The sequence below is a fragment of the Hemicordylus capensis genome, chromosome 1 (assembly GCF_027244095.1).
Source record: "Hemicordylus capensis ecotype Gifberg chromosome 1, rHemCap1.1.pri, whole genome shotgun sequence".
Taxonomy (NCBI): Eukaryota; Metazoa; Chordata; class Lepidosauria; order Squamata; family Cordylidae; genus Hemicordylus; species Hemicordylus capensis.
In genome coordinates, this window is record NC_069657.1 from 265,980,705 (window position 1) to 266,124,883 (window position 144,179).

At 45.1% G+C, this 144,179-nt stretch overlaps 1 long non-coding RNA gene across 1 annotated transcript; it reads right to left on the reverse strand.

The window, feature by feature from the left end:
* Positions 1–36,126: 36,126 nt before the first annotated feature.
* LOC128340816 (uncharacterized) lies at positions 36,127–94,710 on the reverse strand. The gene is made up of 3 exons (XR_008313995.1): positions 94,574–94,710; positions 83,129–83,264; positions 36,127–36,535 (listed from the first exon to the last, which is right to left on the reverse strand). It is a non-coding gene; the product is annotated as an uncharacterized LOC128340816 (long non-coding RNA).
* Between the last annotated feature and the right edge of the window lie 49,469 nt (positions 94,711–144,179).

Genomic DNA, 144,179 nt, shown 5'->3' on the forward strand with positions numbered 1-144,179 from the left:
CGAGCACAAACCTCCAAGGATTCCCCAGGATATGAAAATTAGATATGAAAATTAGAGGAGGACCAGTGTTCCCTCTAACAGAGATTCTCAGATGTTGTTCATTACAACTCCCAGCATCCCCAGCTGCAATGGCCTTTGGCAGGGGATTATGAGAGTTGTAGTCAGCAACATCTGGGAATCCCTGTTAGAGGGAACACTGAGGACGACTATGGCTATGTCTTCTTAGGAGCTGCCATTTGAGAGATAAATGCAAGATAGGTGGCAAATAGTCACGATAAAGTGCAAGATAGGTGGCAAAGAGTCATCTAATCTCAGCAGGGCTTGCAATTGAAGGAGTTGTGAATATTGCATCTGTTGCATTGATTTCCTACTTCAGGGGAGAAATCCCCACCTGAGTAAGATTTTTGCAATGTATTCTCCGGAACAAGAATAAATGCAGGGTTGGGGTACAAACGAATGGACCTCCCACCCTGAGCAGTTCCACTGTACCAACGTTCCGCTTTCAGCCAGGAGCAACATTTGACACTAACCTCCTCTGGCACTCACAACAGCAGTTGCCCGCTTGGTGCTAAGGAGATGCAGGGTTACCAAGTGCCAGCATTATGCCCACATGAGCATCATCTGTTGCTCTTAGCTGACGAGGCTGTCACTGAGTTAAGTTGACTACACATTTACTGGATGACTAAATAAGACAAGAATCAACACTTCTGCCTGAAAGGTATCAGGAGTGAGGAGATCTGAGCTGCTTGTCGAAGCACTGCTTTGGCCCTGCAGCTACTCTTGGACTGACATGAGGAATGAATAGGCGAAAGAGATCAGTTCCTACCTTTGGAGACCAAACATCAGAGTCCCGAGTGCCTGTTTTCTCAACCAAGTGAACAAAACACCACAACAAAGATAATCTCTATGATTCTGGGTGCACAAACCTCACGGAGCCTGAGATTCTTCAAAACTCTCATTTTTGGATTTTCAAAAACCCTCTAGGTCTCTCTGCAGTTGCAGGTGGGTGTTGCTTGCTTGACAGTGTATCCTCCCAGAAGAGCCAAGAGGCATGAGTAATTGCTTCCTCAAACCAGTTTATGCAAAGCAAACAATCCTTTCTTGCCTCCAGCCCCATTCATCTGTCATATTGCTCTCCCTTTCCGGGGTAAAAGGAGATTAATCTTTTACAGCATAAGTTGCCTTTAGAGAAGCAAGCCCCATTGGTGCATGATGTCTTTGTAGCCATCTATTTACAGAGAGGTTCTGCAGGCATGGCGAGGACACACAAGCAGGTCAAGGGTGGCTCCAGAGGGGTGGCAAGCACTCTCCCCAGGAAAGTGGATTGCCTCCCCCAACTGCCCCCCATTTCTGTTTCAGAAATATAATATGTGGGACACAGCTCACCCACCCATAAATGCACTTTGCCCCTTCTGTGCCCTCACTCCCAATTTCTTTTCCTGGTACTGTCACTGAAGCCGGTGATAATTAGGCCTAAAGCAGCATGTCTAAACGACCCTTTTGCCAGTCCAGAACCACCTCTGCATGCGCATACACCCCACTCCCGGACTCCGTCTCAGCAAGCCAGTATCAGCTACAAGCCAGTGTAACATGTGCTCCTAAGATGCCTAGTGACAAAGTTGTCTATGAAGTGAACACTTTTGGTTCACCATCAGTGCCACCTGATGGTGAAAGGGTGCAGAGGACCTTCTCTTCTCTTTGCAACCCAACAGTCAGACCCTTGTGTTAGGGTGACCAGAGGCAAAAGAAGGCAGCTCGGCTCCTATTTTTTAAGGGATGTCAAGATGAGGAAATGCTTATCAGGTGCAGCTTATCATGCATGGATGAGGAAAGCTTCACTTGATGAATTCTCTGTCCTAGGAGAATATCCAAGGTATCTCTTTCTCTCTGTCACCACTTTCTCTCTGTCACCAGACCTCATCTAGTTGCTGAAATAACCATAATGCAAAGACAGATTTAGGTTGGAAGTGTGGTACAACCAGATGGAGTAGGGAGTGATCTGGGAATATGATGCTATAAGCACTCATGCACATTTTGGGTTAAATGTTCCTAGGGGAGACAGACGCCCCATCAATCAATTCCTTTATCCACATTCATGCATAGCCTAAAGAGATACCACCCCTCTCTCCCTCTCTGTCACATCCACACCCACACACTCCAGGATAACCACCCCACCCCAAATTAGCACCAGCATCAACCTGAAGGAACAGATGAGCCTAGAAGGAGAAGTAGAAGGCTCTGATGACTTGGTTGTAATTAGTGTTCGCTCTAACAGAAAATCCCAGATGTTCTTGACTACAACTCCCACCATCCTTGTAGTGGCCACCCTGGCTACTTACATTGGACCCGGAGTTACAAAACCAAAATTATGTGAAATCAAGGCCTGTGTCTGATTCTACTTTATTAAGTAATCAGTTGATGCCTGAACGCTGAATGAAATGATTAACTCCCGAGAAACAAGTCAAATTGTTTGTGCTTTGCTCTCTGGTGATTGCCTTGGGAAGGCAGGAGATAATCCTGCATTTCCTATGGGAGTTCGCCTTAATAAGATGCATTGATTACTAGTCCCACACATATATCCTATTGCTGTTACTTTGGAATGTTTTTAGAATTACACACGGTAGATTTACACAAGAAGTAATTTAATTGTTGTCTCACAAATCATATTATTATTATTACTAGTATTTTTAAGCCCGTTATATTAACGGGCGCTAGCCTTCTCTTCCTTGGGTTTTTTTGTTTTGTTTTTGTGTTTCTTTTTCTGGTTTTTGCTCATTGTCTCTTGGTCTGTCTTTTCTGCATTCTCCCCCCCCCCTCTTTCCGCTCTCTTGTCCTTGTTTATTTTACTTTTTGCCCCTGTTTGCTTTCCTCTCCCTTGGCTCTTTTCTCTCCCTTCCCCCCCCCCCTTTTAAAGATTCTTTTCTGGCTTCTGGTTTCTGTAGTAATTTACTGTAGGGCAGTCTTCCCTTCAGAGTTTTATTTTTATTATTGGTTTGGTGTACTCAGCACAGCAGCATCAATTTATTTCTGCTTGGTGATGGGCTGTTTTTGTTTATTATTATTTTGATTATTTTGACAGTTTTTTTTGGGGGGGGGGTTGGTTGGCAGAGTCAGTTGGGATGTAGGGGAGGTCCGTCTATGCTCTCTTTTGGCTCACCTGAGCGTGTTAAGACTGCCTTTTTCTCAGCCTTGCCTGCTCTATGCTGTTCTGTAGAGTAGGGCTATTAGAGTATCTGTCTGTCCTTTTTTTATCGGTTATCTTGCTCAGCTGCTTTAGTGCTAATGGCACTGCAGGAGTCCACTGCTGACGACCGTTAGGCTGTCAGTCTGTGGGTGCGAGCGCAAATAACGGTCCCCCCCCCTCTGCCCTTGGCTGTGGGTGGGGGACTCTCTTGGTTTTTTTGGGGGGGGGAATGTGGGGCACGCCACTGGCCGCTGCTCTAGTCTGTGTTTTTTGTGTGTGTAGTTTTGTCTTCTGGGTGTGTGTGGTGCTTCGTGTTACTTTTTGTGTTTTGGGATTTAGTGTAGTGCTTAGTGTAATTTTTTTGGTGTGTGTCTCGTCGGCGTCTCTAATCTCCCCATGGCTGGGAAGTGTGCTGAATCTGCTGACGGAGGAAAAGCAAGTGGATGTGTGGAGCACTCAAAAAGAGCTCCTCCCTGAGCTATGCTGCTGCCCATACTGTTTCAATGAACGTTAAGTACGCATTAGGTGTCCGTTTCGTTCATAGCGGCAGTTTGGGCAGTGGTTTAGCACAGGGAGGAGCTCTTTTTGTGTGCTCCTCTCTTCTTTAATGGTTTTTTTTCTTGTGACTACCATGGGCTGGTGTGAGTAAGGTGGGTTTGGGCAGTTGGTTGGGCGGGAGTCCGACACGCGGGGGGCGACGTGCAAATGTTTAATGGTGGGTGGTGGGGAAGGTGATCCTGGACAGCTGGGAGGGCGGGTGAGTGTTTTGGCTTCGCTGCCAACTCGGCCAGCGTTCCTGTCTTCCGTTTAGTGTTTTGGTCCTCCTGTTTTCAAAGCATTCCCCGCTCCTTTTTTTTTCCTTTTTCCTTTTGTTGTTGTTTTCTCCGCCGCCATTGGCCTCGGTTTTTTTGGTTCTGCTGGGGCTGAGTTTCTCCCCTTCGTTGCTGCTCATGGCAGAGGCGGCGGCTCTGCCGCCGCCTCGCTCAGTTTTCCCCTCCTCCGCTTCTCCGGCTTCTCATGGCTGCCGGGTGCTGGGTGTTCTTGTCTCCCTCTGGCTCCGCGCATGCCCAGAAGGTCCGAGCGAGGCACGGACACACGCTTGGTGTCCGTCCATGGACGGACACCAAGCCTTTTATTAGATAGGATTATTTACACAGTCAGACAGGTGTTATTGACTGGTTTGTTTTATCCAGACATCAAGTCCTTCCCAAGGACCTGGGATGGCTGAATTTTATTGTCAGTGTTGTTGTCATTATAGATATAGCTGCAGAATATAGGCTGTTCCCAGTAAAGCTGCTTTTTGTAATTGGCTGATGGTGATTTCTGTGACCCCTATGGTGTTGAGGTGCTCTTCAAGGTCTTTTGGAACTGCACCCAGGGCGCCAATTACCACCGGGATTATTTTGGTCTTTTTCTACCACAGCCTTTCAGTTTCAATTTGTAGATGTTTGTATTTGGTGATTTTTTCTAAAAAAAAATTCTTCTATTCTGCTATCCCCTGGTATTGCTATGTCAATTATTTTATTTTTCTTTCTTCTCGACTACACTTATATCTGGTGTATTGTGTGGCAGATGTTTGTCTGTTTGTAGTTGGAAGTCCCATAATATTTTTGCATCTTCATTTTCTACAACTTTTTCAGTTTTATGGTCCCACCAATTTTTGGCTACAGGTAGCTTGTATTTTTTGCAAATGTTCCAGTGTATCATCCCTGCTACCTTGTCATGCCTTTGTTTGTAGTCAGTCTGTGAGATCTTTTTACAACAGCTGATTAGGTGGTCCACTGTTTCAACTGTTTCTTTACGAAGGTGGCACTTGCTGTTTGTTGTTGACTTTTCTACTGTTGCCCTTATTGCATTTGTTCTTAGTGCCTGTTCTTGTGCAGCCAGTATTAAACCCTCTGTTTATTTCTTCAAGTTGCCATTCTTAAGCCATTGCCAGGTCTTGGTGATGTCTGATTTTCCACTTATATTGTGCAAATATTGACCACGCAGGGGCTTATTTCTCCATTTTTCTGCCCGGTTCTTGACTTGTTCTTTCTTGTAGGCCTGCTTTCTTTCACTGGTGTTGAATTGTTTCTTCTTATTGACCATTTGAAGTGCATCTTCTTCACTGTCCTTTATATGTTCTTCAAGGCCTCTTTTCTCCTCCTCTACTGTTGGATGGACTTGCAGCATTTCTCTTCCACCTGAGCTGCAAGAGAGGTATAGCCTGTCTACATCACTGCGGGGGTGCAGAGCATGATTGATGGTCATGATTTTCCTGGTCTTACGATCTAGCGTCTCTAGCTCTGCCTGGGTCCAGTCTATTATTCCTGCAGTGTATCTGATAACAGGTATAGCCCAGGTGTTTATGGCTTGTATGGTGTTCCCACCATTGAGTTTGGACTTTAGGATTTTTCTAACTCTCCTGATGTATTCACTTCCAATTTCTCTTTTAACTTCAGCGTGTGCAATGTTATCAGCCTGGAGAATGCCCAAGTATTTGTAATTTTCTTTCTCTTCCAGGTTCTTGATGTTGCTTCCATTGGGCAGTTCTATTCCTTCTGTTTTTGTTATTTTTCCGCTGTTCATTTATATTATTATTATTTCTTGTTTACACGGTCAGACAGGTGTTATTGACTGGTTTGTTTCATCGAGACATCGAATCCTTCCCAAGGACCTGGGATGGCTGAATTTTATTGTCAATGTTGTTGCTGTTGTTATAGATATCGTCGCAGAATATAGGCTGTTCCCAGTAAAGTTGGCTGATGGTGATTTGCCTGATGGTGATTTCTGTGGCCTCTATGGTGTTGAGGTGCTATTCAAGGTCTTTTGGAACTGCACCCAGGGCGCCAATTACCACTGGGATTATTTTGGTCTTTTTCTGCCACAGCCTTTCAATTTCAATTTGTAGATCTTGTATTTTGTGATTTTTTTCTATTTCTTTTTCTTCTATTCTGCTATCCCCTGGTATTGCTATGTCGATTATTTTAACTTGTTTTTCTTTCTTCTCGACTACAGTTATATCTGCTGTGTTGTGTGGCAGATGTTTGTCTGTTTGTAGCTGGAAGTCCCATAATATTTTTGCATCTTCATTTTCTACAACCTTTTCAATTTTATGGTCCCACCAATGTTTGGCTACAGGAAGCTTGTATTTTTTGCAGATGTTCCAGTGTATCATCCCAGCTACCTTGTCACGGCTTTGTTTGTAGTCAGTCTGTGCGATCTTTTTACAACAGCAGATTAGGGGGTCCATGGTTTCATCTGCTTCTTTACAAAGGCGGCACTTGTTGTTTGTTGTTGATTTTTCTACTTTCCTTCTTGTTGCATTTATTCTTAGTGCCTGTTCTTGTGCAGCCAGTATTAAACCCTCTGTTTCTTTCTTCAAGTTGCCATTCTTAAGCCATTGCCAGGTCTTGGTGATGTCTGATTTTCCACTTATATTGTGCAAATATTGACCACGCAGGGGCTTATTTCTCCATTTTTCTGCCCGGTTCTTGACTTGTTCTTTCTTGTAGGCCTGCTTTCTTTCACTGGTGTTGAATTGTTTCTTCTTATTGACCATTTGAAGTGCATCTTCTTCACTGTCCTTTATATGTTCTTCAAGGCCTCTTTTCTCCTCCTCTACTGTTGGATGGACTTGCAGCATTTCTCTTCCACCTGAGCTGCAAGAGAGGTATAGCCTGTCTACATCACTGCGGGGGTGCAGAGCATGATTGATCGTCATGATTTTCCTGGTCTTACGATCTAGCGTCTCTAGCTCTGCCTGGGTCCAGTCTATTATTCCTGCAGTGTATCTGATAACAGGTATAGCCCAGGTGTTTATGGCTTGTATGGTGTTCCCGCCATTGAGTTTGGACTTGAGGATTTTTCTAACTCTCCTAATGTATTCACTTCCCATTTTTCTTTTAGCTTCAGTGTGTGCAATGTTATCCGCCTGGAGAATGCCCAAGTATTTGTAATGTTCTTTCTCTTCCAGGTTCTTGATGTTGCTTCCACTGGGCAGTTCTATTCCTTCTGTTTTTCTTATTTTCCTCTGTTCATTATTAATGCAGCACACTTGTCTAGTCCAAACTCCATTGCTATATCGCTACTGAATATACGGACAGTGTTTAGCAGTGATTCGATTTCTGACTGCGACATTCCATACAACTTCAGATCATCCATGTACAGCAGATGGTTGATTTGACTTGATGTTTTAGATGTTTGGTATCCGAGGCCTGTTTTGTTTAGTATTTGTGAAAGTGGGGTCATAGCGATTACAAACAACAGAGAGGGTAGTGAGTCCCCTTGGAAAATGCCTCTTCTGTCCAAGTGTCTCGCCATTGATTGTTAACTGTGTACTCCACATGCTCATTGCCTTTAAAATAAATAAATATCTGAATGTTTTTGCTGACACCAGTTGTTTCTAAACATTTTAGTATCCATGTGTGAGGCAATGAATCGAAGGCTTTCTTGTAGTCAATCCATGCAACACTTAGATTGGTTTTTCTTGTCTTACAATTTTCTAAAATCATTTTGTCAATCAGCAGCTGGTCTTTTGTGCCTCTGGTGTTCGGGCAATTTCCTTTCTATTCAACTGGAAGCTGTTTGTTAGTTAATAAGTGTTGCATCATTTCATCTGCTATTATTCCAGTTAATAATTTGAACATGGTTGGCAGGCAGGTTATTGGTCTATAATTACTTGGAACTGCACCTTTGGCTGGGTCTTTCATGATGAGATGAGTTTTCCCAGTTGTTAGGCTTTGTTCAATATCACCTCCTTGCAAAATATGATTGAACTGTTTTGATAGTTGTTTATGAAGGCTTGTTAGGTGTTTAAGCCAAAAGCCATGCACTTCATCAAAATTTTTAATTTTCTTTGCCCTTTCACTTATTAATTCTGGTGTTATTATTAGATCTTGCATTTGTTGGTTACATTTTTTGACCTCTTTCATCCAGCCTGCTTTTTTATTATAATCTATTGGATTGTCCCATAATTTCCCCCAGAATTGCACTGTTTCTACTTTATTTGGTGTTTCTAAGTTTCTTGCAGTTTCTCCTTCTATGCTTTGGTAAAAACGTCTCTGATTCTCCTGGAATTGGAGATTCTGCCTGTGTTGTGTAATTCTGGCTTCGTATCTGCTAATTTTCTTTGACACTGCTGTTATTTACTGCTTTTTTATTTCCAGGACTTCTCTAATTTTCCTTGAATCTAGGTGGTATTTTTGGATCAGATACTGTTTGGTGTTTTCATTCTTCAGCTTCTTGTCTTTCATATCTTTCAGTTTACTAGCATCTGATCTAAGCCGGGAGATTTTATTTTCTAATCTAATCTTCCATTTAGGTGATGTACTGCTTTCTTTTTTTACAGGTCCGTTGATCTTATATCCGAGCTCTTGTGTTGTTATTGTTGCTGCACTGTACATTAGTTGGTTTGTTTCTTGCAAATTACTGGTTGTTATTTCTGCAAGTGCAGCATTGACATCTTTTAATGCCTGAGCAAGTTGTTTTTTGGCAACTGTTTTTAGAGCTGGAAGTCAAACCCTGGCGGTTGTTTGGTTCATGTGCTCAGTTATTTTTTTGCTTTATTTCTTGTTGCTTTTCTGTTAAACGGCATTCAGGTTTTTGAGGTGAAGGCAAAGGGGAGGTTGCCTGGTTTTGATTTTGAAACAGTTCAGTAACAGTGGCATCCTCGATTTCCAACACCTCCTCCACTTGCACCTGAGCAACTGCTTCAGTTGGTGGTAATTCTTCTTCCATATCTTGAGCCTGTGTTGCTCTTTGCAGTTCTTCCAGCTCTACTCCTGTGAATACTTTATTTCTTATTATGAATCTTCTCTGGTCTGCTAGCCTGTTATTTCTGTATCTGGATGCTTCTCTTTCCAAATTTGGTACATTCTTTTTAAATAACCTCTTCTAGTTAGACTAGACATGTAATAGCAGATCATTATTTCCTTGTTGGGATTTTTCGTATATTTTTTTCGGTTAAGTGACATTTCTTCCAGTAACCTTGCAGTCTCCAGCCCTGGTTGCTTAACTGAAGATCCTGAGTCCTGTTGCCCACTTGCCACCAGCTGTCCAGGGACTCCAGCACCTGGCACAGTCCTTGTTGACCTGGGCGACGACCTATCCGGTATAGATTTATTAAAGTTATGTTTCACCATATTGTTAATGGGAGAGGCACTCTTTGGCTCCTCTGGTGAGACCTGTCCAGTATGGTTGGACCTCTGGAATAGCTCTCACCTTCCTCGGAGCACGCAAGCCCCACAACTACCCCAACGTAGTGCCTCACTGAGGGTATATTATTATTATTATTATTATTATTATTATTATTATTATTATTTGATTTCTATACCACCCTTCCAAAAATGGCTCAGGATATAGCTTAGCTTCTTCCTTCTTAACACCTTTGACTTTAAACACTCTTTGAGGCAAAGGTGCCAGAGGTCTGTGGAATAGAGAGGATGCCCATCTGCAAAGCTTAAAACAAATGCAGATTGTTTTAAGAACACAATAATACAATATTTCCTGATAACACTGACTGACACTACTGCAGGAGTTGGGCCTCATCTCCTCAGCCTTCCCCTGTCAGACAAATAGATATTGTCATGAGCAATTAACACTTTGAGATTCAGACAGGAGGCTGATATCTTGAGAAAACTCTATGTCTAGATCAAATGATTGAACAGCTGTAAGAAGTCAGCTCTCTGGGCATAGCTTCAGCAATCTTTGCCTAACAACCAATACTTGCTCATGTGTGTACCCCAAGTGTCTGCTGTCTAGCTGCATAGCTAACAGAGGTCCTTGGCTTACAGACAAGAGACTGCTTGGTGATTCTTGCCATGGGGTGAGGAATCGGGGCTATCTCTGTCTGTGAACCCCAGCACCAGCCTTTCATCTGCAGCCTTGCCTGCAACGCTCTCCAGCAACGGACATTAGCCTTGCTCACATCCATTTGGCCACAATGAGATCCAGTAATATGCCTCTTCAAAGAACCACCCTTTGCCTCTAACTCCGCCCCCCCTCACTAAACCCTGGTGCTTTGTCATTCTCCCTTCCAAACAACTCCCTCCCCCTTCTCCATTCCAGTTCCTCTATCTCTTGTTAGTGAGAAGTAAGTACTGAGGTGGCATACATCCCCACACATGTGATAGTTAGGAAAACTGCTTTGCTTGTACTAGTAGCTACTGTATGACTGATTATTTTGTTTCCTGCTCAGTTAGATTGATGCCATTGCTCTGATAATCTTTTATACTCAATAAAGCCCATTGGATTATGTGAAAGTGTTTTGGTCTCCTTTCTACCTTCAAGCCCAGAACATCCATGGTCACTGTATAAAGAACATACATGGTTATCGCATATGGTCACTTTGTGACACTGGTGAAACAAGCCTAATTTCCTATGCTAGTTCCAGAGCATATCTAGTATACGAATCAGGCTTGGCTCACAACATCCTCAGCCAAAGCCCACTACAGCTAGGGATTCTGGGAGCTGTAGTCAACAACATCTGGGGTTCCTTCTTACAGGGAACTCTGGATATACTCAGATCCAAGCCACACCATTAGGGAAATCCTGGTACATGTAAGCAGAAGGCCTTTCTTCATAATGGAGGAAGCTCCATATGGGAGTATTTTCATTTCCTTACTGCACAGAGTCTGAAAGTGGGCAGAGGGGGAAATCCCAGGCACTCCTGACCAATGATATGCAAAAAGCAATAGAGATGCACAGGCTGTCCTGGACAGTGATAAGGGTAATGTTGCAGCCTGCATTTCAAATCCCATCTCAGAAAGTCATGCTGTTTTTGCCTCAGGGATTAGAGAGTACATCTTCCAGATTTCAAAGCAGAGAGCATTCGGACTGTCAATGTGACATCTAGACAATCCTGAGTGCCTGGCATTCAGACCAAAGGCAGGTGAGTATCTTGGATGACAGATGATACCCACACCCACTAATCTGCTGGCACAGAATGAGATTCTGGTCACCTCCCTCAGTGTCAAGTTTTTAGACTGAGGGAAGGCAGCTCTGGGAGTGTTTTTATTAGCCAACAGCACCAGATTGGCCCACAGCTATCACCTGACTTATCCAGCCAAGGAAATCATGGCCTATTATGTGAATGTTCCAGTTGAAACTGCTCATAGTTCTCTTCTCCAGCCAGCAGCCTGTGGCACAGGGTGGCAGTGACTGATTTGCAGGATTCTCATTTACAAGACTTTTGAACCCACCACTGAACTCCTGAACTTTGGATTTTAGAAACAGATTGACAAAAAAGTCAGGGCTTTGCTTGTCACTGATGAAAAACCACAACCAGACATTTTGTCCAAATATGTAGGTAGCAATCTGAAAAGATGCTCCCCCATCCTCACCGCAAACAACAACAACAACAACAACAACAACAACAACCCCCAGTGAGGCACTACCTTGGCGTGGTTGTGGGGCTTGTGTGCTCTGATGAAGGTGAGAGCTATGCCAGAGGTCCAACCATACTGGACAGGTCTCACCAGAGGAGCCAGACAAAGAGTGCCTCTCCCATCAACAATATGGTGAGACGTAACTTTAATAAATCTATACTGGATCGGTTGTCGCCCGGGTCAACAAGGACCGCGCCAGATGCTATAGTCCCTGGACATCTGGTGGCAAGTGGGCAACAGGACTCAGGATCTTCAGTTGAGCAACCAGGGCTGGAGACAGCAAAGTTACTGGAAGAAATGTCGCTTAACCGAAAAAAATATATGAAAAATCCCAACAAGGAAATAATGATCTGCTATTACAAGTCTAGTCTAACTAGAAGAGGTTATTTAAAAAGAATGTGCCAAATTTGGAAAGAGAAGCATCCAGACACAGAAATAACAGAACAAAGGCTAGCAGACCAGAGAAGATTCATAATAATAAATAAAGTATTTACAGGAGTAGAGCTGGAAGAACTGTAAAGAGCAACACAGGCTCAAGATATGGAAGAAGAATTATCACCAATTAAAGAAGTTGCTCAGGCGCAGGTGGAGGAGGTGTTGGAAATCGAGGATGCCACTGTTGCTGAACTGTTTCAAAATCAAAACCAGGCAACCTCCCCTTTGCTTTCACCTCAAAAACCCGAATGCCGTTTAACAGAAAAGCAACAAGAACTAAAGCAAAAAATAACTGAGCACATGAACCAAACAACCGCCAGGGTTTGACTTCCAGCTCTAAAAACAGTTGCCAAAAAACAACTTGCTCAGGCATTAAAAGATGTCAATGCTGCACTTGCAGAAATAACAACCAATAATTTGCAAGAAACAAACCAACTAATGTACAGTGCAGCAACAATAACAACACAAGAGCTCGGATATAAGATCAACTGACCTGTAAAAAAAGAAAGCAGCACATCACTTAAATGAAAGATTAGATTAGAAAATAAAATCTCCAGGCTTAGATCAGATGCTAGTAAACTGAAAGATATGAAAGACAAGAAGCTGAAGAATGAAAACACCAAACAGTATCTGATCCAAAAATACCACCTAGATTCAAGGAAAATTAGAGAAGTCCTGGAAATAATAAAGCAGCAAATAACAGCAGTGTCAAAGAAGATTGTACAGAAGCTTAGGAAACACGGATCAAAAAGGCAAGACTATAAGCTGAATGATAGAATAACCGTGTCAAACAAATCTATTTAACACATTTCACATACATGAAAAGTAATACATGTGTATAGAGAAGCCAACAAACAATAAGAAAGTCAAACTAAACCCCCTAGAGTAATAGTGGAAATAGATGAAAATGTGTAGATCCACTGGCTGGTAATAACAATTAAGGAGTTCTTCCAAACAGAATGTGTTGGTGAATTATTCAAAGACGTGCTGGTGAGTTATTCCAGCTGTTATTCCAAGAATAGCTCATACTTCTTCCCAACACTTGAATCTTGAGCCAGCTCCCAGTGTAAAACATAGCTCCTTAGGTGAATAATCTTTATCCTGAAGATATAGAACCTGGATATTCTCTGTCCAGAAGATGATGTCCAAAAGATAATGTTCATTTACTCAACAGGTGTCCTAGGTTATATAAACCTGTTTCTTCCTGCAGAAGCAGGACTTCATCAGGAGAAAAGGGGGGATTTATACTCTTCCAATAGTGCCCCTGCACTACCCGGTGGCTTCTGAACTCAGATATCCTACCGGATACCAAGTCCAAACTCAATGGCGGGAACACCATACAAGCCATAAACACCTGGGCTATACCTGTTATCAGATACACTGCAGGAGTAATAGACTGGACCCAGGCAGAGATAGAGACGCTAGATCGTAAGACCAGGAAAATCATGACGATCAATCATGCTCTGCACCCCCGCAGTGATGTAGATAGGCTATACCTCCCGCGCAGCTCAGGTGGAAGAGGAATGCTGCAAGTCATTCAAACAGTAGAGGAGGAGAAAAGAGGCCTTGAAGAATATATAAAGGACAGTGAAGAAGATGCACTTCAAATGGTCAAGAACGAGAAACTATTCAACACCAATGAAACAAAACAGGCCTACAAGAAAGAACAAGTCAAGAACTGAGCAGAAAAATGGAGAAATAAGCCCCTGCATGGTCAATATTTGCACAATATAAGTGGAAAATCAGACATCACCAAGACCTGGCAATGGCTTAAGAATGGCAACCTGAAGAAAGAAACAGAGGGTTGAATACTGGCTGCACAAGAACAGGCACTAAGAACAAATGCAATAAGAGCAAAAGTTGAAAAATCCACAACAAACAGCAAGTGCCACCTTTGTAAAGAAGCAGATGAAACAGTGGACCACCTGATCAGCTGTTGTAAGAAGATCGCACAGACTGACTACAAACAAAGGCATGACAAGGTAGCAGGGATGATACACTGGAACATCTGCAAAAAATACAAGCTTCCTGTAGCCAAACATTGGTGGGACCATAAAATTGAAAAAGCTGAAGAAAATGAAGATGTAAAAATATTATGGGACTTCCGACTACAAACAGACAAACATCTGCCACACAAAACACCAGATATAACTGTAGTCGAGAAGAAAGAAAAACAAGTCAAAATAATCGACATAGCAATACCAGGGGATAGCAGAATAGAAGAAAAAGAAAGAGAAAAAATCACCAAATACAAAGATCTACAAATTGAAATGGAAAGGCTGTGGCAGAAAAAGACCAAAATAATCCCAGTGGTCATTGGCGCCCTGGGTGCAGTCCCAAAAGACCTTGAAGAGCACCTCAACACCATAGGGGCCACAGAAATCACCATCAGCCAATTACAAAAAGCAGCTTTAGTGGGAACAGCCTATATTTTGTGAAGATATCTATAATAACCAACAGTATTGATGATAAAATTCAGCCATCCCAGGTCCATGGGAAGGACTCGATGTCTGGATAAAACAAACCAGTCAATAACACCTGTCTGACTGTGTAAACAAGAAATAAATAATAATAATAATAAAATGTCAAAATTGTCAGCCACATTCACACATAACGTGAAACCGCAATTAAATGGGCCAGAGGTTGAAATTTGTTTATTGTTGAATGCATGCAACTATGGTTTTGCAGCAAAAGCAACCTGTGGTTTCCCTCATCAAACTCCCATTTGAGCCTTCAGTTTGTAGTAAGTTTCACTGCCCCAGCCTGAGGTTTTGCAGTAAGAAAAGTAAGGAGGACACACGGGCCATGAAGAAGGAAGGAAACCATATACATGTTCTTATGTATATGTATACTGTATAAATCAATACAGTATACATATACATAAGAACATGTATATAAACCGTGTATAGTAATCTATTGAAAAATTACACACCATAAATCAATATCATATTGCCAGAAAACCATTGTATCCAAAAAAATTGCCATACAAACAAGTTTCTTACACTTCTGTGATAATTTTCACAATGGACAATTGTATGGATGTATTAACAGTGAAAAAGCACACAATGGCAACGAAAGGGTCCCAAGGTTGTAGCTGAAGGGTCAGAAGGTAATCAAAAGTTCCATTTAGGTGTATAATGAATCAAAAGCTTCCTGTAGTGTGTCACAAGATCAGTTCTTACATTTGTTCAATCTTGCTACTACTCCAAAAGATCCATCCTTGCTGTTATTCACTGTAAATCTCAACAGGTATCCTAGGTTTTGCGGTGGCAGCATTATGTCCAAACATGAACACCACCATAAGCACAGTTTTGTGCACTTTCTGGAACTGTAATCATAGAGAGAGTGGCCCAGACCCACTCGGAATTGTGCCCACTCCATGCCTGTGGTGCTTTTTGCTAGGGGTGTGCAAACAGGTGTGAATTCAAACCGGCTCGACATGCCCAGTCAACATCAAGCCGGCTTTGAACCGAAGCAGCCCCTGTTCTCGAACCAAACACCCATGGCCAATTCGGGGGTTCTACATAATTTTTTTTCTTAAAAAACTGGAACACACCACCTCTGGGTGCCATGGCCTGGCCATGCAGAGGCCCATTGTGCATGTGTGGCGGCCTTCAAAATGGCCACAATTACACAGACCGCTAAACAACTACAAAACCGCCTGAACCAGGCCATAAATGACACCGGGGAGGCTGGCAGGGGAGGAAGAACCTCCACAGACCCCCTCCCCTCAGCCACACCCCTGGAGGTGGTGAGTTTCCGTTAATTTTTTTAAAAAAGTAGAACCCCCCCAAAACCTGAACCGAACTGGGGGTTGTTTAGGGGTGTTTGGGTGTTCACAAAATGAAACATACCTGGTCCAGTTCAGACTCGAACCAACCCAGGCATACTGGTTTTGTGCACACCCCTACTTCTCGCTGGCCACCTCTCTGAGCACTTGCCCCGCCCCTGTCTCTGATCAAACAAAGCAGTTGCCCAGCAACAGGGACACCGCCACATCCCATAACAAGCTTCCAAGCCTGTCAAATGGCTAAGACACACTGGAGCATGTCCTCTTCCCACTCTGTCTCTTGTCCACCCCCTCCTGACAGCCAGGAAAGAAAAAAGAACGGATGGCAAAACAGGCACTATGTGCTTAGCTCTCCAAAAATGAAGCAATCAAGATGTATGTTCACAAGCATATGCAGTTGTGAAGGTAACATAAAGAGAGCAATCCCATTACATCACTGGGATGGCAACATATGGCAGGGCAGCAATACCTGGGGTTGGGTTTAAAAGGCAGCCCCAGCCGGGAGTTCTTGAATGGCTCAGGGTTTATATTTTATACAATGATGTTGGAGAAGGGTCATCCCCTCCTCTTGGGTGAACACGTGTGGTCCCTTGGCTTACTTATGAAAAGGGCCAGGCAGCAGGATCAGCACTGCCTTGAGTGACAGAGGAGATTCCTCCTCTGTGAAGATGATGGATGCTGCTTCCAAGCGGACCACTCTCTCATGAAAGTGGAAGGCCATGAGGATACCACTTCACAACTCATGAGAAGAACTGTCCAGGGGGACTGGGGTGTTGGGCAGAATCACTAATAATGTGCAATGACATCCCCTCTCCCATGGACCGCTCTCTCACAAGAGTGTCAGGCCATGGAGACATACATGCGGGCTGGACAGCAGATGCTGCCCAACCTGGTTGCTTGACACAAGCAAGACATGGGGGACAGGTACCCACAACAGTTCTCCTTGTCTTGGTGACTTCCGTGAAGAAAAAGTAGTCCCTCTGTCAGCCCGTCCACCCATTTGAAGATGTCCATCTTTATTGCCTGGAATGGCAACCCCACCCTTTTGGGGTTGCAGACAACCAGTGCTCCCCTCTCCCATTATTCCCTTCAATGGCAGATGTGCATACGCCACAATGCCAGTCTGAACCCAGGGAATTTGAATGAGAGTTAAGGTCTGTCTCTGGTCCCAGCGTTTCTCCAGTCTGCACACCTGGCTATGCCCAGACACACATGAAGTGTCAAAATCTCCTTTGTGTGCATCAAAAACTTCCCAGGAAAAGAGTGGGTACCTGTGCAAAAGTTCTATCATTAACCAGAGATAACAGGAGCCCCATGCAAGCAGGGACCTCTTTTTTTTTTTTTAATAGAGCAACTCATGAGCGTGCAGTCCAGTGGAGGCAGAATGTCTCCAAGGTGGCAGCCATTGGCCATGATCTTCAAGGGGGAATGAAGAGCACAACTGTTTCTTTTCAGGATGGACCACCCACCCTTGGCAGGGAAAGGGCATTTAAATCCCTTAAAGTGCCAGGCAAGCCCTCGTAAGAACCCTGCAACAAAACAGTCTCACACAAGCACAATTTCTGGCAGGAGGAGGATGCTGAGGGGCACTATCACTTCACCTTGCCCACAGTTTGGCAACATGAACGCTATGGAGCTTGCTGGAATGCAGCCTTGGCAGACCAGGAACGGGGGTGGGGGGCTCCCTTGCCCTCAAACTGGAGGTTGCCAGGCTGCGGTTAGACAAACGCCTGTGATGTGTTTCGCGGTTAGAAAATTAACCATGGGTTTAGCAACCTCTAGTTTCATGTTACATGCGAATGCAGCTGTCTCTCTGCATAAATATGAAATAACAAGAACTGCTTACTTTATATAGCAATATTCTCAGCTGGGAAGGTGATCTCATAAGCTGTCATCCAGGGTCTAATGCTGGGCAGGGGAGCAGAGTCCAGAAACTCTAGCTATCAATCAATCAATCAATCAATCAATCATCTTTGTATACCGCCCACTACTGAAGTCTCTAGGCAACCACCTAGAGACTTGGGTAGTGGGCGGTATACAAATATGATTGATATACAACAAATATGATTGATATACAACAATAAAACAAACCAGGAAATTTAAATACAATTGAAACATGTACAAATTCAAATTAAAATAACTCTCCATAACAACTATCAGATAGCTTAAAAAATTGGTTGAAGAGAGGCGTCTTCAGTTGTTTTCTAAAAGCCAATAAGGATGGAGCAGCTCTGATCTCAGTAGGAAATGTGTTCCACAGCTCTGGGGCAACTACAGAGAAGGCCCATCTTTGAGTCATCACCAGACGAGCTGGCAGCACCCTCAGATGAGCCTCCCCTGAAGATCTTAATAGGCAGCAGGGTTCACAGTGAAGAAGGCATTCTCTTAAATATTCTGGGCCCAAGCCATTAAGGGCAACCAGTCTGCTGCTGCAATGGTTGGGCTGAGAGGAAACAGCCTCAAAAATTGCTAGCACAGTGGAGCAAGAGAGAGACTTATATGACCCCATTTCAGAGAAAAGACAAGGCAACTTGAGTCAACATGTGGTTCCCTCTGCAGTTTCCACTCCTTCATAAGAACATAAGAACAGCCCTGCTGGATCAGCTCAAAGGCCCATCGAGTCCAGCATCCTGTTTCACACAGTGGCCCACCAGATGCCACTGAAAGCCTACAGGCACAAGTTGAGGGCATGCCCTCTCTCCTGCTGTTACTCCCCTGCAACTGGTACTCAGAGGCATCCTGCCTTTGAGGCTGGAGGTGACCTATAGCCCTCCAACTAGTAGCCATTGATAGACCTCTCCTCCATGAAGTTATCCAAACCCCTCCTAAAGCCACCCAGGTTGTTGGCTTCCACCACATCTTTTGGCAGAGAATTCCACAAGTTGATAATGCATTGTGTAAAAAAGTACTTCTGTTTGTTAGTCCTAGATTTCCTGGCAATCAGATTCATAGGATGACCCCTGGTTCTAGTGTTATGTGAGAGGGAGAAGAATTCCTCTCTCTCCACTTTCTCCACATCATGCATGATTTTATAGACCTCTGTCATGTCTCCCCGCAGCCATCTTTTTAATAAACTAAATAGCCCCAGGTGTTGTAGCCTTGCCTCATAAGAAAGGTGCTCTAGGCCCTTGATCATCTTGGTTGCCCTCTTCTGCACCTTTTCTAGTTCTACACTGTCCTTTTTAAGATGTGGTGACCAGAACTGTACACAGTACTCCAAGTGTAGTTGCACCATAGGTTTGTATAAGGATATTATAATATTAGCAGTTTTATTTTCAACCCCCTTCCCAATGATCCTTAACATGGAATTAACCTTTTTCACAGCTGCCGCACATTGAGTCGACACTTTCAACAAGCTGTCCACCACGACCCCAAGATCCCTCTCCTCGTCAGTCACCGACAGCTCAGATCCCATCAGCATATACCTGAAGTCGGGGTTTTTTGTTCCAATGTGCATCACTTTACACTTGCCAACATTGAACCGCATTTACCATTTTGTTGCCCACTCACCCAGTTTGAAGAGATTGTTTTGGAGCTCCTCACAATCCATTTTGGATTTCACTACCCGAAAGAGTTTGGTATCATCTGCAAATTCGGCCACCTCGCTGCTTACCCCTAATTCTGGATCATTTTAAGAATAAATTAAAAAACACCAGTCTCAGTACAGATCCCTGGGGGACCCCACTTCTTGCTTCCCTCCATTGTGAAAACTCTTCATTTATCCCTAACCTCTGTTTCCTGTCCTTCAACCAGTTAGCAATCCACATGTACTTGTTCCCTTATCCCATGAGTGCTACGTTTTCTCAAGAGTCTTTGATGAGGAACTTTGTCAAAAGCTTTTTGGAAGTCCAGGTATACTATGTCAACTGGATCACCTTGATCCACACACTTGTTGACACTCTCAGAGAACTCCAAAAGGTTGGTGAGGCAAGAGTTACCTTTGCAGAAGCCATGCTGGTTCTCTCCCAGCAGGGCCTATTCTTCTATGTGCTTTACAATTTTATTCTTGAGAATGCTTTCCATCAATTTGCCTGGAACAGACGTTAAGCTAACCGGCCTGTAATTTCCCGGATCGCCCCGGACCCTTTTTTGAAAATTGGTGTTACATTTGCTACTTTCCAGTCCTCTGGTATAGAGCCTGATTGCAGGGATAAGTTATATATTTTGCAAGGAGGTCAGCAATTTCACATTTGAGTTCTTTGAGGACTCTTGGATGGATGCCATCTGACCCTAGCAATTTTCTAGTTTCCATTTTTTCCAGACAGTTTAGAACATCATCTCTTGTCACTTCTATCTGACTCTGTTCTTTAGCCTCCATCTCCGAAAAGCCTGGTTCAGGAACAGGTACATGCTCAGTATCCTCTGCCATGAAGACGGATGCAAAGAACTCATTTAGCTTCTCTGCAGCCTCCATATCCTCCTTAATAATCCCTTTCACTCCCTCATTATCTAATGGTCTGACCACCTCCCTGGCAGGTTTCCTGCTTCTGATGTATTTAAGGAAGTTTTTGTTATTCCTCTTGATGCTTTTGGCTAAATGTTCCTCAAACTCTCTTTTTGCCTCCCTTATTGTCACCATGCATTTCTTTTGTTGGAGTTTGTGTTCTTTTTGTTCTCTTCATTTGGACAAGACTTCCGATTTTGGAAGGAAGGCTTCTTCCCTTTTATAGCTTCCTTGACTTTACCTGTTAACCATGCTGACATCCTCCTGGACTTAGTGGTACCTTTCCTCATTTTAGGTATACAGTCTAACTGGGCTTCTAGTATTGTGGTTTTGAGTAAACTCCCTGCATTCTGGAGTGAAGTGACTCTCCTGATTTTCCCTTTCAGCTTTCTTTTCACCACACTCCTCGTTTTGGAGAAGTTTCCACTTCTGAAATTCAAAGTGTCTGTGTTAGACTTCCTTGGTGATTCTGTCCCCGCATGTATGCTGAATTTGATGGCACTATGGTCACTGTTCCCTAAAGGGTTAATGACACTGACATCACGCACCAGGTCCTGGGTGCCATTAAGGATTAAGTGCATGGTTGCCTTAATCTTAAGTCTCTGGTTGGTTCCAAGACCAACTGTTGTAGGGCACAGACATTCAACATATCTAGAAATTTGACCTCTTTGTCATTACCTGACTATGAATTTACCCAGTCTATGTGTGGGTAATTGAAGTCACTCATTATTACAGCCCTGCCTCTTCTTGACGCCTCCCTGATATCCTCCTGCAACTTCCAGTCACTGTCAGCATTTTGATCTGGAGGGCAATAGCATGTCCCCAGTAGCACATTTCCTTTCAGGCCTTGTATTGTCACCCACAGGGTTTCTGTGGAGGACACCGGTCCTCCTAGGTTTTCTACCTTGCTAGACTCTTTCCCTTCTTTAACGTACAGTGCTACTCCACCTGCAAGACGCCCCTCCCTGTCCTTTCTATAGAATTTATATCCAGGGATAACTGTGCCCCACTGGTTCTCACTGTTCTACCATGTTTATGTTATGTCCACTATATCTATTTCTGTGTTAGCAATCAATTACTCCAGCTCACCTATCTTGGCTTGGAGGCGTCTGGCATTGGCATATAAGCACCTATACACTGAATCTCTTCCCTGGTGTCTGCTCTCTTTCTTTGGACTCTTTGACCAGCTGGCACAGCCTTCTGCCTGTTCTTTATGTGGTTCTGCTCTGTCCCCTTCTGTTTTATCTGAATCCTTTGCACCCTCACACTTTAAAGGATGGCATTTGCCGAACTGGATACTGCCCAGCTCCTGTCGGCTATTCCCCAGGAGTCATTTTAAAAGCTGCTTTGCAACTTTTTTTTATTTTAAGCGCCAGCAGTGTGGTTCCATCTTGGTTCAAGTGCAACCCATCCCTTTTGTACAGGCCTTGCTTGCCCCAAAATGTGTCCCAGTGCCTAACAGGTCTAAACCCCTCCTCCCCGCACCAGCGTCTCATCCATGCATTGAAACCCATCAGCTCTGCCTGTCTCACTGTACCAGTGCAAGAATTTATTTGGAGAACCAAAACAAAATAAAGTAATTCCATTGTTTTTAATTGTCTCTTTCCCCCTCCCCTCATTCTCAGGGAGGGAGGAGCCCTTCAGCCCAGAATGAAGATCCACCACTGGGTTTGTTATTGTCTTCCCTGATGCTTATTGGTTTCCTTGCTGTTCCCTGTGGGAAGAATCTGATGGCATAATTGTATTTCCACTGATGGATACAGAATTGATCAACCCTGTGTCGCCATAGCTTTGCAACAGAACCTCTGGCAGCAGGATCCTTGTTCACTCTGCAGCCAGCAGTTATTCTTCATGCAACAAGGAGAGAGGAAGAAAACATATTTCTCCTGTTTGCCTCCTGAGCTTTCCACCAAACTCTTGAGTCCAGTTTGGTGTCTTCCCCTGTCATCCTTTAGTTCTCAGTTCTCTGCCTGCTGTGTTAGGGATTGTACACACAGGATCCTTTCTTATGTGTACATGTTTCAGAAATTAACAGTATGATTGTGGCTGTTACAAGGGATGCAGATGTCTTCTCTTTAGACTTTGGCTATATCACAGGGGACCATCTTCCAGGGTCACTGATTTTGGCCAGAGCTTGAAAGATCCCAGAAGCCAGGGAGCCATAATGCCTAGAAATTTAACCATGGCACCCAGACTAGGATATTCAAAGTTATTTAATCCAGTATTTATTTGTCCCAGGCAGCCCTGTTTCTGTTTTAAGTATGCGATTGTACACAGGGGTTAAAGGACCATTTACCTTCCTCCACTCAAGTCTGTCACTAAGTCCAATAATTTTTTCAAGCATCCATTATCTGGCTTCTAAATTTTGGGGCTGGCTCCTAGATCCAAAGAAAAATGATCAAGGCTTGCTTTAGGCTACAATCCTGTGTGCACACAGGGGAGTAAGCCTCACTGAATACAATGGGGCTTACTCCCAAGTAAACATGCCTAGGATTAAACTGTTAATCTGATTCTCCCCTCCAACCAGAGTTATCAAGAGCACCTTCTGACTAATTCCTGTGACAAGGGACATGTTTTCCCTCCCCTGATGCTGCTTGCACAGTTTCTGCCTTTAAAAAACAAAACAAAGGTTTTCTTTTTTCCAGGAAAGGCACATCACCATAGGCTGGATGTCACTCATGAGTGCTCATGAAGCTCTTTAAAAACAAACAACAATGTGGTAAAACAGATTAAAAGCTACCTCCTTCCCCTGCAGTAAATTCAATTCTGAAAGCTATTATTGGTTAAGAAACCAATAAGAAAGCAGAGAGGAGACCTGGAAGCCAGGGCGCCCTCCCTATATCGTTAGAGATCCCCCCCTATGGTTGTGAAACCATAGCACTAAGCAGGGAAGGTTCTCCCCCTGCAAAGCGAATGTCTGCACACCGCCTAAAACATGCACGGGCTTTTTTGCAGCCCTAATCATAGTAATGCTGGCATTTTCCAGCCTCTCACTGTAGCATTTTGTTTCAGCTGAAACGACTGCCCTCATTTAGTTATTGGCCTATATGCAAGTGAAGAGGGCTTTTAGTCTAGATGGTTCAACAGTGGTGTTCTATCATTAGTCTTCATCCATGTCTCCTGCTACTCCATTGGATTTATGAAGTAATGAGGTCTTTCCCATCAGAAATTACCACTCCAGTCATCCCAAGAAGTAGAGTACAGACCTGGTGCCAGCACACAGCACCCTTGAACAGCTGCCAGGACCTCAACATGCCTCATCGCTGATGCCCTTGCCCTCCTCCTGGGAGAGGATTGGGCCAAGCTGCCATTTTGCTATCAGGTGCCATTTTTTTCTCACAATGTTGAGAAAGCTGGGGGGTTGAAATTGTGCAGTCCTGCTATGGTTTAATGAGCACATGCTTTGCATAAAGAAGGTTCCAGACTCAGTCTTGGGCAGATGGACCCCTGCCCGAACCTTCAGAGACCAGCTACCAATCAGTGTAAAAGTAAAGTGTGCCATTTAGTCAGTTTCAACTCCTGGCGCCCACAGAGCCTTGTGGTTGTCTTTGGTAGAAGGCAGGAGGGGTTTACCATTGCCTCCTCCCATGCTGTATGAGATGATGCCTTTCAGAATCTTCCTATATCACTGCTGCCCGATAGAGGTGTTTGGGAAACATACCAGCGGGGATTCGAACCAGCAACCTCTGGCTTTCTAATCAAGTCATTTCCCCGCTGCATCATTAGGTGGCCTTGACTAATCAGTGTAGACAATACTAATCTAGATGAACTAATGGTCTGATTCCGTTTCAAGTTCTTTCATACATTTGTAAAAAGTTTGGCCATCCTGTTCTGCATGATTGCAGCAACCTCTTTATTAGTATACTGAAACAATTAACATGACAAACTCTTAAAAACTGAAAATATATGGTAAGAGAGAAACAAACAAACAAACAAAAACCAAGTAAAGTATATTTACCTGAACTATCTGCTTTCCAAATTGCATAGTTTAGCAATCTATTTCGGGCCTCTGCATGCAAAAGTACCAGAAGGTAATAACAATTTGGATCTGTAGTAGGTGAACTCATGACATTCATCAAATTCAGGTTTGACTTTGAGTATGTGTTTCAACTCTACAAAGTATTAAGGTTTCAATTGTCCCTTTAAAATCCAAAGCTGAGGAGATAAAATAGAGCACAGATGGTTAATATTTCAACTCCTAAGGAAAAAAATATATTACAAAGATTAAAAGCACCCTCTTGATAGGTTTGGTCCAAATAACAATTCCAGGTTCTTTGGAAAGCAGGTCAAAAGCATTGAGTAGTAAGTTCACTATAATCTAATGAAGTTCATTAGTCCTTGAAAAGTCTGAAACAAGAAGCAATATTACCAGCCAACTCACCCTCTGGCGGTATCATTCCTGGTGGGGGGAAAAGGGGGGGGGATTTGAGATAAAAGGAAACAAAAATAGAGAGGATGAATTTCAAATGAGGAAAGGCAGCACTGTGAGAATTGATGAGACCAAAAGCACATCCAGAGAGCTGTTGTTAGCTCGCAGCAAAGGTGCCTTGGCCGCATACATGAAAGAGAAATGCAGTTATTAATATTGGTAGCTGCTAAGAAGCTGCACAGGAAATGATCTTCGGAGAATGGTTTGGGAGGTTTGAAATAGAAACTTCTCTACCCAAATAGGTAATAGCCTAATTTTGGATTCTCAGGATTGTTCTTGGGGAGGGCAGAGGGGAGATAGAAGAGCAACATGCTGCAACAGTTTCACAACGTGTCTGTTAAGCGTCCCTCCGCATGTCCCATGTTGTGACCTCACGGTCACTGTGCTGTCACCAGGGTGCTGTCCATATTTCTGATGCCTTTATTTGGGTTTTATTGATGGGTTTTGGCCCTACAGTGTTGTAAAACTGTTGCAGGAAAGTGCAACGGAGGCTTGCCCCATGTTTGATGTGTTGCAGTGCAGTGTGGTCGGGACAGTTCACTTGGATTTGCCAATTTTTACAGCCCCTTTCCACCCATCCCTGAAATCATGTAAAATTATTATTTTTAAAAATCAGTGCAAGTTCTTGTGCAAGGGGTCAACTCACAATGGTGCAATGGTGCAAAAGTGCAACTTGTTTCTCATCTGCTTTCAGCTTTTGATTTCCATCGCTCATGTTTTTCATTAAGACTTTTTTTTTTTTTGACACATTCACATTGTGGATTTGTTGGCTCATTCAGCAGATCGAGGATCTGTTGATATGTAAAGCCACACAATATATTTTTCTTAATTTATTGTCTCTCAGTTTTTTCATTTCTGCCTTTGGCCCTAGGCTTTGGTCACAGTTGTCTCTGGAATTTGATGCAAAGTTGATTTTTTTTCCCCTTTAAAAAAAAATATATCTAATGTATTTTTGCTCCATTTTATTTTCTCTTTCTTCCTTGACTTTTGATCCCATTGGTCTCATGCCCCACGTGTTTGGTGCTTCTGCTTGAGCAAAGGAGAAACTTGTTGCACCTTTGCACAAAAGCAACAAGATTTTTTTTTTAAAAAAAGAGTTTGTCACATCAGTGGTTCCCCACCCCATCCATGACCCTATTGGCTGGAAATGCAGGAGGAGAATGGGGCAGTGAATGCAATCAAGGTGGAATATGGACACCTCCTGCCTGGAAAATCCACTGCAGTGGTGGGCAATATGGATGGCCAGAACCCTGTCCCATTGCATAGAAAACTACATCAAAGCCGCTGCGCTTACGGTTTCAAACGGCTGCCTGATTCCACTGAACTTTGCAACACTTTAACCATTGCAAATCTCGTAGTTCGGAAAATTCCCCAAAGTGAAAGATTTAAGTTTGTTTACCGCTAGAGCAAATCTTCAGAGTCACTCATCCATTGGACATATCCCAGCATGCAACTGGCTCTCCTTGTCTGCATAATGGTCTCTGACAAATTGTCTCTGACCATTTTTAAAAAGTCTTTAAAGACACATCTGTTCACCCAGGCTTTTAACTGATACTGTTTTGATTGTTTTTAATGTTGTTTTAGAATATTGTTTTAAAAATTTTAAATTATGTTTTAAATTTTTGTTTTTAACTAATGTTTTACTTTTTTTATCCTGTCGTGAACTGCCCAGAGACGTAAGTTTTGGGTGGTATAAAAATATGTAAAATAAATAATAAATAAAATAAATAAATAATGCCTCATATTGATTTGACACTGGAGGCACACCAATGTTGGCACTGACAGAACATTCCATTCTATGCTATTCCTGGTTTAAGAAGCCTGGCATATGCTCTGTGAGGCTGTGACCCTCCCTCCCTCTCGGTCTGGATCATTGGGATCCATTAAGCCACACAATCCTAACTGAAGCCAGGTCTGCACATTCATAGAATGATCCAACAGGGAAGCCATTCTATTAAACCAATTAGCCCTGGTGTGCAGCAAGGGGAGTGCCTGGCCGATGTAAAAACAAACAAAACTCAGCAACATTTCGGAATTCAAAAGTGGTCGTCAGTCTCCTTCTCTACTTCATGCAACTAAGAAAACCCCATTCCTGGCTTGCCCCACAAGAAAATCAAGAAAACCACATGGCTAACCAAGTTCCAACACCAGTTCAAAAGGAAGAACAGAAAAGCTGGCAAGAGGGAATTTGAGTGAAGCAGCATCACTGGGTAGAATGCTTAACTGTTTCCCTACCACTATTTAGCCACTCCCAATCACACACACACACACACACCATGTTGCTTCTCTCCCTGCACCAGCTTCAGTGCACGTTTTGAACCCTGCACAGGGAGAAAGCCATGGGGGTGGGGGACGCTTTGGAGCAGAGAACGGCAGGTGGGGAAAGGCTTCATGCTGTTTCTCTGCTCAAAAATCCTGTCCCCAACCAAGATACATGTGAAGCAGGAATGCTATAACTTGGAGAAAATACCTTGAATCCTTCATAATTAATGAACGGCAACTGCTCGTGGATTGCATGAATGCAAACACAAATTTTTCAGGAAAGTCCTCAGCAGCTTAATCCTCCAAAACACAGGCCACCACACACCTCTTAGCAATCTCCTTAAATGGAAACTGGTGTGCTCCTCCTCCCATCAGCCACTGTAGTCTTATTCCAATTCTATTGTCTGGCAAGGAAGGAAGAGTCTATGGTACCAGACAGTGTCCCTACAGAGACACAGATGAGTCGTAGGGTTGTGCATTTTGTATTTTTTCTGTTTCGATTTGTACCAAATCTGAATCAACCCCATTTTTTATTTTGTCCAAAATTAAGCCTTCCTAATCACCCCAGTTTGGTTTTGTATCTGAATTAATCCGAATCCAAATCCAAATTAATTCTGATTTTTAAAATGGGTCACATGGCCAAAAGTGTGGATGGGGGGTTGTAGTGCCCAATGAGTGGAAGCTACCACAAAAATTTGAAAGGAATTGGGCAAACGGCTGATTTTTGGTGAATTTTTGAAGTTTGTGCGTCTTTCAGATTTTCCTCATAGGGTATAATGGAGGTTTCAGGAAAAGTATAGCTTCATGTGTGTGGGGGGGGTGGCCCATAGTGGAGTGTGGTTGGTGGTAGTGCCCAGTTGGTGCAAGGAAGCTACCACAATTTTTTCAGAGGAATTTGGCAAAGGGCTGATTTTTAAAGAATTAATGAAGTTGCGCGTCTTTCAGATTTTCCTCATAGGGTATAATGGAGGTTCCAGCAGTCCCATAACTCCACTTGGGGGGCACTGGGGTGGCCCAGAGCAAGTGCTGGTGTAGTGCAAATAGGGTGCCAACCACCCAGTTGGGTTGCTAACCCATGAAGTACAGGGTTTTGTTGTTCTAGAGGTGTTCTGAGTGTAGATTCTCTGGTAGCATATTGGATTCATGGTTTTTCATTAAAAATTTCATTTGCTACCAGAGAATCTAAACTCAACACCTCAGAAACAACAAAGCCCAGTACCCCAGTGGGTTAGCAATCTAGGGGGTTGGTTGGCACCCTCTGTGCACTACACCACCACTCGCTCAGCACCACACCGGTGCCCCCCAAGTGCAGTTATGGGGCTGCTGAAACCACCATTATCTCCTCTGGGGGAAAAGCTTAAAGACACTCAAACTTCCCTAAATCACAAAAAATCATCCCTTTGCCCTATTCCTTTGGAATCTGGGTTGTGGCAGGCACCCCTTGGGGCACTTCCACCCAACCCACTGTTCTGCCCCAGCAGACCCCTTTCTGCCCCAAATCTGCCTCAAAGACACTCTAACTTTCACAATTCTTAAGAAAGCAGCCCTTAGACCAATTCCATGGGAGTCTAGATTGTGGCAGGGACCCCTTGGGGCACTTCCACCCAACTCACTGTTCTGCCCCAATTCTGCCACGAAGAACATTACCAGGCAGCACACACATTGACAACGACAACAGCAGAGCTTTGCAAAGAGCCAGGTTTCCAAATAAGGCATCATATGCGCAGCAGACTAGTAGCCAACAGCATCATCAAGTGCGCCCTGCCCTCTCTTCCCCACCCAAGCATTTGTCATCCACAGATAGGGACTGAGACTTCCAGAACATGTGATGCGGGTGAAGCAGGGAATGGCAAGGATACAAAACAACATACTCCCACATAAACAAGTTGAAAGAGTGAAGACTGATCAACAACAACACTCAATTTTTTGGCGCCGTTATTTGGGCATTTTGTGGCAGTTCGGAGCCTGTGGCACCCCAGCACAGCAGCACCACCCATCTGTGGATTCAAGCAATATTTCAATAAAAACCCTGATGATGCAACAACTCACTATATGACCCAATCCTCATTATATATTACTGTCTGCTAGACATGGGTGGGTGAAAATTAGCATTTTATACCAGTGTGTGCGTGGCTACGTGCTCTGTGAGAGGGTTGGAGAGGGTTTAGGGCAGGTCTGCTCAACTTCGGCACCCCAGCTGTTTTTGGACTACAATTCCCATAATCCCCAACCACAGTGGCCAATAGCCAGGAATCATGGGAGTTGTAGGCCAACATCTGAAGGAGGGCCAAAGTTGAGCAGCCCTGTTGTTGGGTTTGTGCTGTGACCTAATGCTATATGCTGCTCTCAAAGTCTGAGTGGCAGACATTTGTGAGGGGGCACCAGTAGCATCAAGCTCATCAATGGCCACCGCAGGTGGTGGGGGTGGGTTGGGGTGGGTGGGCAATAGGGATGTGCACAGAACCGGTTTGTCCGGTTTGGTTTGGATCCGAACCGGGTCCGAACCAGGAGGGGGTGGTTCGGTTTTGGTTTTGTCCGAACCACCCCCAGGTTCAGTTCTGATCCAAACCGGTTCTGATCTGAACCGAACTGGTTCAGATCTCAAAAAGTAGCTAGGATGGTAGCTGGCACCCAGGGGTACCTGTCACCCAAACCCCAAAGCAATCGGACACTCGTACAATTTTTTATGAATTTTTGAAAATTATTTTTATTTTTTTCTCATAGGATATAATGGGACTTGAACCAGGCCATTATTCCTTATTGTGGAGCACCCATGGGTGCCAACAACCATGCAAACCCTGAAGCAATCAGACACCCCTATGATTTTTTTATGAATATTTGAAATATTTTTAATTATTTTTCTCATAGAGTATAATGGGACCCAAACCAGTCCATGTCCCCTATTGTGGAGCACCTAGGGGCACAAAAGCAGGGTGGGTGGTAGACAGGCAGGGGTGCCTACCACCCAAAAAATCCCAAGGACATTGGACGCTCCTCTGATTATTGGTGAATTGTTAAAGTATTTTTGAATTCCTCATAGAGAATAATGAGGATTGCAGCAAATGTATAGCTTCACGTCGGGGGGAAAGGGGTGTCGTAGAGTGGAGTGTGGTGGGTGGTAGTTCCCAGGGTGGGCAAGGAAGCTACCTGAATTATTTGAAAGGAATTGGGGGAAAGGGTGATTTTTGGTTAATTGTTGAAGTTTACGCGTCTTTAAGGTTTTTCCTCATAATAAGTTATAATGGAGCTTTCAGCAGCCCCATAAGTGCACTTGGGGGGTGCTGCGGTGGCCCAGAGCGAGTGGTGGTGTAGTGCACATAGGGTGCCAACCACCCCCATGGGTTTCTAACCCATGGGGTACGGGGTTCTCTTGTTTCTGAGGTATTGAGTGTGGATTCTATGATAGCATATTAGAGTGGATTCATGGTGTCTCATTGAAAATCTCATTTGCTATCATAGAATCCACACTCAATACCTCAGAAACAAGAGAACCCCGTACCCCATGGGTTAGAAACCACCACTCGCTCTGGGCCACCCCAGCACCCCCCAAGTGCACTTATGGGGCTGCTGAAAGCTCCATTATAACTTCTTATGAGGAAAAACCTTAAAGACGCATAAACTTCAACAATTAACCAAAAATCAGCCCTCTGCCCAAATCCTTTGAAAAAATTCAGGTAGCTTCCCTGCCCCTACCCTGCACTACCACCAACCCCACACTGCTCTAGGCCACCCCTTTCCCCCCGACGTGAAGCTATACATTTGCTGACAGCTCCATGCTTCTTTATGGAGAAAAAGACGCGTAAACTTTAAAAATCACTTTAAAATCACCCCTTTGCCCAATTCCTTTCAAATAATTCTGATAGCTTCCTTGCCCACCCTAGGAACTACCACCCACCACACTCCACTCTACAACACCCCTTTCCCCCCAACGTGAAGCTATACATTTGCTGCAATCCTCATTATTCTCTATGAGGAATTCAAAAATACTTTAACAATTCACCAATAATCAGAGGAGTGTCAAATTGCCTTGGGATTTTTTGGGTGGTAGGCACCCCTGCCTGTCTACCACCCACCCTGCTTTTGTGCCCCTAGGTGCCTCACAATAGGGGATATGGGCTGGTTCAGGTCCCATTATAGTCTATGAGAAAAATAATTAAAAATATTTCAAATATTCATAAAAAATCATAGGGGTGTCTGATTGCTTCAGGGTTTGCATGGTTGTTGGCACCCATGGGTGCTCCACAATAAGGAATAATGGCCTGGTTCGAGTCCCATTATATCCTATGAGAAAAAAATAAAAATAATTTTCAAAAATTCATAAAAAATTGTACGAGTGTCCGATTGCTTTGGGGTTTGGGTGACAGGTACCCCTGGGTGCTAGCTACCATCCTCCTGATTTTCATGTGTCTGAACCGGTCCAAACTGGTCCGAACCAGTCCAAACAAACCACACCCAGTTCGGTTCAAATCCGAACCGAACCGGGGGTGGTTCGGTTCGGATCCGAACTGCCGAACCAAAACTGGTTCGGATACGAACTGGTTCAGATACGAACCGAACCGCACATCCCTAGTGATCACATGTGCTTCTGTCTGTGCTGCCGCTTTAGTCAGTCAAGTCACAGAGTCCTTTGGGGTAGGTTGGTGCATGTGTGTCTGTCTCTCTGTGCTGCTGCTTTAGTCAGTCACAGAGTGCTTCTTTCTATTTTGGAGAAATACAAAGAAAAGACTCATACAGCAGACATTATATTTAGTTATTCATTTATTTGTTTGTTTGTTTACATTTTCTATCCTGCTCTTCCTCCAAGGAGCCCAGAGCGGTGTACTACATACTTAAGTTTCTCCTCACAACAACCCTGTGAAGTAGGTTAGGCTGAGAGAGAAGTGACTGGCCCAGAGTCACCCAGCAAGTCTCATGGCTGAATGGGGATTTGAACTTGGATCTCCCCGGTCCTAGTCCAGCACTCTAACCACTACACTATACTGGCAAAGCATTACATTTACTATCATCACATTATCAGCATCAGCAAGCATCACAATATTTTTTTTTAACATTTCACATTCATAACCTGCATTCCAACATCAAGCCTTTTTTAAAAAAGGCTGAACACACAGGAGAAGCAGCAGGCTGCTCAGCGAGGCTAAGGAAGGGCATAAATCCTGGAGAATGGCAGCTCACCTGGGAAAGTGGAGTCAATGGTGGAGGATAGGGGCAAAGGATGATGGAACAGGCAATGAATGGAGCTCTCTCTTCACCCACACATGCAGCAGTAAGGAGGAAATAGTGCCCTACACCAGCATATATATTCCTGGTGCAAACTCAGTTCTCTCTTTCTGGAAATGGGAAATAGAGCCATCAATTCAATAAAGGCAGCTGTGTCTAAACTCCAACTAGTTTCCTTTCCAATGCAAATCTGAAATTTAAAAATCTGTCAATTGGGATATCTTCCTGTATCATGTTACCTCACAACCCCCCTCCCCATATTCCACTTATATACTTCCCAGTGTGTTAATAGCAAGTGTATGCTTTTTGCTTTAGCCAAGCATAATAGCTTGTGCCTCCCATATACCTTGAAAAAGACTTGCAGTGTCCTTGCTGGCATTTTGTTTTGTTTTCTGCAAGGGCTTAAATATTTCAAATGCAAACAGGACAGGGCATGTGGAATCTTAATCATTACACACAAAATAATAAAGAGGGAGCAAAGGGGAGGCAAAGCTGTAAGAAGTCTCTCCTCCAGGCGCTCCCAGCAGCCCCTCAGACAGAGTGGGAAGCTCCAGATATTGTTACTTAGAGTTGACAATGAATGGGCTGCTCTTAGCTTAATCATTTCATTCTCAGCACACAATTGCATCACAATACAGCTCATTTCTCTTAACTAAATATCCATTGACCAAAGAAATGTCTTCAGAAGCTGTGTCCCTTTTTGCATATCTTATCTTCTGCTATGCTAATCCTTCTGACAAACACTCAGTCAGTTGCTGCTGGAGTCTGTGTGGAGAGACAAAAAGGACAATTTGCAATGCAATGCTGATGGAGCGCCGAAGCGTTTTCCGAAGTAAACAAAATTCAGATCCGAGAGGATGCCATTTCAGTTTGTAAACAAAAATTATCGGAGGTCTAATTCTGGTTTCGATTTGTAGACAAATAATCTGAAATTGCCATTTTGGGGCACAAATCGATTTGTGCCCAAATCGAAATGCACAAGCCTATGAGTGAGGGGAGGAGCTCTGGGCTAGCTCTCATCCATCAGACGCCCAGTGTGTGAAAGACTTGGGAAGCAGAGGGAGATAAAATTCAGGCCAGACTAGACTGAATGAAAAGAGGAATCCTATCCTCTCTCTCACAGCCCTGTCACTCCCTGCTTCTGATTTTTATTATTGTTCTAGGATGATTTTCTGGCCCTTTCAAAGCGAGAGGGAGCAGCGAGTTCTGGTCACATACAGTCATACTGAAGCTTCTGGCCTAAGTTACACAGCAGCAAAATCAAAATGGTTGTGGGTTTTCATATATTAAGGCTGCAAAGAGATATACAAAAACTGAGTAGTGTGGCTGCTAGGAAACATAAGAACATAAGAACAGCCTTGCTGGATCAGGCACAAGGCCCGTCTAGTCCAGCATCTTGTTTCACACAGTGGCCCACCAGATGCCTCTGGGGAGCCCACAGGCAAGAGGTATGTGCATGCCCTCTCTCCTGCTGTTGCTACCCTGCAACTGGTATTGAGAGGCATCATGCCTCTGAGGCAGGAGATGGCCCACAGTCACCAGACTAGTAGCCATTGATAGACCTGTCCTCCATGAATCTGTCTAAGCCCCTTTTAAAGCCATCCAAGCTGGTGGCCATTACAACATCCCATGGCTAGGAATTCCATAGATTAATTATGTGCTTTGTGAAAAAGTACTTCCTCTTGTCGGTCCTAAATTTCCCAACCTTCAGTTTCATGGGGTGACCCCTGGTTCTAGTGTTGTGTGTGTGAGAGAGAAATGTCTCTTTGTCTACCCTCTCCACTCCATGCATAATTTTATACACTTCGATCATGTCTCCCTTTAGTCACCTCTTTTCCAAGGTAAAGAGCCCCAGATGCGGCAGCCTAGCCTCATAAGGAAGGTGCTCCAGGCCCCTGATCATCTTGGTTGCCCTCTTCTGTACCTTTTCCAGTTCTGCAATGTCCTTCTTAAGATATGGTGACCAAAGCTGTATGCAGTACTCCAGATGTGGCCGCATCATAGATTTGTATAAGGGTATTATAATATTAGCATTTTTATTTTCAATCCCCTTCCTAAAGATTTCTAGCATGGAATTAGCTTTTTTCACAGCTACCATGCACTGAAATGACAGTTTCAATGAGCTATCCACCAAAACCCCAAGATCTCTCTCCTGGTCAGTCACTGACAGCTCAGATCCCATCAGCGTATATGTGAAGTTGGTGTTTTTTGCCCCAATGTGCATCACTTTACATTTGCTTACATTGAACCGCATTTGCCATTTTGTTGCCCACTCCCTCAGTTGGGAGAGATCTTTTTGGAGTTACTCACAATCCGTTGTGGATTTCACTACCGTAAATAGTTTAGTGTCATCTGTAAATTTGGCCACTTTGCTGGTCACCCCAACTTCCAGATCGTCATGAATCAGTTAAAGACCACTGGTCCCAGTACTGATCCCTGTAGGACCCCACTTCCTACCTACCTCCATTGTGAAAACTGTCCATTTATTCCTATTCTATGTTTCCTTTCCTTCAACCAGTTACCGATCCACACATGAACCTGCCCCTTATTCCATGACTGCTAAGTTTACGCAAAAGCCTTTGGTGGGGAACTTCATCAAAAGTTTTTTGGAAGTCCAAGTATACTGTTTCAACTGGATCACCTTATCTACATGCCTGTTGACACTCTCAAAGACTCCAAAAGGTTAGTGAGGCAATACTTTCCCTTGCAGAATTGGATCATACTATGGTCACACTCATGGCATTATGTGCAGACTCGTGGCAAATCTTTTCCAGTTCAGCTTCAGGGGATTCTGTTCCTTCTTATTTGCAGCAGAAGTGGGGCACACAGAGCACTGATTGACTGACCTTTGTGATGCCACAAAATCATTTGCCTCCCACTTCCCTGAAAACAGTTTTCCTACTTTTAAAATGTGTATTATGTTTTTTGTAATGTAATAATAATTAATAACAATGAGGTGCTGAGTGAACATTCAAGTGAATAAATGGTCGTGCATTGTGTTACTTTTTAAAAATAAGATGAACAAGAGGCAAGAAGGACAAGAAGATTACTGAATCTCAGCACTCAGTTTGCTGGCCAGTATGTTTGTCAAATGGGTTGCCAAGGTGGGGAAGGCCAGGGAGTTCTCCACACAGTAGGAGTTTTACTGTGAGTTTTTTGTGAGGCTTTACTGTGAACTCAAAGTTATCCCCAAAACCCAATGCAAAAAGTGGATTTTTTAACCCCACTTATTATTATTGTTATGATTGATTGATTGATTGATTGATTGATTGGATTGGATTGGATTTCTATACCACCCTTCCAAAAATGGCTCAGGGCAATTTACACAGAGAAACAATAAATAAATAAGATGGATCCTCGTCCCCAAAGGGTTCACAATCTAAAATGAAACACAAGATAGACACCAGCAACAGTCACTATAGGTACTGTGCTGGGGGTGGATAGGGCTAGTTACTCTTCCCCTGCTAAATAAAGAGAATCTCCACATTAAAAGGTGCCTCTTTGCCACGTTAGCAGGGGTAACAGATATAAGTTAGCAGGGGTAGCAGATATAAATTGGGCTGCACTCAGCGTGCACTGAAAAACCCGAATTGTGTTTGAACTGCTCCTTGATAACACACAGGGACTTTGGGGTTAATCTTCCCAATATGTGAACACACACCCTCCGTTCTGGAGGAGATGGGAGCTAAAGGGCTTTAAAAGCCCTTTGTGAAAGAACTTCTAGATGCAAGTCATGCACCTAGAACCCTAGGTTCTAGAAAAACATATCAATTTTAAGTTATGTTTGTGTGCAGCCTAAAGCAGGTCAAATTTTGGACTTGAACAATCTGAATAAAATCCCTTTGAATAAAAGCACCAATAAGTAGTTTTTGAAATTATAGGCATAGTCACAAATTAATGGCATGCAATGTCCTCTGATAATGTCCGCCTGGGATGTCTAGATACAGAGAGTAGCCTCTGAGCCGCAACATTTACAAGTAACGCTCAGTATTGAAAAGTGATTTATAAGCGTAATGTCAGAGTGAAAACTCTTTATATATACAATACTGCTTTGTTGTGCCACCATAATTCTACATTACACCAAACTGCCCTTGCTGCACACTGAAGGGCAGTGGAAATGAAAAGCTTTATCACATTTTCCTGGCATTGGCCATCTCTTATATCACGACGCTGATGTGACATCAGGAGGACTCTGTGCCATAACTTCTACATTAGCACCAAGGGAATCCATGCCACACAGCTCTACAAATCAGCTGGTAACAGGGCATTTCCTGGTTTCTGTTGGTTTTTAACCAATACATTGCAAGTATGCAAATGAAGCAGATGAAGTGTCTCAAGGATCCATGTTGTCATCATGCGTTTACACGGACTGAAAGGAAGGAAGGGAGATCCAGTTCAGCATCTGTATCAAAGAGAGAAGGCAGAAATTTCTTTTAATGGTTTCATTGTTTTATATTTATCATCATCATTTATTATTTATTATTTATTGAGTGTATGCCACCCATTTAGGATTCTGAAAGTATACATTTGATTTGGTATTATTGCTTCTTCTTTATTTTTGCAGTTAGACATCTAAACTGTAATCCAAGACAAGTGGCCCATCCACACAATAAGGTTGTAATTTATTTTATTTTATTTCTTAAAAATTTCTTGTATACCGTCTCCTCCAAATACTCTAGGCAGTGAACAATAATAATAGCAATAATTTTATTTTATTTTTTTGAAAAATCAAAGGGCAAAAGCCTGGCAAAAAAGGTAGGTCTTGAGAAGGGCCTTGAAAGCCACTAAGGAGAGGGCTGAATGAATCTGGGGGGAGCAGGGTGTTCCAAGGAAGAGGGGCGGCCACAGAGAAGTCCTCCTACGGGCCCAGGCACCACGCACTACACCAGGACATGGGACACTAAGGAGGGCCAGTTGAGAAGACCTCACAGGACAGGATACAATTGGCCAAGAGAGGCAATCCCAGAGATATACAGGTGCTAAGCCCATGAGGGCTTTGTAGGTGAGAACCAGCATTTTGAATTGGACCCAGAAGCGAACAGGCAACCAGGGCATGTGCATAAAAGAGGGGTAACACTATCAAATCTACGGTCACCCATGAAGATGCGGGCTGCTGCATTCTGGACTAGTGGAAGCTTCCGAATCGTTTACAAAGGCAACCCTAGGTAAAGCACATTACAGTAATCCAAGTAAGAGGTAACAAAGGCATGAGTTACTGTTGCCAGAGCCTGCCGGTCAAGAAAAGGCTGTAACTGGCAAACCAGCCAAAGCTGGGCAAAGGCACCCCTGGCCAGGGCCTCCAGCTGCTGTTCAAGCAGGAGCCGCGAGTCCAGAACGACCCCCAGATCACAAACTGTCTCTCTCAAGGGAAGTGCAACCCTGTCAAGAGATAATCCACTGATGCAATAAGCATGGAAAAATGAGCTGATTTCACCATGCTTATCACCACTGTATACTCCCAAACATGGGCAAGCAACCGTGCGTGGTTGGCTTCTGATTGAGTATTCTCCAGCGGTGCTCTAGGTGTCTTTTGGCTCGCTTCATCTCTCAAAGTTCCTCAAAGAACCAAGGAAGTCAAGATCCACAAGCCCTAAGAGGCCACTTAGCAGCAATCTCACCAAGTGCCCTTGTAGCCCGATTTTCCTGGCCTCAACAAATAGTGCCAATGAGTTGCCTACCAGATTGCTGGGAAACTCCCCAAGCGCTCTCTGAAAACCATCAGAATCCATAAGGTGCCCGGGGTGGTCCATCCAAATAGGTACATTGCCCCTGTGAAGGGAAGGAGCAGCAGCAATCCGCAAACGAATTAGGGAGTGATCAGACCACGGCAAGGGACAGATGGCTGTCCCCCATTTGGCTTGACAGATGGCTTTCCCCCATTTTAAGATCACATTGCCACTGCTCCAAGACAAAAACCAGGTCTAAAGTGTGACCGCCAATGTGAGACGGGCCAGAGATAAGTTGCGACAAGCTCATGGCTGTCATGGAGGCCATGAAATCCTGGGCCATGATCAAACCCTCACCCAGGGCCGACAGGTTGAAATCCCCTAGAATAAAAAACCTGGTTTTTATTACCATTAAAACCTGGTATTAATGCTGCTGAACCTCCAGAAATTCCACAATGCACCACGCAAGGAGTACAGTGACCTGGGGGATATCCCTGTGAGTTGGGCGCTCTAGGCACTCAACTCTGTTTGTGCTCGAGCTGCATGCAGTCCAAGCAGTCACACAACGAAGGGCTTGCGCCCTTCTACTCATGTAAATGTCTGGTACAAAACCCAGGAGGGCTGCGCTGGGATCGAGGCCGATCCCGGTGTTTTACATGAGCAGCCCTACGTACAGGTGAAACTCGGAAAATTAGAATATCGTGCAAAAGTCCATTAATTTCAGTAATGCAAATTAAAAGGTGAAACTGATATATGAGACAGACGCATTACATGCAAAGCGAGATAAGTCAAGCCTTAATTTGTTATAATTGTGATGATCATGGCGTACAGCTCATGAAAACCCCAAATCCACAATCTCAGAAAATTAGAATATTACATGGAACCAAGAAGACAAGGATTGAAGAATAGAACAATATCGGACCTCTGAAAAGTATAAGCATGCATATGTATTCAGTACTTGGTTTGGGCCCCTTTTGCAGCAATTACTGCCTCAATGCGGCGTGGCATGGATGCTATCAGCCTGTGGCACTGATGAGGTATTATGGAAGACCAGGATGCTTCATTAGCGGCCTTCAGCAATTCTGCATTGTTTGGTCTCATGTCTCTCATCCTTCTCTTGGCAATGCCCCATAGATTCTCTATGGGGTCAGGTCAGGCGAGTTTGCTGGCCAATCAAGCACAGTACACTGTATACTTTTCAGAGGTCCGATATTGTTCTATTCTTCAATCCTTGTCTTCTTGGTTCCATGTAATATTCTAATTTTCTGAGATTGTGGATTTGGGGTTTTCATGAGCTGTACGCCATGATCATCACAATTATAACAAATTAAGGCTTGACTTATCTCGCTTTGCATGTAATGCGTCTGTCTCATATATCAGTTTCACCTTTTAATTTGCATTACTGAAATTAATGGACTTTTGCACAATATTCTAATTTTCCGAGTTTCACCTGTAGGTAGAGCTGCTGAAGCCTGGGTAGGGCTGCTCATGTGAACAGCTTTAATGACTTGCCCAACCTGTGGCCTTGGTAAGAACAGAAGCAGTACCAAGGAATAATGAAACACAGAGGTGAAGCAGTATTCCTCGCTTCAGCTGATTCATTATGAGTGGGCTTTATGACTACTATTATGAATGCCTCTGTGGAGGGGCTATAGATGCCAATCCATGGCATCTACAGGTAAGGCTGAGAAAGGACTCTCAGCCTGAGCTCCTGGACAACTGCTCCCAATCAGTGAAGACAATTCTGACCCAGATGGACCAATGGTCTGCTTCAATGTAAGGCAACTTCCCATGTTCAAATGCACGAAGGGCATGGATTCGGCCCATTGAAGGCAGCTTCTGATGTTTTTCTAAATTACATATGCCTTAAAATACATGTCATTGCATGGGCATATGTTTGCATTTTTAAAACCCCAGAAGCCAGTCAGACAAATGTTTTGATCCAGTGGCTTTCTTAGCATAGAAAAATAAAAGATTATGGAAGCATGGGGCATGGTAGAAGTATATAGATTGTGCATGGGGTGGAGAAAGAAGGTAGGTTTTTCATTCCTGCACTTTGCAAAGTATCAGAATTCAGAATCTTTCAATGAAACTGATTAGCAATAGATTCTAGATAGGCAGAAGAAACTATTTCATCACATAGTACGTAATTAGTGTATGGAACGAACAGCCACAAGATGTAGTGATGATCACTATGTAGCTTAGATGCTTTTCAAAAGGAATCAAGCCAAGTAATGAAGGATAAGTCTGTCATTGGCTATAGTCTATGGTGGTTGGATAGAGCCTCCATGTTCAGGGGCAGTAGACCACTGAATACCAGTTGCTGGAGAGCAACAGCCAGAGGAGGCGGTTGTTGCCACCATGCCTTGCCTTTGAGCTTCCCTGGTGCATCTGGTTGGCCACAATGGAAAGCAGGGTGTTAGATCAGGGCTGCACAACTTAGTGGCCAATAGTCAGAGATTATGGGACTTGTAGTTGTAGTCCACAAACAGCTGGCTGAAGTTGTGCAGCCCTGGACTAGATGGTCTAATCCAGGAGGTGCTTCTCATATTCTTCAATGTGCATCTCAGCACTGAAAGAAAAGGGACCATGCAAGATGTCTTAGTTTAAGCCAGCTATTTTAAGCTGACTCTCATCTTTATATCTTATTTCATTTTCACGATGAGTTCATCTGCATCTGAATTTGCTTGCAATAATGTATAATGCATGAACAAACAAACAATAGAGATTATGCCCATCTATTATATCCATACAATTAACAGTGAAGCACCTTCAAACACTCCTACCCTTTCTGGGTGCCTGATTTCACAACATTCCTGCTCCATAAAAAGAGACACCATTTCTTTCAGTCAAACACAATGGAGGAAAATAAGGATCTCAGAGAAGGATGCTACAAGTCTTTCAAGGTCCAGGAGAAGCACTGTGAAGAACCAAAGTTTAAAAGGAATGACCTTCCAGAGCAATGCAAAGATGTTAGTTAACATTTTGATGGGCTGCAAATGAGAGCCCAAGGGAGTGGAGGAAAGCTGCAATTACTGGAAGAACATAATGTGAAGCTTAGAGAGGATGTGAAGTCAGCTGAGAAAAGCATAGCCATTCTAATTAAAGCTAGCCAGCCAAAAACTGGTGCTAGTGACACGGTGGTGTTAGTACATCTCAGGTATCTCCAGTGCAGTCAACAACATTAGCACAGATGCCACGGCCAAACAGCACAGCAAAACAAAGGCCACCTGCTCACTTCATCTTGGCTGCTAGCAGATGCTAATAAGTACTGATGACATGAGCTGGCCTACTCAGCAGCCTGAAACTTGCCGGAGACCTCAAAAGTTGTTTGTACATCTAGTAGCAGCACTGATACTTAGTGAAGGGTAAGGCAACGTAGCAAAATGCTGCTGTGTACACAGGCAGAGTCTATATGTGAAGGAGCAATGAAGCAAACATCCTCTGAGAACAGGCTTCAGGCTTCTCTGCATGAACTCCTTCCTTTCCGGGCCAGTGGTTTTCAAATAGGGTTGTAGAATACCCTGGGTTTTCTTGGAAACTTGGCAAGTATCCTTCAGTGAGCAGAGCAGTAATGGCAGACAAGCATTCCTGAGAGATTGTTTGCCCACCAGGGGTGCAGATCGCCCACTAAGCATTTGAGTAGTTCTATCCCATTTTATTGAACTCCCCCGCCCCACCAAACATAATAACCCATATCCCACCCCCCACAACGTTTCCTTCCTCTCCCCACAAAAATTTGAATGAGTTGCTCCTCAAGCTTTCCCTCTGTCTGCACTCTTGTTGACCACCACTGTGATAGTTCTCTGAAATGCCACAGAGTATGGAGTATATTATTAACCAGAGATACTGGGAGCTGCACATCAGCAGGGCCCAGTGTTTCCTCTAAGGCATGCGCAAGTGTGCACACACAGTTTTCTTGATATGCACTCAGTTAATTTTAGATCCTGCTCAGATTGAATCAGGTACGATTCTGAATATATGTGCGCACACACTGCCACCCAGAACAAAACTCATTCTGCACACAAATGAGGGGAAAAAATTAGAGAGAACACTGACAGGGGCTCCTATGGTTGGAAGGCCTACCACATGAGAGTCCAATGGAGAGCTGAAGCACACAGTGCCTCTGTTTTCCTCTGATGGACTGTCCCTCTCTTGAGAAGGCTAATCTTAGCCAGCAAGCTACTGGCTCCTCCGTGTCGAATGTTATATTGCAAGCTCCTCAATGCAGGGACTTGTCTTTGTGAAGCCCTATGAAACTTAGTGACACTGTGTAAGTAACAGCAATTTAAAACAGGGAAAAGCTGGCCTGGCCATTTCTGAGATATAAATGGCATACTTTTCCATGGTACTCAGCAAGGCCATTCTGATCAAGGGTACAGAAGGTCTTTCATTTGGAAGCAGCCTAAGATTCTGTACAGATTTCCCTGCACCTCAATGAAAATAGCTACAATGGGTTACACCCACCCACAGTGACCTGTGTAGGAGGCAATGCGGAGAACAAGGCATATTATCTGCCAGTGTCCAAAAATCTTGAAATGCCATGTCAGAGATTTCTCTCAGTATTTGGAGGCATTGTGTATGACTCACCCTTCCAAATTTTTCCTGAAGAGGTTATTTTGGGGCTGCATAACAAGCAGCTGCGTCACAAGGACATATGAGAACTTTTCAACCTACAGTTTTGGCAGCTAAGAACACCATTGCTAATCACTGACAAATCACTCAGATTGGCCTCTCAAGCCAGGTGGGTTGGGTAAGGTAAACCTACTGAAACATGGTCATGGGGAACAAAATTGCAGAAATAAAGGGAACCAGAGGAGAAAGCAGCAAAAGGAAATTGTGCATTCACTTTGTGTGCATCTAATGTCGTGTCCAAAGAAATAAGTCTTGCAGGTACAGCCAGTACCATATGCATTCTTCTGACCACAGGGGAGAGGCAGAGTTCCCTCTTCAGACTTGCACCAGAAGGAGGAAATGTGGATGCACAGGTAACTGGCTGCCTCTTTGTAATATCAGAATGTGCCCTAAGAGGAAACAAAGCAACCGCACCTGCCAGACTACCAGAACCTAAGGGGTATACTCGTGGGTCAAATGGGCTGCAAGCCAGAATTTGGCTTTTTAAAAGCCAAATCTGGCCACCTAGCTGTGAGCTCTGGCCCACGGACACTTGTGCCCAGATAAATGTGTTAAGTTGCCACAAGACTCTGTATTGTTTTTGCTGCGACAGACTAACACAGCTTGCCTTCTGGAAGCTGCACCTGTTACTTCTCATCTTCATGTGAGACGGTTATTAGGGTTGATACAAACCCTCTGAAAAAGTGAAATTCAAAGTGAATGTCAGGGCTCCTCCCAAGGCAAAACATCTGAGAATGCTCAAGGAAAGCCAAATGAGCTTCTATAGAACATGCTCAATTTCTTAGGCACTTTCTGCACAGCCCTTGATCATACCGAGTGATCGTGGAAAGTCATCTAAGAATGTTGGGAACTGAGAAATGCAGTATTTTCATTTTCATGTGTTTCTTGAAGGGAAAAAAGCGTCTTAATACAAGCAATGTTCTGAGAATTACTTGGGTTCTGAAGGGATCATGGAGGTAAATAACCCTTCCCGGAGCTTGGACTGGGATAAAGGAAGCTACAAAAGAGGAATAAACATGTTCAGTGTCTGACAGTCTGAAATAATAGCTCTATCCAGACACTATGTTGCATGTGAATACAGGTGTCAGTACACATGTGGAGGAGCAGGCATATTAAAGCCTTCTTGTATGAATGACTGCAGATGTGTTGTATTCATTTTAAAAGTGAACCTGGGTGCAGGACTTCTCGAATGCAGGGTACAGGCAGGAAGTATACTAGTGCATGTGCATTGAACAAAATGGGCCTGTTCAGACAATACTTTTCTCCTGGCTAACTATCCAGCCTTATTAAGAAGGGGGAATTGCCAAGAGTGAGACCATCCTGACATATTTCCCAGACCTCCTGATGCCCTCCTGATATATCCTTCATTGTGGATGGAGAGGTCTCTCCCAACCATTGCTCTGCATGTGACAAAAGAACATGTCAGGAAGGTGTAAGGAAGGACACTTGGGAAATATGTCAGGACAGGCGTGGTCTCAGAGTGACCCTCTTCTTGATCACATGGACCAATTTGATTCTTAATCATGTAGGCAAGTTCAGTATTGTCTGAACTGGTCCAATATAAGAATCACAGTATGCACATTAGGGATGTGCGAAACGTTTCGGTTACAAAACGTTTTGTACCCAAAACAGCCCGTTTCGGGTGTTTTGTAGACAAAACAAAACACCCATTTTCCAGATCCCAAAGTTTTGTATACAAAACAAAACGTCCCTGTTTCGGCTACAAAATGTTTTGTTGTTTCAGACCTCCATTTTGTGGCAATCTCTGAGTCAGTCTCCATTTTGTGTTTGACATCTCTTTGAATTTCCCGCCCTTCCAGCCTTCCCATCGGTGACCTAAAGCATGGGCTGACCTGCTGACAATTCCATCCTTGTTCCCCATTGGCTCTTTTGCTTCTTGCCACTCTTTACTGACTCTACATTGGCCAGGGGAAGGGTTGAAGAAGAGGCAAGGGTGGGGGGAGTTCAAGGAGGGGTTTTCAATTCATTCAAGTCAGTAGTCACCATTCTGCCTATCTGCCTCATTGGAGAGAGAGAGAGAGAGAGAGAGAGAGAGAGAGAGAGAGAAAACACTAGTTTGCAGCACTGCATGCCTCAAGTTGCCATGATGCCATGCCATTGCCTATGCCTGCCTTGTTGCCAGCCTGAGCCCAGCCTGCTATGGCTACTGCATGTCAGCCTGGGAATGGATTCAGGGGCAGAAGAGTGGGTTGGGTGGTAGTGCCCCAATGGGTGCCTGCCAGGCTGCCACCACCCAGATTCCAAAGGAATTGGGCAAAGGGCTGATTATTTGTGATTTGTTAATATTTACGCGTCTTTAAGATTTTTCCTCATAGGGAATAATTGAGATTTCAGCAGCCCTATAACTCCACTTGGGGGGGCACCGGGGTGGCCCAGAGTGAGTTGTGGTGTAGTGCACATAGGGTGTCAACCACCCCCATGGGTTGCTAACCCAGGGGGTGCTGGGTTCTGTTGTTTCTGTGGTGTTCTGAGTGTAGATTCTCTAGTAGCATATGAGAGTGGATTCTTGTTTTTCACTGAAAATTTCATATGCTACCAGAGAATCTACACTGAACACCTCAGAAACAACAAAACCCAGTAACCCACGGGCTTATCGGTATGGGGGTGGTTGGCACCCTATGTGCAATACACAACCACTCGCTTTGGGCAACCCCAGTGCCCCGCAAGTGTAATTATGGGGCTGCTGAAACCTCCATTCTTCCCTATGGGAGAAATCTTAAAGACACGTAAACTTCAACAAATCACAAAAAATCAGCCCTTTGCCCAATTCCTTTGAAATAATTCTGGTAGCTTCCTTGCCCCCATTGGACACTACCATCCACCACACTCCACTCTGGGCCACCACTTTCCCCTCAATGTGAAGTGATACATTTGCTGGAATCCCCATTATTCCCTATGGGAAAATTCTTAATGATGCGTACACTTAAAAAATTCACAAAAAAATCAGCCCTTTGCCCAATTCCTTTGAAATTTGGGTGGTAGCTTCCACCCATTGGACACTACCACCACCACCCACTCTTTTTGCCCTGGGTCCCTTTTCAAAAATCCAAATTGATTTGGATTTGGATTCTGAAAATTCAGCTACAAAACGAAACAGGAGTTATTTAGATTCAGAAAATTCAGGAACAAAACAAAACAGGGGTGTTTCAATTCGGATACAAATTCAAATGAGAAAATTCCAAAATGCACATCCCTAATGCACATACAGATTGGTATGTTTTATACATGTGATGAACATGTCTGAATAGGGGGGCTAGTGCTTCATGGGTATGTAGGTACTGTGTACTTGCTGCAGCTAATCTGGTCCCTGTGAGATGGCATGACTGCAAGGGAAGTGAAATTCTAGAGTGAGAATAAGAAGTACTCCAGGCCCCTTGATAATGGAAGCAGGATCGGATTTGAAGCAAGTAAATATGTGCCCTGTAAGGGGTATGATTTGCACAAAGCACAGGCCACATCTGTGGCGAGGCAGAACAAAAACGGCACTTAGAATCCCAAGAGGAAAATCTAAGTTTCCTTGAAAGCAGAGCCTCAAGGAGCGAGTCATGCTACATTTCACTTTTCGCTCCTTGCAAAACAGTCAGCGCCTGTTCTGAATAGTCAAGATGTGGTGTGTCATCTCTGATTAGCAAAAAGCTAAAACATCCCTACATGAGCGCCTGGGTGGCCACTTGAAACAAGAAGCTAAAAGGAGCCATAGCAATGTCAAAGCAACATTCTCAGAAGGCGCCAGCTGTCCAATAAATGTGGGGAAATGTTTCTAGATATCTTATCAGCCAGTCTTCTCAATCCAGCTAGGCCATTCAAAATGTTCAATGCCTCAGCTGGGCATTTTCCAGATTACGAGCTTTCTGCCGGTAGAAGCGTTGCAAGGTGCAACGGAATGGTGCAACAGTTTCAAAACGCAAGTAAAGGGTGGTTCAATGCTTCATGGTAGGCTGGTGGCCGTTCATATTGCTGTCCACTGCAATGTGGTTTCCAGGCGGGGGTGTCCATATTCTCCTTGAACCATGTTGTCTGCCCCCTCCTACTCCTGCCCCATTTTGTGCCAATGGGGTCATGGAGGAGGCAGGTGGAAGCTGTGGTGTCGTTTAAAAAAAAAGTCTCCTCTCCCTTGCACCAAGCCAACAGGGAAAGTGCCATTCAAAAACAAAAATTTACTTTCAGCATTGCACCCTCGCACAAGCAATCCAGCGAAACCTTCGCACAGTGTAAAAATAAGAAAATTGCAAGGGGGGAGAGAGATAAAATAAAAAGAGGCAAATAAAATCAAAGTGGTAAGGGGCGATATGGACAGATCCCCCCCACCAATGAACAGTCCACACCACACCTCTTATACTGGTAGGTATCAAAAAAGTGCTTCCTACCAAAGTCGTAGAGAAATTTCTGCATTTAAAAATATTTTTTACCATATGATGATGCCCAAGACTCTAATTGTTACTCACGTTAAGTTCTCACTAAAGCAAGCAAAGAAACTGGCACCATTTCTTCTTTTAAATGTAAATCCTGATTTCCCTCCTCTTTCATTGAACTTTCCTTTCAAAAGCCTCCATACTAAGCGCAAATTAGATGTTTTTACTATTGGGTAGTTCGCTCTGCTTCTCCCAGCCCACTGCAGTTAGGAAAAATGAAGCTCAGGAGAAGCGAGAGCCAAGGAACAGCTTGGTTCAGCCCTCCACCCATTCCCTTAATTCATTGAAACTACGTTAGTCAGTGATGGACACTCAGAATGAAAATTTCCCTTCTTCCACTGTGGTTACAAGTTGTTTTTAAAGTGGGGGGCTTTTTTATTTTGCAAATTGGGCTGGAGTAAGGGAGAGTGGGAGGGAGAGAGAAAACAGGAATAGCTTTCCGTGTGGAGGAGAAGCACTGTGGTTTCAGCCAGTATGTTCTTCACTTCACCTCATTTGCTGACAGAAACTGGGAGATGCTGCCACTTAGCAGCAGCTCCGCCTCAGTAAATGGGTCTTCCTTCCAGAGTCCCTTGCATTATCATAGGGCCCCAAACCCTTTGTAGTGGGGGGGGGGGGTTTGGAAGGATGCAGAATTACTCTGAATCTCTCATGCCTCTGCTGCCTTTTCTCACTCATTCCCCATCTGCATTCCCTCCTACCAGCATTCCCCAAGTGGGCCCTGGAAGTCAGTGGTCCTTATATTGGCCCTGGCTCCACCTACTGTCCCTGTTTCACTTGTAAAATGTTGAAGAGGCTGATATACTCTATGGTTGTGTAACTAGACAGAGATTCATTTGGATCAAAACAAGCGATTCACAGCCAAGTCAAGCTTTTTGCATTGGCAGACCTCAACACAGTGAAGAAATTGAATGGTTTGTGGGGTTTTTTATGTAGGAAGAACACATGAAAATCAAACACAACAGTCACAGTAAGAAGCAACCTGATGGGTGACACAAGTTCCTTCGCACATGCTGGTCTCTGATCAACTCCCACCTTTCGCAGCTCTAGCTGTTTTTACATATCTTGTTTTTAGGGCTGTGCAATCGAGCCCTGATTCAATTAGCATGCTGCCTTGGTGTTTTTGATTTGAACTGGGGCTTTGGATCACCAATGAGGTTCAGTTCAGACATTACAACAAAGGCCATCTGTAGACACTCTCTGATGATGGGTAGAGATTTTAGGTGGCAACAGGAAAGGGACTATTGTCATATTTTATTTGTTTGTTTAACATATACTTTTTATACCGCCCAAAACTTATGTCTACGGGCAGTTTACAATATTTTCCAGCAGATGCACATACAGATCATAGGACCTGAAGGTATTAGTTCAGTTAATGACTACCATTTCCTGCTTCTGGAGTCCATCTGCTGTTACTGGTACTCCCTTTCCCTTGTGCTTGTTCCTAATCGGGAGGCAAAGGGCCCTGAAAAGAAGTGGTGTAGGGAATTGGTCCTCCTGAAAAATACATGGAAGAAGGGAAGCTGAGGTCTTTTGGAAGAGAGAATTAGGATGAAAGTACCTAATGAAGAAGAGGAAGAATCTGAACCTGTCTGGAAGCCACAAGTATTTCCCTGGGAGCCTAGACTGTTAACCCAAAATGTTTGAGGACTGCCCAGAACTGCACTGGTGGTGGTGGTAGTGGTAGAAAAGTGCATTTTAAAAGCCTAATTCTGACTGACTGAGTCATACCCATACCTGGGCTAAACCATTTCAGATTCCAGGCAGGAGGAATTCATGTGATGGAATGCTTCTGCACAAAAATAACCCTTCCCTACAGAAAGAAAGCTAGCCTGTCAGGGAGAAGGCAAGACTAGGACTCTGACAGGCTAATTTTCTATGGGAAAGGGTTTAAAAAAAAAAAAAATTCTAGGGAGGAGAATTCAATCACATGAGCCCCTACCCGCTGTCTGAAATAAGTCATCCAGCTATAGGTTGACCACCCTGGTGAAAACTAGGCCATGGTTGCATTTTCTTTACCAATCATATTGAATGTGCTGGGGAAAATTAGCTCTGACTCATGCATGAGATATTCAGGTCCTTTGGTCTAATTCAGGCTTTTGAAATGCATCCAACAGCGCTGAGTTTTGACTCAAGCTGAACACTGAAATGAATTATTTGCCTTTTCTTGCTGAGAAAATGGCCATATTATCCCAGCTAGAAAATGTGCCATTATTTCTCTGGAGGGCAATCAACAAGCTATCACTACAGGTAGATTCTGTTATACACCTATGCCTCTGTAGAACATGGATAGCTGCATCTGGAAATGATTCTAACTGAGGATTGGAGTTCCATTTCTTAGGAGTTGCAAGTGCCACAATCTGTTTCACTTGTTTACACTGAAGTCCTGGGACTCTGGAGGCAAGGGTGGCTCAAGTGGGGAGGTTAGGAAAAATTCACAAGACAAAGACCGACTTGTGTGTGGAGTGGGTCCAAGGATCTTGAAGGGACCTCGGGGTAAGTTTGGCTGGTGTGTGAACGCACACCTCCTCTTCCAAAGGAGATTTGGGGTAGAAGCCCTGTGTGTAAAGCCTCCTGGCAATCAGTAGGCAGCTTTCACCTTAAAATGCATTCCAATTCATTTGTTATAAGAAGGCATATTTAATCACTAGATATTACTGCTGCATTTAACTTCTTTTGCCACTCTACTAGAGCACTATCCAAATTTCTCCAGTTTTGGCAGACTTGCATTCTGTACTGTCTGTGCTCTGCCTTTCAAGGTTTGTAGAAGCCATACTGGAGAAATGTCCTTTCAGCTTTCCATATTGTCCACAGTACCTTAGATTTCTTATTCAGGGCTTTATGTCTGGAAGGATTTTGTAACTTGAATTGTTTCGGCAAGACCCAATGATTTGTAACTGAATTAACAGGATAAGGCTGTTCTCACACAGGCTGTTCTCTAACCTAACTTAGGCTAGGGCTGCCTAGCTTGAGTTAGGTTGTGTGTGAAAACCTCTGGGATCGTGCCCGATCCTAGTGGGGCTGCACTGCCTAGCTCAGCACTTTACCCCAGCTTTTAGCCGGGGATAAGGGTGGCAATCATGCCATTCTCCAGTGTGCTGAGGTTGTGTGTTGGACTGCATTCAGCCTGAGCGGACACAGAGATGGGTGCCTAGAGTGCCAGTCTCCTGGGGGATCCCTTCAATTTGTCTAGTGGTGCATTGTCGAATGGTGCATTGCGGGATATCCAGAGATCTTGACATGTCATCCCAGCCTCCGGAGAGCGGCGCTGCTTCGCGCAGCGCAGATTGTCTGGGAGCACATTTTTGCAATAATCTGGGGAGATGGTGAGTTGCACCCTTCCTGCCCCTCTGCCCACCTGCCCTCCGCCCACCCAGTTGTGTGAATGGCCTCATCTGCTTCAGCCTCATTTCTTTCTTTTGTAAAGCAGCACCATCAAATAAATACACACCAGCCTAGCTAAAAAGCAGCTATTTTCATTTTTTAAAATGACTTATTTTAACTATTCAACAATGACCCCTATTCTCTTGTAGCACAATTGTTCCCAATCTTGGGTCCCCAGATGTTCTCAGATGACCATTCCCATCATCCCCAGTCACAATGACCAAAGGCCACAGTTGGGAACTCTTGCTGTGGTAAATCGACCACCAAGCTTTCCATTTTGTCATCCACCATTATTTCAAGTCTGAGAAATGCTTAAGCTTTAGATTAATGGCACTGTCAGGGGAACCCAGGAGGACCCACAAGTTTGCTGACACTATTCATGGTGAACTTGAAATGCTTCCTCAGCTCCCAAGCACCTCTCCTCTACCATCAATGACATCATAATCTCAACCAATGAGAAGAAGGGCCTAGAGACATTTCACCAGGGGTGGTCCTTTCATGGGGTGAGGTGAGGTGGTCTTCTCAAGCAGCAGATTATTGGGGCATCAACAGAGCAGCAAGATGTCTGTACCACCACCGGAGGAGCATCTCTTCCAGGCCTATCTGACTCTTGGATGTTTTGCGAGGAGTGCCTCTCCTCACACTTTTTGGCAAAGCTTGCAAGAAGAGGAGGCTGCTGCCAACTTCCCCGCTCCTCTGCTCTCACCCTGCTTTCAAAGCTTGCAAGGGCTGGTTTTGAAAGAGGGCTATCCCAGGTGCATTTGGTGCCATGCCTCAGGATCAGACACCACCATCGCTTGGGCCTCCCCTGCTTCCACAACTTCCACCCAACTGTTGACATGAGCCTTGATCCGTTCACATGGCATTTAGAAAAACATGACCCTTCCACTGCAATTTCCATGAGATGGGACAGTACAGGAAAGGTGGTGGTTATAAAGGTGGTGGTATATTTATAGATTGCTTTTCAACCAAACAACAACAGTTTTCAGTACAGTTTACATAGCAAAAGAAATGAGAAGATGGTTCCTTGTCACAAAAGGGCTCACCCTCTGAAAAATACACATGCATATACCCACACACGAGACACCAGCAATAGCCAGTGGAGGTGTCCTATTCTGGGCTGAATAAGGACAGTTGCTGTCCCAGGCACAGTATAAGCTACCATTTTAAAAGCCTCTTTGCCCACTTGAAGTTAAAGTAAACTGTTAGCTGGGCTAAAAAGAGGCTTTTGATTGTAAACCACCCAGAGACACAAGTTTTGGGCAGTACAGAAATATGTTTAAAAAGTAATAAATAAAATAATAAATAAAATGGGTCTTCTGGGCATGTGGGGAAAAGGAGATTTTGGCTTGAAAATGGCTTGAAAAATTAGAGCAAATGAGCATATCGAGATGCCTTCTGATGAGGGAATAAATTAAACAAGTTCATCAGATGCAAAGTCTCAGTACAATGCATTAAAGTTCCCCAGGCCAGCTACTGACCTGTGTGAGCTGCATCTGCCTGGCCCTATCTTGTACAGAAAGCTAACCTGAGTTAGTTGGTTCAGCTATTAAATAGAAAGAAAAACTAATACCTAATTGAGACTGGCCGTCAAGGCAGCCGTTTCCAAAGCAATTTTAAGCAGATATTTCAAGCAAGACAGGCATTGTTCTCAATGAATAAAGTAATTCCAAAGGCACCCAACCGTTAAGTGAGAAAGCTTAACGCACACACACACACACACACAAAATTAAAAACCTGAATCTGAAAGACAGCAAGAAAAATATAAAGCCCTACTGTGCCAATATTTTGCACTGATGCAGAGTGCTTTGACTCTCAAGGACTCCATGACGGGAGGCTTTTCTTACTGAAGTACAGCCAACATGTTTCCTCCAAGTGCGCATGCATTTATTTAATTGCATCTATATTCTACCTTTCTTCATAGTGGAACTCCAGGTGGCAGACATGGGGGTGACAGGCCGCTTCCCTTCCAGCTTAGCTTCAGCAGGCTATCAGCAGTATGTCCCCATAGGCCAGATCCTGGGAAGGGGATGGCCCTGATGTGGTCACCAGCACTACAGCTATAGGCTGGTCATTCATTCTTGGTGGGAGCAGAGTTTAGAATCAGATTTCTTGACTGTTGATGACTGTTGAATCATTTTCTTTCTTCGTTTGCTTAGCACTTCTTTGCCATTTTCGTCCAACAATTCAAAGCACGATAGACTTTAATTAATTAATTAATTAATTAATTAATTAATTAAACATATTTATTCCCTGCCCCTCCAGCACACTACTGCTTGGAATGGCTCACAACCTTACTTCTCTCATGATCCTCATAAAAGCCCTGATGTTAGACTGGGAGACATTAAACCAGTTCAGACAATTGTTAATAGAATAGGACAAGCATCCTACCCAGCTTTGGGAGCTGTGCATGCACCCAGTTTTTGGTCATGTGCTAGTGAAAACCTGGGTTGGAGGAGGGGGAGTGATCATCTGTGAGATGGGAGCTGGGCAGGATAGCTTTTGCTCCTTCCTTGTTTAAGTGCTGGATACAAGTGCTGGGTAGGATGGCACCATCCTATCCAGCTCCTGTCTCAGAGATTATCTCTCCCCTTCTTGCTACCTAGGTTTTCACTAGCTCATGACTGAAAATCAGGAGCGCATACAGCTTTTGAAGCTGGGTAGGACACTTGTCCGACCCAATTAATGATCATGTGAACGGACCTACCTTTTTGCCAAAGGCTAACTAAAGGGCTTCCCATATCTAAGTACACTAGTCTGACATTTTGGAAGGCACCTAAAACCTTGCTGCTCCACCAGGCCTGTTCTGAATGCTTAGTTGTAATTTGGACTTTGAGGGCTGTGGTCTCAGTTTTATTACTATTTTATGATATTGCATTGCAAGATTTTGTAGTTAGCTGCTTTGGGGGCCCTACTGGGCCAAAATACAGGATATAAGAGTTTCAGACAGACAGACAGACAGACAGACAGACAGACAGACAGATAGATAGATAGATAGATAGATAGATACTTCACATACTGCATCACAGTGAATTATCTTGGCAGTTTTACAACTATGTTGTAAAAATGAGTCATGTTAATCACAAAACCATTTTTCCTGCCTGTATTTTTGGGGCATCAGGATCTTTTTGGCAGATGTTCTTGGGTAAAATCCAATGGGAACATATCCTGGGCATACCCCACCGAACTGAACTGAACTGAACCAGTGCAAGGGCATTTGTGGCGATCTCATTCCTTGCAATGGGGTATGTACTGCAGGAGACAGCACAGAAGCCATCCCTGATTCATTGTGTCCCCTGTAAAGCCACATAAATAGGTTCTCAATCTCAGGAAAACAGAATTGAGATTCTGTCCATGTTTGGAGAGGTACTGGCGAGTGAACATAGATAATGAGAGCTCTCTGAACAGACTGACAGGCTCCCCATGCTGTGTCATTGCCCTGCTTTCTATAGTAACATCCAGACAATCAGCAGCACTTTATTTCAGAGATTTTTGGCAAGATGAGAGTTTTAAAAGGGTGCGGGGGGGGGTAGGGAGGCTGAGTTTTGGGAACAGCCAGATGCTTCACTGACCTTCTGTATCAGAAGCATCTGGAGCACAAGAAGTGGGACATTTTATTCAGAGAGCAAATATAAAGCCAATTCCAGAGTCGGATGTGTGTCATTACAATTAAAAAGACCAAATTTTGAAAAGTCATTTTGACTTTTCACGTCAAATGTGAAAATGTCCAAGGTAGGTCTGGCCTTTCATCCCAATACTTTTAGAACCGCTATCGTTTGTCAATAGTCCAAAATGATCAACTGATGTTTCATCAGTGGCAGCAAATGGATAGAATACACTGGCAATGCAGTTGCAGGGGTGAGGTCCAAGGCAAGGGCTCTGCAGAAGTATGTGAGAGAGAAAACAACTTAGCTTGAATTCAGACAGGAGGAGGGGGAGAGAGACAGTCAGACAGAAAGACAGAGACAGAGAAAGGATTCTTGTAATCCAAATTTCCGGACACGAGAAACCGGACTTTTCCAGCAAAGTGTGGGGGGCCATGTGCCAACTCAGCATTTACCCAACATTGATAGCCCAGCCATAGATCAAATCTCAGATCATTAATGTCAGGTAAATATCAGGTTGGTGTGGTGGCAAGCCAGACCAACATTGCCGAAAATTTCAATTTTCTCATGACTAGAAATTAGAAATGCACACACTGCACTAATCTAGGGTTTAAGCTTGTTTGCAGCTTCAAAATTTGTCTGTCGTGCCAGCTGGGACTGCAGGGCAAGGCAGGCTGCTGCTGAGGTGCCTCCCCCACTACCACCAATGTGTCTGGGAGTGGGGGCTGGGGATTGGGAAACAGAGCCAGCCATTCTGCCAACTACTGCAGCCCCCAAGCCCAACACTGATCTGCGGTGCACTGCTTGCCACTCTGATCATGACCAGTAACCACCAAGGATGGCATTCTGTCGGGGAAGAATGGCAGTTCAGCTCCCATTAGCAGAGCAAAGCCGGTCTGGGGAGAATTCAGGCAAGCAAGAGGTCTGGAGACAGTTCTTTAAGTAAGAAGAAAAACAAGGATTTATTTAAAGAAAAGGTTACAAACAAGTATGAAAAAGCCGGTAGCTTAATTTCAGCTGTAGCTCATGGCTGAAGAGAGAGACCAAAACAAAGAGCCATCTCTGGAGAGACAAAATGGAGACTAACACTGGAAGAACATAGAGGGGAGGAGTCCAGCACTTTTATCCATGACCCGAAACACACACACCCAGTGGTTACGATGAGATATTGCAGATGAGAGCTGATGTCGTCAGGGCCCTAGCTCCAACACATTATTCCTTGTTAACCTGTGTGGGCAGTTAGGTAAGGTTGCAGAAAATTAATTTGGAGAGGGGAAAGGGGGTGTTATATGTTATGGGATAAATTTAATTTTATGAAATGTGGTATAATCTAAAAAGACATAAAAATATGAGTTCAAATAAATGTTGAACTGTGTGGACTGATGGCTGGGGCACTGGGCACTGTATGGCCCCAAAGCTGGAAGTGGGCTTTGCAGGGTGTCATCCTTACTGTATGCCTTGCAATCAGCTCTGGAACGGCTGACTGGCAAGAAATGTGCGGTCAAGAAAAGGGACAGTTTTCTCCAAAGTAGAGCTGGTGTTTGAGGTACTGAGCAGAAACTGTCCTTATGCAGAAGCATGTTCCACCTTGGCTTGCATCTGAATGGGAGGCCACATGAGCTGCACAACCTTGGCCCCCCCGCTGATGTTGGACTACAACTCCCAGTATTCCTGATTATTTATTGGTCACTGTGGCTGGTGTGTCTTCATCAACCAAGTTGCTTCATCTTCCCTTCATTCTGCTGCTGTAAAGGAAACCTGCCCTCCCATTCTGAGGTACAGACAAATTCAATTGGGGAGTGTGGGGGGGCGGAGTTAAGGTTTCTGCTTGGGATCTGACACCACCTGATTTAAATCCTCTGATGTAATGCACAAAGGTCATCCCTATCAGCACGGCAGAATGTGAAAGAGGATTCAGTTCCATGAACTTGATTGTTTCAGATGTGTGATCCAGATGGACAATCAAACATGTCTTGTCATTGCTGTTTGTAAAAATTAATGGGCCAGTTTTGAGGCGGTAGAAACCAAAGAGTTATATTGAACTGTAGCTAAGGACTCACCACTGCTGAGGACACTAGAACCAGAGTGGCTGCTAGCCAGGATGTTGAAACTTATCCAATTTTGGAGGCCCTAGAGTAAAACAACTAAAACTCTGGGTGTCCACCCAGTTGTACAGTGCTGTGTTTTTATCACCATCTCTTTCTCTCAGAAAGAATATTAATGGTTGGTACTGATATAGTCCAGTATACTTTGGAGATGTTTCTTTTTTCAAGGTTTTTTTCACAGCTTACATGTTTGCACAGAAAACAATGAAACTGGAATTTAAAATACAAATAATATAAAGCAATCATTTGCTTGCTGTTTTTTTTCATTGGGGTGTAGCTATGGGGCGGGGCTTCCTATTATGAGTGTGGCTATGTGGGCTTGCATGGTAAGCACCTGCACTTCTGAATTTGCAACGACACCACTGACAGTTTGAAATCAACTCCTAAAAAGAACAGGTTGAAGTGTCGGCTACTTTTTTCACCATTCTGATAACTTATCTTGTTTTATTTAATGTCTCTTCAAATGTTTTTAAATTTTCAGGTACATGCTGAAACATAATCCTTGGTTGTTCTGGGGCGGGTGGGGGGGGATTTGATCCAGTTTGTCCTGTGTTGTTAGTCTTTGAAGTCCCCATAACAAGGTAAAATCAACTAAGGGTGCATAGCATCAATTTTGCCCACTGAGGTTTCTGAAGCCGGAGCTGGGAGGGGCAAGTCCTGGAAAGTTTTGGAGAGCTACTTCCTGGTTCTGAACATAGCTGTTTGATAAGCAGAGTCTAGGGACACTTGGACACTACTAGAGTTAAACAAATGTTCCCTTACCTCCTCCCTACCATTTTAGGGAGCTGTTTTTCTTTCTCCACTGAGGCAGTGGCAAGATGATAAGGAGCCTTGTGAAGATATCCAAAGTGGGGTAAGCAGCCACGGAGCAAGGCTGGCGGCAGCCCATGTGTGGCCGCCACCGCCCCTGGCCCCATTCCTGACATCATATGCAGGGGCCCAGCTAGCCACGCCCCCTCGTCTGATGTCAGACGTGGGGGCATGGTCTCCTTCCCAAATGGGGCCATGCAGTCCCGTTTGGAAGGGAGATCAGCCCATGCTGTGTTGGGCAGTGTGGGCTGGAGTGACTTTCCCTGCCTTTAAAGGCAATGAGAGTTGTTCCAGCCCGCACTGCCAATGCAGTGCAGACCGATTTTGTTCCCAAATGGGTGAGGCCCCATTTGGGAGTGAAATAATGCCCCCCTCCATGTCTGATGTCAGATGCGGGGGGCACAGCCCCTGATTGGTGGTGGCCCGGGTTCTTTGAACCCGTTCACCCAATGGTGGCTCCACCCCTGGGGGTAAGGTGGCAAATGGGCTTAGGAGGGAGTGTGAGGTGGCAGTGAGGTAGCAGCAGGCCTTGCAAAGGCACATAAAGCACTGGCAGACTTCCTTTGAGCATGAACTTTCTACATCAGAGATATACTGCCTATGAATATGGAGGCTTAGCCAAGAGGGATAACAGCAACTATTAAACTTACTTTTCCCACAATGTGGGAAAGCAAAGTGAGGGAAGGCACTTCCATGATGGGCAGCCCTGGGCAATCCAGGCTTATGGTCACAGTGAGTCCCTCTGCAGACCACTGATGCTGTAACCATGAGCGACTGTAGAGAGGGAGGGCGTGATTGCTCCAGGGCAGTTCTGGGGGCAAGACTTCCGACCTGCTTTCTGAACTGTAACCGTGAGTGGAGTTCCTTTCCAAACATCTGAATGGGGCTGCTGTCACTGCTTAAACTGAAACAAGTGGTGTCTGTTTTGTGAGTGTGCTCTTCATGTGAAGTATCCCTACTTTGAAGTAAATGCACTTTGAATCATGGTGTCATTTAAGGCCAGTCTAGATGTGACCCTGGTGATTTGCAATCAGATCTCCCAACATTATTTCTTGGGCTCAAAAGCAGGTTCCGATTTGAATTGGGAAGGGTAGTCAAACCTTTCAGCCCATGTCATTTCCCTGATTTAAATCACCCCTTCCAAAGTTGCTATGAGCTGTAAAATGTGGACAATACTGGTACAAAATGTGTCCCTGCCTTTTTACCCCCTGAGACTAATAGCAGCTTTAAGCTGGAAACAATTTCTATTGGAAACAATTTCTATTCAGAGAAAGGCATGGGAGTAAGATGCTACACCCCCAGATTCTAATTGCCCTCTTGCCTGCTCTTGAGCTTAAAAACAGATATTGAGACTGAGAGATCTAATCATGACTATCTCAAGTCACTTCTAATTTGGCCCTAACTCGATCACCAAAATAATCTGATAACATTCCTGATCAGGGGAGTGAGGGGTCTGTTCTGTAGACATTTGGTCATCTCGGCCTTCCCCCCACCCCCCGCCCCCACCATCTCCCCTTTCTAAAATCTGAGTCTGAATTCTGGAATTCACCTCAGGGGAGATTGCAGTTTTAGTATCAACAGTCAAAGATTTGCTTCTCTCCTCTTCCTTCCCCAGGCTCTTGAAACATTTTGTAACTGACAGTACCCAGAGTGGACCACTGAAACAGTTAAACCTATTAATGCTGCTGGCATCACCTCCAGCACACAGGCGAATGAATCGTTGATGTCTTTTTTTGGTTTGCTTTGGGGTTCCCCCTCCATCCCCCACTGCATGGCATGCAGAACAAGATCAATATTTAATTTGTCAACATTCTTGGGTTTGAGTTGTTTTTACCTCCCCCCCCCAAGCAAGATCACTTTCTAGTCGTAAAAAAAAGAATACAGCAAACAATCAACACACAAGTATTGCTGGAAGTTACTACTAAGGGAATGGTTCAATGGCACATTCACACAAGAATGCACTGTTTCTTATCAAAGATGGCTTAAATTTCGTATGCATAGATGAATTGAGAGATTGCACCACTGAAGAACAGTTACCGGGCCTGCACTTAGCTGAGCACTGTATCCAGATCCCGAGGGGATTTTGGGTCCAGCTGATAAAATGGTTTAAGAAAATGCTCCGTAGCCATCACGAGTGGCCTGCTTGAGGCAACCCCTTACTGAGCCTCATGAAAGGACTGGTCCTGGTGGTAGCTTATAGGCCACTAAAACTTTCGAATCTAAAAAGGCCTTGAAAAATCTTCTATGTAACTGATTGGAAACAAAAGATGGGAGAGGAGGCATGATTCCCATTCTCTATTAAAAACCAGAATTCTCAATTAGAAATGTTTTAAAAACTGTTTTAATTGTATTTAATCTGTTTTATTGTCACTGTATTTTTTAATGGTGTACATCACCTGGAGATGCATATATCAGGTGGTCTACAGATATGAAAGATAGAAAGATAGATGGAAAGATAAAAAGAAGCCGCCCCCATCCTATTTTAATCTCCCTTTTAAAAAAATATGAATACGATGAATATTTATATACTGCTTTTCAACAAATGTTCCCAAAGCACTTTGCATAGATATATATAAATAAATAAATAAATAAATAAATAAATAAATAAATAAATAAATAAATAGGCTTCCTCTCCCCAAAGGGCTCACAATCTAAAAAAGAAGCATAAGATAGACACCAGCAATAGCCACTGGAGGGATGATATGCTGGGGATGGATAGGGCCAGTTGCTCTCCCAGTGCTAGATAAAGAGAATCACCACTTTTAAAAGGTGCCTCTTTTGTTCCGCTAGTAGGGGGGAAATAAAAGCAACACTCATTAAAATGTGTTTAGAACTGAGAAAAGAAAATACAGAAAATTGGTACTAATACCTTACCAGAGGGCAGTGCTTCATGCATAAACTGTGGTTAACAGCATTCCTGTACCAACAAGATTAAGAGGCTATTCTTATGGTATGCCAAAATCAGGCTAAGGGAGCCTAGCCCGATTTTGCCAGACCCTGAGAACCACCGGGCTCACAGGTGGGCCCGGTTTCTCCTAAGTGAGTCACCCGCTTAACTACCATGAGTTTCCGTGGTGTGGCTCCGTGCCGCAGCAACTCATGAGGAGACCCCTGACTGGGAGACTAAAAAGCAGCCTCATGGCTCGGGGGTCTCTCCAGCATGCTGTATGCGCTTGTGCAGAGCATGCTGGAACTTCTGGGGGCCGTGTGGACCCCGATCCCCACAGCCCCTGCGCACTCTCCCCGCAAACCCCATTATGGCGGGTTTCACCAATCGTGAGACCCGCCTCTAAGAAAGCATGATTCACTTCTAGAGACAGGTGCACAGAGGGAGATCATCTGGCCATTTTTAAATTAGTGTAGTTGATTGATTGCCACCCTTTAGGATTTTTCTTTTGCAGGGTTGATTTTAATGTGTGTGTGTGTGTGTGTGTGTGTGTGTATTAGAATGTGCAACAAATACATGTTCAAATATAAAGAGACCAGCAGATGCCTGCTCCTGCTTCAACTGCCGTTTTTGTGTTGTTTGTTCAGTGTAACATTATTAATGATTTTATTAATTTATGTGTTTTGTGAGCAATCTGGAAGACTCCACTAAAAAGGAATAAAACTAAAATAAAATAAAATGTTTCCTCTGAGAGAGGAAGCAACCGAGTTCCACAGACACAGGACTATACCTGTGTAGACCATGCTAATTAATTTGGGGGGAAACCTAGCCCAGTTTTTCACCAATATCCTTACTCTATTTTAATTCCCCCCTTTACTCCCTCTATACATTCTTAAAGGAGTCTAAATTGTGTTAATCAGCTTCTGCCTCTGACACAGGGACTCCCAGGCTGATAGAAGATGCCCTCATATTGCAGAGGCAGGCTCCTCAGCTGTAGAAGCAGTGTTTATTAGGTCTGTGAAAAGCTTTGGCTTACTATTTGATTCAGTTGAGATTTGGGCCAAATGGGGCACAGAATAACAAAAACCGAATCAAAGAGCTTGAGCACGGCATCCCTCTGAATCAAATCAGCAGTACCCAAATCTGTTAAAACAGATTCGAAAAAATCTGGCCATTTGGAGGCTTTTTCCCTGCTGTTCTTCAGTGGCAGCTTGTTAAACCTGACAATAGGGAGGGAATGAGTTGAACATCCATTTATAGAAAATGCTGAGGGATGGGTGTGCACAAAAACATTTTGCCTGGTTTGGTTAGAATCTGAAACAGACTCGAACCAAACTGGGCATGTTCTGTTTTGTGCAACCCAAACAGACCCCCAGCTCAGCTTGAATTCAAGAAGGTTCAGGGGGTCTAAAGGTTTTTTTTTAAATCACTTACCACTGGCTCCAGAAGTCTCGGGGTGCTGCCGTGGCCGCAGGGGTTCTCTGCCATCTCCAACTCATCCCCACCTGACAGCCTCCCCCCGCTCTTCCAAGGGCCGTTTTGGGCTGTTCCAGCCCTTTCTCCAGTGGTGGTGGCCATTTTGGAGGCTGCCGCACATGTGCACTGGCCATTCAAATGGCCTGGGTCATGACCCAGCCATGCAAATGGCCAGGGCACATGGACGGCAGCCTCCAAAATGACTGCTGTCTGTCATTGGAGAAAGGGCCAGAACAGCCCCAAAATGGCCTGAAACAACCCTTAGAAGAGTGGGGAGAGGCTGGCAGAGGGAGGGGGAGATGACAGAGACTCCCCACCATGGATGTGGAAGCACCCCTGATATCTCTGGACCCTGTAGTGAGTGTTTATTTTTAAAAATCTTAAAAAGACCTTTAGAAACACCAAACTGGCTCTGAGCCGGTCTGGGGGGATTCGGCTCAAACCCTCAAGCTGGACCAGTTCGATGGTAAACCAGCTCGGCCTTGAGCCAGTTTACACATCCCTACTGAGCAGGAGAAAGAGTCCTTTGACACTGACATCTCAAGCTTTGCTCAGCCTCTCTGTTTCCTTTCCTTCAGAATGCTTTGGGGGTGGGGTATATAAATAGTGGCTGCATTTGCACGTAATGTGGATCTGGAGTTTTAGGGGGCAGAGGTTTTCAAACCATGTCATCTGAATGCTTGCAGCTCCAGTTCTGCAAGGTGACCTACCCTTTGTTTCAATCTTGTAACTGCAATCTGAGCTCTCAGGTTGTGGTGAGTTCTGTCTCTCCAACCCAAGGTTCCACGCATCCTGTGTGTCATCCAAATTCAGAACCACAGGCTGTGTTACATAAGAACAGCCTGGCAGGATCAGGCTGAAGGCCCATCCAGTCCAGCATCCTGATTCACACAGTGGCCTACCAGATGTCCCTGAGAAGCCCATAGGCACCCTCTCTTGCTGTTGCTCCCCTGCAACTGGTATTTAGAGTTAACCCTTTCTAACTGGGCAAAGAGGCACCTTTTTAACATGGTAATTATCTTTGTTTAGCAGGGGGAGAGTAACTGGCCCTATCCATTCCCAGCACAGTACCTCCAGTGACTGTTGCTGGTGCCTATTATGTCTATTACGTTTCTTTTTAGATTGTGAGCCCTTTGTGGAAAGGGATCCATCTTATCTCTCTATATAAAAGGCTTAGGTGGTCTGTGGTAAATGGTGTGTGGCAAGACCCGCCCACACAGTGTTTTTACCAATCGGAGGTAACAGAGCAGGAGCACCATGGTGATTGGGCAGTGGGAGTTCCATATGCAGATAGGGAAGAGGAGCCTGTGATGGTTAAGGTCAGCTAAGGTCAGTTATTATTATTTAAAATATTTATACCCCGCCCCTCCAGTGCACTACTTCTCGGGGCGGCTCACAACAATAAGATAGACACAAGATACAATAAAAGTAATAAAATTAACTAAATTAACCAAGAAAGGAAAAAGAAGGTTGCATATGAATGGGAGACTAGAAGTGTGAGCACTGTAAGATATTCCCCTCAGGGGATGAAGCCGCTCTGGGAAGAGCAGAAGGTTTCAAGTTTCTTCCCCAGCTTCTCCAAGATGTGAGAGATTCCTGCCTGCAACCTTGGGGAAGCCGCTGCCAGTCTGTGAAGACAATACTGAGCTAGATAGACCAGTGGTTTGACACAGTATGTGACAGCTTCCTTTGTTTCTATATAATTACTTTTTAGGGAAGAGAGCTGGTCTTGTGGCAGCAAGCATGACTTGTCCCCTTAAGCTAAGCAGGATCCGCCCTAGTTACATACGAAAGGGAGACTAGAAGTGTGAGCACTGTAAGATATTCCCCTCAGGGGATGGAGCCACTCTGGGAAGAGCATCTAGGCTTCAAGTTCCTTCCCTGGCATCTCCAAGATAGGGCTGAGAGAGATTCCTGCCTGCAACCTTGGAGAAGCCGCTGCCAGTCCGTGTAGACAATACTGAGCGAGATGGACCTATGGTCTGATTCAGTATATGGCAGCTTCCTATGTTCCTATGTAAGAAGAAAAATGTTGTCAGATTAAAAACCACAATCATTAGGTTCAAATTAAAACTGAAAATTATAAAAAGCTAAAGAACAGTTGGAATGCAGCTGTTAGTGCTGGAAAAATTGTAGAGGAGAGAAGAATACACACACACACACACATATATATATACACACACACACGGATATCTATACATGGATATCGATATCTATAGATAGAGAGAGAGAGAGAGAGAGAGAGAGAGAGAGGGCAGGGGTCTGCGAAGAGAGGGGTTGTGAGGGATGAAAGAGCTGCTTCAAGAGAAGGAGGCTGCCACTGCACAAATTAGATGAGGAAACAAGATGAACAAGATTTTTTAACTCAGGAAGGGAGGGGGGAGAGGAAGGGAGAGAAAAAGAGAGAGAAAGAAAAAGAAAGAAAGAGGGGAAGAGCGAGTGGAGGAGAGAGAGAAAGAAGGGAGGGGAAGAAAGAAACGGGCAAGGGACGGACCTGGGCCTGTCAGCAACCTGAGGGAATGAGTGGCCATGGCGGTGGCAGCAGCAGCAGCAGTGAGGAAGGGCCTGGTTAACCATCGTTGCTGCTCAGAGCTACAGTGGCAGAGGGAGGCCGGCAGGCGAGGGATGGGTGCAAGCCTGTCAGCATCCTGAGGGGAACAAGCAGCCATGGCAGCGGCAGTGAGGAAGGGCCCGGTTCACTGCTGCTGCTACTCCTGTGGGGAGGAGCAGGAGTGGGGCAAGGGTGAGGGTGAGTAGGGCTCTGGGGTTAGGGGGCTGTGGCTTGGCCAATCGGTGCTGTCAATGCTGCAGCCGTGACCAAGAGGGGTGAGGGGGAAATGGAGCAACAGGATGGAGGAGCAACCAAGAGGGATGAGTGGAATGGAAGCAATGGGATGGAGGAGGAGGAGTGCCACTCAGGTGAGGGTGAAGAGAACTCTGAGGTGAGGGGGCTGTTGTGGTGGAGGTGAGGGGAGCAATCAAGTGCTAGCATGCGGATGCTCTTCGTGGGTTAAGTAGTTTGTTTATTATTTCTCTTTGTAGATCACTTTGGAAACTTTTGTTGAAAAGCAGTATATAAATATTTTGTTGTTGCTGTTTAGAAACATCTTGCCTCTGAGGCTGGAAGTAGCCTATAGCCACCAGACTAGTACCATTGATAGACCTGTCCTCTGTGAATCTGTCCCTCCCTCTGGCCATGATTGGCTGTGTGGGCTGTCCTTCATGCCAGTTCCCACTCCTCTCTGCAGTCTCACTGACTGCAGACGGGTCACTGTGTTGTCTGAATTCTGACAAGAGAGTGGAGAGAGAAGAGAGTGGAGGTGTGGGTCCAATGGACCCCTGGTTCCATATTATATGCAAAAGGCAGCCAATATTGCAAGCTCTGCTTGGTCAACTAAAGTGCCTTCTGCTGTGTCTAGCAGCTGGGGTGGGGGTGGGGGGGGGAGGGAGAGGGAGAGAGAGAGAGAGAGAGAGAGAGAGAGAGAGAGTAGTCTGTGGATACTATGCTTCTTAGCTGAGCTTGTTAATTCTAATGGAAAACCTCTGCACTTATTTGCCTGAAACGCTGTAGGCATAAGCAAAGGGGGCTGTCAGTCCCCTGCTATTGTCATCCCACTATAATAGAATTATAAGACTTTTTTCTCCAAAAAAAACATTTGTAGGAAACCCCTGCACCTGTTAATTTGAAATTTTGCAGGCTGCATGTGCAGTTAAGGGCACCCTGTTGTTTTCATCTCATTCTGCAAATCGATGAAGACAGTATAGGTCTTTTAGTTATGTTTGTCCATTAACAACTATTCAGACCATCAGATATTTGGATCCAACTCACTGAATCCAACTGGGGGCTTCCAAAGCAAATTCAAAGCACCAAATCAAACACTGCATGCTCTGAATACTGTCTCTGAATAGCAAACTGAATACTTGCCTATTCACACAGACCTAGTGCATACGTCAAAAAGGAGTGTGCACTTTAAGACTTCAGGAAGGGGAGTCCTGGGTGCTTGCATGCTCAGATATTTTTGCATGAGGAAAGACAAAGGGATGGAAGTGGAGAGCCTTCCTAAGGCTAATGTTGGCAAGGAAATAGTGGTCACAGTGAGGCCCTGAACACTTTGAACAGATAATGGAAAATTATTAGTAAGTACTATGTAGTATGGATTACAGTAAAAGATGACAGGAGAGCTGGCCTTGTGGTAGCAAGTATGCATTGCCCCCTTTGCTAAGCAGGGTTCACCCTGGCTTGCATTTGAATGGGAGACTACATGTGAGCACTGCATGATATTCCCCTTAGGGAACAGGGCCACTCTGGGAAGAGTACCTGCATGCTTGCATGCAGAAGGTTCCAAGTTCCCTCCCTGGCATCTCCAAGATAGGGCTGAGAGACTCCTGTCTGCAACCTGGGAGAATCCTCTGCCAGTCTGTGTAGACAATACTGTGCTAGATGGACCAAAGGTCTGACTTGGTATAAGGTAGCTTCCTATGTTCCTACGAGTTAATGAGGTAGGTAGATGTGTGTTTGTGTGTGTGTGTGTGTGTGTGTGTGTGTATGCATGCGCGAGTGCGCGTGCTCACACCTGGATTTTCTCACCTATTTCATTATCCTGTAACAGACTTCATTTGCTTCTTTCATACATTTATAGACTTCTTTTCAACAAGCTCAAAGTTGTTGAAAAACTGATAAAATATCATTTCAAGCAACAAAATAAAATACTTTTTTAAAGCAATAAAATTCAGAAAAAATAGTCGCTTCCTAACTTTCAGCTCATTCAGTTCATAGCCCCTAAGCAGCCAAACCAGCAACTAGCTAGAATAGATATGTCTTTTCCAAAAGAGATGGAAATTCACATCTCAGAATGAAGATCATTCCACATCCTTGAATGCTCCAGAAAGAAACCTGAGGTTTGCTTCTAGTGGTGAAACTGAAAACTAGCAAATTGCCAGGGTCGGGTGGCAGCCATCCAAGAGTCCTCAAAGAACTCAAATGTGAAATTGCCGACCTCCTTGCTAAAATATATAACTTATTCCTGCAATCGGGCTCTGTACCAGAGGACTGGAAAGTAGCAAATGTAACACCAATTTTCAAAAAGGGATCCAGGGGTGATCCGGGAAATTACAGGCCAGTTAGTTTAACGTCAGTTTGAAGCAAATTGATGGAAAGCATCCTCAAGGATAAAATTGTAAAACACATAGAAGAACAGGCCCTACTAGGAGTTAACCAGCATGGCTTCCGCAAAGGTAAATCTTGCCTCACCAACCTTTTGGAGTTCTTTGAGAGTGTCAACAAGTGTGTGGATCAAGGTGATCCAGTTGACATCATATACCTGGATTTCCAAAAAGCTTTTGACAAAGTTCCTCATCAAAGACCTCTGAGGAAACTTAGCAGTCATTGGATAAGGGGACAAGTACATGTGTGGATTGCTAAGTGGCTGAAAGACAGGAAACAGAGGGTAGGGATAAATGAAGAGTTTTCATAATGGAGGGAAGTAAGAAGTGGAGTCCCCCAGGGATCTGTACTGGGACCAGTGCTTTTAAATTTATTCATAAATGATCTAGAAGTAAGGGTAAGCAGCGAGGTGGCCAAATTTGCAGATGATACCAAAATCTTTTGGATAGTGAAATCCAAAATGGATTGTGAGGAGCTCCAAAAGGATCTCTCCAAACTGGGTGAGTGGGTGACAAAGTGGCAAATGAGGTTCAGTGTTAGCAAGTGTAAAGTGATGCACATTGGGATGAAAAAACCCAACTTCAAGTATATGCTGATGGGATCTGAGCTGTCGGTGACTGACCAGGAGAGGGATATTGGGGTCACGGTGGACAGCTCATTGCAAGTGTTGACTCAATGTACGGCAGCTGTGGAAAAGGCCAATTCCGTGCTAAGGATCATTAGGAAGGGGATTGAAAATAAAAACGGCTAATATTATAATGCCAGGTCATCACATCTAAAAAAAGACATTGTAGAACTGGAAAAGGTGCAGAAGAGGGCAACCAGGATGATCAGGGGCCTAGAGGACCTTTCTTATGAGGCAAGGCTACAACACCTGGGGCTATTTAGTTTAGAAAAAAGACGACTGCACGGAGACATGATAGATGTCTATAAAATCATGCATGGTGTGGAGAAAGTGGAGAGAGAGAAAACCTTCTCCCTCTCACATAACACTAGAACCAGGGGTCATCCCATGAAATTGATTACCAGGAAATCTAGAACCAACAAATGGAAGTACTTTTTCACACAACGCATAATCAACTTGTGGAATTCTCTGCCACAAGATGTGGTGACAGCCAACAACCTGGATGGCTTTAAGAGGGGCTTGGTTAACTTCATGGAGGAGAAGTCTATCAATGGCTACTACTGGAGGGCTATAGGTCACCTCCAGCCGCAAAGGCAGGATGCCTCTGAATACCAGTTGCAGGGGAGTAACCGCAGGAGAGAGGGCACGCCCTGCCTGTGGCTTCCAGTGGCATCTGGTGGGCCACTGTGCAAAATAGGATGCTGGACAAGATGAGCCTTGAGCCTGATCCAGCAGGGCTGTTCTTATGTTCTTAAGGTCTTTCCCAGCTCTAACATGCTATTATTATATAGGGATGCAGCAGCAAATTCCTGCACTGAGCAGGGGGATTGGACTAGAAGACCTTCAAGATCCCTTACAATGATCCTCTGCTCAGTGTGGAACAATGCATCCTCAAATTGTTTCCATCTTCACCATGATGGTCATCTGTGAGTTGGAAGCCAAATAAAATTGATATGTATGCTGTTTGGCTAGCAGTTGGTCTGGTGACTAAAAATCCAGGCAAGCCAGTCAGAAACTGGCCAAGTGCTAATCCTGGTTCATTGGTATGGCCTTACTTTTCTTGGTTACCACATTTTTTAAAAAAATAGAAATTAGCCAATTCTGCAGACACATATAAAGCTCTTTCACATGATCATATAGGGGTGGGCTGGAGGGGAGGCATGCTCCAAACCCATGCCTCCCAGATGACACAATCCTAGGTGTGGGTTTACTTATCCAACCTCCACACAATCAGGTTGCTGCACACTCTGGGAGAGGGGAGAAGATGCAGCAGGCCCCCTTGTATCCCACCATGCATTGCACGTGCAGCAGGGAGGCAGTCCTCAGTACTGTAGCAGTCTGACCCCACTTTATACAGGATTCTGTGGTCCTGACAGCCACAGCTGCTTTTTAGATCAGGGTAACAAAGTCAGGTTGCCCAGGTTCAAATGGGGCAGATTTGAGGAAGTCCCATGGGCCCAGATGACCTTGAAAAGCTGGGTTTCCTCTCAGCAACCCAGCTTTTCTGGTTGTGAGAACAGCCCCATTGAGCAGGATTGCCAGCTTGTGACTTAAACACCAGCCCCCACAGGGTGGGCCAGTGAGCAAGGTTAAGTGGAGCCAGGTCAGGTCAGAGGCAAAACAGAGCAGTTCAAGACAACATCAGACAGAGCCATTAAAACAATAGATACTTGCCGGTCCAAGTGTGCAACTAAAGAACCCATGGAACTACATGAAAGAACTGTGGGCGCCTACACCCACAACACAGTAAAGGATATTGTGAACTCTCGTGGGTGGGGGGGGATTATCTAAAGTTTCACCAATATGAAAAGAACTCTCTGTTCATAGCTGCAGAAAACACCAGTGGCTACATTTAGAAAGGTTCAAACCCAGTGGAGGCAGATGGATGATGTGTTTTTGCCCAAAGTGGAGGTCACCAATTGTTCTCAAAAGAGTGTAGGCTTCAGAAGAACTCCAAGGAGCCTCCTGAGAAAGCCGAGCTATCCGTTTAATGTGTCTGCAGACAAAAAACTTGTATTAAATAAGCAACAGCAAAGAAAGGTAGCCCTTTGTGAGCCACTGCTTCCTGTGGATCCACCTCTTTGGCAGGATTATCATCTCTGTTATACCTTAAAATAGTCCAGAGAATTTCCCCCTTTCTGCTTTGTATGGAGAGGCTGATAATTAGAAGAATGAGGAAATGGATCTCTGCAATGGTGGGAAAAGATAACATCAGCAGGAAGCAGGAAAGCCAATTCACTCAAAAGAGAAGCAGAAAGCACAAATCAAGTTACAAGTCCACAGGTACCTCAATGAAACCAACCATGCATTTACAGTAGGCACACTGGGACCCACAATTAACTGGCTGTTTGAATTAACCAAAGATGGGAAGAAGTGGCATTTTAATTGATTTGACCTAACTAAAATGTTCTTTCCCTTGCTTTCAGTGATGACTTCAGCAAGAATGGCAAACGGAGAAAACTATTTGCCATACTGATGCATTTTAGAGGAATGCAAAGCTTATGAATGGGAGTAGCCAGCATTCTACTCTGTAGATATTTTTATGCAGGGCATGGGTCGGAAACATATTTTTAAAACAAACAAGAAAAGATAAAGATGGCTGATAACAATAAAGCCTGGTGCATGAGCAAAAGAGTCCCCAAAACATTGTACCACATTCTAAGACTAAGGCTGTCCAAACATGCTTACTAGAGAAGACCTACTGAACACAATGGCTGACATCCCGACTAATGAAACAGGCATGTAAGCAGCAGCTGGGGGTGGGGTGCAGTGGGACTGCCCCTCCCTCTGCCTCCATTATGCACGTGCTGTTCCACAATGGAGTGAGTGGGCACTTCTTCCAGAGCCCTCTCCTACGTCCCCAAAGCCCTTTGTTACAGTGGAAACATCACTGAGGGTAGTTCCATGCTTCCAATGTGACACAGGCTGCCAGCAACACCAGAGAGCACTCCAGAAAAAGTGCCTGCTTGTTCTGTTGCAAAACAATGCACATGTAACAACAGAGGCAGACAGAGGAGCAGGGGCAGTCCCGCAGTTCCCCATAGCTGCTGCTTTACATGCCCACTTTGCAAAATTCAAAGCCATTTGAACTTAGTTCTAGGAAAACATGTCTAGGATTGTGCTGCAAGACTGCAATGTACATTGTACTGTATTTGCCTTAATCCAAGACTAAGGGGCTATTCTTACAATCACAAAAATCGGGCTAGGAAAATCCTAGCCTGATTTTTGTGATCGTAAGAACCACTGGGCTCGCAGCTGAGCCCGGTGGTTCTGGAGCAGCTAACCCACTCCTGTAGCCCGCCCCTTAGCCCGGGTTTGCTGAGCGAGCGCTCCGCAAACCTGGGCTATCTGCTCATGAGTAGCTGTGTCGTGGCGCTGCGGTGCGGCTCCGCACCGCAGCTACTCACGAGTAGACCCCCGGCCAGGAGGCTGAAAAGCAGTATGCCCTGAGTGCTCGTATGCTCCGCTGTATGCTCACCCAGCGCAGTATGCTCTGCTGTGTGAGGGTTTTAATGTTTCTCCTCACACCCCTCAACAGGGTTATGGGCCCAGAGCTCTGAGACTGGTGAAGAAAGTAATTCAGTCTGAGTAAGAAAACAAGGTTTTCTCAAAGATGGAGACAGGACAAGTGCTACAAAGGATTGTGATTTTGAACTGTGGTCTTTCAAAATGCAGATGCTCCTGAAAAGCTATGGAATCAGCAGGGTCCTACACACAGAGCATCCTGTCAGAGAAGGAGAAGAAAGACAAGCTTTGGACAATGCATATGATAAAGCCACCAGCATAATTTGTTTTTAGGTGAGTGACTCTATATTGGTGTATTTAAGAAATAAACAGCAGCATGCAAAGGATATGTGGGAGACTCTAAAGAAGTTGTATGAAAGACAGTCAGCTGTCTCCAAAGTGCACCAAGTTATAAAGATAGGTAATAAGAAACTAAAAGAGGGAGAGGATCTAAGCATGTAAATAATATGTTAAGGGACTTCATAATAGTTGCAAGGAGTAATTTTGCCTGATAGGGTTCAAATTGGATTATTATTGAACAGTCTTCCTGAACACTTTGAACCTATCGTAAATGTATTGGAAGCCAAAGATGATTTGAGTTTGGACTTGTAACGGCTTGGAAGTCTTTAATTTGTGCAGAGGCAATGGGAAGCAACTAAAGTCAAGTGAATAAAAGGCTTTTAAATTTTATCAAAAGAACAAAAGCTGTTTTGTCTGTGGGAGTCCCAGAAATATGAAGGCTCAATGTCCTTGGAACAAAGAATTTGAAACCAAAAAGGAGGTCAAACCACATTTCAAGAGGAGTGAGTCAGCTAAGCATACAAAGAAAAATGCATGGGAACAAGGAGACAGTGAGGTGGGTCTCAAATCCATGAGACCCGCTTTCTCCAAAACTACGGGGAGAGCGGGCTAAGATGACTGGGCAGGCAGCCCTGGGCAGCTGGATTGGCTGCCCACAAGGTTGCCGGCTCCGTGATCGAGCCGGCGGGGTCTGGGGATCTCAAGGGCCGCGCGTTCCCTGGAAGTCCGAGTATGCCCTGCACGAGCACGCAGGGCATACTGGGGAGACCCCCGGAGCTGGGAGGCAGCTTTTCAACTCCCGGTGGGGGGTCTACTCATGAGTAGCCACAGCGTAGAGCCGCACTGCGGCTACTCATGAGCAGATAACCTGGATTTGCGGAGCACTCGCTCCGCAAACTCGGGCTAAGGGCAGGGGTTCTTGAGTGGGTTACCCGCTCTAGAACCACCGGGCTCGCAGCCAAGCCCTGTGGTTCCGATGATCGACAAAAATTGGGCTAGGCTTTCCTAGCCCGGTTTTTGTGATCGTCAGAATAGCGCCAGTAAGCCTGACAAACATAAAACATATGTCGCTAATATAAACAAGAATTTAAGAGCTTGGTCTACAAAATGTAATACTGGAATTTGTATTGATTCAGGCACAACCACCTGATTCAAGAAAGAGAAAAATTTACTAAGGTGGACATAAATTATAAAGTTCCAATTGATCTAGCAGATGGGAAGCAGAGGTTTGCTGAAGGCAGAGGTTCTGCAAAGCTGCACTGCAAACTGCAAAAAAAAACCAAAAAAAAAAAAAACACCAAAAAAAACCCCACAAAAAAAAACAAACCCAATGAAACTGACTGTTGAGGATGCATTGTTTGTCCCCACACTTGAGTCTAGTCTGATGTCAGTTATGTATGCTACAGAGAAAAGTTATGAGGTGAAATTCAAAGAACAACACTGCTTTATCACAGATAACACTGAACTACTTCTGAAAGGGACTTTGCAAGGAAGTGGTCTATTTGAAACGAATTGTATAAATGAAGAGGCCAAAACTGCAAAGCAATTTCCACCTACAAATATTTATGTGATTTATGGCACAGAAGAATGGGACACAGAGACCCCCAATGCAATACTTCAACTGGAGAAGGAGCATCTAGCCAGAAGACTAAATATAAGACACTGAAGCTATTCGGACGATCACTGAAAACCGGGCTTGGGGAGCCCAGCCCGGTTTTCGGTGATTGTTGAAACCACCAGGCTTGCAGGGGAGCCTGGTGGTTCCACAATGGCTAGCCCGCCTAACAACCCCTCCTCTTAAATGAGGTTCATGGAGCAAGCGCTCCGTTAACCTTGTTTTTCTGCTTGTGTGTCAGCCGCTGCTGCTTGCAGCTGCAGCTGGCACACTCGGGGTGCGGAGGAGAGGATTTATGGATTAAAAGAGCATTTATGGTCTAAAACAAGCAGCAAGAGCCTGGAATACAAAGTTAAATCTGTTGCTAGTTAAACAAGGGCTTATTTAAGGAAAAGCTGATTCTTGTCTATATTCAAGGTTTAGAAACAATAGATGGATGCATATACTAATATATGCTGATGATTTGATTGATTGTTGTCAAAACAGAGAAGGTAGTGATGAAATTGTAAAGCAGTTGAACCAAGCGACAGAAGTAAAGCAACTCTCGGAATACACATAGAGCCGGGTCTCACGATCCGTGAGATCCGGTTTGGGGCAGTGAGCGGGGAGAGCAGGCTAAGCCCACTCTCCAAACTCACAAGCGGAGAGGGAGCCCTGGGTGGCTGGATTGGCCGCCCACACGATTGCCAGCTGTGTGACGGAGCCGGCGGGGGCTGAGGGGAGCGGGGGCCATGTGGCCTCCACAAGCACCACTATGCCCTGTGCGAGCACGCAGGGCATACTGGGGAGACCCCCACAGATGGTAGGCAGCTTTTCGCCTCCCTTCTGGGGTCTACTCATGAGTAGGCGTGGCGCGAAGCCGCCCCGCGGCTACTCACGATACTAAAAACCAGGTTTGTGGAGCGCTCACTCTGCAAACCTGGTTTTTGACCAGGGATTCTCGAGCGGGTTACCCACTCTAGAACCACCGGGCTTGCAGCCGAGCCCCGTGGTTCTTAAGATTAACAAAAATCGGGCTAGGCTCTCCTAGCCCAATTTTTGTTAATCGTGAGAATAGCCCCATAGAGGCTATTCTCACGTCAAGCAAAAACAGGGCTTGAAGTCTGAAGGCAGGGTTAGCACTCCCGTGTGAAACCTCGGCAAGCTCTCAAACAGGACTCTGTCGAAAGAGGGTCACCCAGTTCCCAGCTCCTCCTCTAAATCCAGGTTCAGCAAGCAGGGGAGGTTGCCTGTCCCCTCCCAGTGCTCGTGTGGAGCCATGGGACGCTGCGAAAGGCTGCCTATACGGAGCTACCATAGAGCCTGAATACCAGAGTGGGCTGCAAAGCAAGCAGAAGTTTGCTTGGAGAAAGCCTGTCTAGCAAACAGCACTGAGCTTCCTTAAATTGGCAGGCACCTTGAAAATGAGCCTAAGGGAAAATATGAACATAGGAAGCTGCCTTCCACTGAGTCAGACCATTGGTCCATCCAGCTTAGTACTGTCTACACAGACTGGCAGTGGCTTCCCAAGGCTCTCAGGCAGGATTCCCACTCAGCCCGACCTGGAGATGCCAGGCAGAGAGCTCACCTGTGGCATTGCACCCTCGCAATGCTCTCGCTCACTCTTGCCGCCCCCGCAATGCTCTCACTCATTCTCGCCACCCCCGCAATGCTCTCACTCGTTCTCACCACCCCCGTAATGCTCTCACTCGTTCTCGTCATCCCCGCAATGCTCTCACTCGTTCTCGCCGCCCCCGCAATGCTCTCACTCAATCTCGCCGCCCCCGCAATGCTCTCACTCAATCTCGCCGCCTCCGCAATGCTCTCGCTCACTCTCGCCACCCCTGCAAATCTTCCACCAACCCCGCTCGCCCCCCGCAAGTCTCTCCCCCCCACAAGTCTCGTGCTCATGCTCTCTGTCCTCTGTCTTTCTATCACTGTCTCACAGTCCTTCCTTCCCCCTGCCACTGCCAGGGACTGTCGCCTGCTCGCCTGACAGCCTCCACGCTCCCTGCTTCTTGCCGCTTCATGGCACAGCTCAGCCAACCATCTGTCGCCCACAGCCCTCAGGTGATGGGGCTGCTGCTCTCCCCTTTCTGGTGCCAGTGAGGGGAGGGGGAGGGAGTGCATGCTTGTCCACTATATGGTAAGAAGAAGCCTGCAGCAGGGTGGCAGCATCAAAGGAGAGAGCAGCTGCCATGGGGAGAACGGCTTCCATTAGCAGGGACCCACCAGTGCTCCTCTCCCAGAGGTAGCAGGGCCAGTGTACACAGCAAAGAGTCTTCCTTGCCAATGCTCTCCTCCTTCCCAAGCAGACGGTGGCTGCTCCAGGTGGGTCCAACAACGTCTCCAACAGGCTGGGAGCAGGCGGGATGGCCGGCTTCTGCCTTCCCAAACCATGCTGTTGTAGATGGGGCTATGGGGGCTGCCACAGCAAGAGTGAAGGGGGTGGTGGCACATGTGACAAGGAGGACAGGTGCACACTCCCCATTGCCTCCTTGTCTCCCCGTCCACTGTGATCAGGGTAGCAACTGGACAGGGGTGGTAGGAGACACATCTCATCGCCCTTGCCACCAGCTTAGTGCCTGGGCTAGTTGTGGGGGCATCTGACAACTGCTCTCACCAGCATCTGGCAACTGCTCCAGGGGGGATCTGCTGTGTCCCTCCTGGATCTGGGGTGTGTGTTGGGGTTTGTGTGTGTTCATGTTGGCTTTTCCTTTGCTGGCAGCTGCAGATGCTCTCTTCTCTCTCCTGCCTTGTTGGGAACAGGGAGTTTGGGGCACGGGGACGGAGTTCAGTGCCTTTGACATTGCTGCAGTTGCCAGGAAAGGGTTAACTGAGGCTACCAATCAGGGAGCAGCAAAGCGGGACTGTAGCTTGGAGCCTTCTGAGTGGTCTCCTTGGGTCACATGCTTGCCCTGTCCACTCATGGAGCTGCTGTTGCTAGGGGCGGGGCTGGAGGACCAACAATGCTAGCTGTGGCTGGGGAACCTTAAAAAGTTAATCGTCTGTTGCTCACACTCCCTGCTGAGTCTGCAACATGCGCAAGTCTGTTTGCTATGAGGTAAAAATAGGGTTCTGTCTGCTTTCAGTAGGTCACTCTGTTTTCTGCTCATGTGAATAGCTTCATAGAAAGAGAACAAAATAGAGGTTATCTTCTTAATAAGAAACAAAAGATAAAACATCTTTTACAATGTCTGGGTATTACAGATGCCCAGAGGTGCCCTTTCCACCAGACTTTCAGGCAGAAGGCCAGTCCCCCGCAGGCCTTGCCCCCCCCCCAATTCCCTCCTGTATCAAGTATGCAAAAGTGGTGGGCTGCCACTGGTTGGCCCATGCAGTGTCACATTGCCTCCGGCCTGCCCACACCACTGTGCTGTGCCATGCCAGGATTTGCACCGCATGAACATGCCTGCATGGGCAGAGTGGAAGGGAAAGAATGCAATGGTGGCAGGAACCTGGCCAGTCGCAGCAACTCGCAATGGTGGTGAGAATCAGGTCAGCCAGCAAGAGGGTGGAATCTGTGGCATGGCCTTAATCCTCCAGCAAAACTGTAAATTTTAGTTCCTTCTCCCCACCCCACTCAGCTTTTGTTTTTGCACTGGTTTTTTTTTTTTTTTAAGGCAAGGGCAGGGCAGTGCAGCGGGGGTAAGGGAAAGTGGTGGAGGTTTCCGCTTTTCCCAAGGCTGGACTTTGTTGTTTTTGCACATTTGTGCAAACCCACCCAGGTTTTAAATCAACCAAGTTTTCAGGGTGATTATCATTGTTTTTAGTGTGTGTTTATGTACAGTATGTGTTTGCAGCTGAGCAAGGACTGCAGGCTTTGGCTCCCTCTTTTTCTCCCCCCAGTTCTCCTCCTCCCATTTAATGCTAAACTTTTTATTTAGCATTTGGGTGCTGGTCTACCTCCCATATAGAACCATTACTGGCTCTTGGCAGGCAAGCTGTCTGATCAGAATAAGTGTTTCTGCTCATTCCACAGGATAGTAGAAAGAGAGGGGTGATCTTTGTGTGCTTTTGGTTTCAGTAAATTTTGGTCAGTAAATTTTTGTTTCTCCCTGGGTGCTGAGTTAGTCTTGTAGGAAGCATGAATTGTCCACCTTGGTTTGCCTTTGGATGGGAGACTACATGTGAGCACTGTAAGATATTCCCCTTAGAGCAGGGGTAGGGGTAGACATTCTCTGAGCATGTTCTAGTATAAAAAGTAGTGTATTCAACTAATTTAAGTGGCAGGACTGTCAATGCAAAATGTGGTATGTGCAGATCAGTGGGAAATATCTTATTCAGAATTTCTTCTAAAAATGCTAAAAAAAAAAAAAGGTTTCACCTTTCCCTGAGCATGTTCTGGTGTAAAAAGTAGTGCATTCCACTAATTTAAGTAGCAGGACTGTCCATGCAAATGTTCAGTTGCTATTTGTGCCCTCAAGAACCCACATGTTAAAAATACTGCCATTGTCACTGTGTGTGTGTGTGTGTGTGTGTGTGTGTGTGTGTGTAAGGGGGTTGATGCTTATCTTGTGGGGGACGGGGGCGAGCGGCAAAAGGCCTTTAGGTCCAGGCTCCAAAATTACCTAGTTGCACCTCTGCAGAAGCTAAACAATTCAACACTCTAATGGCAACTACCTTCTTCAAGGAAGATGTAAACATCGAACTTCTTCCAGATAACAGGCAATACAGGAAAGCAAATGGAAAAACTCTATATATTGCCATAGCAACAAGATCAGACACGGCTGGAGCTGTGGGAATTTCAAGCTGGAAAGTGAGTACAGCAAAAATGACTAGATTGCAGTTAAAAGACTGGGTAGGTACCTTAAAGATGCAGCTCATCTAAAATCTAAATTGCCAGCAAGTAGTAATCCTAGACTAGTGTGCTATATGGATGCAGACTGGGCAGAAGACAGAATAGATCGTACATCCACAGGTGGATACCTGTTCATTTATGGAGGTGGAGCAGTTAGTTGGTACAGTCGAAAGCAAAACACTGTTGCTCTTTCCTCTACGGAAGCGGAATATGTGTCAGCCACTCAGGCTTGTGAGGAGATGGTATGGTTATGCAGATTGTTGCAAGACTTTGGAGCTGATGAACCAGGATCAACTGAATTGTTGGAGTACAATCAAAGTTGTATCTCGCTTTCACAAATGGTGAAGAGAAAATCCAGAACAAAGCATACAAGAAAACGGTCTTGTGGAGTTAAAATACTGTCCAACCGAGAAGATGATAACTGATGGACTCACAAAACCATTGCCAAGAGATTGTTTTCTAGTATTGTGAGATATTATGGTAATTGCTGATTGGTGCTCGAGCAATAAGGAGTGTTAGAAGTGAGAATCCTAAAGCATTGCTCTTAGCACAGCAGTAACCTCTTCTGGTCACTAGAGGCATGCTGAGATGTTAATAAGTCTGTCTTGGTCAGTTAGAGTTAGAACTGTTCAGTTGTTGTTGAAGGCTAGTACCTGTTTCAGTATGCTGAGTATGTCTCTCTTAGTATGTGATGTTTTAGTTTCTTAATAAATCTTTATTTGTTTTTTGAACTCAACCTACTGTCTTCAGATTATCTCTTGGCCTGAACTTCTTTACCATCAGAACATACTCTGCTGTGTGAGGGTTTTAATGTCACATCCCTCAACAGGTATAACCTGCATTTAACCTCTACTTTTTATGGGGACTGTCTTAAGTTCAGACTCGTCTTCAATTCAGGTAAATACAGTACATATAAATGGACTACATTTCACAACATTCCTCACACACCTTCCAAGATGTCACTGGGGCTTCCAACAGCGTTTCTTCCCTTTAAGGGCCCTCCGCAAGCACCGTGCATGGACTGTTCTGTGCAGAAATATGTGGGGGCAGCAGCTGTCTCCATACAGGGCTAGGGGCAAGGGGCAAATGATTTAGCTTTGAATTTTAAAGCTGAATCTTTGCACAGGTCTAATATGTACATACAAAAAGGGTCAAAAGGCCATGCAATGCAAAAGAAACAATCTGAGACATTTCTATGCAAAGTTCAGAAGTATATATGATAAGCAAAGAGACCATTCACAAAAATAGCACTTTTGTCATACCACAATCTTCCTAGCTTTCTTATGCTAATTTTAACACATGTTCTGGGAGAGAAAATTTTGGCCCTCGACCAACTCCTCAATTAATAGAATCAAACATGAGGATAAATTCTAATTCAGCAAATGCATGTACTTTCCCAAAGAACTCCTGCACCAAGGGGATCACATATTTCAACACAACTGTGGAAAGGTTCATTATGTTTATCAAAGTTTCAAAAAGTTTATGTTTCCAAAGGTTTGGATCACCTTGGAAATACTGCCATGAGTACATACAGTATACTACTTTTACTCATCCTCATACTCTATTGTACTAAAGGGCACTAGGGGCTCTTCCCGAAGGTGATATATTCCAACTTCAGCACAAATTACTATTATGCATAAAACAAGAGATCCACATGATGTACAAGGATGTTGTGTAATGTTCTTAGCACCAGCTACTCACAATCTGCAGTAATCTGTGAATGAACTCCTTTTTAACTCCTTTTTATTCTAACTTGGGGGGACTCACCATTTTATTCATGGATTACAGAAGATTGCTGTAAGTCTATAGTGTGGCCACATTTGTAGTACTGCGTACAGTTTTGGTTACCATATCTTAAGATGGACAATGTAGAACTGGGGAAAGGTGCAGAAGAGGGCAACCAAGATAATCAGGGGCCTGGAGCACCTTCTCCAGGTAAAGCTATAGCATCCGGGGCTTTTTAGTTTGGAAAGACGCAACTACGGAGAGACATGGTAATGGTTTATAAAATCATGTATGGAATAGAGAGTGTGGACAGAGAGAAATTTTCCTCCCTTTCTCACAACACTAGAACCAGGGGTCATCCCATGAAAATGAAGGCCGGGAAATTTAGGATCAACAAAAGGAAGTTTTTTCCCCACAAGGTGCATATTTAAACTATGGAATTCTCTGCCACGGGATGTGGTGATGGCCACTAGCTTGGATGGCTTTAAACAGAGCTTAGACAAATTCATGGAGGCGAGGTCTGTCAATAGCTACTAGTCTAGTGACTGTGGGCCATCTCCAGCCTCAGAGGCATGATGCCTCTCAATACCAGTTGCAGGGGAGCAACACCAGGAGAGAGGGCATGCCCTCAGCTCTTGACTGTGGGCTTTCCAGAGGCATGTGGTGAGCCACTGTGTGAAACAGGATGCTGGACCCGATAGGCCTTGGAACTTCAAAAATCTTCTCTTATGATGCAACACATCCAAATTCTTTTGCAACCTAAAGAGTCTGTTATGATGTGTTGCATCCTAAGAGAAGATTTTGAAGTTCCGTATGAAGAGGATTTATTCCATATCTTCAAAAGTTTTTTCCAAAATGGTTCAGGAGTTGCAGCGAAGATATGGTTGATGTTCATGGGAGACAATACTAACCACACATGTGTTTGATCTTTGATCAAAATATTGATTGAGTAAACTTACACATGAATACTTGACAAAAAGTTAGAAACAGCTGATCATTGGGTTGCTGTCATTTCGGCATATATCATGGACTATATAATTTTCTTTTGATTGGATGTTGTTTAGTGCTATCTTATGCTTTGAGCATTTCAATTTTGTATGATCAACTAGTATTATTTCTAAATGATTCTATGATTTATAATACAGTCCCAGTTGATATATTGCTTTTCTCTCTCCCCCACCCCCAATTTAAAGTACCACATGTTCTTCTAGTCATCCCACTTTAGGAAGAATGTAAAAAGAAATTTTTTTAAAAAAAGATGTCAAAAGAAGTAAATATCAGAGGAATAAAACCATTTGAAGGAAGACTTAAGAACAATGAGCTTTTAAGCATAGAATAGACAATGAACAAAGTGTGCACCCAGCCAGCAAACGCCGGCTGGGAATGAGCTCCAGAGGGCTCACTAGGGTTGCCAGGTCTGGGTAGTCAAAATCTGTTATCAACAAAGTGGAAATGGTGTTGCTCACCAAAATAAATCTTACAAGTCTCTGTTTTGCATTAAAAATTGCATAAAATTTACATATGCTAATTGGTATAATACATGCATGTTTTGCTAAAAACAGGATAATTTGAGAATAAATACAACCCACAAACCCCCTTTTCCACACAGTTCAAACAGCAGCCTTCCTCTGACTGGGTCACAGAATCCTATGGGACAGATGGTGCATTTTCTTTTCATTTTCAAGGGGGAGGGAAACCACAACAGACCCCTTTCCACACAGTTCAAACACCAGTAGCCTCTGGATCACAGAATCCCATGGGACAAATGATGCCTTTCACTTCCCCCTTCCCCACAGTTCAACATTAGCCTCCCCTCCACAGTGGTGCCTATGGGGAAGCACAAGTTGCCTGGCCTGGCCTGGGGGGAGCTGGCTGGCTGCACACCAGAGCTGTGGAGCAGCAGAGACACAGGGCCCAGTCAGAAGAAGAAGAAGTCCCTCCTTGGGGCCCCTGGGCCACTCAGTCACTGAGGAAACGAGGAGGCAGCCTGCTGCAAAAGACACGGTGGCTGGGGAAATGGGATGGGAACTGCCAGCACAGCAGCAGCAGCATGCAAATGAGCTCCTCCTGCCATTGTTTCCAATGGGCCTACTTCACAGGTAGCAGCCACTGAGTGATTTGAGCCACTCAGCACTTGCAGCAACTGTGTGCATTTTAACCATTTTGCCTTGTTTGCCTGTAAACTGTCCTGCTTTTTATAGCTAGTTGAATGAACTAGATTTTGATTGTTTTAAACTTAATCTGGACTGGAAACGTGCTCCTTGCTGCCTCCCTATATGTCTGCTCTGCCTACACACTCTTGAAAAGGTTGCAAAGTTAGTTTGTCTCATAGGAGACTGGTGGTGGCTCCCCTGGAGAATTTTTTTACAAACTTAGGGGAGGTTTGGGTCAGGAAACCCTCTACCGGCTCACCACAGTGGGAGCTCTGGTCCAACCACAGCTGGGGGGCTGAAGATGGGCACTTTGTGGAGACAGCATGTGAAGACAGCTTGTGGGTTTTTATCCTCCAAACTAGTATGTTGCAACTTGCTTCCATGTTTAGAGGCAGCCTACCAGATACGGGGAAGAAACAAAGGGTGCCTTTCACCATCTTGCTCTGCTTCTGAAGTTCCCTGGTGTTCTGCCATTGAAAACCAAGTGCTTTACAAAATAGACCACTAATTTGATCCAGTCAGGTGATATTTGTGTTCTTATAAGTCTTGTCTTTTTAGGGAATTTAGCCCAGTATGCGTTGCTGGGATGACAGCACTTTGCATCTTTTTACAAACTTTACAATAGGGTTGACATCAATGTGGCCTTCTCAGTTTTCAGTCAAAAGGTTTCTTATCACTATTTGCATAGGAGTCCCACCTTCTTCAAACCCACAAAGGCATTGCACCTTTAACATTTGCCTGCCAGACAGAAATTCGGCAAGTAATGCTTTCCCACCAGAGATGGAAAAGCTGTGTCTGTTGAACTTCTGCAAGGTATGGAGCTTTTGAAGTACAGAGTCTTTTCAACCCCACGTTACAGCTTCTTGAGAATGTAACATGTTCAGTATTCTACCACCCTATTGTTGTAATCTTGATTGATTCTGTCTTTTTTGCTGGCTTTGCAATGTTTTGATTCATTTCATTGTGTTTGTTTAGTTTCCATAAATGCAAAGGTGGCCATATTTTGTAGCCAGATAGTTTCAAGCAAATAAATCTGGTCTTCTATACAGTGTTTCTCAACCACCGGTCCACGGACTGGTCCCAGTCCACGAGGCATTGGGTACCGGTCCGTGAGGCATCACTAATAAAAATTAACACCCCCCCCCAAAAAAAAACCCCAATTTTGCTTCAGTGGGGGTCACTGGGAACTCTCCGGAGCTCATTTCCAGGCAGCCCTTGCTGCTGGGTAACGTTCATTTCACTTCCTCAAAATGAATATTATCCAGCAGAGAGGGCTGCCTGGAAATGAGCTCCAGAGAGCTGCCTAAAATCGTTTTTTGTGGGGGGGTTGGGGGTGAGGAGGGCGACCCCTTACTAACTGCTGACTCCAAAAATGTTGAGAAACACTGTTCTATACAACTGATCGCGTTTTAACCTCAGCTGTGTTATAGTGGCATGATTTTGTTCATCATAGGGGAAAACTATTCATGGAAATGATGACAGATTTACAATGGTAAAGACGATGATTGCTGCCTAGACTGTAAGAAACATATACAAGATGGGGCACATGGGGCAGGGAGAGAAGATTCTTCCTGACAATGCGTTAGCACAAGGTAAAATGTAGTCCATGTTACATTGGAGGGTTGTGTGCCTATTAAAATGGCCTCCTAGGGAAATGAAAGAATTAGTTATCTCACTAATACTGCTTTAACTTGAAGGGAAATGTTAATTAATAAAATGCTGCTGCTGCTGCTGCTGATGATGATGATGAGGATGATAAAGCAATCTGCAACAATGGAGATATAGATTAATTCACTTGCAGTCCAAATGCCTCCTGAAAAATCTACATTTGCCTGCTGCAAGGTAGAGAGGAAAGTTGGCATGTTTGGGGAGAGCATTCCTCAAGCTTATACTCTTCCCTTGCCCCCTGGAGCTTTCCCTGACAGCAGGCTTTAGCATGGGTTTTCTGTGAGGCTTCACTGCGTCAGGTTGCCCCCAAACCCTGATGCAGACGGTGGTTTTCCCCCCACTCCAGATATAAATTAGGCTACACTCTAACGCAGGATGAAAAACCCAAATTGTGTGTCAAGTGCTCCCTGATAGCTCACAGAGATTTCGGGGTAAATGTGGCTGATATGTGGACACATACCTCCATTCCGGAGGAGATGCAAACTAAGAGCCAGGTGTGAAAAACTTCCAGGTTCACAGTGAAACAGGATTGTTGGCTTTTGGTTGTTCTTGCACAATCATTCTGGGAAGCAGTACAGCATAACTGCTGTGAGGGACTGAAACAAACAAATCGGAAGCATTGTCAGGCATGGTCCCAGTCATTTTGCTGTGTAAGGTAAAGGACTATGTGGCACCCCCCTCCCCCCAATCTGTGGGCAGTTGTGCCTTTGGGAGCAAGGTAGTAGGGCTTGCCGCCCCTTGTACCCTTCATCACACCCAGGCTGCCTGAGGCAACTGCCTCACCCTGCCCTATGGAAGGGCCATCCCTGGTTGACATTACAGAGTGGCAGACAAAGAAAGCCTACACAACAGTCTCCACCGTAACCAAAATAAACAGACAAGATATGCAGAGAGCAGTGTGGAGGCAGGGGGAGGAAATTATGTAAGGGGCTCAGGGAAGGAGCAGCTGATATAAGGAAAATGTGATATAAGCAATACGTTTTGTGCACCAACCAAACAGTGTACAGTACATATGGAATTATCAAATTTCTCCCCTCCCCTGAACTTTTGTCCAAGTAGCTCAGAGCACAATTTATTTTTTAAAATGTACACACCACCTCTCATCTTGGGGATTCCAAGGTGATGATGGGGCTCTCTTGTTATATTCACACAACAACCTGGTGTGATAGATTAAGATGAGAGAGAGCAACTGGTCCACCCAGTGGGCTTCTCAGCTGAAGCAAAGACTGAACCCTAGTCTCCCCAGTTCTACAGTCACTAGCCCCTGTTCCCAGGGGCGTATCTAGGGTATGGCAGGCAGGGCACATGCCCCAGGCGCCACTTGAAGGGGGTGCCATTTCTAAAAATAAAAAAATAAATAAAAATGGATGACTGCTGAAAACAAAATGGCCACCATGCATGCTCAAATGGCCTCTGTGAGACCCTAGGCCATGCCAGGCCTTGCAGAGGCCATTTGAGCATGTGTGGCAGCCATTTTGTTTTCAGTGGCCATTTTTTAAAAACAAATTTAAATGGCCACCGCACATGCTCAGATGGTCCCTGTGAGGCCCTAGGCATTGCCAGACCATGCAGAGGCCATTTGAGCATGTGTGGTGGCCTCCAAAATGGCCACCATGCCAATCTTTGCAGGTCCGAACAGGCCCGGAAATCAACCTAGGACGGGATGTGGCAGTGAATTAAGAGGCTGGCAGGGGAAGGGGGAACCTTTGCAGGCCCCCCCCACAGCCTTTAGGAAGCCCCCCGAAGGGGCTACAGGTAATTTTTTTTAATGAGCCCCAGCATAATGAAATTTGTAATTTTCCAGCATTTTTTGGTCTGGCTACATCCACTGTTAAATAGTTTTTGAAATATTAAAAGATTAAAGAGCTTGAATTTTATTTTTGAGCTGATATTATGGTAAAACTATCTGAAAGATGGGTGTCATCTGTTTGGACAGGGGGCGCAATTTCAGTGCTTGCCCTAGGCGCTATTATCCCTAGTTATGCCTCTGCCTGTTCCACACACTGATCCTTCCATGATAAACCTTGGGGAAACTGGAATATGCTGCATTGCAGACATGGCATTATTGGTTTAGTAGTAGGCATGGCTCAGTACTTGCTGTTATCCATTCCTGTCTATCTATCTATCTATCTATCTATCTATCTATCTATCTATCTATCTATCTATCTATCTATCACTGTCTATGCTGTCTTTTTATGCTCAATTTGCCTGATAAAGCGTCCCATTAACCTTAAAATTATGCAACATCTTTAAACTATGAGATGATCCAACAAAAGCAATCATTTTTCCTAACGCCAGTCTTACTCCCCTGACAACTTCATTTCCCACAGCCCAGGCCTTCACCCATCATTTCTGCCATGCCAAACACACCCTGACACAAGCCACCACCATGTCCTCAAGCCTTCCCCACAGTCATTGTGTAAAGGCTGAAAGAACAGAAGCAATGGGATGTAATCTCATTAAGAAAAGGAGTGCGTATTTGTGACTAATTATAAGCCACCATTTGTGCTGTATTTATTGGGGAAAGGCTGATAACATTAATCTCTGTGAACAGCAGTTCTCAAGTAGAAGAAATACAGAGGGATGTGAATTCCAAAGTCTGAAATCTAAGCCCACACAAGCGAAGAACAAACCCAGTTACTGGGTACAACTCAAGGGTTTCATTTTTATTTTTTTTAAGCCTTGAATAGATAAGGAATCTTCTCCCACATGGTGAAATGAGCCTTCAAGTATGGCCTTGCTCCAGATACCTTTGCCTTCCAAGGTTAGTGTGACAACCACAAAGAGTGCACCCATTTCTGTGAAGGAGGCAATTTTCCAGCACAATTCTCTTCCCAGAAATGCTCATCAGTTCAGCAGGTGCCCTTAAAAGGCCTGTTAAAACAAAAACCCTTTTTGTTCATCCAGGTTTTTAGAGGCTGATGGAAGTAGTTTCACCTGGGATTCCTGCTGCTAAAGATTAATATTGTGCTTGTACGACTGATTGTGTCTTTCTTTATTGGCTCCTACTATGTTTTTGGTCTTAAGCTGTTTTTAGTTAACTTGCCTGTTCAGCCTTCGATTTGTTTATTGCTTTGCTTGTATGCAACACAACCTGCTTTGAACACTGAGTTATTGGACTGAAAGCTGGCATTCATATTCAAGGCACAATTTGGCTTTTCAGGGTCAGATACCAGCTCAACCTCCATACCCATTTTCAAGGGGAGAAGGAACAGACAAAATATATTGTAGTGGAGGTCTCTGCCTTGGAGACTGAGAGAGTGAAGTGCTAGCCGATGTACACAAGCAGGACACAATTCTTCTACACAAGTCTGAGCTGAGCATGAGCCCCCATAACCATTTCCAAGGGGTCAGGGAAAGACATATCAGAACCCTGAGAGATCATAGTGAAGTGTGGTATGAACATTTATAACTCTCTGAGCCCTTTCACATGATCTGTGCAAAAGGGCTTCAAGGGGTAGGGGAGGGAGCCTCAAAAAGCTCACCTCCCTGGCAGATGATCCTCTCTGTTGTTCTGGGGGCGGAGATCGCACGCCCAGATGCGCTGCTGCCTCCTCTGGAAGCACCAAGGGTTGGGGTGCCAGGAGGCATGGCCCCGCCCCGCCCCCCAGAACTCCCACAATGCACCACACGAGTGCATGGAGCATTGTAGAGATTCCCCCAATGCCGGCCAGGAGCCCCGCAGTCTCCCAGCCCCAGGTGCTTCTGCCGAGGCTGGCAGACAATCAGAAAAATGGGGTTAAGAGAGTGCTCGCTCTCTCGACCCCATTTTAAGAGGGTGGCTGGCTTGGTGGGTTTGCCACCGAGGCACCAGCAGGTTTGGGCGTGATCCCGCCAGTTCTCACGCATGGGCAAGATTGGGCTTGGCTTCGCTAGCCCGGTTCTGCCTGCACATGAGAACAGCCTCTCTGTTTCACATTTGGCCCTTACACACACACACACACACACACACACACACACACACACACACACTCATTTTAAAGGAGGCTAGGCAAAATGTAAAATATACTAGGCTCATTAACATGACTGCCGGGAAGGTAGGAGAAGCACCCAGCCTAGGAAGGAGAGCCTAGTCCTCTCCTGACTGGCAGCCATGTGGACTCCAAAGATCAAGGTAGGAGGCAGGGAATGTGATCAGGTGTGAGGCGGCAGCTGGGTAGAACAAGCACCACCCCCGATTCCATCTCCAGCATTTTACTAAGGTAGGACGAAAAGCCGTCCTACCCAGCTGCCGCCTTGCCCACGATCGCACTCCCTGCCACCTACCTTAATGTTTGGAGTTCTCACAACTTGGAATTGGGAGCGCACCCAGATCTCCTACCCAGGTTGGGTGCTTCTTCCACCCTGCCAGTGATCATGTGAACAAGCTGGCTGTACTGTGAAATCTCCTTCAAGCACTGAGATACTGTGCTGAAACCTGGCCGCTTTCCAGTCTAGCTGCTCAACAGCAGCAAAATGCCTCCGTTCCAGTAAGTCGCATTCAAAACGTAAACAGCAGGGGGAGCAGTCTCGCGGACTAACAACCTGAAAAAACCAGCAACTTTTAAACACCAGATATACGACGCCTCCTCTCTATATCGCAGCGATTCAATTTGAAACAAGGCATTGGAAATGTGAACAGCACCCTGCTGTCTGCGTAGGGACTGCGGTGTCACAACACAGGAAGTGTGGAAGCACACTTCTGAGATATGACATGACCCCGTTGCAGGGTCTAACTTAGAAAGCATGCTGGTATGTGCAATTCTAACATAATCCTCCCTTGGAAGCGTGACCCCGCCTCCCACAACACACCCCTTTTCAAAAGAAGGAGGAAAGATGCAAGGTAGAAACATTGCAATGTCATTTCTAAAGTGAGGTTGCAGTGACTGAGAGGTCTCGTTTCAGAAATTATCTTGCAATGTTCCTTCCTTCCCCCCACTAGTGAAGCACAGTTTACTACTCAGTTAGCAATCTGTGCGTGCATCAGGAGTCTTTAACTGAGGTCTCTGACGGCAAGAAATCAGGGCTGCTTCACAGGTTACACATTTTAGCATGGAAGTGCATTCCGTCTGTGAATTTTGAAGTGGCCTTGAATGGGCTCCCAAGGCAAAGAAACAAACAAAACCCCAGTCATATCCTGCAGCACAGCACAGCAACCGAGACAGCTGTGGAAAGGAGGGAGGCAACTCACGTGTCCCCAGTTGCCATCTCAGAGGCTGGCTGTGTTACCTGCGACAGAACTTGTTTCATTTCCCCCAGTTGGCCTTGGCTTCTTTTGTGAACTGAAATGTAATTTATTTATCGAGAGCAGTTCATCTCTGTTGTGCCAGCTGCTTTTAGAAGAATGCTGCCCTGCCTTTCCCTCTGCATACTTTGAGCATCCAAGGAAATGCACAAGCTGCTAATTTGGTGACAAAATGAAACAAGGTTCTGCTAGTCTTCCAAACAATCTGTGCCATTTGAGGTGTCTTGCATTCAGCTCATTTCTTCCTCTGACCTTTGCAGTTGCAAATAAGTTCAATGGGAGTTTATTAGGAATATACTCCCAGGCCTGTTTAATACACTGGAGAAGGACAAATTCCAGAGTCAAATTCCATGTCAGTCTGTTGCAGCAAAAACAATTAAGAGTCTACTTGGTATCTTCAAGATTAGGAAATGTGTTGTAGCATAAGGTTGTATGGGTCTCTTGCATATGTGAGAAGACGCCTTCTAAGTACCCAGCTCACTGGAAAAGCCAAGGCAGAAACACTTAGACTGGAGAAATATTGCGTATAACTTAGGCTATCTGGGCCATGACAGATCAGACAGACTCAACCACTCACACAGGCTTCTCCTGCAACAGTGAATTTGTATCCTCCTATTTGCTCAAATGATCTGTCTCATCATGAGGTCTCCTGGGTTTGCCTCTTAAAGAGGGAGTACAGAACAGGTTGCAGTTTGTCAAATAAATGAACATTGATGCCCCAAGTATGGAGAGAAGAAGATAAAAGGGTTTATTTTCTCCCAAAGTGGAGCCAAAAGGTCAAGCAAGGCAAAAGGTAATGGCAGGTGTGTCACGGCACTACTATTCAGAGCACAAATGAATTTAAGAAACGTTCTACTGGATCAGACCAAAGGTCCATCTAATTCAGCAACCTGTTGCCAACAGAGCAATCAACCAGAAGCCTAGATCCAGTCAAATGCATGTAAGATCCAGTTAGCATGGGTGTGACAGTGGCAAAAAATTTGCAAACACCTACAGAAGGACAACAACTTTCTGTAATGGGATAGGGACGCTCCCCAGATTTGTTGAGACTACAACCCTTTCCCCCAAACTATAAGTACATTTGAATGTGTGAACAGAGCCATGCTATTTCTACAGGGCTGTAAACCTTGAAAAAGCAGAGCTGCTGATCGCACGGGCAGGGTCGGGGAGGGAGCCCTGCCTGTGTTCAGTTGTGCATATAGCTCTGTTCACGCTTTCGGATGGATGCCTGTAAGCAGAGAGTGGGGCTGGCCTCTGGGATCCTTGCATTTAACTGAATTCCTGAAAAGGGCTTGGTCTCAATAAATCCTGGTAACTGAACAGATGCAGCTTCTCCACTCCCCACCCCGCTGCACATCTCCACATGCACAGCCTACACACTTTGAAGCAACGAGCTGATGTTCCACACTGTCAGTTTTGCTAATGAAATTCCAATTTGGCAACTGATGAAGCATCCCTAAGAATACAGAGTGGCCAGGCTCCTGTATTGTATATGTATTTATCCTACAAAGAAGGGGAAATGGCATGGTACCTGTGTTACTCATGGGAGAAGGCAACATCAAATCAAGGCAAGGGAGCCTGTGGGAGGCAGGGAGGGGAGGTGCCAGGGAGTCCCTGGGAGTCAGGAGGGCAGCAGGACTCATGCGGGGGGGGGGGGCGCATTCTCTGCTGAACCAACACCTGTCCTCAGGGGATGGTGGGAGTTGTAGCCCAACAACAGTGGGAGAGCCTCAGGTTGGCCACCCCTGAACGAGAACCAAGTCAGAACAGCAAAGACCCTTATGACACTGTAATGAATGACAAATGGATTGTAGTGTAAGTTTTCATGGACTAGAACCCACACTTCCTCAGAGGCAAGATGTGTTATAACCAATTATAATCAGTTGCAGGGACGTAACTACCATTAGGCAAGGGGAGGCGGCTGCCTGGGCCCCCCCCCACGCCTCAAGGCCCCCCCCCGAGGCAAGTCACATGATTATATATTGTGGAGTGTGTGTGTGTGTGTGTGTGTGTGTGTGTGTGTGTGTGTGTATCAGCGAGGGGCCCATTTTAAAATTTTGTCTCTGGGCCCACTCCAGCCTTGTTACGCCCCTGATCAGTTAATATATGAGCATCAGGTGGGGGGTGGGGGGATTGAACTGTGAGGTTATGAAAAACAAGAGGTATAGTTGGTGACTGTTCTTATGGAAGGCTTAAAGGTATGAGATAAAGACCATGATGATTCACAACAGCAATAAAAGGTGATACTGACTCTATCTGGCTATGCTAAGTTAATTAGCACACTGTAATGGTATAGAACCCCGTGAGCAATGTAGGCAGCCCTGGTCAAGCCTCTAGAAGAACAGCCAAACCTCATGTAACAGCAACAACAGGATTGGGGATGGCGGGGAGTCCCATCAATCTCACCATAGCCCTCCCCAAATGTCAAGTCTAGAGAATCTCCAGTAATTCCAAATTGTTATAAAACATTCAAATAGACACACTGCTTGTGGCTTGACTTTTTCTCAGGATGCCAAAATCTAGTGGCTGGACTTAAAGTAAAGTTGTGCCATCAGGCTAAGGAGGAGAGCCAGTCTTGTGGTAGGAAAGATGACTTGTCTCCTTAGCTAAGCAGGGTCCACCCTGGTTGCATATGAATGGGAGACTTGATGTGTGAGTACTGTAAGATATTCCCCACAGGGGATGGAGCGCAGAAGGTTCCAAGTTCCCTCCCTGGCATCTCAAGATAGGGCTGAGAGAGATTCCTGCCTGCAACCTTGGAGAAGCCTCTGCCAGTCTGGGTAGACAATATTGAGCTAGATGGACTTATGGTCTGGCACAGTATATGGCAGCTTTCTATGTTCCTATGAGTCGGTGTCGACTCCTGGGGACCACAGAGCCCTGTGGTTGTCTTTGGTAGAATATAGGAGGGGTTTACCATTGCCATCTCCTGTGCAGTATGAGATGATGCCTTTCAGCATCTTCCTACATCGCTGCTGCCCACTATACGTATTTCCCATAGTCTGGGAAACATACCAGTGGGGATTTGAACCGGCAACCTCTTGCTCCCTAGGCAAGTTACGTCCCCACTGAGCCTTTAGGATGGACTTAGGGAATTTGAAAAAGGTAGGCTGACATGCCGCACAGCGTTAGGCAGGTGATATCACACCACCCATGCTGCTGAGTGGATCGGAAACACAACGCTGAAGCTGTTGTGCAGAGTGCTCTTGCACAACTGCTGGAAAATTGTGAAAATGCAGTTGCATGACCATACAGCCATTAGTCCCATTCTGCGCTGTCACCCACCTAACACTGAGCCAGATCTCACGATCCTTGAGACCCGGTTTTGTCAAAACTGCGGGGAGAGCAGGCTAAGCCCGCTCTCCCCGCAGACAAGCGCGCAGGGAGCCCTGGGCGGCCGGATCGGCCGCCCACACGATGGCCGGCTCCGAGACGGAGCCGGCGGGGGCTGGGGAGCTCGGGGGCCGCACGGCCCCCGGAAGCCCCAGTCTGCCCTGCACGAGCATGCAGGACATACTGGGGAGACCCCCGAGCCGGGAGGCTGCTTTTAAGCCTCCCTGCCGGGGATCTACTCACGAGTAGCCGCGGTGCAGAGCCACGCCGCGGCTACTCACGAGCAGTTAGCCCAGGGTTTGTGGAGCGCTCGCTCCGCAAACCCGGGCTAAGAGGTGGGCTACAGGAGCGGGTTAGCCGCTCCGGAACCACCAGGCTCAGCTGCGAGCCCGGTGGTTCTAACGATCACAAAAATCAGGCTAGGGTTTTCCTAGCCTGATTTTTGTGATAGTAAGAATAGCCCCACTGTGCAGTATGTCAGCCACTAGGTTTAAAACGGAATGATCTGATTTAAGTAATCTTAAAGTTGTGGTTTTTAAATTCATCATCAAAGCTTTCAAATTTCAAACACAAAATATATAAAAAACATTAAATTACAAAAATTAGCTTTCTGACAGTTTATTGAATTTCAAATGTCTGTGAAATATTGTTTCAGCCCAAACTCTTTTTCTACCCAGAACCTGTTTTCCAAAAACCAATCTCAAAACATGGTCCTGGGAATACTACTACTACCTGTTGTATATTCATAAAGGTAAGAGCTTTTTCCATTTCTTTTTATTATCTTGAGTATTGCGCTTTTAACTTAGGAACCATTTGGCAAACAATCTACTTTCCTGGAACCATCTCTCCTTTCTATTTTCCTTCCCTTCACAGCAGACTAATAAAATGCATATTTTATATTTGCTGGCAGATATTGGGACAATCTTCCTCCATGTAAAGTTTGCAGCTGACAAAACTGGAATTCATGCCATCTGTTCTGTGAGCTTTGATCATTAAGATAACAAAGAATCTTGTGACACTTTAAAGACTAACACATTTGTTGTAGCAGAAGCGGTTGTGGACTACAGTCCCCTACATTAGAAGCTGGACTTCCCACCATCACCATGAGTTATCATCATCTTCAGCCTTCAGCAGCCCAGGAAAAAAATCTGCTACTAAAAATGTTTCAGGTGCCACAAGACTCTTTGTCACTTTTCCTGCAACAAATGCACATTGCTATCCTCAGCTTCTGGATCATTAAGAGCATAGGGACAAGCTGTCATTACTTAATGGTAAGGGGAAAGCCCTCTGCACATGCTCAGAGGCACATCTATCTATCTATCTATCTATCTATCTATCTATCTATCTATCTATCTATCTATCATTTCACATATATAAAGGCTCAGCCCTGGTATTGAAAACAGATTCTGAGCACTGGCCAAAAAAGAAAAGGGGGAAAGTCCTTACTCTCCAGTGATATCAAAAGCCTGTTGCTTCCCAACGAAAGATTCCTTATATCAACACAATTTGAGACAAACCTGTGAACTTCACACACATATGAACATTCCAGGGTGGATCTTTTAAATGTCTTTGCACAAATTGGACTAACAGAGGCTATAAAGCCTACATGGTGCATCACAGGGTGCTTAGTTGAATTATTGATTGGAACAAATCCACTGCTTTCAAATCATGTTGAATCTGGTCTCCCTCTCCCCACCATCAGTTGCTGGGAGGGGGGATTAAAACAGCATGAATGAGCTTCCTCCTCCATAAACCACAAACAAAAACGTGTGTGTGTGTGTGTGTGTGTGTGTGTGTGTGTGTGTGTGGTTTTTTTAAACTAGGAAATTAAAATTAAAAGCCATGGCACCCAGAAAGAGAAAAAGAGCAGGGGGTAGGAAGCTGATTGCACATGACTTCTCCTCCCCTGTCCCCAGACTTCTTTAGCTAGTGACAAATAAAAACTTCTTTTGGGGGGCTCCCCACTTTTGATCACTTCCCCCTCTATTCTCATTCCCCCAGCATGCCCTTTAGATACCATTTGGTTGATCTAAAAGTGAGCTTTAATGTTACAAGTCATCATATCCCTTTTATATTGTAATAGATGAGCCAAGATAATCTCTGTTTGCAACAGAAAGAAGGAAAACAACAAATTTTCCAGTGGCACTTTGAAGGCCTACAGATTATATATCCTCAGATTATCTATTTACAGACATACACATACACACATGCATGTGTGGTATAGAAAATATTGTAAACTGTGGTGTGAAATGGCATGAAAAGTGAGTGGTAAAGTTTGTGACAATGAGAGAGAAAGAAACTTGATGTGTGAACACTGTACGATATTCCCCTCAGGGGATGGAGCCATTCTGGGAAGAGCATCTAGGTTCCAAGTTCCCTCCCTGGCTTCTCCAAGATAGGACAAGGGGTTTTTTTTTAATAGGACAAGATTTTTTAATTGAACCAACAAACTACCAAAGTATACAGTATGTTACCAAAGCACAATTATATACAAAGTGGTTGTTTGTACATCATATATCTACAAAGATTTACAAACAAGGATTTGGTAACCCACAGGGTTATAAAGTATATGCACGCAGTACTGTAACTCGGGCAGGGGAGGGGGCAGGATTACAAGGCACATCAGGTAATGGGGTGGGGAGAGGTTTTACTTCCAATGTCCATTTCCACAATTTGTCCCATTGCTGTTTAGAAGAGATACACTTGTCATTTTGCACATAACCATACAAACTTTTCCAGAAGAAATTTACTGTCTTGGGCTGAGAGTGATTCCTGCCTGCAACCTTGGAGAAGCCGCTGCCAGTCTGTGTTGACAATACTGAGCTAGATGGACCTATAGTCGGACTCAGTATATGGCAGCTTCCTATGTTCCTATGAGTATAGAATAAGTTTTCCTTGTCCTTTGCTTCCAGTGGAAAACGAGGTATAGCAACAACAGAGGAAGTGTGTGTGTGTGTGTGTGTGAGAGAGAGAGAGAGAGAGTCCTTGCTTTTTCCTACCACAGCTGAAGAAGGTATAGCAATAAGAGAGGAAGAAGCCAGTCACAGGCTGAAGTGGGTTCCTCAGCCTTGTGCAGTCTCTTCGCTTGTTATATTCAATATATAGGCAGCTGTGCACAACAGCATAAACTCCGTGTTAGGAGAAATGGTCTCTGGGTGGGGTATGCTTTAATTGAGAGGGAAGAGAATGGAAAAGGTTGCTAGGGGAGAGATCAGGCAAAGGAGAGATTAGATTACAAATTAGTCCCCCGCCAAGTTGGCAAATAAAGTTCCCTCTCTAACGATGTGTGAATGATTGAGAGAAGCGTAGGAAAGGGCCAGCCCCCGAGGGAAGGCGGCAAACAATTACCTAGGCAGCCCACAGCTCCCGTGTGCTGCTAGAGCGGCACGCTGCCTGCTTGCTGCCTCCTCGCTAGCCACTCCTCCTGAACTGTTCTGTGCTGCTGCCGCCGGGTATAGCTGAAATGCAGCCAGCTTTCTCCCCGCCCCCAGGTCCCCGTGTAGCCAGGCGACAGGCGTACTCAAAAAGAGGCGTGGGGAAGAGCGGGGGCGTTGGCATCAGCAGGTGTCGCTGGGTGGTTCCTGAGAAAAGTTGTTGTTGGTAGCAGTCTCCTTGACATGCCTTGGGTTTTTGTCACCCTAGGCTACTGCTTCTATTTCCCCACACCGGTTGGGTGCCTTCATCCCTGAAATGTGTGCATGCAAAGTGTAAGGATGAATTAGCAATGCATGCAGTGTTCCCTCTAACAGGGATTCCCAGATGTTGTTGACTACGTTGGCTGCAATGAGTTTTGCTTTGGGATTATGGGAGTTGTAGTCGACAACAGTTGGGAAGGAATCTGTTAGAGGGAACACTGCATGCATGTATAACCTCTGACCCAACCTGAAGCTCTCAGTTGGACTTCAACTTCCATCATACCAATCTATGATTGCTGCTGGGGATGATGGGAGATGTAGTCCAGCTTCAGGCTGGCCACCCCGGTATACAAGAAAGGGTGGATTTGTTTTCCATCAAACAGCAAAATGGTCAGTAGAAGATGAGTGCTATCTCATCCCAGAAGTACTGTTGGATGGCTTTTTCTTTGTAATTGTTACTGGAAACAGATGCTTCACACAGACACTTGTGTGTGCAGTGGGGGAGTGCTATATAAACCATGGATGATGATGGAGTGCCACTTTGAAGCCAACTCCAGTCTGTGCCATTTCACATTATTCTCTCAGTGAAACCCCAGGCAACAGCAAGGAGGACAGTAATGCAAAATGGCTTCCCAGGCTGTCATGCATAAAGGCACCACAAAATGATCGAATGATTTGGCCTCAAATTCCCCTTTTGGAGCCAAGAATGATTACCTGTGGTGATTACGTGGCAGAGAATTGATCGAGAATCAAGATGTCCCAATTTGTTCTGTTCAACTGCAGAGCGTCACAGTTCTTTTAGGGACAACTGGTATGTCAATATAATTGAAATAATTAATCAGCATGGCTTTTCAGATGCTTTTTGAGGAGCAGTTGGGCAATGCAGCAGTGAGGTTATATAGCCAAAATGCAGAATAGGAATAGGACCTATGGTGTAGATGTGCAAATTGATTTGGCAGCAATGTGGGCTCAAAGATTCTCCCTCTGGCTTCATTATCAGAAAAGGGCCAGTTTTTTGCAAAAATGATTCCACAAAACCTGTTTTGCCTAAATTAAAGAGAGCTTTTACAGCTGTGCATTTCTATACAGTGGCGGTGGTAAAATAAGGTAGGTGTCATTGTAAAGAGAGTCTCTGTTTGTGGGAATAAAAGGTAGAAGCTCTAATCATGTCCATTATATCCTGAAATTGGACAAAAATGGTTATTTGCTCAGTAATAAACTCCAACATTAATCTGTACCAAAAAAATTAAAGAAGACTCAATATCTAATTTGTCAGAAAGGTTTGGCCATGATTTTTAAAGTTACTGTTAATGCAAGAATGGCAGCCAGATTTAGATCTGATTTTATAAATAGTTGCTCACATACTGCACAGAGAAACACTGAGGAGGAGAAACACAGAGAAACACGGAGGAGCTCACATTGCTGCAAAGGCAGGCTGCTATGTGCCTGCTAAGCATGCCATAATTGCCATAGAAGTTGCATCGCAACTGTGATTGCACAATGCTCCGTAGGCACAGAGCATCCAGACCAGCTTTTGCAGTAGCACAGGGTGCATCTCTTGCCCGTCAGCATTTCTCTGCACAGTATAGAGGTCACCAATCTTATTTGTTACCAGAGTGAAATGTCCCACAATACCTTGCCTCTGTGGTTGGCTGTGTGATTCTTATTGTCTGTTATTTATTGCAGTGTTGATTTGTTGTGCAATGTATGTTTTATTGGTTCTGAACATATGTTAAGGCGTTTTGTCGAATCACCAGCAAGCACGAACCTTTAACCTTATATTTGGTGGTTCAGAGAACTGATCATTTCCTCACACTTCTACAGGAATGCCGAAGTGAGAAGCAGACCACATCAAGAGGGAATGGACCACATCGCTGTATAGGACAGCCACCGATCTTCTTTTGTAATGAACAGTCTTCCCTTCACTCTGATTATCTTGTGTCCAGAGAGGGTTTGTATTTCTCCTTTACTTAGGATAGTTCTGAGGAGCTCATTGAATGGGTTGCTATTTTGCCTGCAAACTTGGCTTTTTGGTTCTGACGGTGTTTTGGTTCTGATTTTTTGCTTTTTCCTGACAGCACAGGTAACATCATCAACATCGATCCTAGTTTATGAGCTTTCATCTTTTTAAAAAAGTGTGCTTGTGGTCCTCATTTGAACAGCCCTGCTGGATCAGGCCCAAGGCCTTTCTGGTCCAGCATCCTGTTTCACACAGTGGCCCACCTGATGCCTCCGGGAAGAAGCCCACAGGCAGGGAGAAAGGGGCTTGCCCTCTCTCCTGCTGTTGCTCCCCTGCAACTGGTATTGAGAGGCACCCTGCCTCTGAGGCTGGAGGTGGCCTATAGCTACCAGACTAGAAGCCATTGATAGACCTCTCCTCCATGACTTTGTCTAAGCCCCTTTTAAAGCCATCCAAGCTAGTGATAAGATTGCTTTGCAGAAAGCAGGGACATGTGCATGCTATCTGATATTCAATAAAAAGGAGTGGTCTTCTTAACTTTTGTCAGTTTTGGACATTAACAACAACATTTCTGGCTTGAGTCACAAGGAAGGGAAGCAGTGAAGAGTCCTTCAATCCCATTTACTTGCCTGTGAAAAAGAAAGGGTAGGAATTTTCTATATCCTCTTGCTTTTCAGTTTTAACGGCTGCTTTCATTGGCCAGTGCCTTATTAGAATCACTAGGTGAAGAAGGACTGAGATACCACTATCTGATAGGGTACCACCTTCCAAACAGGAAAAGGGATCATGATGCAGCTGATGATCGACAGACAAGGAGGAAGGAGGGTATCTGCTTTGCATGCAGAAGGTCCCAGGTTCAATCCCTAGCATGTCCAGGTTGGGCTGGAAAGACTCCCACCTGAAACCTTGGAAATCCACCTTCAGTAGACAATGCTGAGCTAGATGTACCAATGGTCTGACTTGATAAAAGGCAGCTTCCTTTGTGAACATATGCATGAAAGCAAAAAACATTCTGATCCCAATGGCAACAACCATCACCTCTGAATACAAGTCAGAAAAAATATTTATTGTTTCTATTTCTTTAATTTTATAATTAAAATCACATCACAATAAGCTGTGCTAAAGGTTAAGTGGTGCAGCAGGGAAATGCTTGACTAACAAGCAGAAGGTTGCTGGTTTGAATCCCCGCTGGTACTATATCGGGCAGCAATGATCAAGGAAGATGCTGAAAGGCATCATCTCATACTGCACAGGAGAAGGCAATGGTAAACCCGTTCTGTATTCTACCAAAGAAAACCACAGGGCTCTGTGGTTGCCAGGAGTCGAAATCGACTTGGTGGCACACTTTACCTTTAAAGGTATTTAAAGTTTCCAATATCACTGAAATCCCAAATCAAATATTCATTTATCATAAAAGCTACTTCCCCATGAATAAAGTGAATAATCAATCAATTATTACTCTTGCTTACAGAAGATCATTCATATGACACATCAGCATAAGCTCACCAAACCTTCACAAACAACTGAACAGTTAGAACAGGAATCCCACCTGCATAATCTTTTTTGGGGGGGGAACCTTCTCCACTAGTTATAAAGAGGACCCTCACCAAAAGGCTATTCTGCCCAAAGACCTTCACAAAAAGGTCATTTTAAGAAGCTCAGTCAGAGCTGACTTTTATTCTTCATACATTAGTCCAACTTAAAGTTAGATTATTTGGTCCCATAACTTGGGGGGGGGTGGTCTTCAAGAATCATACATATTTAATCATTCAAAACCCACCTTTGTATTGTAAAAGACAGACATACTTAAAAGCCATTTCAGAGCTGCTTCAATTGTTACTTTACATTGTACTTTACATCATTGCACTTTACACAGAAACGCAGGAAGCTGCCACATACCAAGTCAGACCCTTGGTCCATCTAGCTCAGTATTGTCTACACAGACTGGCAGTAGCTTTTCCAAGGTTTCAGGCAGGAGTCTCTCTCAACCATATCTTGGAGATACCAAGAAGAGGACTTGGAACCCTCTGCATTAAGGCATGCAGGTGCTCTTCTGTTGTATCCAAGACAAGACAGTGGAAAGGTCCACAAAATCCTTTTATTAAGAGCAGTTCCCACAAGACATCACATACACAGTCAGAGCTGAGCAAACCTCCTTTCTGCTACTTCCTGCCCTTTCTGTCTACTGACTTGCACATACACCATATCTTCCCAGAGCGGCCCCATCCCCTAAGGGGGCACTCACTATGAGCACTCTCATAGTGCTCACACATGTAGTCCTCCATTGAAATGCAAACTAGGGCAGACCCTGCTTAAAGGAAAAGTTGTGCCCTCGAGTCGGTGTCGACTCCTGGTGACCCCAGAGCCATGTGGTTTTCTTGGTAGAATACAGGAGGGGTTTACCATTGCCTCCTCCTGCGCAGTATGAGATGATGCCTTTCAGCATCTTCCTATGTCACTGCTGCCCGCTATAGGTACCATTGGGGATTTGAACCGGCAACCCTCTGCTTGTTAGTCAATCATTTCCCCGCTTCACCCTGCTTAGCAAAGGGGGAAATCCATGCTTACTACCACAAGACCAGATCTCCTCCTTAGCTTAGCTTTCTCCTCAGCTTTGAGCTGTCCACCTTTCAAAAATGTTTGAAGTACTTCCTTAGTCTCCTCAAAATTCCCTAAGCACCTTTTTTTAAAAGCACAGTACATTTTTTAAAGGTTGTAAAATTGACCTAGAGATGTGGGGCATGAGGCAGAAATGAGAGAGCTGTGACCTCACAGCTGCCAGCCAGTTCATGTTGTGCACAGCCATCTCTTTACTTCAAACCCTCAGAATCAGTTTTTCCTGGGCTTGACCCTGGAAAGGAACAGATATTCCTGATGAAAAAATTGTGGGTATTGTTGGAGACACCTGTACCCCAACATTAGACCCAGAGGTACCAACCCAGAAGTATATGGAATTCAGGCCTATGTCTGATTCCATTTTATTAAGAGTTCAATTAAATGCCTGAACTCAAGGTGAACTGACACCCAGGTCTCATGACTGCCTCGGCTAACTGCTCTGTGAAAGAGGAGGCAATCCAGCATTGTATTGTGAAACTGGCACTCACAGAAACACAAGGGCTAGGCCTCAGCTATCAATATGCTAAAATGTAACTAACTATCAGATAATGTCTGTGGAAGAGGCCAGAGGCTGAGCTCCCCTTTCCTGTTGCAAGAAGTCTATGTTAATCCTTGTCAATGATGGCTCTGCTATGCCCAAAGGGGATACTCAGTTGCTGGCTATAGAAATTCCACTCTAGGAAAACACCTGTAGATTTAGTCATTTTATTAACACCTTTTAACACCTTCTGGGACCAGGCCAGGAATCTGGGGTCAAGAGAAGATGCCCATTTGCAGCTCAGAGATGCAGATTTGATTTGGGTGAAATAGAACGTCCCCTCCCCAAGATAGCAGCTAACAGAAGATGGGATTGAGATCTCACTGGATTGAGATAATATCCTGAATAATTAAAAGACAATGTCCAGCAAAGTGTCACCTTTTTGGGACCCAGGAAGGATGAGGATATTTTGAATAGAATCTATGGAGATCAAAGGAAGATACAACTATAAAGAATGAGGCTTACTGGACAGAGTCAGCAATGTTGCCTAACAAGCATACTTGCTCAAGAGCCATCCCAGAGTTTGCTGCTAAGCTGCAGGGCAACAAGCAGGAACTCTGTCCATGGACAGGAACTGTTTGTGACTTCTGCTGCATGGTGAGAAGTCAAGACTTCCCCAGCCATGGTGCTCTCACTCTCTGCCTCGCTCTGAGCAAACTGCCTGCTTGACCAGCCTGCTTGACCACTGCTCCCAAGCTGCTGTTCCCAGCTACAGCATCTCTCCTTCAGCTGAATTCTCACCGCTCTCAAAGCCTCTGACCCTGGCAATATGTGCTCCACCACAAGCCTTAGATCCCTCTTCCCTCCTCCCTACTAATTACCGCCACCCCCTTTCTAAGCCTTCCCTTCCTTCTTTCTCTGCTTCTCTCTAAATGTTTTATTAGGATCTGTTAGATTGTTAGATAGCTGTAATTACTGATTGCACACACATATGTTAGTTAGGCACATTACACTACACTTGAATCGGAAACATGTTTTTTATTTTATCCTGATGAGCAACTTTTTATAATATAGCCCTTTGAACTTTCTGAGTATGCCTCTCTCTGTCTCTGTTTGCGTGCCCAGATCCTACATGGTCACCATCTCCAAGAACCAATTCAGTTTGTGTATGATATGACTTTGCCTCTTTCCCTCTGAGCATGCACAGAGTGCGAAACCAGGTGTAGTTCACAACAGTATGCTTCCAGAATATGCCAGCTGCTATTGTAATGTACCTTTGGATGTACTCTTAAGGTGCTATATACAGATTAGTAACTCAATCTGTATACAGATTATATACAGATAATACAGAGCAGTAACTCAAATGTCCAAACTTTAGTATTTGGTTTTTGTAACTACCGTTTTCTTTAACCTAAAAAACCTGACTTCCCTTTACTGTATAGCCTCCTCTGATACATTTGTAAAGTGTGTTATTTTTTCTCAGCCCCCTTTTCTGGAAACAAAGAGGCCAACTCCCTTAAGCTCAGTTCATACAGTGCGTTCTCCATACCTGCCATGCTTTCGGGCTGCTTTTCCTTGCATCTGTTCTTGCCTGAATTCATCCATTTTGAGCAGTCAATGACTAAAACTGGCTTACTAGAAGTGCCTTTCTTAATTCATCTGAGAATCACATTTGACCTCTTTGCAAATGCATACTACTACTCAGCAAATACTCTGAGATCTCTTTCTTCCTTTGTTCTTTCTAGCTTTTGAGGCCCCAGATGATTGTTGTTGTTTTTAAGTGCATTGTTTGTCTTCAGATGCGTAGCCTTGCCGTACTGGATGTCATTCCATTTCTATTCACTCACTTGTTGAAATCATCCAAATTCATTCTCTTTCCTTCCCGAAGCTTCTTCTCATTGTCAGTGTCTCGTACCTTCCTGTTGATGTCAACAAAACACCCTTCTTTCCCTCAGATCACTAACAAAATTGTTGGATAAAAATAGGCCCCAGGACTTACCCGGTTAATTACTTCCCCCATCTGGAAAGTATGCCATTCAACAAAAGTCCTGTTTTCTCTTTTAGGTGTCTTGTGGCAAATGGCTGACTACATTTCTCAACAGCACTTCTCAGGGAGTAGTCTAAAGGGCTACTATATTTCAGGACTTCCTCTAGTCAAGAAGTCAGCCAGTGGGTTGATATCCATCGGTGGGGCGGGGGGATCCCTCATCTTTTACAAATGGGTTGATGGCCATCTGCAAAATACCTCTGTATGTGGTACAGTATCAGGTGCCTTATTACTTGAGAGTTTTCTTTTAAAAACAAGATCTGTATGAATCCCATGAGATATTCTGTTATATATACACTAAAGGCAAGCTCTGAGCTTAGTTGCACAGTCAAAAGCATGAAGTGGAGAAAAGCATGTGAATATAATCCTAAATGATATGTGACTGGCAGCCACACAAATAAAGGCAACGGTGTCCCCAACTAGATGGCTAATGTTCTCTTAAGATGGGAAGAAACCATCCCCTAGAGGCGCTGGCATAACAGATGTGAGCACTCAGCTATATTATTGACCTTCACCCAGTGTCTTTGGTTAGCCGTTAGTATGAGGAGCACATCTTTAGCTGCTGGCAGGCAGCTGAGCCAGGCTATGGCCAACCAGCCTCCTGCAGCCCTGAGGTACAATAGTTCCTCCCCTAAGAAGCCATGGGCCTTGCTGTTTTGTCCTCGCATGGGTATTACAGCTATGGTGTAACTCCCCTACAAAGCCTACAATAAATTGTGGCTAGGGGTGATGGGAGTTGTCATGCAGCAACATCTGGAGTAGCACAGGTCGGGAACCCCTGCTCTAAAGCACGGGCACAAAGGGTTGCAGCCGGCATCCATAACACGCAGTGGCGTAGGCACTACTGGACTGAGAGGAGGACAAATATCCTTGGGCTGCAGATGTTTGGGGGCCACCCGGGGCACCCCCTCACCACCTCCCAGAGCACCCACTTTCCCCACCTCCCCAGAGCACCCAGCTGGCAAGCAGTCTGGTGCCAGCCAGCCAGCCACGCCCTTTGTGCAAGGGTCAGAAGCATGTTAATGCAGGGGGCATGGCCGGCATCAGGGCCTGCACACATGCCACTCATCACCACCCCTCTCTCAGCCAGCAAGCACTTTGTTCGCTTGGAGTGAGGGAAAGGAGGGAAGCACCCAGGCGGTGAAGGAACCCCTCACTGCCGGGGAGAGGGCAGCAGGCAGCCTAGCCATGTTGCGATGCCAGCCCAGTCCTCTGCTTCTGACACTAGTGCATGGGGTGCGGCTGGCACTGGGACACGGAAGCACCTCCTGCCACCCTCTCCCAGAGGTAGTCCTACACCCCGATCAGACGGGCTCTTTCACTTTCATACAGAGAGAGAGAGAGAGAGATGGAGAGAGAGATTTTCAGAAGAACAGTTTCAAAGTTGGGATTTTGAATAGCTTTGCTCAGCTACAACAGGGACAGCAGTAAGGCAGGCCTGCCACGGCTCCGCCCACACTAGATGGAAATACAGTATGTAGTGCTGCTCAAGATAATAATCTCTCAGGAAATTAAACAGGGAAGGGAATTGGGATGTGCGGGGGGGGCACTCTAATAAACTGTTTCAAAATACATTTTCATTCATTGACAAGTTTATATTCAGATGACTCCAAGGAAACATTGAAAGGGCCTTTCTCTCTCTCAGCAGCATGTTCAAGCCCTTCATTTCCACTGGCATCCTGGCAAGGGAGTTAGTAGTACGATAACCTGAAGTGTGAGCATCAAACATCATGGCTGTGCATGGAACTCTAGATAAGAGCCACATGAGCTGGATTAGATCTGCTTCAAGCTGCAGATCGGAAGCCCTGGAGCCGTTCACAAAGCAGGTTGGGCGCTTTCAGATGGAGCATTTGGCAGATCTTACACTGGTAGGAAAGGAAGTTGTGGCTTCCTCTCAGTGCCTCCCCAGGACGGAAACAGCTAAAACTGCATTACTCTGGCAGATGGTAATGACTAGACCCTGTCTTGGGTTGTTAAGATATGGCTTGCTTGTACTTAGGACAAGCTTCATGTATGCCTTTGCCTCGCGGCGTGTCTGTTGTTTTCCTGCTTTTCAGTGATATCGTGCTGTGCACTTTGTATTGTGAAAAGACTTGGTTTAATTTCATGTCTTTCCATTTGATGTAGAAGTGGCTCTCAGGAGAAAGGGTCACTTTCTTGGAAGCAGCGGGAGTCTGCTTTTGCTTCCATCCCCCACCATGTTATGTCTATTTAACTCACTTACTTTCTCAGTGGGTTCAAGTCACTGGCTGATATCCAGGCTAAGGTAATGCTTCTGTTGCGAATGCTGTGCCAGTCCTAGAGGGAGGGGCGATTTCCATCAGTCTCTCCTTCCCACTGAAGCCCACTGTGCCCGTGGAAAATATGTCCTGGAGGGCTGCACAAAAATCACCTCCCGCCTCTACGACCAGCGCAGCTTTAGAAGCATGAGTGCTGTGTTAGTCTGGATGCCTTGCCAGCCACCAACTGCAACTCACTGAACACCTGGCCCTTTGCCCTGTAAGGACATCATGTTTGAGTTCCCTTTCCCACATGCAGTACATCAGTTTCTGGGAAAGAGGGGGCTGTGTCCTTTTCAGGTTCAAAAGGGGGTTATTCCCTTGATTTCTTTTTCTTCTTTCACATACTTTTGAAGGGTTAATTTCAGTGGCAAGACTTGGAAGTCTTCGAAAACCTCTGGCATAGACACACGTGAGGTGCCAGGGCTCTTCTAGTCCCTGTTCTGTTCTTCAGAGCTGATTGATGCCACAGAGAGTAATCCACCAGGGATCTTCACTGGCCGAAACCGGTTTCTGCTTTTTAATACATGAGAAAAAATATATCTCCTTGCTTGAGGGAGTCTCCGCATGCACTGTCCGTGTGTGCGCCTCTGATTAAATGCTAGAGGATTAAATCAATAGCCTGGAAAGCGGTCATGTGAAGACTTGTCCTTTTGTAAAACACTTAAGGGGGAAAAAGTTCAGCTATCAAACTCTTCTCGTGACAGCGTCAACAGTGCTGGGGATAGAAGCGCAGCTCACAGGATGCAACCTGTAGGAACACAGACTCCCAAAGGCATGCTCCAGGCATGTGTTGAAGCCAAAATCACTTGGGGCCAGCCCCTTGGGGGCCTTACCTTATTTGGGGATTATCTGTCAAAGCAAATAAAAATCACATCAAAAGGTTAGCATCATAATTCAAAACAGGGAGGGAGGGAGAGTCCTGTAAATGCAAGTAATAGCTTAATGAAACACAGCACACATCCCCCTTCCGATGGGTTTCAACAGAATATCTTTTTTGGGGTCAATTTTTAGAAAAGGAGCTTCTGGCACTTGGGCAGTATTAATGGGTCCTTAGGAAGTCTCGAAGCCACCTAATGGAGCAGTGGGGAAATGACTTGAGTAGCAAGCCAGAGGTTGCTGGTTCGAATCCTTGCTGTCCCAAACTATGGGAAACACCTATATCAGGCAGCAGCAATATAGGAAGATGCTGAAAGGTATCATCCCATACTGCGTGGGAAATGGCAAGGGTAAACCCTTCCTGTATTCTACCAAAGACAACCACAGGGCTCTGTCAACAGGAGTTGATGCTGACTTGAGGGCACACTTTACTTTTATGGAGCAAGCATAAGAGGAGTTCTATAATATTGTCCATAAGGAAGACATTCTGTTGAAATGTACCAGACAAGGTGATTGAGAGGGTGATAGCGTTGCAGCTCCAGGCTATCTTGGAGGAAGCAGATTGGACCCATTTCAAACTAGCTTTCAGGCAGGCTATGGAGTTGAGACGATCTTGGTCAGATGATCTCCAGTTAGGAATCAACATGGGGATTGTGACTCTGTTGATCCTTTTGTATCTCTCAGTGGCTTTCGATACCATCGACCATGGTATCCTTCCAGGGCACCTGAAGGGGTTGAGAGTGGGAGGCATGGCTTTGCAGTGGTTCCACTTCTACCTCTAGGGTAGGTTCCAGATGGTGTCACTTGGAGACTGTTGCTCTTCCAAAAAAAAGGGCTCCAGTATGGGGTCCCACAAGGCTCCATATTGTCTCCAGTGCTTTTTTAACATCAACATGAAACTGCTGTAAGGGATCACCAGGGGATTTGGTACAGCGTGTTACCAATATGCTGATGACACCCAAATCTATTTCTCTATGTCAACTTCATCAGGAAATGGCCTAACTTCCCTAAATGGCTCCCTGGAGATGGTAATGGGCTGGATGAGGGAGAACAAACTGAGGCTGAATCCAAGCAAGATGGAGGTACTCATTGTGGGAAGTTGAGACTTAGGAAGTGGTTTAGATCTGCCTGTTCTGGATGGGGTTGCATTCCCCTGGAAAGAGCAGGTATATAGTCTGGACGTATTTCTGGACCCAAACCTCTCCCTGATCTCTCAGGTTGAAGCAGTGGCCAGGAGTGCTTTCTATCAGCTTTGGCTGATATGCCAGCTCCCTCGACTTCTAGAGATAAACAGACCTTAAACCAGGGTGCATGTGCTGGGTAACATCCAGACTTTACTGCAATGTGCTCTATGTTAGGCTGCCTTTGTATGCAGTTCAGAAACTGCAGTTAGTACAGAATGCAGCAGCCAGGTTGGTCTCCGGAGTTGCCCGAAAATATCACATTACACCCATTTTAAAAGAACTACACTGGCTGCCAATAAGTTTCTGGGTGAAATACAAAGTGCTGGTTATTACCTATAAAGCTCTGAATAGTTTGCATCCAAGGTGTTTAAGAGAATGCCTTCTTCTTCATCAGCCCTGCTGCCTATTACAATCATCTGGAGAGGTCTGGTTGTGGTTGCCACCGCTCAGTTGGTGGTGACTGGAAACCGGGCCTTTTCTAGAGTTGCCCAGGGATTCTGGAACGTGCTTTCTAATAAAATTAGAGTTTCCCCTTCTCTGAATGTTTTTAAGAAGGACCTGAAAACATACCTGTTACATAGGAAACATAGGAAGCTGCCATATACTGAGTCAGGCCATTGGTCTATCTAGCTCAGTATTGTCTTCACAGACTGGCAGCAGCTTCTCCAAGGTTGCAGGCAGGAATCTCTCTCAGCCCTATCTTGGAGAAGCCAGGGAGGGAACTTGAAACCTTGAAACCTGCTTATCCAGGCATTAAGTGTACAGTTTTAAAGCTTCAGGTTTTAAGAGTTTTTATTTGTATTTTAATTGTCTAACTCATTCACTCATGGAGGCTATTCTCACAATCGGCTAAAATTGGGCTAGGGGAGCCTAGCCCGATTTTAGCAGACAGTGGGGAACACCAGTCTCGCAGGAAAGCCCAGTTGCCTCACAGTGGGTTACCTGCTTAGGAAGCCCTCCCCTTAGCCCAGGTTAGCATAGTGAGCACTCTGCTAACCTGGGCTCTACGATTGTGTGTTGCCGTGGCGTGGCTCTGCGCTGCGGCAACTCATGAGGAGACCCCCAACTGGGAGGCTAAAAGGCAACCTCCCATCTCGGGGATCTCTCCAGCATGCTCTGCACGCTTGCACAGAGCATGCTGGAACTACCAGGGGCCGCGTGGCCCCCAAACTCCCAAGCCCCCTCTGGCTCTGTGACAGATCCAGCAGTTGTGTGGGCGGCTGATCCAGCCTCCCAGGGAGGGCTAATGATCGTCTGTGGGGAGACGGGCTTATCCCGCTCTCCCAGCAAACCCTCTGGAGGCTGGTCTCACTGATCATGAGACCTGCCTCACGGACTCACTCACTGACATGAAACTCCCAGACCAAACCATATAAGATAGAAATATGCAGCTTTCACAGGTAAGTTCCAGACCTTGCCCAGCCTACCAAAAAAACCCAAAGGCCCAGAAAAATCCATTAACGTCCCAGAAAATCCCATTGAGACACACTGAGAATGAGATTTCATAGAGCTAGAAAAAAAACTAGAATCACAGGAAGAAAAGATATTCATATCCTTGCAAACTACAAACCCACTCACTTACTTATTGCCTGCCTGCCTGCCTGCCATCAAACTCCCAGACCAAACCACAAAAGATAGAAACACACCATTTTTGTAGGTGCATTCCAGACCTTGGCCACACTACCACAAAAATGCAAAATCCCGGAAAAATTCATTAATGTCCCAGCATATCCAAAAAAACTCTTGCATTGGAAAGCATGTGGAATTATACCTCATAAAGCTAGGAAAAGTATAGAGTGACAGAAAGATAGGATGTTAATATGCTTATAAACTGCAAACCATTTTATGTTGAAATCAAAATTGAATAAATATATGTGTGCATGTAAGTATATATGTATGTGTGTGTATACATACACATATCTATTCATATGTAGATAATAACAACCTCATGTACAAAACTCAGCTCCATGTAGGAAGGGCAAGCTGAACATTTAACAAATCTCACCCATTGATAGCACCTCTGGCATACTGATAAACAAAAGATGCCTATCTGACTATCACAACTGTTACAAAGCACTGGTGTTAATTAAAATCAGTCTTCTCTTTCTGATTTATCTAAAACCTTCTGCAGGATTTGCTTTATTTAACCATTTTTATTAGCCTAGTTTCCATAAGAAATGTAAGCTTATGAAATCACACAGCTGTGCACACGTGGGTGTGGGTTTGTGTGTGTGTGTGTGTGTGTGTGTGTGTGTGTGTGTGTGTGTGTGTGTCTGTGTGTGTGTGTGTGTGTGTGTCCCTATCAACTTTGCAATGCCTGGACCAATATGAACCAAACTGGGTACAATTATAAGGACACAAAGGGACTCCTCAATGGCATAGTTTGTGATGATGCCATCCACCCTGATTCAAGATGGTAGACATGGGAACATTTAAGGCTTAAGTGGGCTAACCTGTGAATGGCCCAACAGTCTTAAACCAAATTTACTACAGCTGTAAGGACACATAGGCATCAGTGGCATCATTTGTAATGATGCCATTCACCCCAATTCAAGATGGCAGATGCATGAACATTTGAGGCACAAGTGGGCTAACTTGTGAACTGCCTAACTGATTTGAATCAAATTTACTACTGGTGCAGGGACACATAGACTGAAGTGGGCTGACTTGTGAGGATGATAATTATAAAATAAGATTATGGTGAAAGGAAAGTAGGCAAATTAGTTATTACCTAAATGTATCAGCTTAGCAGATGTTCCAATAGCAATAATTAGCATTTACTACAGTCTCTAATTCTACATTTTCATAGCCCTGGACTGACAGAGTCTTGCTTTGAGTTCAGAACCCAGATAAACCTCTGCCTCTGTTAGGGCTACATCTTTGGGGAAGGGCCATACTCCACACTAGATCACATGCACTGCATGCATAAAGGGCCTTGCTCAATCCCTGGCATCTCCAGTTAAAGGACCAGGTAGTAGGGATGTGCACACAATGTTGTGTGGTTTTTTTTGGTTGTTTCCCCCCCCCCTTCTGTTTCAAGCTCAAAACAAAATACAAATGGCCAAAACATTTTGTCAAAACAGTGGCCTAACCAGCTGTTTTGACAGAACAAAATTTGAGTGTTTGGACCATAGGGAACAATGGGGAAATATGAAGCACCCCATTGTTCCCCATGAGTAGCTCCTAGGGACACCAAAGTGGGCTGTGCGGTAGGGCATGATGGGTGCTACCTACCACCCAAACCACAAAAGTAATGGGCAAGTGGGTGATTTTAACAAAATTTTAACCTTTCCCAAAAAGCTGCATAGGATCCTATGGGGGTTTGGGGGAAAGGTTAAAAGTTTGTTAAAATCACCCACTTGCCCATTACTTTTGTGGTTTGGGTGGTAGGTAGCACCCATCATGCTCTACTGCACAGCCCACTTTGGTGTCCCTAGGAGCTACCCATGGGGAACAATGGGGTGTTTCCAGTTTCCCCATTGTTCCTTATGGCAAACAAGCTGCAATCTGTGGTTGCACAAAAGTTTTGCATTGCAATTTGCAATGCATTTTGCATCCCTTTGCATCACAGAAAAACTGTGCAGAAGCACATAGAAAAAGGGAATCTGCAACTCCCAACACAGCAGCAGACTGGCGCTCAGTGCCTTTAGCAGGGATGTCTCACCTGACTACAGTCCCAGAAAGGCCAAGAGCATCTCGCACGACCAGGTTCAGAGTGTGTGCCACCCAATGGATGGACACAAACTGCTCAGCTGCCCTCATTATGTTCCAATCATTGTTGGTCACCAATAATGCTCTTCAAAGCTTTGGCTGCCCAGACACCCATCCCTCCACCTGGGCGGTCCATGGCCACCAACAGCTTGTCTGCCATGTGTTTAGTGTCCAGCACCTGTAGAGGCAGCAGAACCCACCTGGGCTTTGCTGCATGGAGCGGCTGGCCACTCCATCAGCAGCAGATGTCCCCTTCATCTTCTGCCCCCACCAGCATGCCATGAGGGACAGGAAAGAAGCACGTAACCCACTGTCACTGGTCCACAGATCAGCAGTGAAGTACAAACTTGTGTCGGACACTGCTGCACACAGCAACCCCAACACAGCCTCCTTGTACCCAGTACAGGGAGAACACCATCCCCCTGCTGAAGGTGGTATGTGAGGAGATCTTATATTTGGTGGCAAACATTAGCATCAGCCAGCATTCTCCAATGTTCTGGATGCCAGTGTTACCCACCACCTGGAATGGCTGGTTATCCAAAGCTGGCATTCTCGATGCCTGCATTCTCCACCACCTGGAATGGCTGGTCATCCAAAGCAATCATCCCGGCAATGGCCCAACCAAGTGATGAGATGACAAGGCTCTAGACCACTTGCCCACCAACTGGATCCACTGTGCAGGCAACTTCCCCTGCTTGAGAGCAGGAATAGCTGCCTTGCTGCTAATCAAGGGCACACCAGGCCTATTGCTGCCAACAGGAGCAGGGACCCCTGGGTGATGCTGTCACAGGTGCTTAAGCATCCCCAACATCCCAAGACATTTAGGACATCTGTCCCAAGACAGTTAGGACATCCTTCCTGCTGCTGACCTGTTCCATGCAGTGGGTGTTGATGGCATGGGTTAGATCAGCAGCGCAGAGCTCAAAGTGGTCCCACACCATGCTGCCATTTTGGTGGTGGTGATACTGGGGCTGCTGGTTCTTTCTAGGGGCCACTCCACCACTGCCCTCAATCCAGGTCTGAGAAGTCCGGGGACTGGAATGAGTTCCTCATGTTCCTTCTCCGTCTCAGACCAGGGAGTTGTACTGCCAAGGGTGATTGGAGAGGATGGTGGAACTGATCTGGCTGGGCTAGCAGCCATCACAATCACCTCCTCCTCTGCAGGCACAAGAAGAGCTTCTTTCCAGATTGGGAAGGAACTTCCCCCTAATTCTAGCTCAGCCACCACTGGCAGCTGTGAAGCAGGACCATCCTCCTCCCCAAAGGTGAGCCTGTAGGCAGGCAGCACAGCAGTGTGGATGACTTGGGGCATAGAGCCCTCTTGCCATCACCCACCACAACCAGCATCACCCCTTCCTCTGACTGGCACTCTGCTCCTGGCTCTGCCTTGCACTTTCCTGGACATCTTGGGTGGTTTTTTTTAACTCAAGCCCTAACTCTGATGGGGTGGGGAGTACCTTTTAGGTGGGTATTTTAAAAGGGGTGGTGGGGTGGTCTATTTATGCTGTGTATGCCACAAACAGCATTATCTATGGCAGAAGCTAGAAAAATTAAATCCCCCCCTTATAAGGGCTCTCTCTGCCTCCCAGACCCCTTAAATACATTTTGAAACTCCCTCCTTTGGCCTCCTCCCTCCCCCCCAGCCAATGGGAGCACAGTGCCCATGACAACACTTGATTTTTATGATAACAAGCCAACCAAGAAGCAAGGAGATTGCAAGCCAATTGGAAGCCAGTGCTAGAAAAACAATCAGCAAGGGGGGAAACAGTCCTCCAAAATGGCACTCAAAAGGTTGAAACGTTTCAACTTGAAACAGGGTTGTTTTGTTTCAAGCTCGAAATAGGCCCCTTATTTAAAGGGCTTTCTGTTTCAAGTTCAAAACACTTGAATCGGTGCATTTCAAGTCGAACCGTTTCAACCTTGAAAAGTTCTGCACATCCCTACCGGGTAGCAGATAATGAGAAATACCCCTGCCTTGGACCATGAAGTTGTTCTACAGCTGCCCTCACACAATATCAATGGGGCTGCCTTATACATTGTGCAGCAGCCCTGGCGAGTACCTAATGACTGTGATCCACTGCACAGGATATCAGCCCATGTGATTATGTTCTTATTGATTATGAACCAAGATCCAAGAAACTGGTAGAGTTATGTACACATGGCATTTTTGTGTCACTTATCTTAAAACTTGAAAAAACGAACTGCAGATGAACAAAACATTATGGTTCTAGCATTCCTGCTCTAAACACCATTATTTTCACAAATCCACTGCATATAAACCCAGACCAGGAAATTGTCACTGCTCTCACTCACAGAGCTAAACTAACACTGATCACATGTTTCTGTTCAAAATTGCACACACAGCCCACCAGAAGCTGCTGTTTGCTCCACAGGGGAAAAGATACACAAAAAATGGCCCGAAAAGGTTAAGGTTAAGCAGCTCTTCCCTGCCACTGTTCCTTTGCTGACACTTGCAGCCTCAAAGGCTGTTTGGTTGTATATATAAAAACCACCATATATTGTAAATAGATACACACACATATAAGAGGTGGCCACCACTTTCACCTTCTCTTTCTCCTTCTCTATAAATTGCGTTGAGATCTTTTTAGGTAAGTGGAATGATAATAATAGTGGCTGACATTATGCACAACCCTCCGTTGATCATAGGAACCTACGAGGGCTACTGCACAAATTAGAAACAATGGAAAGAGTGCAGTGCTACTGCCCAGTTCCAGAGGGTCCTTTGCCTCAGTGGAATACTGCTAGTCATGTCACATACAACAACAGATGATGATGATGATGATGATGATGATGATGATGATGATGATGATGATTGATGGATGAAAACAAAAACACTTGTGCAAAAAAAAATCTAGGATTAAGGTATTTGGAAGTGCAAATACAGCCAGTCAAAATTCAAATAGGCATACAGATTTTCCTCGGGAACAAAATTTCGCATTGAATTTCTCCAGCCTCATTAATTTTCTGTGAATAATGTAGGTTAACTAGATCTTGTAATAACGGCCACCACCACTCATGTTCCAAAACAGGTCAGTAGATTCTCAGTGACCTGAGCTCTGTTGAATTAACTCTAGACATTGTTTTGCAGCTGCATAAAGATGAACTTGGCATTTCACTTTTCTTACAGCCACAAGGGGTTGTAAGAAAAAATATATATTGGGTTTAATATCCAAACATGTTCTTCTGCAGCAGTGTGTTGTACACTTGTTCCAAATGAGAATCCTCAACTCTTTCCCACCCAAAACATAGTAAATACCCACAATGCTAATGACCTTTTGGGGTGCAGTGGGGGAAAGGAGCATCAGGCCTGGTGGTGCTGATAAACATCTATTCAGCCAAGTGCATGCACACTCTTGAGTGCTGGATATGGAGACCCTTGCCTCTCCAGTCATATGAATAGACCATATACTCAAATAAACCTATACATACTCACGGGTGCCCTTGTTAATTCGGGTTGACTTGCCTTCAAAAGTTTTATCAGTGAGGTGGGCCATGTTTTGTGGGAAGGGATGAAATTTATTGGCGCTCTGACTGGCTTCTGTCACCTGGTGGCCACCACTTTTCCCCAGAATGCCACAGAATGATCCTACAGCATGACACAGCATCACTCCAAGAGGGCCATTCTGAGGGGGGAAACATGGCCGCCACAAAAAAATCATAATCACCAGTGGACTGACATTTACACACACACACACCTTGGAATGATACTGTTATGATGTAGTGTCATTCTGGGGAGAAAGTAGTAGCTGTGAACCAAAAGGAGCACCAGGGAGTTTTGTCTGCACCCTGAAAATTATACCACTACCCTGAACATTGCTGAACCCCCTCCTGTGCAATTTAATGGCCTGCATATTATTATTATTAACAATAACAATAACAATAACAATAACAATAATAATAATAATAATAATAATAATAATTTGATTTCTATGCCGCCCTTCCAAAAATGGCTCAGGGCGGTTTACAAAGAGAAATAACATGGGGTTGTAATATTGGGGGGTGCAGGTATTTTGGCCCAACCTTTGTTGAAACTACTTCCATCACACTAGAATGTCTGTCTGTCTTCAGTATGTGCACAAAACCAGTTTGCCCAGTTTGGTTTGAGTCTAGGCCAGACTTGAGACAGACCAGGCATGTTCAGTTTTGTGCCCCAGAACCAGAACCCTGTCTTGGCTCGAATTTGAGTCGGTTTGGGATTCTAAAAGATTTTTAAAATTATTTTTTAAAAAATTATTTATTTATTAAAATTATTTTTTAAAAATTACCACCAGGTCTGCCAGCCTCCAGTGGGTGCTTCCCTGGCTGAAAGGATGTCTCCAGATGTTCCCCTCCCCCCATCCCTGGTCTTCTATGGGCCATTTTGACCCATTTGGGGGCTGTTTCAGCCCTTTCTTAGGTGGTGGTGGCCATTTTGGAGGCCACTGTGCATGCCCCTGACCATTTGCATGGCCTGGGTCATGACCCAGCTACACAAATGGCCAAGGTGCATGTGTGGCAGACTTCAAAATGGCCACCACCACCTCAGAAAGTGCCAAAACAGCCCCCAAATGGGCCAAAATGGCCCATAGAAGACCAGAGGTGGCGGTGGAGGGGGAGCCTCCGGGGATGCCACCCCCATGGAAGCATCCCCAGAGGCTGGAGGACCCGGCAGTAATTAAATATTTATATAAACTTTTAGAGCCCCGAGCTGGCCCAAGGGGTTCAGCTTGACCTCAAGCCAAAAGCCCCGAACTAGCCCGGGGGGTTCAGCTTGACCTCGAACCAAACCAGGCTCGTTCCAGCTCGAGGGCAAACGGGCTCGACCTCAAGCTGGTTTGCACATCCCTACTATTAATTCATTCCTTGTATGAAAACATTCTTTCGCCTTCTTTGTAAATATGAGCTTTCTCTTCCTGTCTTTCTCTCTCTTTACCTAGAAGACTAACATGCTAAATGCATATGCACATAAACTTCCTGGAGTAGATCCACGGATGGAGGCTAGCAAGTTTGCAATTTGTACACTCTTCTTAAAGAGGAGTTCGGGAAAAACTTAAAAAGCTTTTGCATGGCTGCAATAAGTCCCAGGCGAGAACAAAGGGGTCACTTCGGGGCAATTCAACATCTCATAAACAACTCAATGGACTGGAATTAAAATATGCTCTGTATATTTTGAGGATGGTGTTAATATTCACAATCAGCTGTAGGACCAGCTCCAGGTGTTGTTAGACCCTACCATAGACCTTTCATCAATACTCCATCCTCTTTGAACCTATCATCCATCTCTGTTAAGCACACTGCCGTAGCAACACCCCATCCATATCTCTGACTACACCCCTTCGCTAAAGAAAAAGGCCACCTCTGACCAATTTAACTCTAGTATCTAATTTCTTTTTATTTGAACTTTGCTCTTAATTTTCAGGAGTCACTGGCAATCAGTTTCCCACGTATCAGCTTCAATTAGTTATGAATAAGAAGGCCCAGGAGCGTAGGCAGTAGAAAAGTTTCTGTGGGAAGGAGAGCCAACAAGGCCAGAGAGCTCTATGGCAGCTGTAATGACATAGCCGCAGTAGCAGGAGGAGGGTGGCTGACCAGGAGGGGAGGCATTCAGTGAGAGGGAAGTGCCAAGGAGGGAGCAGCTAGGCTCTTGCACAACACCGGAGATAGCTGAACTGTACCAGGGATAGTCACAACTTCAAGTGGGCACATAGAGGCAGTGTCCCACCATGATAATTCTGCCCTCCATGATTTTTAATGCCAGAAACCCCCTTTATGATTACCTATCCCCCAACCCCCTGCTCCTCCAATTTTTGTGTCTACTCCCTCTATGACAAATATCTTGCTACATCCCTAATTCCCTAGAGGGAAATGGCACTGGCTGGCACTGTGCGCCAATTTCCACCTCCTGTGCTCCTTCCTCCAAACAGAAACCCCCTCCACAGAGCCTGGGATAAGGGCACTAAGATCTCCCACTGCAGTATATCCACAGGTTCTGCACCTAATTCAGTAGCATGTGCAAGGCTGGGTTACCATCAACAAACACAGATCATACAAACCAAATTGGATGGCAACCTGAAGCTGCAATATGAATGGATCATTCCAGTCCTAAATTATGTGTACTGTGCCATAGTGACAGAGTGTGCATGTGGATAATATGAAAGCACATGCAAGGGCAGAATGAAAAAGGAAGATTCCATCTGAGTCAGTGGATGCTCAGCCCAAACTAGTCCTGATTCAGGAGATCCAAGAATGGGATCTTCCACTTTCTTTTTTAAAGATCAAAGCAGTCACAGAGATCCTGATTCAGATCAGGACTGCAGGACTTGAGAAGGACTTTTAAAAACCATAGTAGCATCAAATCTGGCCCTAGGCAGGATACATTAGAACCCTCGGTAGCACGCTGAGACACATTTGCACAGCACTTTGAGGGTAAAATTATTTGCATTCGCCATGATGCAAGATCATTGGAAGAGGTGCCCAGAATAAAACCTTGTATAGTTTTGCTGAAGGAGTTTCAATTATTGGTCCCAGGCGATGTGGACAAGGTGTTTAGTCGAGTTTAGCCCACCACTTGCATGCTTGACCCTTGCCCTTCATGGCTTATTAAATCTAGCAGGGAGGGAATTTTTAGCTGAGTCCAGCAGGATCTAAATGTCTCATTGAGAGAGAGAGTGGCCCCAGCTCCATTGAGGGAAACAATTATTCAACCACTCCTAAAGAAACTTAGTCTGGACCCAGAAGATGTAAACAACTGTAGGCCTATGGCGAATATTCCCTTCCTGGGCAAGGTGTTTGAACGTGTAGTAGCTGACCAGCTCCAGACAAACTTGGAGAAAATGGATGATCTAGATCCATTTCAATCAGGTTTCAGGCCTGGCTTTGGAACAGAAACTGCTTTGGCCACCCTATGGGATGACCTGTGGGGGAGGAGAGAGATAGAAAGAGACAGAGCAGGGGCGTATGGTGGGGCAGGCAGGGCATGTGCCCCGGGTGCCACTTGAAGGGGGGAGCCATTTTTTTAAATTAAAAAATTTGAAAAATGGCTGCCAAAAACAAAATGGCCACCATGCATGCTCAAATGGCCTCTGTGAGGGCCTAGGCCATGCCAGGCCTCATAGAGGCCATATGAACATGCACAGTGGACATTTTGTTTTCAGCAGCCATTTTTTAAAACCAAAATTTATTTTAAAATATGGCCACTGCACATGCTCAAATGGTCCCTAGAGGCCAGTGGGGGGAGGGGAAACATTTGCAGATGCCCCCCCCCCGACAGCCTTTAGGAAGCCCCCCAAAGGGGCTACAGGTAAAAATATATATATAATATGTCACTGTACATATTTTTAGTTCTCTGCACTATGTACAGAGAATCAGAGCTTGTGAATACTGAGCTGAAGCTTATGAGCTAGGATTGTATTCATTTGCTCTTACTTTGCTTCTTGTGATAAGTGAGTTAAATGTGATGTCTTAATAATATGGCTATTAATGGTGAGTTTGTCTTTGAATCAGAGTGAAATCCTTAGTATTAAGGCCCACTGGGAGTTTCTTGCTCTCTTTCTCTCATTTTACTGGTCTTTCTGGAATACTAGAATATATTCCAAGCAGTGACAGAGTTTACTCTGCATATCCTTTAATTATTTTCAGAGTATCTGGGAAAAGTCAAATTCTCCATTAATTTTTAAAACATATGTAATAGTGATGCTACAATGCATAGTAGAGAATTAGACAGGCACTTCTGTTTAGTTTTCCAAGTATACCTCCACATAGTATTTGGGAATTTCACGAGGCCCAGCATACTGAAATTTGTAGTTTTCCAGCATTTTTTGGTCTGGTTACGTCCACAAATCGTTTTTGAAATATTAAAAGATTAACGAGCTTGACTTGTATTTTCCAGCTGATATTATGGTAAAGTTATCTGAAAGATGGGTGTCAAATGTTTGGACAGGGGGCGCAATTTCAGTGCTTGCCCTAGGCGCTATTTTCCCTTGATACGCCTCTGAGAGAGAGCGAGAGCGAGAGAGAGCACAACCCTGTTAGTTCTCTTGGATCACTCAGAGGCTTACAATACCATTGACCATGTTATCCTTTTGTTTAGGGTGGCCAAGTTGGGTGTGAGAAGCACTGTTTAGAGGTGGTTCCACTCCTACCTTGAGGCCCATTTCCAAAAGATGGTGCTGGGGGATCACTGTTCAACTCCTTGGCCGTTGTGCTTTGGGTTTCCACAGGATTCCATTTTTTCCATTATGCCATTTAACATCTACATGAAACTGTTGGTAGAGGTCATCTGGAAATTTGGCCTGAGGTGTCATCAGTATGCAGATGACACTCAGTTGTATCTCTCTTTTTCATCAGATGCAGGTGAGGCAGTGACTGTCTTGAATCAGTGTCTGGATGCACTAATGGACTGGATGAGGATGAACAAATTGAGACTCAGTCCAGACAAAACAGAAGTACTGCTGGTTCCTCTGCTCGGGTGAACGATGTTCAGTCTGTTCTAGATGGGGTTGCACTCTCCCTGAAGGACCAGGTTCGCAGTCTGGGGTTGCTCGTTGATCCAGCTTTGTCACTAGAGGCTCAAGTGGCCTCTGTGCCTTGGAGCGCCTTTTATCAGTTTCAGCTGATATGCCAACTGTGACCATACCTTGAAAGAGAGAGCATGGCCACAGTTACTTATGCTCTGGTAACCTCTCGCTTAGATTACTGCAATGCGTTGGACATGAGGCTGCCTTTGAAAACAGCCCAGAAACTGCAGTTGGTACAAAATAGGACTGCAAGATTATTAACTGGGACTGGGCACTTTGATCATATTATGCCAGTGCTTTATCAGCTGCACTGGCTCCCAGTCCATTTCCAAGCCCAATTTTAAGTGCTGGTTTTAAACTTTGAAGCCCTAAATGGCTTTGGACTGGGTTACTTGAGAGAGCGACTTGCCCCATATGTCCCAACTCTGACCTTAAGGTCTACTTTGGAGGCCCTGCTCCAAGTTCCCATGCCAAACAAGGTGAGGCAGGTGGCTACTTGGGAGAGGATGCCTTTTGGCACCTTGTATATAGAACAGACTCCTCTGTGAGGTTCACCTGGGACCATCACTTTGCTCTTTTAGATGGCAGGTGAAGACCTTTCTGTTTACTCATGATAATCTTCACTGGATATCTTAAAAATTGTTGTTGTGGGGTAACTGTACCCCACATTGGCCGGCCTTGGCAACCATGGCAGAGAAGTACACAGAAGTACTTACTGTTGAAAGAGCATCCATTCTGCTTTGCTCTTCCCCACTCCTGTTCTCTTGCTTGATCTTCAAGCTTGCTTGCTTTTCTGTCCTTGCTGGTAGGCCCTGAGAATATAAGTCTATCAATCAGAGAAAGCCTGATCAGAGAAATAGACAATAGGAGTGAAATAAAGAGGAAGACCTTTCCTCACTGTCACTACTCCTAATGCCCCTAAGTGGTCACTAGGATAAAAGATGTCATGAGTTGATGTTCCCAGAGTTCCATCTCCAACACCATCATCACCCAAATGACACATTTTCGGACACATAGAACAAGAAACTGCAGCTGGGCTCAACTTAGTGTTTTGCTTTGTAGAAGTACTCTAAGGGTCACTAACTTCATGCGTAAAAAATGGCCAATACTGCCCAAAAGGTAACTAAGAACAAACATAAACTGGCAGATCTGCTGGTGGCGTTTATCTCAGAGCCAGGAGCTGGCAGATCAAACAAAGCACAGCCACATGAGCCCAAAGTGTTGATGAGCAAGGGGCAAAGAAGAGCCCAAAGGTCCGTGAATAATTACAAGTTGTGACAATGTCCCCCTGTGCCATGGCAGGGGGACACAGATCACCTAAGCTGCAAGAGGTGGGACAGTATGCTGCCGCTGGGCCCAATCAAATTCTATAGAAATGAGGAACAGAAAGAAGATATCAGAACTGGCAGGGCCTCTCCAAGCACCTGTCCACCTTCTCCAGAAAATCAGTCTCTGATTTTGAAAACCATAGCCCTAGATGTCTGCTACTGTGCAGCACTGGCTTTAGAGCTAAATCTGTAAAGTCCCAAGGATCTTCACAGAATTCTTGGTGTGGCAGTATGGCCTTTTGTTTACAGAGAACATTGCAAACAAAAAGCCATACTACATTTTGTTACCAACTCAACACATTAAGGAGAAAAACGTGGACAACATAATTTAGCAGAGGCCATGTTCCCATCAGAGCAGTTCTTAAAAGTACGCCAGCAGCGCTCTCTGAAGTCTCTCTAGCCTTCAGATTAAAGCCCCCATCTGTGCCAAATTCTGAACCACAAGCATGAAGGTGCCTCCCCACTAATTTATCCGTTCACAGATAACCACTCACATCAGCCATGCCCCACCTAGATCTGACTTTTTCCTCCCTTTTTATTTTTTTATTATTCTTTGGTGTTGAAATTTCAGAAATTAAAAGCAAATGGATACATGCAGAGTGTTTTATACTATCCATCCTCTCAACAACCTTGAAAAGCAGCGAACTCATTCCCATTCTACAGATGGAGAACTGAGATTGTGAAATGGTTGTTTACTAGGGCTGTGCATGGCGGTCATGATCAGGATCAGGATCAACTCAATCCCGATAGTGATTGAATCATGCACAGGATATCGGGGGCATCCTGGGTTGTTTTGAGCTGATCATCGTTATTGGCTTTATGTCTAGAGGGGAGGTGGACTTATCTTTCTTGCAGGTCTAGCTTTTCCTGAAGAAACTGGCTGCCCAGAAGGCAGCTGCTATGCGAACACTTAAAATCACCATCTTTTCTTACACTGTCCTGCCCTAGAATGCTCCAAGGCAGAAAGCAATGCTATGACATTGTGTCCTTTTCCTGGTTCATTACTAGGGATGTGTGGACTGGTCTGGCTGTCTGGCGGTTTGGCTGATGGTTCAGGGATTCATGGTCGAACCAAACCAGCCCCCGGTTCCGTCGGACCAGAACCAGACCACTGGGTCCGGTCTGGCAGGTCCGCAAGGTTTTTTTTAAATTTTAAAGTCAAGGAGAAATACCTGTATCCCCTTCGGGGGGCTTGCTGAAGCCACAGGGGGTGTCTGCGTGGGTTCCCTCTCCCCCCACTGGCCTTCCTCATCACCACCGCAGCCGCCGCAGCTGGGTAACTGAAGCATTTTTGGCCCTTTCGGGCCTCTGTAAGAGCGAGCGGCTGCCATTTTTGCGGCAGCTGTGCATGCGCAAATGCCCTCTGGGAGGCCATGGGCATTTCTGCATGCATGGCGGCTGCCAAAATGGCAGCAGCTCGCTATTATGGAGGCCTGAAAGGGCTGAAAATGCTTCAGTTACCTGGCCACAGCAGCCACGGTGGTGATGAGGAAGGCCGGCGGGGGGAGAGGGAACCCGCATGGAAACCCCCCCCCCCCCCCGCGGCTTCAGCAAGCCTCCCAAAGGGGCTACAGGTACTCCTCCTTGACTTTAAAATTAAAAAAAAAATCACGGATTGGTCCGGGACTGTACCGTACCAGGGGGGTTCGATGGGGGGCTGGACCGAATTGGCCTGGTTCCGTTCAAGGCCGATCCCGCCTCAAACCGAACCAGGCCAGACGGTTCTGTGCACACCCCTATTCATTACTGTGGGGTTCATTACTGTTACCCCCTGCCATCTGATAATATTTGATGCAATGTCAATATGATGCATTTCTCATTTTCATTGCATTGAACTGATTATCTATACTGGGGATATATTTTAAATCAGAATCATTTCCATTGAAAAATGCCCCAGTAGAGACTGGAGGAAATCAGATCCAATGATTGTTCCGATTGTGTGCATAGCTCTATTGTTTACACAAGCCCTCCAAGCTTACCTTTGGGCAGCTGTGATTCAGACACACATCCTCAGGATCAAAAGCAAAACTGTGCTCCCTGGACAAACACAACCTCCTGTATAGACTACCCTCTAATCTTTCATAGTTTGATACTTGGTACTTCCATGAAAGTTGCCTTGGCACAAATGAGCACAGATTATGTGAGCTGCAAAACAACAGCATCCTCGTACAATGATATGTGACTAATAGCTATGTGGCCAATGGAATTATTCTTAATTGCATCTTCTACTCTGTCACTCTCTTCCATGTACTTCTGAATATATTCCTGCACTTCCACGTCTATCAACAATGATGTGTTTTATATTAGATGTGTGACCATGGCAACAACAGTTCTTAGACAGACAGCCATTACAAATATTTATTTACTTCATAGGGTTTTTTTAAACAAATCAAACCTTAGGGTTTTTCCCCTCTTTCTTCCTGAGCTTGCTTTACTGCTATTTGATCTGAGCAGAAGCCAAACTGAAGACTTCCAGCTATAGTGATAAGGCACACAAACTGCAGCTGACTAAGTCTTCATTTGTGCCCCCCAAACCTCAGAATGAATCCTAGATGTTTATTTTCCTATTACAGCAAACAACAATCCATATTTGGTATCCCCAAACTTGGATTTTACATGCAGACTCTAAAATGTCACAGATTTTAGGTCCACTGAAGTGAGTGTGCATTCAAAACTGATGCTTTTTAGTGGGAGATTTGTTTCAGAGGCTGACATCCAGAGCAATGGAGTGCTTGCAGAATGAGCAAATGTGTGCTAGCACAAGAGGTTGTTTTAAAGCTACTTCCTTCGTAAATACAAAGTAATCTTATGTTTGTTTAACTAAGACTTTATTCCAGAAACAACTTGATTTTCTCCTTCTCCTTTCCCTCCCTTTTCCTTTCTGACTCCACACCCAACACCCTCTACAGGAGTCCCACTGGGACAAACTTCTAATCAACAAAACATTAAAGAGTGTAAATAGAAAACAACACATCCCTCCTCTTTATAACCAATAGAATTGAATTGATTAAAGTTTGGAGATAGAGTCTTGAAGTCTTTTAAGTGGTCTCCTGTCATACACACTTTTCCTAATTCTAGAGGTCTCTGGATCAGGAGCTGTTAGTGATTTGTTATGGTGCAGAGGATTGTCAATCACATTCATCAGCCTCACCTGTGAGATCAAAACTGGAGTTCCTCACTTGAGATCACACTCCCTTCCCTCTTTTCTCATAATATGAATGCTTGGAAGTCTTGAACTGTTGCATTTCTTTCCATCATCCAGTATGACAGAATCTCCTCAGATTTTGAATACTTGTTTTGGTCCAGAATCTTGGGAACATCCCTTTCTCACTTTAGAAGGCAGCCATATTAAAAAAAAAAAAAATTATTCCTGCACTTGAATTGTCCACTGTTTTTCACCCTGTTTCTCAGCCACATACAATTTATATTTTTGTTTTTTCTCCCTTACCTGATCACAAATCTCTGTATTAGCGGTGTGCAAGCTAGCTCGGTTCGAGCTGGGCTCAACATCGAAACAATTCGACTCTACGGGTTTGGGGTCGAAATGTGCCCAGTTCGAATTGAACAACCTCAGTACTCTACTGGTAAAGGGGAATCCGGTGCATTATTGCTGGTTTCTGCCTTGTAGTAGGTTCGCCTTGTCTACCAATGGCTAAGCTTTATTCTGCTTGTACTAGTATGATTGGTGTATACCATGAAACCTTTGCCTCTGAGAGGCTCTGTACTCAATCCTATAGCCTGTGAATAGTATAAAAGACCTTTGCCAAAAGCCTGAGGATGTGCTCTTGGAAGAGAGACACCCAGCATGTTGTTATCAATAAGTGCTTGGACCTGATGGATGGTTTGGCCTCTGCTTATTAAATCAACCCAGAACAGGACAAGTGAAGGCCTCAGTAATACATAGTGGGTGGACAGGAGGGCAACCAGCAGCCTTTTCCAGAGGACCCCACTTGGCTCAGGTTGAAAACTCCTGATACTGAACAGGCTTGCAGCAGTGACTGGCATGTCTCACAATGAGGGGAGAGGACCAGGATGTGTGGCCCTGGCTGACACGATGAGGGAAATTATTCAAACTCTGTGCAGAGAGAGACCTTGAACAGAGAGTTAACTTTTGCATGTTGACGCTAGAGTCTACTTAGGTATCCCAGCCAGAGGCGTAACGATAGGGGGGCAGGGGGGGGGCATGTGCCCCGGGTGCCATCTTTTTGGGTCACATGGGGGCGCCGCCATGGCCCCCGCCGATCCAATTTTTTAAAAAAAATTCAATACAAAGTTCTCCGGCTCAGCAGCATCGGTGCCCCCTCCCCCAAGAGCACCAGCGGTCCCTTCCGCGCCCGCACCCCCCCATTGCTTTGCTGGCCTGGCTACTGGCTGGCTTGGCGGGTGGCGGGCGCCGCGGCGGGCGCCTTTCATGCATTGTTGCTCACTGCTGCACGCACGCACGACTCGGCCGGCATGCTGAGTTGTGCTGCGCATGCGTGCAGGTGTGTCCGTCCCAGCTCAGTTCGCCCACGTGGTGGGCTGGTGGCGCGGTCGCGGAGGAGGAAAGCGTCATTGCTGGGGCTGCTGCAGCAGGCGCAGGCAGGACGAGGAGGACACACACGCCCCTCGCTCTCTTGCCCCCGCCGCGACCTTACCCAGGCTTGCAGCAGCCAGGCTGCAAAGCACCATCCCCAGGGCCCAGGCTCCCATCGCAGCACGTCCAGACCACAGGCTCCCCGAGACATGGCGGCGGCGTGGCCCCGAGCGATGCTGCGGGAGCTTAACCCGGTCGCTGCACAAAACGCCCTCTGAGCCTGCTTGATCTTCACGACTTCGCCGGCGTTAGCAGGACCGGAATCCTCCACCTCTCTGCACCACTTGTGTCTTGTGGGCACAATCAGGGAGGTGGAAGAGGGAAGGGAGAGGAGTTCAGTTGGCAGTGGTCTCCCCAAGAATCGGCATCAACCTCAGAGGTGACTATTGAAAGGAATCCTGGCGATTTTAGCGGCTTAATATTGTGTTAAATAATGTTGGGGTGGGGGATAGTGTGAGTGAAAAAACCGGATCCCCAAGAATCCCTTCGGTCAGTGCTGGCAACCCTAACCTGGGCACTGGCTTTTCATTACAGACCAACATTTTGCTAAGTGGACAGAGGTGAGCAGATCAGTATATGTTTATGGGGAATTTTTTTTAAAGGTCCTAAGGAATATATGGTTCTCTGAGTTAGAAATATTTTATTTCCTCTGTGAATGCTTGAATTTGTTTTTGGTGAATTCTAAATAGCCTCAATATTTAACCCCAAAATGGATATATGTATTTCTGTCTTCAAGGATTATGTTATATGGTTGGTTTTTAAATCCTGTGGTAGTCTCTGAATGTGTGGTGTGCACCTTCATGTTGTGTATGGTGTGTATACATATTGATGGATGCATGTATTTAATCTTAGATTTACAAACCCACATTTAGCCATGGAAGTTTTATTTACAAGTTGTGTTAAACATTGGAGTAAACAAATTGTTTTGCAGTTTTTATTTTTCTCTAAACTCAACAATAACAGCCATTATTGCTAGCTTGATGAACTGTGAATACTAATAAAATTATATCTGCTTTAATGGAATTACAATTAGTACATGGATTAAAAAGGATGGCATGAGGTGGACCAGAATGGGTAAAAAATTGTCAATTTGGAATTCAATTAGACATTTCTTTTTAAAAAAGAGATACGCAAATGCAGAATTACTAATGGGCTTTACTAATGGGAATTACTAATGGTGAGGAAAAACCTAAGTATAATGTAGTGTGTATCATCATTACATCATAATTCTGTTGTTTGAGATACAGGCCAACTCCACAGGGTTGTTGCTTGTGAGGAAAAACCTAAGTATAATGTAGTATGTTGGGGGGGGCTGGGGGGGCGCCATTTCAGTGCTTGCCCCGGGCGCCATTTTCCCTAGTTACGCCTCTGATCCCAGCATAGGGAAGGTGTGAGGCTAGTTCCTGTCCAATTTGGCTATGGTAGCTGCTAAATCTGGGAGTAACTGTCTCACTGCTTACTAAGTGACTGATCCCCATGTGCCAACAAATGGAGGGCTCACAATCCTCTGAGGCTCCTGAGCATGTCAAGAGTGAGAATCCACAAGACTGTGGTCTCATGAATAAGCAGAGGGGCTTCTGGGAGGAGCCCACAGAAGAGCTGTGTTAGCAAAAGGGCTTTAAAGGTAATTACTAACACTTTGTACTTGGCCCGGAAATGTATTGGCAGCCAGTGCAACTATTTAAGAATAGGCATGATGTGGTCTCTCTGGGATACCCCAGAAACTAATCTGGCTGCTGCATTTTAAATGGACTTCTGTCAGTTTAGCATCATGCTCCTCAACAGTTTTGCTGTACATTAAAATGTCATCCTGAAAGTAAGTGATGCCATCCATAGTCCCAAAATTGCATGCATCATTCTTTGAAATACAGAAGCTGCAGAGGCTAATCCAAAGGGCAGTCTTTTGAATTGAAAAAGACCCTCTGGGGTAGTGAAGGCTGTATATTTATGGGAACTTTTGCACAGAGGTATTAGATGATAGGCTGAAGACAAGTCCAAAGTTGTGAACACAGAGACGTCTTTCAGAGTAAGTAGCATTTCATTGATACTGAGTAATGGATGACAATCCACTACCATGTTGGAGTTCACATCTTTTAAATTTATGCACATTTGAAATGTCCCATTTGATTTCCGTACAAGAACAATGAAAGAGACCGATTCTGATGAATCAAGAGGTTCTATTATGTCAGCATGCTGTAGTCTTGATAGCTCCACTTTAAGTGGTTGGTGCAATGCTACTGATACATTCCTCAGTTTGTATTGTACAGGTATTGCATTTGTCTTCATCTGAATTTTATGTTTGAAATCTACGGCAGTGCCAAGAGTATCAGTAAAAACATCCAAGAAAGCAGCAATCGTAGCAGCATATGTATGTATGTATGTATGTATGTATGTATTGTTCATTTATTTATTTATTTATTTATTTATTTATTTATTTATTTACCGCCTGATAATTTATATACCACTTTTCATTAAAATAATCTCAAAGCGGTTTACAATATAATTAAAACAATGCATAATTAAAATACAAAGGTACAGATTATTTTAAAAATTATAATACATAATACAAAAGTACAGGTAATATTAATATAAAAATAATCTCTATATAAAAATTTTATAACTCATAAAATAATAATAATACATAACACCAAGCAGCAACAGTAAACAAACAAACAAAAAACAATACTCTCATTCAAAAGCCTGGGTGAAGAGCCACATCTTTACTTACCCCCTAAAAACTGTCAAGGAGCCTGAGGAGCGGATTTCAGCCAGGAGTGCATTCCAAAGCCTGGGGGCAATGACTGAGAAGGCCCTGTCCCACCTGCTCAACAACCGAGCCTTTTTCACAGTCGGCATGCGGAGCAGAGCCCCCTCTGATGATCTGGTCAAGCAGGCAGAAACCCTTGGGAGCAGGCAGTCCTTCAGATATCCAGGGCCCAAACTGTTTTCTGCTCCATCATTTGCACTATGGGTTCCATGCTGTTTGGGTCGAACACTATCCATCGATCTTTCTGCCTTCATAGTTGGAACCTCCATATCCCCATAGGTAGGCTGCAGGTGCAGATCTGATGCAGTAAAGAGTCTCTTGTAAAGTAGAGGGGAATTGATAGTGTATGGAGAATCAGAATCAGCCAGCACCTGCACTTCATGGCCATTAAGTTTTACTTCACAGTGGGAGAAGCAGGTTTTGAGTCTGTCACATTTAAAGGACTATCAGGAAATGGTCCATCTGCCTCATCATATAGTGAATCAGTAATGGAGTGGACAGCAGACTTGCAAACCTTAGCAAAGTGTCCCCTTTTCTTGCACCTGTTGCAAGTGACCTGACAGTGAGCAAAATGGGCTTTGTGGGCAGAGTTTCCACATCTGTAGCAGTGGTAGCTCTTCCTTTCTTGTGCTGCCACTTTCTGGGGCAGTGCCATATGAGAAGATTGGGATTGGAAGGATTTAGACTGAACAGCCTTTATTTTAGGAAACTAGTTTTGGGGTATCAACAGAGTGATTTGACAAAGTGAAGAGCATTTTCCACCACCCTCCTAGCCATCTCTATGACTTTATCCAAGATATGTTTCTGCTCTCCAGCAGCTGTTTTTCATGCACTTGTTTTCATAACAATCTGATCCCTGATCAGTTTAAGGAGCATATTAAGGAACTGTAAGGAGTAGGGAGGGTACTCCTACCACCATCCCTGCCGCGTTTCCCCCTCCAGCTCTGTGCCCAAAATTGCTGGCGAGGGGTGGCAGCGTACCCTCTTGCCACCACTTCCAGTCAGCATCAGACCGGAAGTGGCTGGTGTGCATGTGCACATCATGCACGCACACTGCTCCTTAAAGGTAACGACCCTGCCACCAAACCAGCTCGCATGCCAGACCTCCAGACTGGTTCGGAGGTCCAGGACAGGACCTCTGAACTGATTCAGGCGCATCCCTAGTTGGGATCTAGAACAGAACTTGTAACGTTCATCAATCACATTCAAAGTAGGGTTGAAATGATCATAGGAACGTAGGAACGTAGGAAGCTGCTGTATACTGAGTCAGACCATTGATCAATCTAGCTCAGTATTGTCTACACAGACTGGCAGCGGCTTCTCCAAGGTTGCAGTTAGGAATCTCTCTCAGCCCTATCTTGGAGAAGCCAGGGAGGGAACTTGAAACCTTCTGCTCTTCCCAGAGCAGCTCCATCCCCTGAGGGGAATATCTTACAGTGCTCACATGTGGTCTCCCATTCAAATGCAACTAGGATGGACCCTGCTTTGCTAAGGGGACAAGTCATGCTTGCTACCATAAGACCAGCCCTCCTCTCCAATGGTATTATTTCTTTCCCCCATTGCAAATACAGGCTAAGGGAGAGTGGCTTGCCTCAGGGTCATAGTAGGTTTGAACCAGAGGCTTCCTGATTCATAACTCCATCTCCTAGGGACTGCACTACACCTGCTCTTCTGAGTACTGAGATGGAACTTTACCGTGGGGAACTCCATGCTGCTATGTGTGATCTGGCACCCAGTTTTTCTGCCCATAGCTGTCTTTTGCTTGAGGTTTCTAGACATTCTGAAACCAACAGATGCTTCCTTTGCCCTGCAGCAGGGACAGCCCTTCCATAAGGTGGGGTGAGGTGGTTGTCTCAGGCACGAGTGCAGAAAGGAGCATCGGGGATGGCAGATGTCAGGCCCCCATCACCATGGGCACCACCTTCACTACTGCTGTCCTTCCCCACCTCACTTGGGCACACTTTTTGCTTCCTTGCCCTGCTGGGGCACATCTCTTCTTCTTCCCTACCCAACTTGACCTAGGAACACCCTGCTGTCGCCACCACCTGGTTTGTTGGCATAGTCTGAGAATTCTCACATGTCAACACTGATGCCTCAGCAGCATGGCACAGGAGTGCGAAAAACCTGCACACACAGAGGGGGAGAGCATCCTTCACCTCAGGCAGCTAAATGTATTGGGTGACCCATGCCCTGCAGATCAAGGCAAGAGACAACAGACTATATTTCAGTGTCTGTCTCTCAACCACCTCTCCCACCGCCACACACAGCCTCCATTAAATCACAGAAATCCCCCACATTACTCACTGCCTTCTGCACTGGATGTATTACTTCCTGGTAATGTCTTAGATTTTTAAATTTTGAACAGGCTTCTGGACACAACGACACACAAAGGTCATTGGTACTTGGCCTTATGATGCGAGAAGTTCCTGTTACCAAGCCATGAATATTTTCTAGCCATCTAATATGTTCAAGCATTTGGTATAGTGACCAGAGAGACCATCACTCACCCATAATGCAATGCAAAAGAGCTCATAAATCTGAAGGCCGGTTCAGTTCCTCTTCTTCACTGGCCTCTGGAAATGATTGTGTAGGAAAGGGAGACAAGATTCATCAAGCACTCCTGACAAGATTCATTGAGCACACATGTTTGCTTCCATGCACTGCAGTTCTAAAGGTCTGAGTTGATGGGGAAACAGTATTTGTATGATGATTTCTCACACTCCCTTCCTACGGGTATAGAAAACATTTTACAAGTGGATGGCTGCCACCACTCAGTCAGTGTCCTCACCATGGTCTCCAGGATCATGGAATGGGGAGGGCTCAAAGAACTGACACTCTCACAATGTGACAGCAGCCAGCCAGCCAGTAAGGCATTCTACATAATACAATGGGGACAGCACTGGAGTACTTCTCCCACTTGAAGAGAGAAAAGGAGTGGTGATATCTCTCTGGAACTTCACACAAAGTGATGCCTCTGAATGTGCGCTGAATTGCAAGTAATGCTGTGCCAACAGATAACATAATATCAGCATTCAGGTGTGCATCTGAATGCAGTACAGCAAACTCTGTTGCCCCAGGCACTTTCCTCTCAACCCACAAGTGCCTGAAGGAACAGAGAGTGCAGAGAGACAAGGCAGAAAGAGGGATGGTTCTGCTTTTGATGTCGGGAATAACGCCCCCTCCCCATTTTCTATACAAATGAGGCAGACATGTGAACAAACAGTCCCTGTTGCATCTAGTGTGACCCTAGGAGCCTACTTGAATCACAGGAACATAGGAAACTGCCATATACTGAGTCAGACCATTGGTCTATCTAGCTCAGTATTGTCTTCACAGACTGGCAGCGGCGTCTCCAAGGTTGCAGGCAGGAAATTCTCTCAGCCCTATCTTGGAGAAGCCAGGGAGGGAACTTGGAACCTTCTGCTCTTCCCAGAGCGGCTTCATCCCCTGAGGGGAATATCTTACAGTGCTGACACATCAAGTCTCCCAGTCAGATGCAACCAGGGCAGGCCCTGCTTAGCTATGGGGACAAGTCATGCTTGCTACCACAAGACCAGCTCTCCTCTGAGGCATCAGGCAATCCTTGAGGCATTGAGCTGTAATGGTCTCTGCACTCTGATTGGACCATGAACTGGCAGGGTGGGAAACACACCTGCAGTTGCCTTCTAAGGAGTCAGACCGTAGGTCCATCTAAGTCAGTACTGTCAACACTGCCTGGCAGTGGCTCTCAGGGCAAGCAGAGGGTTCTTTCTCAGACCTGTCTAAGGAGGCCAGAGATTTAACTTTGGACTTTCTGTAGGCAATGCATGTATTCTGCCACCAAGACTGGTCCTGAGCTAAGGTCTATGCTAGGTGCTAGGAAGTAAGTATTTCCCTGTATGCCCCCTTGCCCACCTTTAAAACACCACATTTATCAAGTTTTGGGTTTTGTCCTGGATACCTTTGACCCCTAACCCAACGTGAGCACTCTTCCTGGCTCTTCTGCATCTCCTAACAGCAACATACTCTGAATGGGAACGAGGGTTGTCAACTTGAATTAGGCTTTCCCTGGAGATCCCCCCTCCCACCACCAGTAGTTTTCCCAGTATTTCTCATAATCTCCAAGACTGCTTTCAATAGTCACCTGGAGACTCGTGTTGATTCCCAGAGACTCCAGGCCCACAGGGTGGGCAGCCCTGGAAAGAGTCATGATGCTGGTATCTCCTGTAGATTTATGAGACCTAACATGTGGATGTTAATTCTCTCCTTCATTTGGTGGGCCTTCTTTATAACGTTACCATGAATCAAACAATACATGGCTAATTTGCAGAACCTGGAGAAGGGGCAGGTAAGCTCGGCACCATGATATTGAGACACAACATTGAGCAAATGCACACACACATTTGATTAAATCCAAGGGAATGTCAATTGAAGCATTTTGTCACTGTGTAAACATTTGTAGCAACAACAAGAATCTATGAGGTGAGCTGAAGCTACTTCAACAGCATCTCATAGTAGGGAGATTTATCCGAAGAGCCCAATTCTTGAATCTGTATACATTTCCAATGTCTTTATCTCAACTCCTTTTTGATGCAATCGGTCTCCAAAACGTAGCAAAATGTCATCCTGTTGCTGAGAGCAATATCTAATCCACACTGCCTCCTTCATATCTGCTGGTGCTTTTCAGCCTCCTGATGCACCCGATTTCTTCTCTCTCTTCAGGCAGCGTCTTTTAACAAGGGCACGACCTGTTGCGAGATTGCTCCAGGATATCTAATGCAACCCAAATGAGGATGGGAACTGGGGATCCATCAGTTCATTCTTCTCTTAGATAAATATAAATGCAGATACTTATTCTGATGTGTCCATGTATGTTTATTGCGTACCTAGTTGTTGTTGTTTTTAATTGTAGCTTTTAACTTAGCCATCTTGAGGGCTCTTGCTGGGCAGAAAGGCAGCATATCAGCCTAAATAAACATGTAAGAAATATGTATGATAAATATGTGTTCACTCTTTGTTGTTGTTTTAAAATTAAAGTTAAGATTTGACTTGTCTGGAAAGCATAATTTGTGTATGTCAGGCAATTTTTTAAGGCAGGGAAAGTATACTGAAATCACCCAGGTGTGCAAGCATAGCTATGAGCCAAAACTATGAGTGCAGTGAAAAAAGAGGAAAATAGGGGGCAAAAACTGGGGGAGGAGGACGAAACAGATAACTGGGGCACCCACAAAAACAGGGGCAGCCCAAAGTATTATAGCACCTCAGATGAGGCACAAAACGTTGCCTTGCCTCATGCCTGGTGAGGGCCAAGCCCCCTGCAAAACCAGTCCTTGCAAGCTTTGAAAGTGGCACAGAAGACGAGAAGGTTGCCAGCAGCCTCCTCGTCTCTCCTTGTGCTTCCTGCAAGCTTTGACAGGAGTGTGAGGAGAGGTGCACCCTGCCAAGTTTGCAAAGGTAAGCTCAGTCCCAAAGAGCCATTCTGATGGCAACAGAGGGGAGGCATCTTTCTGCCCTGCTGGTGCCCCAAGAATCTGCTGCCTGAGTTGACTGCCTCACTTTGCCTCATTAAAGGGCCGCCACTGCACAAAAAAAGTGATGACAGGGCAACAAGCTCCCTCTACCCCCAATTTGGGAACAGGAACAAGGAACTCAGGTGTGAGATGGTTGCACATAGTCTGAGTCAATTGCTGCAGAAGGGCAAGCAGAATCTCCAGCTCAAACCTCAAGACCTGCTTTTTAAAGCAAACAGCACCATGTCTCCCTCCTGCTCCCCCTGATTATTACAGGACTTCATTCTGGTTACTTATCAGGCCTAGTTCTTAGTAGGGTTGCCAACCCTCCAGGACTGACCTGGACCCTCCAAGAATCAGCATCAGTCTCCAGGTGACTATTGAAAACAATCCTGGGACAGTTAATGTCTTGATTTTGTGAAAAATAAGGGGGGCGGGGAAATACTGAGAGGTTTTTCTCAAGGAATAGCTTTAGTCAGAGTTGGCAACCTTCATTCTCACTGAAGTGGTAAACCTGAATCTGGACTGGATCACTTTGGACTGCAGGTAGAGGGCTCACAGGATGAACTGTCTTTCTTGTAGCTCAGTGGCAGAGCATCTGCTTCACATGCAGAAGGTCCCAAGTTCAATCCTTTGCATCTCCAGGCAGGACTAAGAGAGACTCCTACCTGAAGCCTTGGAAAGTCACTGCCAGTCAGAATAGACAGCTGAGTTAGATGGACCAGTGGTCTGACTCATTATAAGGCAGTTTCCTATGTTCTTGTGTTCCATTCCGGGCACATAGAAAACTAGCAAATCAGGGAGCTCTTCTCGTTGGCACCTAATTTTCTCTGTGGAGAGGAAATATCAAGATGCATTCAGTCTTTTGATGTGAGCTGGTCTTGTGGTAGCAAGCATGACTTGTCCCTTTAGCTAAGCAGGGTCTGCCCTGGTTGCATATGAATGGGAGACCAAAAGTGTGAGCACTGTAAGATATTCCCCTCAGGGGATGGGGCCGCTCTGGGAAGAGCAGAAAGTTCCAAGTTCCTTCCCTGGCATCTCCAAGATAGGGCTGAGAGAGGTTCCTGCCTAAAACCTTGGAGAATCCGCTGCCAGTCTGTGTAGACAATACTGAGCTGGATAGACCAATGGTCTAACTCAGTATATAGCAGCTTCCTATGTTCCTATGTGTTGAGGTGCATTCAGTCAAGTGGTACAGCCCTGACCAGGGGCGTATCTATTGTGAGGCAGGCAGGTTACATGCCCTGGGCACCACTTGAAGGGGGGCGCCATTTTTTAAAATTAAAGAATTTTTAAAATGGCCACTGGAAACAAAATGGCCACCACACATGCTCAAATGGCCTCTGTGAGGCCCTAGGCCATGCCAGGCCTTGCAGAGGCCATTTGAGCATGCACGGTGGCCATTTTGTTTTCAGTGGCCTTTATAGATATTAAAAAAATGGCCACCACACATGCTCAAATGGTCCCTGCGAGGCCCTAGAGGCCAGCGGGGGAGGGGGAACCTTTGCAGACCACCCCCCCACGGCCTTTAGGAAGCCCCCCGAAGGGGCTACAGGTAATTTTTTAAATAATATAATATAATATAAGTCACTGTACACATATTCAGATTGGCTCTATTTACAGAGAATTGGGGCTTGTGAATACTGAGCTGAAGCATGTGAGCTAGGATTGTATTCATTTGCTCTTACTTTGCTTCTTGTGATAAGTGAGTTAAATGTGATGTCTTAATAATATGGCTATTAATGGTGAGTTTATCTTTGAATCAGTGTGAAATCCTTAGTATTAAGGCCACTGGGAGTTTCTTGCTCTCTTTCTCTCATTTTAACTGTCTTTCTGAAATACTAGAATATATTCCAAGCAGTGATACAGTTTACTCTGAATATCTTTTAATTATTTTCAGAGTATCTGGGAAAAGTCAAATTCTCCGTTTATTTTTTAAAACTTATGTAATAGTGATGCTACAATGCATAGTAGAGAATTAGACAGGCACTTCTGTTTAGTTTTCCAAGTACACCTCCACATAGTATTTGGGTATTTCATGAGCCCCAGCATACTGAAATTTGTAGTTTTCCAGCATTTTTTGGTCTGGCTACATCTGCTGCTAAATAGTTTTTTAAATATTAAAAGATTAATGAGCTTGACTTGTGTTTTCCAGCTGATATTATGGTAAAGTTATCTGGAAGATGGGTGTCAGATGTTTGGACAGGGGGCGCAATTTCAGTGCTTACCCTAGGCACTATTTTCCCTAGATACGCTTCTGGCCCAGACAAACTGATTAAGAATTAGGCTAAAGTGTTTCTCTGGTGTAGGTTTTGCTTTGGGCACAGGGTCTGAGAAAGACTCCATTCATATCCCACCACAATGATTCTTCCTGCTTCCTGCTTATGCTCAGGAGGCCCAAGAAGCAAAAACATTTCACTTTCTATCTGTGAACAATGGCTTGAGGAAGAAAGCAAAAAATACACAACAGGACTTCTTTGAACTCTGCCTGGCTCACTCAAGACACCGGGAGCTTAACTTCTAATTCAGACATGAAGGGAAGGGAGAGAACCAAGAGGAAAGGAAACATATGCTTGCATGAACCAGCACAACGTGCATCCAGTGCAATATCAGAAGGGTGGGGGGGGGGATAGAAAAACATTGAGCCAAATGCACCCTGACATTGTTGTCGAAGCAGGCATATTATTAGCCTCAGAGGACTAGGGGCTGGTCTTGCGGGAAAGAAAATGATAACCCGGACCTAAGCCGTTCAGGGCTTAGTCAATAATCAAGCCTGGAGGTTATCAGCTGATGCACCACTGTTTTGAGGTCATCCTCTTCAGGGAATGGGTGCAGCTGTCACATCAACCAAAGCTGATAGAAAGCACTCCAGGCTATGGCCTCCACCTGAGATACCAGGGTGAGGCCTGGGTCCAGGAGTACTCCCAAGCTGTGCACCTGCTCCTTCCAGAGGAGTGTAACTCCATCCAGCATAGGAAGCTCTAACTCATCTCTCAAATTCTGAGCCCCTACAATAAGCACCTCCGTTTTGCTTGGATTCAGCTTCAATTTGTTATCCCTCCTCCAGCCCATTACTGCCTGTAGGCAGGCATTTAGAGGATGAGTGCCATTTCCTAATGATGAAGGTGAAAAGGAGAAGTATATTTGGGTGTTAACAGCATACTGATAGCACCCAGTAGGGTTGTGCACGAATCTGTTCATGTACCTGCTCATTACTTTCCGAAACCTTCAGGGCAGCAGCATACCTCCCTGCTGCCCCTTCCCCATCCTTAGCCGGAAGTGACCAGAAGTACTGGACACGTATGTGCCCATTATACATGCGCACACACGGCAGATGCGCGCGTGCGCACATGAGTGCACACGTGCCTGGTACTTCCAGCCACTTCTGGCTGAGGACAGGGAAGGGGCGGCAGGGAGGTTCACTGCCGCCCCGAAGGTTTTGGAAAGTAATGAGTGCCGGTGGGGGGAAAGTGGCAGGAGGGGTGAGTGCACCCTCCCCTGCCCTTAAATCGCTACCCCCACCACCTTCGAACAGCGGAGGTGCGGTTCCATGCACATCCCTAGCACCCAGCACCAAATCTCCTGATGACCTCACTCAGCAGTTTCATGTAGATATTACAAAGCATTGGTGACAGAATGGAGCCCTGCGGGACACCATATAGCAGCTCCTGTTTTGAGGAACAACTGTCACCAAGCTCCACCATTTGGAATCTACCCGAGAGATAGGAGTGGAACCTCTGCAAAGCAATGCCCCCTATCACCAACTCCCCCAGGCGATCCAGAAGGATACCATGGTCGATGGTATTGAACACTGCCGAGAGATCCTAAAGACACAGCAGTGTCACACTCCCTCTGTTGATTCCCTGGTAAAGGTCATCCATCAGGCCGACCAAGGCTGTCTCAACCCCATAGCCAGCTCTAAAGCCAGTTTGAAATGGGTCTAGATAATCAGTTTCCTCCAAGACTGCCTGGAGCTGGTTGGCCACCATCCTCTTAATCACCTTGCCCAACCAAGGGAGATTGGAGATTGGCCTGTAATTATCCATCGCTAAGGGGTCCAGGGAAGGCTTCTTTAAGAACGGTCTAACCATTGCCTCCTTCAGACAGGGGGCACCCTACCATCCCTCAGCGAAGCATTTATGATGTTAATTAGGTCACCTCCAACAATCTCCCTGCTAGATAGAAGCAGCAAAGTCAGGCAAGGGTCCAGAGAACAGGAGGTAGGCCGCACTGCCCCAAGCAGCTTGTCCACATCCATGGGGTTCCCAGGTGGGCACCCATCCAAGCACTGACCAGAGCTTTGTACATGAGGCGTGTCTGTCCTTCTTGGCTGACTATCATTTGTAGTGCCAATCTGAATGCTCACTGTCCCATAATTTTAAAAATAGCACACTGTCTGCATCATTTGTTTGCGAGGCTTGCCTTAGACTTCTGGTGTCCATCACATACAGCATCACTGTTTTTCAAGTGGGGGCCACTTTGGCAAAAAAATCTGCAGTGTGAGAGCCATTTCCCACTCTGATTTCCACACAGTACTGCACTTTTCTCAGTGCTGGGAGGGTCCTCTAAGAGAGACGGAACCTTCTCTTGAGAGCTCTAGGAGGAAAGCCCTGAGCTAAGCAGGGTCCACCCTGCTTGCATATGAATGGGAGACTAGAAGTGTGAGCACTGTAAGATAATCCCCTCAGGGGATGGAGCTGCTCTGGGAAGAGCATCTAGGTTCCAAGTTCCCTCCCTGGCTTCTCCAAGATAGGGCTGAGGGAGATTCCTGCCTGCAACCTTGGAGAAGCCACTGCCATTCTATGAAGACAATACTGAGCTAGATAGACCAATGGTCTGACTCAGTACATGGCAGCTTCCTATGTTCCTGTGTTCACCAATGTGGCTGTACACTGTGTCCTCAGATCATGCCATGGGACAGAACACCATAGCCTGTAATGACACCTGGAATATGTTCACTATTAGCTTTTGTAATTCTACTTTCAAAAATACTTTGAAGATGTAAATAGAAAAATGGCCTAGAAAACAATCAATTAAATAAAATTAACTGAGAGTGTGCTGTGGCTGGTGTTGAATCCAGGAGGGATGCCATGCCAGGTGAGGTGGTGGTGGTGGTGGTGGTGGTAGTGGTGGTTAGCTAGAGACAATCCTGCAGACTAGCTGGCCCATTAGCAGGACTGTTTCCTTTTTGTCATCCTGGCATGACATCCCTCCTAGCAAAGGTGCTCTAACCTCCATACCTTGGGGCCCCGGTCCGTGGCCTCTAAGGTCCGGGGGGGCTCCAAATGGCCAGGGGAGGCTCTGGCAGCCATCCCTGCGCCCGCCACACCAAACGTCTGTTTTGTTTTTGTTATTAATTTCAGCCACTGGGCAGCCAATGGGTGATTCCACCGTCATCGATGGGGAGAAGGATTGCTGGGCTCACCCCCTGGAAGCCACCCCTTGGCCATGTGGCAGCTGAAATTTTAAAAAAGACCCTCACTCACCCCCCCCCAGTCGCTAATGGTTACAGCAGCATTTGTGTGCACAAGGAAACACTGGCCACATTCACACATAACACCAAGCCAGAGTTGAATGGGGCAGAGGTTGGAATTTGTGTACATCTGAATGCATAAAACCACAATTTTGTGCAAAAGCAACCTGCAGTTTTCCTCTCCAAATTCCAATTTGAACCTTGGGATTGTAGTGAGTTTCACTACTCCAACCTGAGGTTTCAAGGCAGCAGTGTTACGTCCAAACATCGATGCTACCATAACCGTGGTTTCATGCTGTTTCTGGAACCGAAATCATAAAGAGGGTGGCACAGACCCGCCCAGGGATGTGCCTGCTCCATGCCTGCCATGCTTTTTGATGGCCGCCTTTCTGAGCACATGCCCTGCCCCCCAGTCTCCGTGCTTCGCAAGCTGTTGCCTGGCAAGAGGGACGCCACCTGCTTCCATCCCAAGCTTTGGAACATGTCAAAGGGAAAAGTCACATTGGGGGATACCCACTTCCCACTATGTCTCTTGTTCCCTCCTCTGGCACTCTGAAGAGAAAGGGGATGGGATTGCAAGATGGACACTATGCGTCTTGTTCACCAAAAATAAATCGATGAAGAAGTATGTTCAAAAGCACATGCAATCACAATCACACCATAAACCAATCCACTTGATGAGATTGCTACAAAGATAACATATGGCAGGACAGTACCCAAGGTTGGCTTTAAAAGCCTGGCTAACCTAGGAATGCTCTAATGGCGCCACTCTAATTTTTGTACAATGAATGGGGGGACCCCTTCCCCTTCCCCTTGGGTTAAAGCATGCTGTCTCTAGTGTTACTCATGAGAACATCCAGTAGGAGTGGAATTGCCTCCCATCACACAAGAGATTCTTCATGTGTGATGATGATGATAGATGCTGCTCCAGAGAGGAATGCTCTCTCATGAGCGTGAAAGGCAATGAAGACGCTCATGTTCGACTCATGAGAAGAACCATGCAGGGGTACAGGAGGATGCAGCTGAATCACGAATAATGTGCTTTGATACCTCTTCTCCCAAGGACCGCTCTCTCATGAGAGTGAATGGCCATGGAGACACACGTCTGGGTCGGATGGCAGATGATGCTCAGCCTGGCTGCTCAGTACCAGCAAGCCATGAAAATGGGTAGCCCTGCAACACCTCTCCTTGTCTTGGTGACTGCTGCAAAGAAGCAGGCCGAGCAGGCCCTCTGCCAGACCATTCATCCATTGGCACATATCCACGTTTGCTTGTGCCAGGAATGATGACCCTTCTTTCCTGGTATTGCTGAAAATCCTGGCTCCCCTCTCCCGTGATTCCCCACACTGGCCAATCTGCATACACCACAACACAAGTCCAAACCCAGGAAATTTGAATGAGAGTAAAGATCTATCCCGCGTCCTAGTGTTTCCCTAGTCTGCGTACCCAGTACCGCCCAGACACAAAGAGCAGCATACTCTTTGGGAGTATGAAAGGGTTGCCTGGAGAGGAGAGGGTCATGGTGTACATTTTCTATTATTTAACAGAGAGTATGGAGGCCCCACACATGGGCTCCCCTTGATTTGGGGAGCCTAACTCATGAGAGCACTGTCTGATGGAGGACCTAAGGTCTTTGAGCCTCTGGTCATCCCCAGTGGACTGGCCCTCTTATGAGAGGGCTAATCTCCAGCCAGCAAGCCATTATGGGGGCAGGTGTATACTTGGGTGTCCCTGGACTCCTTTGCTGGGGTCTGCCATCACAGGAACATCCTTGGTCATAATGGACCAGACCCCAAGATCCTTTGCCCTCCCTCATATATTTTCCCTCCTAGAAAGTCCTCATGATCCCTTCCTGGAGTAACAGAAACATGGTGCCCCTCACCATCGTCCTCCCCACCGGCTGCCAGAAATTGTGCTTGTGCAAGACTGTTTTGTTGCGGGGCTCTTATGAGGGTGGTAGTGGTACAATTGCTGTCAGGAGATGGCCTTAAATGCCATTTAAAGGAATTGAAATGCCCTTTCCCTGCCACAAGCGGGTAGTCCATTCCGAAAAGGCACAATCGTGCTCAGCCCAGCGAACACTATGGAGCTTGCTGGGATATGGACTCGACAGAGCAGGAAGTGGGAGAGGCTCTCCTACCCTGAAACCAGAGAGAGGTTGCCATGCTGCGATTGGATGAGCGTCTGCAATATGATTCACAGTTACAAAAATTAACCTTGGGTTTGTCTATCCAAAGTTTGCCATTACATGTGAATGGGGCCACTGTGTGGCAACTGGGAGTCACAGGCTGAGCCGGCTCAAGTTGAGCACCCCAGTGAGAACTAGGCCTCAGATATTTCACCTGTGAGTAGAATTACCCAGATTTTGACAATCCAGGCCCTTTTATTTGATCAGGGTTAAGATACCTTTGTGAGGAAACTCACAATGTTGTCCCCAATAACTAGGGAGCTTTAATCTTGCAGGTTCTGAAATTACGTTAATAAAAATTTTAAAGTTCTTCAAGGGATTTCACCTTGGAGTGAAAGTTGATCTAGAAAGTCCCACTGAGCGGATCAAGTGTCTGTATGGTTTGATGGGGCTGACAACTAATAAAAGCTGAGGATCAGACAGATCAACTATTGAATTCCACAAGGCCTCTTAGAGCCGCTGAAGTGATTCTATTACCAATGGATTGTGTGCAGGCGATAAGCATATTATGAAAAAGAAATAATCTTCTTATGATTTTAATTTAGTCACCATTGGAGGTTTTGTGGAACCAGCAAAAAGATTCAAAGAGACCCAGGTTGGAGGGGGGTTCATTTCAGTCTTTTTTAGCTAGAAAATCTCTTTTTAAAGTAGCAATCCCACAACACTGTAAAGAGAAGAGTGGGACCCTAACAAAGATATAGCATAACTTACTATGCTGGAAGCATCATTAGTGTGACAGTCATCATGTCATGCATAGCCAAAAGGATCAAAGCATGGAAGAGTGATAACTCATTCAACATTGAGGTGTGGACTGCTCTTCTTATGAGGAAACATATTTTGTACACTGCTTCTAGCACTGAGAACAAAAGATTTGTGTATCATTATGAAAGGTGAACTCACATATACAAATCATGCCTTTTTCTCTTCAAAATACTTGCAAGTTGTGACAAAGAAAGGGTCAGGACCCCCTAGTCAAGAGAAAAGCATGACAATAGGAAACTCTATTTCAATACTGGACCTCAAGAACAAAAAGTAGCATGGAGTGTAAACTAGGGATGTGCAGAACGTTTCAAACTCGAAACTTTCTGACTTGAAATAGGCCATTTCAAATGTTTCAAGCTCAAAACAGAACACCCTTCAAATGAAGGGCCGGTTTCAAGCTTGGAACGGAATGACCCCATTCCAAGATGGAACGCTTTGAGTGTTCTGAGCACTATTTGGAGGCCTGTTTTCTCCTTCCTGACTGGTTTTATTTGTTTGTTCAATTTTTATATCACCTTTCATAAGACATCCTAAGGCTGTTTAGAAAAGTTAAAATACTATAAAACTTCATAAAAATAACATTTAAACCCTTAAAATGTTAAACAATAAAAAAACCATAAAACACCCCCCCAACCGTAAAAAAGTCAAGCACAAATAATATAAGTTGATTTATATGATAACAAGCCAACCAAGAAGCAAGGCGATCACAAGCCAATCAGAAATCAGTGCCAAGAACAGTCAGGAAGGGAAAAACAGGCTTCCAAAATGGTGCTCTGTCAGAACACTTGAAACATTCCAAGCTCATACTGTCGAAACAACCAGCTTGACCAGTTGTTCTGATGGAACCTTGTGGGCATTTGCATTCCATTCTGAGCTTGGAATGGAACGTAAATCCCATTCTGTGCACATTCCTAGTGTAAACATTTGATGTATCAGATCATATCTGCAGACCTTTCACAGGTGAATATAGGGACATCCCTGTCCTTGTGGCATTACTGTCTGAGTCTCCTCGCTCCCAGTCCAGAGTTGCCAGAACCTAAGGGGTATACTCATGGGTCAAATGGGCTGTAAACCAGAATTTGGCTTTTTAAAAGCCAAATCTGGCCACCTAGGCCCCCACTACAAGCTGCTAACGTTTCTGCTTCATTGTATGCTGTATTCATTTTCTCTGCAATCATCTGTCCTCCTCTGATGAAAAACCTAAAGGGCAGAATTCGGTGGATCCTAGTTGCAGCTTACTTAAGTTAGTCATGACTAACTTGTCCCATTAATCTCAATAGTGTTTAGTCATGACTAACTGGTTTGGCTCCTGCCTGCTGTTTTCTTCTTTGGAATCAAGATATATTAGATCATCCTTTTCTGGTAGTATGCTATCAAAGTTCAAAAATATACCTCAGTATTGTTAATGAAACTGTTCCAGGGTACTGGCTAAACATTCCACTTGGGCTTTTGGTTTAACATGGGGAGTCAGTGTGACTATATTGAACAGCTCATTACAGTGCCAATTTGTGCAAAGTTTTAGTCTGGAAATGAGGAGGAGACAGAAATATGGTACGATCAGATTTATTTGAGGATAAAAGGGAGTACAGAAAAATAATAAGATTGATTAGGCAAGGTAAGGAGGCAATAACATCTTAACTAACTGTATTAACTAGTGTCTTACATAGAGCCATTTTAGCTTAAGGTCAGAATTGTCAAATGAATCAGCTTAAGGCTTTACTTGAGAAAGGACCAAGTTGTAAACTTAAGGAGGAGAAAGAAGGAAGTGAGGAGATTTAAAGAGATAGATAGTACTACCGGTCCTGATCTGTTGGTGCATTGGATGCACTTGAGGGTTGGAGTGCACAGGTAGATTTCCTTACAAGGATCAAGTAGAAAGGCAGGAAAAAGAAAGGGCAAGCAGTACAGAGCTGCCAATTGCAAGCTAGGGGACCAGGATAGCATTTGCTTCTAGGATAGGTCCAGGGGTGTTCTGTTCTCTGTTGTGTTTTTCCATCCTAAACATATGCTTGGCTCGGGAGAACAAATAGGCAAAAGCATGCCCTGGGGCAATGCAAATGTCAGGCACCCTGACTGCAGGGGCTGAAACTCATATGTAACAAAGAACTTCATGTCTGCACAAACCAATCAAGTGGATGTGATCTTTAAGAAACAAAATATGGAATGGCTGGTTGAGTGGTATGTGTGTGTAGAGTACTGAATAGGTTAACTCAAAAGCTTTATCTGAGACTGGGACGTCTCTTGGGAGATGAGAAAGGGGTTTTTTTCTGTTAACAATCCTTCCTCTGGGTCCTTGCCAGCTTGTTAACATTGTGATAGGAGACTGGGGGTATGTCATGCTTATCTGGGTAGTTGTAGGAGTGATTAGTAAGGCTAATCCCATTGTGAAGGGAGTTAGCTATTTCTCTTGTGAAGGTCTCTGACCTGGGTCTGCTTGTTAGCTTCCTCCCTTTTTGCAAGAGAGGCCATAGGGGTCTCCTTACAGACATTTGTTATTCTGACTTTGGGCAGTGCTGCCCCATGTTTGCTTGTGCCGAGTGACCAAATTGCATAGTTTGCCAAATATGAGCATGTGCAGATTTCATGATCCCATGAGCTCAGGTGTCCAAAATGGAAGTTGCAAGTCTGCAACTCCAAAACAAACTGTTTCGGTATCTGCAGTGTGTGAGACTGTGCACTACATGGGCTGTGTACTGCATGTGGCCTTGATGTTTATGCACATCTGTTGATATGCATTATGTTTATATCCCTCTGTCACTCAGAGATGTAGAGTCTAGAGACTCTGGACAGGGAGCTAAACAGTGAAGAATGACAAGTCTAACCACTCACAATAGACTGGCTACAACATCATGTGCAACCACCGTTAAATCTTGGTTCCATGCAACATCCCTGACTCCCAAGAATGCTCATTTCACCCTCCCCTGCCCTTGTGAGCATCCAAAGAATTCTAGCCTGGATTGAGGTTAGAAACAAACCAACACTGGTAATGACATTGTCACCAATCTTGCTTTATTCTAACCAACTTCCCTAAAATAAACTGAGGATCTGAAACCAAAAGGGTTTCAG